General features: G+C 40.3%; 5 protein-coding genes across 5 annotated transcripts; 4 read left to right on the top strand and 1 right to left on the bottom strand.

Moving 5' to 3' along the window:
- Window positions 1-11,900: 11,900 nt before the first annotated feature.
- Window positions 11,901-21,960, top strand: LOC311209186 (albumin; the record flags this gene model as incomplete). The annotated part of the gene is made up of 14 exons (XM_084286388.1): window positions 11,901-11,985; window positions 12,966-13,026; window positions 13,749-13,881; window positions 14,792-15,006; window positions 15,547-15,679; window positions 16,427-16,524; window positions 17,287-17,416; window positions 18,403-18,617; window positions 19,143-19,275; window positions 19,660-19,757; window positions 19,914-20,052; window positions 20,580-20,803; window positions 21,313-21,445; window positions 21,910-21,960. The coding sequence occupies 14 exons, from the start codon at window positions 11,901-11,903 to the stop codon at window positions 21,958-21,960; spliced, it is 1,848 nt and encodes a 615-aa protein (XP_084142514.1).
- A 14,973-nt stretch (window positions 21,961-36,933) lies between these two features.
- Window positions 36,934-50,046, top strand: LOC311209381 (alpha-fetoprotein-like; the record flags this gene model as incomplete). Its single annotated transcript, XM_084286678.1, has 14 exons — window positions 36,934-37,018; window positions 38,515-38,575; window positions 38,822-38,957; window positions 39,929-40,131; window positions 40,677-40,824; window positions 41,730-41,827; window positions 42,511-42,640; window positions 43,267-43,481; window positions 44,290-44,422; window positions 45,369-45,466; window positions 46,685-46,823; window positions 47,616-47,839; window positions 48,484-48,616; window positions 50,002-50,046. The coding sequence occupies 14 exons, from the start codon at window positions 36,934-36,936 to the stop codon at window positions 50,044-50,046; spliced, it is 1,848 nt and encodes a 615-aa protein (XP_084142804.1).
- Window positions 50,047-54,798: 4,752 nt separating this feature from the next.
- On the bottom strand, window positions 54,799-79,490 carry RASSF6 (Ras association domain family member 6; the record flags this gene model as incomplete). Its single annotated transcript, XM_084286602.1, has 11 exons — window positions 79,432-79,490; window positions 68,468-68,557; window positions 62,543-62,621; window positions 61,167-61,318; window positions 59,094-59,185; window positions 58,488-58,672; window positions 58,026-58,127; window positions 57,109-57,160; window positions 55,933-56,051; window positions 55,748-55,845; window positions 54,799-54,874 (listed from the first exon to the last, which is right to left on the bottom strand). The coding sequence occupies exons 2-11, from the start codon at window positions 68,536-68,538 to the stop codon at window positions 54,799-54,801; spliced, it is 1,026 nt and encodes a 341-aa protein (XP_084142728.1). The 5' UTR covers window positions 68,539-68,557; window positions 79,432-79,490.
- Window positions 79,491-102,079: 22,589 nt separating this feature from the next.
- LOC311208798 (interleukin-8-like) lies at window positions 102,080-103,606 on the top strand (the record flags this gene model as incomplete). Its single annotated transcript, XM_084285755.1, has 3 exons — window positions 102,080-102,143; window positions 102,583-102,718; window positions 103,519-103,606. 3 exons carry the CDS (start codon window positions 102,080-102,082, stop codon window positions 103,604-103,606), a joined length of 288 nt encoding a protein of 95 aa, XP_084141881.1.
- A 14,766-nt stretch (window positions 103,607-118,372) lies between these two features.
- On the top strand, window positions 118,373-121,447 carry LOC311209457 (interleukin-8). The gene is made up of 4 exons (XM_084286803.1): window positions 118,373-118,497; window positions 119,265-119,400; window positions 119,998-120,081; window positions 120,660-121,447. The coding sequence occupies exons 1-4, from the start codon at window positions 118,437-118,439 to the stop codon at window positions 120,688-120,690; spliced, it is 312 nt and encodes a 103-aa protein (XP_084142929.1). The 5' UTR covers window positions 118,373-118,436; the 3' UTR covers window positions 120,691-121,447.
- Window positions 121,448-144,179: the final 22,732 nt, after the last annotated feature.

Here is a 144,179-nt window from a genome sequence, read left to right as displayed (position 1 = left end):
TTGATTAGCAAAACTGAGACACTGTTGGTATTAGAATAAAAGCCATCTGAACAGAAAGCAAATGTCAAGGACTCGGGCTGGAGGGCAGTGTAGAGGAATGGCCTAGCGAGTATAGCCACTGTCTAATTGATCCAAAAGACAACACTAAAAGCTTCATGTGCAAAGAGTTTGCTAGTATTTCTTTTCATGACTTGAGATGAATTCTCTGGTTAGCACTGAAATTTGGGAAAATATATATATATGTTTTTCAGGCTTTGCAAAGCCACAGCTGTATCTGCTGCCTCTTTCTAATTCCTTCATATCACTGAGTATCTGGACCAATCCTTTTGTTACTTATTTAGAGAACCACATGAACCGTATAGAGCTTTGGTAGGCTTGATCACATTTTTTGGTCCCAGATGAAATTCTTTGACTCTTGGAAAGTACTGAGGAACTTTTCTTTTAAAATCAGGCATTCCTGAATGCTCTCAAATTTGGTACCCCAAATCACTTGTCCAATTTGAAAATTGTAGCTAGAGTTTGAAAGCAGTACTCTAAAGAAAACAAGCAATCGAAAAAAGCAACCTTTCCTCAGATTTATATTATTTTTGAGTCAATTCCTTGGCATTAGCAATCCCAGGTTCCAGTGTTATGTACTACATCATAACAAATACAGGTAAAGGAGAACATACGAAGGAAAATGGCAATCAGCAGAAATAAGAGTTTTTATTGCTGCTGCATATCAAATTCTCTTCTAAGAGATCATGACATGCTGGTAATATCATTGGGGTTTGATTCACGTTTAAGGGAGTAGTGGACCTGGAACTGCAAGTCAGAGATCACCTAATAAATGTGGTCTGTTTGAATGCTGCTTGAAAAGCTTTTAGCTGTTAAAAACAATTGATTTTTTCAGACACAAAAGTACACATGCTCAGGTTTGACTAACTGAACTTTGCTTCTGAGGCTTAGACAAAAATGTTGAAATATTTCACTGTGTTTTTAGATTAACATGCAGGGACTTAAAACTTCATGTTGGGCTCATGACAGTGGAGCCTCAGAATTCATTACAATATAGTAATATGCAGGAATTGATTCTCTTTATGTCAGTGAGTAGATGAAAGTGTCAGCTTTCAAAATCTCTTAACCACACTGCTTCAAAAAAATAGAACAGCCTCAGTCCTAGCTGTAGCAGGCCTGCTTGGTAGGCTGCAGAGCTGTGGACCTTGTGTCTTCTGGTTCATCCTTACCCTCCTGCTCTCAGAGCTTTGGTGTTCCCTGCTGGGGTATCAGGGGGTGAGTCCTACCTCTATGCTGATATCGGCTTTGAGGAAATTGAAAACTTGGATTCTGATAGGAGTGCTGGAAGCAATATTTTCAACTATGACTATGAAAGGGCTTTGTTCAGTACATGGGATGGAAAGGATTACACCTTCCCTGCACATTTGTCTATCTCCCTTGGGCAATAACCAGCAAAGCTTCAGGAAAGAGGACCTACAAATAGTTCTATAAACTTACATTCCCTTGTTAAAGTACCAGCTCAGGCTGGTACTCAGCTGAAGAAATCACAAAGGCCAAAGGGGGCATTTGAGGAGGAAAATGCCACTCCTACTCCAAGGCTTTTGTTAAAAGAAATATCTTTCCAGTTTCCAGTGTTGTGAAGGCTTTACATTTAGGAATTGATTACTGAGAAATGGAGGGCAGAATGAGAACATTTACAAGTTGTCTCAAATAGATAAAATAATAACTTTGTGAGAATCAAACCAATGCTAAAATTCCAGAGATCCTAACAGGAAAAAAAAAAAAAAAAAAAAAAAAAAGCACAAGTTCAGAGAACAATTATAGCAGCAACACAAAATCTGTTTCTATGGAGATAGACATGAAAGAGAAAATATTTGTCAACTCCACAGTTTTTAGGCCAAGATAGGAAAATTGTGAGTTTACAATGAAATTAAATAAAAAGGAAGACAAAGTAAGAGTGTACTGCTGAGGGACAAAGGCTGTCAGTGGTGCTGTAGCATTTGGGTGTGTCAGCTGCAAATTTGGGGAGTCCATGTAAAATCACAGAAATTTTGTAGAAGTCCCACAGTCCCACTAGACATGAGGTAATTTCTTCAAGTCTTCAAGAGTTTGAAGTTGGGAGCAAAAACAGTGGTTTCCTAGTTCTAATCACTAGTTAATTTTCAGCATGCTTTTCTTCAGATTTTACCACACACGTGCTTAAACTTAGAAAAAAGTTTGTAGTCATGGCTTTTATAAGTTGGAGTTCACAGATATGCATCTTAAATGAATTCAGAATAAAAACAGCCCAAACACTTCCTGCCATTTGTCAGAAGTTTTCAGTATCACTTTCATTGCTAAACCTGAACCACATCAAACTTAGAGAAGAAATATTAACAATCTCTTACCAAACAAAAGCTTTCAGCTTTGGCTCTCTGCACTGAATGGTACTATACTGCCAAAGACAATTGAGCTACAGTTGACTGCAGTTGGACTTTTCCAGGCACAGTGCCATCAACAACTCCTTGAGGTTGAATGGCTTTTATTAGCTATTGACAATAAAGTAGCCACAACAGAGATGGATTGGTGAAAAGAATGAACCACAGAAACTCTTGAGTGAAAGTTTTCAGAGAACTTGGAGCAAATCTGTTAAGGTCATTAGAAATATATGAAGTGACTCACAGCTAAACCTATGCATAAGTAGAATAGATCCAAAAAGAGTCTATCAAAGAAGAAAACACACGAAAAGTATATTAAAATTGAAATGAAGCACAGAAATAGAGTTGCAACAAAATCATTGCTGTGTGTACTACTGAAAAAAACATACTGATCTAATATATACAGTTCCATGTGTATCAGTTATGCCAACCACTTTTTAATGATATTGTAAAGAAGAATGTAAGCAGACACTGAGAATATGAGATTCTGCAGATTTATAACATCGGCGGGATATAAAAGAGCAAAAATAGGTAGATCATAAAACTCAGAATGACAGAGGCTGAAAAGCTCAGGCAGCAGCATGGAAATTGGAAACTGAGTGCCAAATAGTTTTGAGGGCACAAGTGAATGTGCTGGATTCCAAAGGCCTCCTGAGAATTATGTAAGAGGAAGAAAAAAAGATCACCACAGACAGTTATATCACGGAACAAACAACGATCACACCACTGCAACAATTCAAATTACAAATAGTGAATCAAAGAAAAGTCGAAAAAATATTGAAGAAAAAAGCTCTTTTAACTGAAGGCATCATGAATCCAGTAACACTGTACCTAGGATAATTCATTTTTTGTATCTACTTTGTAGACAGATATGCACTATACTCATACAAAAACATCGCTATGATATTTTGGAGGGACCCTGTAGCTAGAAATTGATAAAATGATCACGTCAGTATTTCATCTAGTCTGCAGATTACCTACTTATATAGACAAAAAAAAAAAAAATAAAGAGTCAGGAAAACAGGGAAAAAAAGACCTAACAGATAAAATTCACGTAACTTTCCAGCTGATAGACCTCACAAAACATTGAAGGCTACACATTTAGAAATCAGATTACTTCCATTGGAAGAGCCCTACAAAGGTCCAGTCCAGCTGCCTGACCACTTCAGGGCTAACCAAAATTTAAAGCATATTATTGAGGGCATTATCCAAACACCTGAACACTGACAGGCATGGAGCATAAACCACCTCCCTAGGAAACCTGTTCCAGTGTTTAATGACCCTCATGGTAAAGAGTTTTTTCCTAACGTCCAGTCAGAGCCTCCTCTGATGCAGCTTTGTGCCATTCTCATGTATCCTATCATCAGTTACCAGGAAGAAGAGGTCAGCACCTCCCTCCCCACTTGCTCTCCTCAGGAAGTTGTAGAGTGCAATGAGATCACCTCTTGGCCATCTCTCCTCCAGACCAGACAAACCAATTTTCCTCAGCCTCATCTCACAAGGCATGCTCTCCAACCCTTTTGTCAGCTTTGCTGCCATCCTCTAGATGCATTCAGGTATCATAACATCCTTTTTATATTATGGAAGCCAGACTTGCAGACAATATTTGAGATGAAGCTGCACTGACATAAAATATACTGGGAGAATCACCTCATCTGACCGGCTGGCTATGCTGTGTTTAATGCACCCCAAAATGCAGTTTGCCTTCGTGGCACAGTGCTGACTCATTTGGGTAGGCTGAAGCAATTTAATGCATTACAAAGGAGTCTATATGAAACGCCTACAAACACCTTACATCATTTTGTCTTACATCATATTGTCTTACATTGTAAGACAAAGCAAAACCATTCTCATGCTTTTAATGCCAAAGGCTGGTACTGGCATCTGTTGCTTGATAAGGAAAATGGCTACATCACTGTGCTCTGGATTTCATGAGACAAATTGATAGGGATGGTAGAATGCCCTAGGGATCGAACATCCAGTGGCTTAAAAACAGGACAGGCAACAGGACTCACTAACAGGATTCAAATACCTTAGAGATTAATGTCAAAACAGAATACATCAGATGAAAAAGGGGCATAGCAATAAATCCTGTGATGTCTGAAGACAATCTTTTCTGATCAGTGGAAATAAGCAAGACTGAAGAAAAAGGAGATTGCTGGCTGACTGCTATGCCATATGCGATACACTTACTAATTTACCTGCAGTTTCCTCTCACTGGGCAAAAACAATAAAGAAGATATCCATTCCAAAAGGCATTACTAAATCATCATAAAGTCTGTGTTAAAAAATATTTCACATTGTTCTTTTATGTCAGCCTACTGTGTATAAGCCCTCTGGGTGAGTCAAAGATGGGAGTGCAGAAAAGACACAGGTCATCCGAAAGATGAAGCAAAGAGTAGGAACTAACTTCCCCATTCTGAAATTACATGGTAAGTGGAATGTGAATGAATAAAAGCACATTGTTGCAGAGATAGGGACTAGGACAATGTTTCTAGATACATGGCAACCAGGAGCTTTCATATTAATCTTACTAACACCCACAGAGCAATAAATGCACAACTGAAGCATCTTTCACTCTCATATATGTGCAATAATGAGCTCCACTAGAACAGTCCAGAAGGAAACTCCAGAAACTACTATAGATGATCAGAAGGTATTTTTATGAAGCATCTCACACACAGAGAGAATACTGTTGCATGATGTTCTTGGAACAGCAGGGCTAAACCTGAGATACTATGAGATACAGAGAAGATTTCTTCTGCAGCAGTCCTAGATCATAAAGAGAAAACTATGAAAAATGCATTTTTCCTTCTAAAGGAAAGCACCATTTAAAGCAACTATACACCAGATTGAAGGCAGGAACTTGAAAGAACAAGAATCAGCTCTGATGACAGGCTAATAATTACTACTAACATCATATATAAAAGCAATACATGTATACTATTAAACATATTTTTGGGAAGAGATATTTTTGAAAACATATGCTGGGGCCATTAGAGCCCACTGAGACCTGATCAACAAGACCAAAACCAGATTTGCACTGGCTTCTCCTACATCTGCTTGCAAGGCCTTCTCAAGGCCTTTAGGGCTAGTATGGCATGAAAGAGCCTTCTTCCAACTCCTGCCATGGTAAATGCCATGTTAACAGGTGATTAGGGACCTACCTAAGCAAAAAGAAAGGAGTAACTTAAAAAGAAGGGGCATGAATGTGTGTGTGCCTGTCTTGAGATGGACTTTGGAAGGTATAATGTTACATTATGCAATCAGGTTGTTCAATTCATGCTTAGCTTTGCAGTCCGGAAAACATACATCCACCATCTGTAACAATATATATAGAAAATATTTCAAAACACATCTAAAACAATTTGTTTAAAGTATGTTTTTCAGCATATTTAAGAAATCTCTGCTTTCTAGGTGGGCTTGATGTTAGAGAGAGACCATAGAGAGGACAGCAAGCTCTGCATGTTATTCAGTCTGAAGTCTTTCTCCCTCTCTTTAAAGTAAGCACTAAATACTGCATATTCTGGACACAGTCTGTGTCCTGGATTTTGGCGTGAAGTTCAGGTTTGCAAAACTGTTTTGGTGGTGAGGATGCAGATCTGTGCTCTTGAATCTGTTCCAGCAGAGGAGTACAAAATTAAGCCACTAAATTGCAATTTGAGCTTATTTGAATTAGGTATTTGAATTATTAAGGTGCAGTGAAACTATGGATTTACTTGATTAAACTCTACTTGATTTAAACGCTCATATTTTGATGGGAAAAAAAAAAAAAAAAAAAAAAAAAAAACCTCTGGAAAACTGAAGATGAGTGGCCAGTCTCTCAGGATGACTGGCCTAACATGGGAACTAAGGATGTTCCCAAAAGGCATGCCCTGTCGTGGAATACTGTTAGCAGGTCTCTGCCTATTCTGCTACAGTAATCAAATCCTTCCAATGTTTATGTTTGCTCATTGGATGGGCATTCTTGCTCACTTTATATCTCTGAGTCCATCTCTGTTCAAATAAAAGCCATATATCTGTTTCAGTTGTTTGACTTGTTTTACATTGGAGCCAAACATCAGCGATAAGAATAGCAAACATAATGCACCGCAGCAGGAAAAGACTGGTACCTGAGCGTGTGTCTCAGATTACAGACACTTATTGAGAAATGTACTGCTAATTAAAGTTATTTTAAAAATGAACTACTGCCCAATGGCAAAGAAATACTGGTAAAGCACATGTCCATAGGCCCAGCACTGGAAATAGGAGATGACAACACCTTTTTAAGCATTATGTCACCTCGGCCTGCTGGTAGATTGGAAGGGAAGTAGCATTCTTTTTGTACGTTCCATCCACTTTAGGAAAAAGCTATTCTTCATTTTGAGGAAGAACAAAATTGCTGGTTGGCTGCCCACCTTTGTGTTTTCATTAGATAGGTAAAAAGCCAAAGAAAAACAAAGAACAAAACCACCTCCAAAACAGAACTGTGGTTACTGGTAGTAGATGCGGTCCTGGCACACGAACATCTTAAGATCTGATGTGTATCTCAAAGTTCATTAACACAAAGAAGCCTTTTGGTCTTTAACACAAATAAGAAATAGCATTAAATAAGTTGAGGGCCACAGAATTAGGAGGTCTGGGAGATCACTGTGACAAGGACTTACTTTCCAGAAGTGCTCTGGCAGTTTTCTTATGATGATATATCAAATTTGTTACTCAAACAGCTTCAGTAATTTTAGTACATTTTGGTCTGCATATATGTAATTTTTAGTAGGAATACTAATCCCTGTGAAATATGAATACCTTTCCCTTCCATTTCTGAATGCTTTCCACTCTCTTGCAGTCTCCTATAAGTGCAAACCATGTTGACACAAAGATGAATAGGTGTTTCTTTTTGGTAAATGAAGAGTTATTGTAAAATTCATGGTTCAGAAAGTCCAAATGAACTGTTGCTCTACCATGGCATCTCTTCATTCTTTGTGATTATGTTGTATCATAAGAGAGCTGACAGCACAAAATGAAGCCTGTCCATAGGCAGACTGGAAGGAGATTGTTAAGTAGGTATCCTTGAACATATTTCTCCACTAGGAGTCTGAGAATAAAGTTACCTACCCTGTATCTAGTCTTTCACTTTACACAGCATGGTGTGATGGAAATATTTTTAAATGATGCTTCCTTTTTTTGCAGAATTACTGCAGAATTACTGCCCTTGGTTCCCCACAGCTGAGATTGTAATACCAGTTACTGTTTGCAACTTTACTGTTGAATGTGTTTGTAAACGGATTCATCTTAATGTATGTGCAAGTGCTTCCATCTTAAAATGCAATTGCTATGTTCCTTTCTTAATACTAGGACAGCTTTGCTGAAAGTTTACTCAAAGCAGTATGGAAGAATTGAGCAACAGGAAGCTCAGTATAATACTTAATATTGTTAAACAAACAGCAGCATTGGAGTTCAAATCTCTTTTTCAGCAGTAATATGAAATGTTGGCATGAAGTACAGGACAGACAACAGAAGATATCTAGAAATAAACATGGACCCTGTATTACAAACTTACATATTAACTCCAGGGGACCAGTAATGTTCTTGCTAACACTGCACAATGCTGCAGGGGAAAATTCCAGATAGCTTTCAAGATGCAACAGTAAATATTGAGACCTTTTCTTGTGCTAAATTTCAACAAAACAGAAAAGACTTTCATCTCCCAGTCCTTACTGCCTTTTCTTCAGACTGCTTTGATATACACTTAGAACATTCCCAGAGCTGGTCTAAGGCATGATTTATCACTATCACATTTTTTCAGCACTGTGACTTGGGCAATGTTCCCAGTCTGGTTGCATTGCCCATTCACTTTATGGTTGTCAACAATACACCTAATTACATGTTTATATCTCACTGAGTGCCATTAATTGCTAAACTGGGCCTTGATCCTTTACATCGCTAACAAAAAAAAAGCTATTTTTCATGTGCAAACACATCAGGAGCAGATTTGGGAAAGTGAAAAGTTTCTTCTTGTTGTTGCTGTTGTTTTTCAGAAGCAGCAGCTTGTATAAATTCCATTGTATCAAGCTATAATGTAAAGTCATCTAGCTTTTAAGCAGTTTTTCATGGAGCACAGAATGGTCTTTTTGAGAGACAGGATGCATTGATGCATTGTGTTAACATGTTTCTTATTAAAATTACCTGGAAATATCTTTGTCTTAGATATGTCATTAGATTTATTTTGGATACATTTAAAAACTCAAGTTCAGAAACAAGTTTTTTGTTGTTTTGTTTTGGTTTTGATTTTGTAAAACTTCCAGAAATCTCAAAATTGAATTATTCATATAACTCCCAGCAGGAATACTATAGCATTGCAGTAGAATGGCTCGCATCAGGAGAAAAAAAAAAAAAAAAAAAAAAAAAGGAGAGAGAGAGAGTAGAAGACTAAGGAAGTATTAGAAGACCTTGCTCTGAGCTATACCAGTTTACTTGCTACCAGAAGCAGTGAGTTGCGAGGCAGAGCACGACCTCCAGCAATGCACTGAGAATAGGTAGGGGGACTGAAATCCAGCCACTGGAGGGAGACACTCCTTAAAAGCAGCAGCCCCCTCTCAGAGGGAGCTTGTACTGGTGCTTTGCAACCCAGAGCAGAGGGGCAGCAGCAGGAGAGCTCCCTGGGACAGCCCAGGGAAGTGGTTGAGTTACCATCCCTGGAAGTCTTCAAAAATGTGTAGATATTGAATTTAGTAAGGTGGTTTGGTGGTGGACTCATCAGTTCTAGGTTAAGGGTTGGATGGGATGATCTTAGAATGGAAAAGACCTCTAAGATAAATTCTATTCTATGGTTCTGTGATAGATTCTATTCTATGGTTCTATGATCTGGAAATCCATTCACTTTTTAGCCTCTTGGAGAGAATATGTTAGTTACTACAGTTCTACAATTTTTTTTTTTTTTTTTCCCACTAGACCTTCCATTTTAAGAATCTTGAACATTAAGCCTTAAAATTACTAGAGCCTCTCCTAATTTGTTTTTGTTTGTTTGTTTTCCCTTTTCTAATAGTCTTGGTGGAATAAGATTTTAAGGCTTTGTCGTCTCTTCTCCATCTCAGCTCCGCCTAACCAAGTGTTGTCTGCACTGGGTGTATATATTCATATTCATGTATATTTTGTAATAACAGAAGAAGAGCATTTTACTGAACTAACACAAGCAGCACTGAGGTCATGGGACAGGAGTAGAATGATCAGAAGAAATGAGAGGACATGATGGGGGGACTGGAAGAAGATTTGGAAAGGGGGAAGGCCAACAGGTACTGGTTGCCAGAAACTTGAAAGCTAATTAATTTCAACTCTGTATTTGACTTGAAATTACTAACTGTTTACATTTCAAGTTAAGAGAAGGGTCTACCTAACCAGAGCATTTTAAGTATATTGATAGATAGGCAGGGCAATTACTGTCAGAGATCATATCTGTGCTGCATCTGATAGTGGCCAAAATAAGGTACTTTGGGAAAAGTACAATGGCATGACATAATCTAGTCTCAGTGAAATTTATATGTAAATATGGCTAAATTGAATGAAACTCACTGGCAACAACAACAGGGTTTTGAACTCAGGAGAGAATTAGAACACAGGTTACACCACTATGAAGATATCTCACTTCTAGGAGGAGGAGATAACGAATCAACCAGACAGGCAAGCCTTTTGTGATGTTAGTGGGAATTAGGTAGTGACAACCTGGGATCAGGAAAGATGAGGAAAGCATCCTGGGTAGTGAAAGCAGAAGGATGGAAAGTTGCAGAAGAGGTCTGGAAGGGTGTGCTTTTCATGCTCTAAGATGTTGGTCAGTCTTTGCCTGTCCCTCAAGATATCATTATCAGCAGATCATAAGCCAGAAATTTAAAGTTCTTCCTGGGTGGCTATATAATAATTTTAACAACTTCTTTCAAGCTGAGGAGTGTCTCCTCCAGAGGAAATTTATCCAGCTTTTGGTAATGAAAACTTAAATAATTATCTGCAATAGATAAGAATATTTCCTTATATTCTGTATTAAAGAGACTGAGGGACAGACTAAAATGTCAACGGTGTAACCATTTATTTCTGGCTGCTGAAACTATTCAGAGTGAATGATATAGAGGAGTTCAGCTCTCTTGTGTACTCTTCCCCAGCTCCCAATGCTAAAAAAAAAGTTGAAATCAGCTGGTGTACATTATACAATTTCCTGCTGTGGAACTGCATCACTTTGCACTCAGTAGGGATCAAGCCTTATGCTTGATATTTTTTGAAGCTTCTTACTGAATATTCTGGAAAAATAGTTTAAGCTTTATACCATGCCCAGGCACTCCATGCAAATGTCACAATTCTTCCTGTACCCGATCTCCTTAATTACTGACTAATTAACAGAAACCTTTCAAAGAGGAGAGCAGTGCATAGTGAAGAGAATAGTCTTTGAAGGATGTCAGGGTAAATGAAAATTCATTGGAAAAATTATCAAGTGACAGCTCTTACAAATGTTTACAGATGTGTTTGGCAATTTTGTGGATCCTAATGAGTAGCAGTACCCCAGAAAACCAGAATGGGATCTACCAAATCAGGTGCTCAAACAGCCCTTTTGCTGTTTTAGCAGCCCTCCTTTTGTTACCTTAAGCCTATGTCCAGAAATCTGGGGTGAGGTGAAGTCTTACACAGAGTAAAATTGTCATTTCCAACTTACTAACAGATTTATTGTCCACATGAAATTGTTCCACCCTGGAGCTACATATATTGTAAGATTCAGATTCCTTGGTTTCAAACTTTTACTCTCTGTTTCTTCAAGAATTCAGAAGCCAATTAAAATTGGAGATGCTGTTTACTGGTACCTTTGCACTAATCGTTATATTTTACCAATATGGAAATTTTATTCCAAATGAAAGGCTAGATTCACCTGTGTGCCTTGTGCCATTCCTAGGTGAGAGAAACCAATATTTCCTTCTTAAACATTCAATTTGTTTCTGTCCCTGGAGGACTGAAAGCATGTAGCCTGTCCTAAGGAGACTGCCATCTCATCTTTGTAAGGGGATTTAAAATTAAAACTCTGTAATTTAAAATGAGTATGTGAACTCAGTCCTATCTAGGTGAATTATTACTGTACAGTACCAACTTGCTGCACTTTTGAGCAAATAGTAGCAAAGAAGAAGCACGGCTATAGGATTAGACGATGACATTTTGATCTGATGCCTTGAACTCCTTGTTTGTAATTTGATAAGGAAATTTACGCAAAACTTTATCTGTTTGGATGCTGGAAGGTTCAACCTTTTCAGGACAAAAAGGTCCAGTGTAAAACATAACGAACAAATAATATCAAATTCATTTTTGGCAAGGACATTGCAAGTTTTGTAATCTTCAGACCAAATGGAAATCTCCAAATGCCAGCTCTATGGTTAATATTTTACAGAAACAGGTAGTAAAGAGGTATATAAGAAAATGCTTTCCCTTCAATCTTCCTAGCATTTCTGAATAATTTAGCCCACATCATAATCTGCAACCATGAAGTGGGTAACATTAATTTCATTTATTTTCCTCTTTAGTTCAGCAACATCCAGGAATCTGCAAAGAGTTGCTCGAGATGCAGGTAAGAAGGGATTAATTAATTGCCCTTATCGTCTTTGCTATATTGACTTAATGACTGCAATGCAATTTCGTGAACAAATCTCGTAAGCCTGATCCAAAGAGGGGGGAAAAAAAAAAAAAAAGCGATTGACTTGAAAAGAAACTGAATTAAGAAATCTTGAGGAGATGGGTAGAATACTCCAGACAATCACTTAACTGAGCAAGTAGGTTTGGTGACGTGTCACTTTGTACCATGAATGAATTACATGAACAGATGTTGATCGTTACTGTGGCCACCTGCCTCAGTATCTGTTTGGAAAATCTTGTGGGAGTCTTCTTACCACAAACAAGCTATAACCACAATCTAGGTTTATTACTATCAGGACCAAGTGAAGGGTCTCATCTGTTTTCCTGCTCGTGATGAGCTCAGATGGTATGCATTCAGTGAAAAAATCATACATGTCTGCCCAGTTCATAATTTTGTCTTTGAAGAAAGAAAAATCTACGAATGCTTAGTCTAATCAAACTGCAGCTGCATTTCTTTATTTGTAGATTAGATATGATCATGTTGGTTATGTAAAGTGCATGTGCTAACCACTAATAGGAAGTCACAGCAGTCATTTTGAATATAATTACAAAGGTGAATATTATATTAAAATAAAAAAAAAATACACACTTGAGTGCCTTCAGAAAGATAGGCATGCATAAGAATTAAGTATTTGCAGACAAATGGTCATCTAAGACAACAAAGAATTCTAGATGGCCTGAAGAAACCTTTAGAATGACATACCTGGAATAGCTGTGCAGATTACACAGGATGGTGTACCCAAAGATGGGAAGCGCTCAGCATTAGCTTGGTCTGTTCCAAAATAATGATATGTGCAAGAGCTGGTTTAATGATGCACACTTCTGAAATCTGGCCTGAGGTGCCCAGAATGTATTCTTCAAGGGGGTCTAGCACAGCAAATGAACATCACTGTTCTTTTATTTTTTTTCCCATAGATCACAAGAGTGAGATTGCCCACCGCTACAATGATTTGAAGGAGGAGACATTTAAAGCAGTGTAAGTAAATGTTCTGCTTACATGTTCTGATTGTTTTCCATCTCTATTGATATTGAATTAAAAAGGGAAACTTAAACACTGTATGAGCTCATGAAGGGTGCATGGGTCTCATCAAACCATTGCATTGAATTAGCCTTCTTACTGTTAGTATGCAAAGCTTACAGGTGCTATAAGAGCTGCAAAAGTCATGATGACTTTCTTGCTCTCTGAGAGCACAACTCCTTGCATTATGAGGAAACCTGTGTTCCTCATGTGAAAAGAAAATACATGTAAATAATACAGTTTTGATAACCTTTGGGTGGAGAGAAGTTATTCTGGACTAAGACATTACCAAAAAAAACCACAACCTTCTAGCAAGTTTTCTGAGACAATTCAATGATTTCCTTTTGAAATGGGTTTTGGGAATGGCAGAAGGCCCTTATAAGAACATAATTATTTCTGGAAGAAGACACTGTGAAGACCATCATCTGTAACAATGGCAAAAGCAGCTTAGTTTATGGTAGTTAGGAATGTACTGGTTAAAGTGGCAGAAAATTCAAATCAATCTTTTCCATGTTAATTCTAGTCTATCATTTAAGGAGGTGAGAAGAGCAAGAATATGGGATCCAGTATTAATGATCTTTGTAGTACTCTATTTAAGTATTTGTGCATATTGTTTGAACAAGTAATTTTGAATCTTGTGTTCCTTATCTCCATATAGCAAAATTTGCTTTCTGTTTCAGTGCCATGATCACATTTGCCCAGTATCTCCAGAGGTGTTCTTATGATGGACTGTCTAAGCTTGTGAAGGATGTTGTAGATCTGGCACAAAAGTGTGTGGCCAATGAAGATGCTCCCGAGTGCTCAAAATCACTGGTAGGTAGCAAATCCTTTGGTATTATGTTTCTTCTCATTCTATGCAGCTACCAGAATCATCCTCATTGAGGATTTATACTTGTCATCAGTCAAGGTTCAGATTTTTATGTTGAAACAGAGAACTTGTTTTTGTCAGGTTCTGAAACTCTGCCTTTCAGAAGTGCCACAATGATGGGTGGAGTTATATATTGGAGCCCCAAAAGCAGACTTCAGTACATTAAGTATAGTGTTGTCCATAAATAAATGTTACCATTAGTACAAGTACCCTGTCTGCAAAATACAGGTCTAACTGTAGGAATTTAAGCAGCCGTAGTGTGTGGGTTTTCATACAGGGGTGACTTGAAAAAGATACCTGTCATAATTCAAGGTAAAAAGTTAAAAAACAAACAAACAACAACAACTTGCTCAGATCAGGTATCCTAAGATGTTTACAGGTACATAAGATCCATGGATGCCTAGCAGGTTCAGCCAGGCCCCTGAGAAATTTAGGTGCTTGTGTTCTTGCCAGTTCTCACATTCAAACCAAATTACATGACTGTATTAGTTCTCCCTAAAGGCTTCCCAAGCTGATCATCAAATAGAACACCAAATCCTGCTTCAATTCATCTGAGAATTCACTTTAGTCAGATTACAAGTAAAAGGAGACCACTGACTGGCATGGAGTATTTTAACTTACAATTTTTTTTTTAGTAGGGCATTGTAATTTTTGACATAGGACGACATAAAATAAAACTATGAAATTGTGTTGAAAGCAATGGATTATTCTGATTTATGGTCTAAATCTTCCCTGGTAAAATTTTACTTACTTTTGAGTTTGGGCTTTCTCTTACAGATAGATAGAAAGTACATTACACTACCTATACAACAGTATCTTTCTAACAATAATTTTAACTCATCGTGTCCCTTATAGCCCTCCATTTTCCTGGATGAAATCTGCCAAGTAGAAAAACTCCGTGACTCATACGGTGCAATGGCTGACTGCTGTGCTAAATCTGATCCTGAAAGAAATGAGTGTTTCCTGTCATTTAAAATTCCCCAACCAGACTTCGTTCAGCCGTACCAAAGACCAGCTTCTGATGTTATATGCAAGGAATACGAGGACAACAGACTGTCATTTCTGGGACAGTAAGAAAAATGGCAATTTTGTACTGTTTAAATATTTAGTTGAGCGAACCCCAAGGCATAGTGAGTGTGTAAGGACATTTGAAGAGGCTGTAAGCATGCAATCAATTATCTGCATGTATAAAACAGTTGCTTAATGATTAAATATCCAAAGCTCTCATCAAATTCTTTTCATTCCATGCTGGAGCAGGCTTTTCCATTCAAAATGGGCCTTAAATGATCACATTTTGTAAATCTTTGGGGACATTTTGCAAAAAAAAATTTATTAGAAAAAACACAGTTTTTCCAACATTAATGTAGTAATTTACTTACTCCAGCTCTCCACTAACCCCATTCTAACCAGAAAGGATATGAAGAAAGGTAACAATAAAGAGAATAAAAATTGTCAATAAAATCCTGGGAAAATGGCCACAGATTAGTTTTTCACACTCAGAATTTTCAAATATTTCACAATGCAAAATCACAATGCAAAGCCTTAAGGCATTTCAGGCCATTTGCTGTTGTCATTGAAATATGTAACTTATGTTTTCCTTTTTCTTATAGTTTCATCTATTCTGTTGCAAGAAGAAACCCCTTCTTGTATGCCCCTACAATCCTTGGTGTGGCTGCTGATTATGAACACGCACTTAAGAGCTGTTGTAAAGAGAGTGATGTCGGTGCTTGCTTGGATGGCAAGGTAAAGCAAATCTTTCACTTTGCCTGAAAACGCTGTAGCTGGTCTGCAACATAAAGGTGAACCATAGCCAGAAGATATGCTACCAAAGAGGCTCTAGGGGAAGACAGATCTTTTTTGGCACCCTAACATTCAATTTCCACACCCAACAGATAGGTGCATGAGAGGTCTCTCCTATTTCTCCCCAGTTCCTTGCATGAGCAAAGGGAGGAGAAAGAGTGAGAAGTGGGTGGAATGCTCCTGGCTATGTAATTCTTTGTATGAAGAACTTGTAAAGAAGGGTCAAGATTAATCATGTGCTAGGACTTTGATCACTATCAGATGACTTCCACATAGAACCGTGGATTTTAAGTTAACTTTCAAGATTATTTGGCATGAGCCAAGTTCTCTCTCTGTCTCCAAACTCAGTTCCAATGACTTCCATGTGATCATTGTGGTGCTTTAGAAGAGAACTTACGCTCTTTTGGGGCCACAGAGTTTAAATGAAATTGAATATTTGGTTATAAGAGCAGCTTATCATTAGGTGAATTGCACTATGCCATAAGGCATAGTGTGTAGGCTAGAAGTTAGATGCTGGACTGGGAACTGATTTAGGGCTGCCTAAGGAATTCTCAGTTTGCTTGGCTTTACATCAGTGCTAACTGGACAAGAACCTGTACTGTTTCTGAAGTGGGATTTTCAGATTTGCCTTCTGCTCAGTCCGTTAAATGTAATTAGCTTAATGTGACAATGTGCATCCTATTACTACAGGAAACTGCCATAAGAGAAAAAGTCAAGAAAATAAGTGTGAAGCAGAAGTATTCTTGTGGAATCCTCAAGAAGTTTGGAGATAGAATTTTCCAAGCAGAGTAAGTTCCAATCAGTGTTTTATAAAAAGTAGGCTTGTTGGCTTAAACCTGCAACTACTCATGAGGAAAATATCAACACACATAATTCACTTCTATATGCTGAGTTTGATAACTGTACTCACAGTACTTCCCAGTGTAACTTTGGCTGAGGAACACTGTCCAACACAATAGAGATTAGTAGGTCAGTCTTTCTGGACTACACCTGCAGTGATCTCTCAGCCTATTTTTTCAAGTGTAGAATTTAGTTCTGGTCAGGTTTCAGCATAAAGACTGGATGCAGAGGGGAACCTGTGTATTCCAAGTGGATAGTGAGTAGTAGTAAAAAGATCATCCATGTGAGTCACAAAGAAATGAAGCCATCCCTTGAACCAATACACAAGATATAGAGACCTGAGAGAGATCACTAGAACCAGATTCCAATGTGTTTAATCTATGTGTTTTCCAAAGTTGTGCCCTGTTCTGATTCCTGTACTGTGTCTGTGCTAATACAGAGATGCTTTACAGTCATTTGAGAGAGGGAATTCTAGGGTGTGATTCTTATATATACACCTCAGATCAGAAAATCCAAACTTCTTTCTTATCGTTCATTTTAAAGGAGAATTGGATTGCAGGTACAGGTGTCAATGCCTTTTTTTTTAGCCTTAAGTTAGGTGAGAAGAATGAATGTCATCAGTGATGTATAGCATAAGTGTTAGTGATTTGCAAGTTTTCTGTTCCATATGGAGCTTTGAATCAAGTGTATTTTTCTTATTCTCTGTCCAGTAAACTTGCTTTCCTGAGTCAAAAATATCCCAAGGCTTCATTTGCAGAAATCTCAAAACTTATCCATGATGTTAAGGATGTCTACAAAGAGTGCTGTGAAGGGGACATGGTGGAGTGCATGGATGACAGGGTAAGCTAAATATTCTTTAAAAATGTTTACATACATGAAAAACAGTAGGAAATTAAAAATTTCAGTAGCATGAATACCTGCTGAAGTTCACAGTCCTAGAACTTCTATTCAACACTGCTGGAAGGTTTCTCAGCCACTCAAAACTTACAGTCAGCTCAGCTGACTGTTACCGGAACTAGGTTTTGGACCATGATCATGATGGCAAGGAGTTTTTATTGATATATACACACACACACACACACATATATATACACATACATATATATATACATATGTATATACACACACATATAGTGTGTGTATGCGGTCAAAATCAAAATGTTCATCTGGGAGGGGGATTGTTTGATGGCATTTGATCAATTTAAGTCATTTGTAAACAAAGAAAAAGAAAGTGGAGGCAGAAAGAAATTCTTTGAAATCCTGCTGTGTGATTTTAATCACTATTAATCCAGTTTTTCTGTAGTCCCAATTAATTCTAAAGGACAGCTTGCATGGGAGGATTTGCAAAACTGCAATAATAACCGTATTTAAATATTGCCTGCCCAGCTGGAACTTAGACATACTTCTTATACTTATAAGCAGCTGGTGTGCTGGTTTGGCTTCATAAAACTACGGTTTTTAATGTTTTGTTTTCTATCAGAGCTGGACATGTGACAGGACTGAAAAGATTAATCAGGCATCCTTGTGACAGTCTCAGTGGTTTTAACTGCCTTTCCAGAGTTTGTCTCCTCAAAGATTCCAAGATCAGGGAGGGAAGCTGATTCTCCCCCATGCCTGTGAACATCTTGCTTAACACGTGCAGGAAATGCCAGTACCTCTGATTATTTCCTTTTGTATGGAGACAGCATTTCTTTAGGAAATCGCTAAGTAAATAAGTAATCTGAATAAAAAAAAAAAAAAAGTCTGAAACAGAGAAAAGAGTTGAATTGATCTATCTTTAAATTATTATTTCATAGCTTATCTGAAGCTTTATTTTAATTTTACAGGCAGAGCTTGTGAACTACATGTGCTCTAAACATGAGTCTTTCTCAAGTAAAATCAAAGACTGCTGTGAGAAGCCCATTGTGGAACGAAGCCAGTGCATTATGGAAGCAGAATTTGATGAAAAACCTGCAGATCTTCCTTCACTAGTTGAAAAATACATCCAAGATAAGGAAGTCTGTAAAAGCTTTGAGGCAGGCCATGATGCATTCATGTCAGAGTAAGTAGTACAAACAGTACGTGTGCTTGTCCTGTAAATGATCTGCTTTTGTTTCTGGGCTATGGCCTTTTGTATCACTGGAAAAAAAAAATAATAAATCCTCTTGGATATTTCAAGTGTGTATGGAGGAAAGAGAGGACCACATAGAAGTCCAATGTGGCAGATGTAACTTCAGGCCTAGTTTCTCATTCACACTTTGTGGCTGTTATCAAAGCTGAATTTATCGTTGCCTTTATTTATTTATTTATTTATTTATTTTGGTGCTGGTCCACATACATTGTCTGCTTGAGAAGCATTCTGTCCTGGGGAAACTATTTTGTTCCTCTTAAATTTGCCCTGTTGGCAGTCAGAAGAATGGCCAAAACCCAAAACATTTTACTAAAAAAAGCAGGGAACATTTCAAACTTACTGTCCACCTTACTTGATCTCATCTGAGGGACTGTCACTGTCAATTACTGTGTGGTGCATGAGGAAAGCAGCGTGTTATTCAGGAGCTCTAATGCTGTCAGCTTGTGTGTCTTTCAGGTTTGTTTATGAATACTCACGAAGACACCCTGAGTTCTCCACTCAGCTGATTCTGAGAATTGCTAAAGGATATGAAACACTCCTGGAAAAGTGCTGCAAAACTGACAACCCTGCTGAGTGCTATGCAAATGCTGTAGGTGCAATGCTTTGTTTACTTGTGACTAGAATGCTTGGTTGGTACCAATCATGAAGCAATTCAGTTGAGGAGCAGACAAAAAGCATTTTGAGAGACTAATCCCAGAAGAAGTTAATATTCTGATGGGACATGAAGCAGTGCAAAGCCCATGATAAAGATATGAAATCATCTCAGCTTTTTTTTTACTGAATTTCTGTTAGAACTGAATGCTCATTTATGAATCAAGTCCCCTTTACTCCAGCTAGGCTAGAAGCAAACAGTTGGCCTTTCAAAATGGATATCTTAGAGCTAGTAAGATTTAGAAGAGACCATAAGGTATATTTGCATGATCATGACCAGAATGTCCTGCTCTGTTACTGATAAATTTTAACTTGTTTGCAGCAAGATCAACTGAATGAACATATCAAAGAAACTCAGGATGTTGTAAAGACAAACTGTGATCTTCTCACTACCCATGGCGAGGCAGACTTCCTCAAGGCGTAAGTACTTTCTGATAAGTATTCTCCAGCGTAAATGATGATTCTGGCAGCTTTGGGAATATGCATTTGAACCTGACTTCTATTTTCAGTTCACTAGTGTAGTTAAGCAGAGAATTCTTCAAAAGTGAGCAGTCATTTTTAATGCAATTTTTTCAGATTGCTGATCCGCTACACTAAGAAAATGCCTCAGGTATCAACTGAGACCTTGCTTGAAATCGGAAAGAAAATGACAGGCGTTGGTACCAAGTGCTGCAAGCTTCCTGAAGACAGACGCCTACCTTGTTCTGAGGGTTATGTGAGTACATTTGTTTATTCTTTTTATTCCTCTGAGAGATTTCTTCTGTTCTCAAAAACATGGAAATCTGGTGGGATAGTAAACTAACACTGATTTTTCACAGCCCTCAAGCTAATTAGCAACGTAACAGACTTGGAAGTCCATTCATTTTTAATGAACATGAGGACCTAAATAGCTCTCTCAGATGGCAGCTTGTGAAAATTGTAACTCAGCTTTGCTCTCCTTCAGAAAGCAAAAGTCAGATGATTGAGTCTTTAGGAGCTTGTGTTTAGAAAAAGAGCCTCTTAAAAGAAAACCGTTCTTATTGATTATAGTCTAATGGTCATACCATCAGCAGATTAAAAAACATCTGACTCCAGGAACACACATTCATTTTAAATTCTAAAACTGCCATTTCTGAGCAGCTGATTAGGTTGGATAGCTTCCACTTTCAGCTATGCTATAGTGACACAAACATCACACATTTCTTCTGTTATTGTAGAAGGTTTAACTCATGTTTGTACTTATTTCCATCTATCTCTCACCAGCTGAGCATGGTGATTCAGGATATGTGCAGGAGACAGGAGACCTCACCTATAAATGACAATGTTTCACACTGCTGCAGTGACTCCTACGCTTACAGGAGACCATGTTTCAGTGCCATGGGAGTAGATACCAAATATGTTCCTCCACCGTTTGATCCTGAGGTGTTCAACTTCGATGAAAAATTGTGCAGTGCTCCTGCTGAAGAACGGGCAACAGGCCAGATGAAGTAAGCTAAATGAAATTCCTTGGAGAATAAACTCAAAAACGTAACACTTGAGCAGGGACAGAAGTAAGCTAACAAAAACCCTGATCTGTTGTCTGACTGGGACTTCACTGCTGACAGAGAAAACCAGATGGAACTATGTATTTGTACTGAGCTTGTCAGCATGTTACATCACATAGTTAGGAAGAGGCACAATAAGTTACTTTCTTCAAATGAAATTAATGTCTTAACTAAACGTGACCAGTTTCATATACTGCCTCAGACAGTGCAAGTCTTAGGATTTACTCAGTTAACGCAGCATACAGATCATTTCACTAAGTTCTTTCACACCAATAATCAGGATAACAAAAACCCAGCAAGTGATGGTGGTAGACAGGGAGTTTGGCAAAGACCTCTAACGCATGACAAAAAGCCTCTTAAATGAACTGTATCTGCATAGAATGACATATTATGCATTGGCAAAACAAATGACAACAGGTAGCGTTAACTATGGCTTGGTGCTTTGTTTTCAGATTGCTCGTCAACCTCATTAAACGCAAGCCCCAGATGACAGAAGAACAAATAAAGACAATTGCTGATGGGTTCACTGCCATGGTAGACAAGTGCTGCAAGCAGTCAGATATCGAGACATGCTTTGGCGAAGAGGTATTTCCTAGCTCCTTTAAAAATAAAAATAAGCATACAGGAAACAGGGAACTCACTAGGAAACCAGCCACTAGGAAAGGTGTAGAAATGTCAGTTTCCAAAGAGCAATCTCTTTATCATGTGAAGCATTAATGGATCTGCATTATTGAGTGAATCCTTTTTTTTTTTAAAAAATTATTTATTATTTATAACCAAAGTATCACATAGGTACATATATTAGGAAGACCTTAGAAGGAATTATTCTGTCTGTAATTCACTCTAAATATTTATTTTCTACCTTTGCAAAATTGAAAGATACCCAGCACACAAGAACACACAGCTCCTAAACTTAGAAAGTACCATTAGAATTATCCTTTGAGCCATAACACAGACACAAGTTGAAGTTCAAAGAAGTTCTTGCACAAGCACTGCGTACTGTGTTCCCTTTGTTTCTCTTTCACAACTGTTTGAATTCCTTTTTCTAGGGTGCCAATCTCATAGTCCAGAGCAGAGCCACATTAGGAATTGGTGCTTAAGACACGGTAAGTAAAAGAAATAACATTTATATAAAAACAGGTAATCCCATCCCTGTCTCCCCATCTTTCTACCCATTTAACTTCAACTCAAAAAGAGCATCTAGCTGCCCTTTAGCCACCATATGTTGGCTTTCTCAATGGGTAGTCAACCAACTACAATCATACAGCATATGGAAGGTTGAAGTGCTACTAGAATGCTACTGCTTTGCAAAATAATATTATTATTTTTTTTAATCCCATCTAGGCTGCCCAAGGAGAAAATATGAAGATAAAATGCTTCTGTGTAACTTCTCCTGCCCATTACCTTTTTTCCTTGGTATTGAATGACAGTTTCGTAAATCTTCATTTTTTTTGTCAAACCACATGCTTTTCCAGAAACTTTTCAATTCTATTACTTTGCAAAAAATGAATAGTAAATAAAATCGTTGTAAATCTGCATCTGCCCTGGTCTGCTGGTGACTGCTCTAAGGCAAAGATCTTACAGGCACTCGTTACACAAGATGGTTGTTACAGCAGTATTTATGGATAGGCACCCCATTGTTTTCTCTATTTCTTGCTCTTTTAAAATATTTATGTCCCACCAATCGGATAATATGAAAGGTGGTATGATTTTTAGCTAGACTTTAATAGGAACATTTGACTCTTCACGATTATAATTACACAGTAAGAGAATGTTCCAAACATTCTAAAGAAGTAAAGTCTATAGAAGATTGCTAGTAATGTTCTCTTAAAAATGAAAATAAGATTTTTATTTTTATTATTTTTATAGACACAGATCAAGCATCTCTTCTCTTGCAAAGAACTGCACAGTGAGCTGTTTTTAAACATGTCTATTTATGCCTTTAGTTCTTTATAAAAAGAACTTCTGACTTTAGAGATGCCTTTTAAGAAACCAACAATCAAAATCATGCCCTTCATTGCAGTGCATTCCTAACAGAGACATTGTTAGGTTCCACACCACTAAAACACCATGATTTTCTATTACATACTTAGTTTCGATCCACAAACAACAACAAAAAAGCACAAATCTTGTACAGTTGAATGTGGGATGGCATGGTTTTTTGTTTGTTTGTTTTCCAGCTTAGAGCCCTTGCATAATAAAGCATTTTATGGGGGCAGTTTTCTTGGCCTTGAAACCCTTTGTGACTCTAGTTCATGAACCAAGAATCTTCTACAGAACCACATAAATACACTCAGAATGAAACAGAGACACGAGGTTGAAAATGTAAAGGGAAGAATTTGTGAATCTTGATACAATTGGAAGGTTTGAAATTTCAGTCAGTTAGACATAGTTACGCATTGTTTTAGAAGAATGTATGTGGCCTCAAGGTGTTCACAATCGTCTCATTACAGATGCAGAGCTTAGTGAATTTGAGCAAGAAACGTTCAGCAGCTGCAGTTAAACACCTTCCCTTCATTGCTCCATGTTCACGGCAAGGAGCACAAAAGTCATTATAAAGGCCATTCCCATTATCTAATTCACAGTCATTCACTGCAGCTGAGACTAACCTACTCTAGGACACTGTAGTTTAGTTGTAGTTAATTAGAACACATTAAGCTTGTCCAAGGAAAATGTTTAGGTAGGATTCTGAAGCAGAAAAATCAGGTCTAGCCCACAAGACTATAAAGAAGTGGGGAATTCTCAGTAGTTTTCCAGTCTTTCATGAGCTGATTAGCTCACTGTAATGTCTGGTAGATCTTTTAAACAGCTACAATACCTACATATACAAAGTTAACAATTCCATTAAGATTTAGAAATCCAGAATGTGTTTTTAATTACTGCTTGTGTAATTTTGCTGACTCCAAAGGGATACAAAATTCATATGTATAATTTCCAGGCTGCATGTATAATTGCTGAAAAAAGTGATGTGTCAAGAGAACAGAGTAAAGTTGAATATCAATATACCAAAAAATCTGAAAGAAATGAACTGACACCCCTACCCAGTTTCTACAAGTCATAGAAATCCATCCATTTCACTCTTGTACATGAAAGCATCTTTCAGTTACAGAAAGAGCACCCTAGACAAGCTACAGCACTTAAAGGAGTATCTAAAGCCGCGGTAATGCTGTGGTTTCTAAAATTACATCTTAACAGCTTTTACTCCCATGCTGAGCAATTTTCCATGTATTCTTAAGGTCTCTTTTGGGCTGCGTTTTTCCAAAACTGATGCTTTTTGTCAATCCAGGTTCCTTTATAATGAGGTAAATTTTCTTTTTTCCTTGTAGTGTCTGAGTTGTGTCTGAGTTCAAAAGGCAGAGGAATAAGCAGAGTTGCAGCTCTAGCTAAGACGACAGTGCAGAAATATTCTGTAACCACATAAGTGTCTCCTAAAGAGGTAGGGAAAACTCTCCTGGAACTTGGAACATATTTAAGCTTCTGCTACGAAACCTGAACCATGACTTCAAGTTTCAGAAAGGCCAACTGTTAAGATAACTCTTGGCATGACACCTATGACTTGTTTTCATACAGCAACATTTGTTAGGGTATTTCAACAGACTTTTTGCTTTGATACTTCTGTTTTAACTTCTAGTCCCTAGAACTCACTGAAAAATTACACAAGTATTCCTAAGTAGTCAAGTGGCAAATCAAAACACAAATCAGCACACACATTTGTACGCTGTGACGGGTTTTTGGAAGGCCTGTCTCATTGCCTGTGGACAACCGAGTTTGCAATAATATGCCAAACCAGCCAGAGCACAGAAGCACAGAATTTCTAGGTTGGAAGAGACCTCAAGATCATCGAGTCCAACCTCGATGAACTTGACCAAACCAGCACTGTTGTAAGCATCCATTTCTTGCAGTGTGACAATTCACTTGGCAGTTTTGCTAGTACATGGTGTGCCCTGGAGAGGCTAATGTTTGTTGTGTCTGTCTAGATAAAAAATAGCAATGCCTTCCCAGGGAGATGGTGTCTCAGGAAAGACTTAAGTCTTTTGACTTCAGTGCTGGGGAAGCTCATGGAGCAGATTATCTTGAGTGTCATCGCACAGCACTTGCAGGGCAACCAGGCGATCAGGCCCAGTCAGTATGGGTTTATGAAAGGCAGGTCCTGCTTGATGAACCTGATCACCTTCTATGACAAAGTGACACGTTTGGTGGATGAGGGAAAGGTTGTGGATGTGGTCTACTTTGACTTCACCAAGACTTTTGACACCGTTTCCCACAGCATTCTCCTTAAGAAACTGTCTGCCCATGGCTTGGACTGGCATACACTTTGTTGGGTTAAAAACTGGCTGGATAGCTGGGCCCAAAGAGTTGTGGTGAATAGAGACAGATCCAGTTGGAGGCTGGTCACTAGTGGAGTCCCCAAGGGCTCAGTACTGGGGCCAGTTCTCTTTAGTATCTTTATCGGTGATCTGGATGAGGGGATCGAGTGCACCCTTAGTTTACACACGACACCAAGTTAGGTGCATGTGTCGATCTGCTCGAGGGTAGGAAGGCTCTGCAGGAAGATCTGGATAGGCTGCACCGGTGGGCTGAGGCCAACTGTATGAAGTTCAACAAGGCCAAGTGCCGGGTCCTGCACCTGGGGCGCAATAACCCCAAGCAGAGCTACAGGCTGGGAGAGGAGTGGTTAGCTGAGAAGGACCTGGGAGTATTGGTTGATAGTCAGCTGAATATGAGCCAGCAGTGTGCTCAGGTGGCCAAGAAGGCCAACAACATCCCAGCTTGCATAAGAAACAGTGTGGGCAGCAGGTTTAGGGAAGTGATAGTCCCCCAGTACTTGGCTTTGGTGAGGCCGCACCTCGAGTACTGCGTTCAGTTTTGGGCCCCTTGCTACAAGAGGGACATTGAGGTGCTCAAGTGAGTCCAGAAAAGAGCAACAAAGCTGGTGAGGGGTCTGGAGAACAAGTCTTACGAGGAGCAGCTGAGGGAGCTGGGCTTGTTCAGCCTGGAGAAGAGGAGGCTCAGGGGTGACCTAATCGCTCTCTACAGGTACCTTAAAGGAGGCTGTAGCGAAGTGGGAGTAGGTCTGTTCTCCCACATGCCTGGTGACAGGACGAGGGGGAATGGGCTAAAGTTGTGTCAGGGGCAGTTTAGGTTGGATGTTAGAAGAAACTTCTTTACCGAAAGGGTTGTTAGGCATTGAAATGGACTGCCCAGGGAAGCGGTTGAGTCACTATCCCTGGAGGTCTTTAAAAGATGTTTAGATGTAGAGCTTAGTGATATGGTTTAGTGGAGGACTTGTTAGTGTAGGTCAGAGATTGGACTAGGTGATCTTGGAGGTCTCTTCCAACCTAGATGATTCTGTGAACATGGTACTGCTGTAATACACAAGGATCTAAAAGAGTGAGATCTTGCAGTGCTGAGTATTCCAGAGAATTACAAAGCCTTGCACTCTGTTCCTGTTTGTATGCCCTATTTGCCTATTCCTCCTCCTACAACAGCACAGTATAGCAAACCAATATTTAGCTGTAGTTTGTGATGTACTGTAGCTGCTCAGTAATATGCAAGCTAATTTTTACTTTCTCTATTATCACTTTTTTAATAGCTCATATCTCTTTTTCGTATACCCTCTCTGAAGGTTAATAAAACCATGACCAGTGAACTTCAAATATTCACAAAGACTACATCTGCAAATCAAGTTTTTCAGTCTTTGGAAAAAGCCTGATGTCAGCTACAAACCCATTCTTTACATGAAACACAGTTTTGACAGTATCATCCATTAACACTAGTTGATGGAAAACTCCTCTAAATTAACCAATTTGTTATATTTAGATTTCATATGCTAAACCAACAAAACAAACAAAGTCAAAATCCTTAATTCTTGCGCAAAACCTACCATTGCTGTGTGAAGAAGATGTCTGTGCAGATTCCAGAGCTTCCAGAATAACAGCATGATCCAGAAGTTAGAAATGCTGCTTTTCCCTTAGGTGATTAGAAAGCAAGATCTTTATCTGACTTCTCCAGGAGTAGAAGGGTAGGAAACCATATCCATTTCCTTCTGCCCTCTCCTTCAGTCTTTAATGCCTTCAGCTGACCACTCATCATCTGCATCCATCATACTCTTCTCCCACCTACCCAAAGCTTATTTTCTTCATCCCTGAATTAATCAGCTACCTCCTCCTGTCCATACCTGTACTATACTCTGAATTATGAAGTAACAGTTGTCTTGTGTGTAAGCACAGTTTCCATTGTCTTTTAAAACACCAGGTATTGCTACTGGTATTTGTAAGAACATCCCCACAAGGTATTGTCATCTCCTGGCCATGGCATTTCCCTGTTACTGCTTGATTTCTCACAGTCCCTCTGAGGTTGATGAAATGCCACGCCCTCTTGGCCCCATTTGCTTTGCATTCAGTCTCAATATTTGGGAGCTCATGATTTTCGAGAGTCTGTTGTAAAGCCACCTGCTGCAGCTTTTATAAATGGGAATTCCTTTAATGCAGGCTTCAGCTTTCATTTGAACATTTGATAACATCCTGATCTTTGTATATCTTTGTATAATACTTATATACAGGTCATGAGAAAGAAAACAGCAAACTGATCAGTTAGCAAGAACGTTTTTCTAGCTCTCCATACCAGCGTATGATGCTAATCATGAAGAGCTCAGTTTTTTTTTTTTTTAAAAAGTAAAGTATCTCCAGAGCTTGGCAGTGGGTAGTGGCTCTGGACCAAGGCATGCTTCTAAGTTTACAGAAAATTCCTCTTGGTCAAACAGCAGCTTTTCTGTTCTCAGATACATGTCAGAAGATCTTTATGACTGTATGATATCAAAAATGTGCAAATTTTGGGTGCATCTTAAGATATACAAGAAAGTCTCCTACCATCATCATGTATCCCTTAGCACCATCAGGTATATTTCTTCATAATATAAATCTTTATGATCTTTTTGCCCAGGGGTTGTTCTCTGTTACCTCTTACTAAGGGTAGCACATGACTTACTGCTCAGCAGTGGGTGTGCTTTTTAAGTTAATTAAAATAAGTATAGCTTAGTAATCAGTGCTAAGTGACTTTATTTTCTTTCATGTTTTCTGATTCATGCTGTGTTAGTGTCTGGATCCAAAGACCTGGAAGTGACTTTTCTGCAACCAGGACTAGTAAGTTGAGTTTCAACCACGATAAAACTAGGACTAAACTTGTCACTAGGACTAATATTGAAACATTTCATTTGGCCTTGGTTGCTGAATCTCTCATATCTTAACTGCATATAGGTGTCGTACAAGACCTGTGAGAGCATGCTGTACCCTCTGCTCTTCTCTGGTGAAGAAAAAAAATGAAACTTTGTTTACTTCTTTTATTGGAAGCATATAAAACATGGAGAAGATGGGGGAAACTGTCCCTCAAGTTACGCAAAGTAATTGATACTCTGAATTAACTTCCTAATGATATGTAGTCCTAAGTGAAAAATAAAGGCAAATCTCCCCTCTACCTGAGCCATTATTTGCCAATACCAATACAGACCAATTTTCAAGAAATATTGACAAAAGAAGTGGCTGCAGAGTTCGAGGATTACACCAAGTTATAATTTGCAGGAAAACTTGTTTCCCAATCTTTATTTACACTATTTCTTAAGTAGCTGGGCAAAGTAAAAATCTGAGTTTACAAGATACTTTCAAAATAGTCTAGCCAAAATCACAAACTTTATTAAATAATTTTGTCACACTTCTTTTCAGCAAGGTTGATTGTAGTTGGGAAGCCTCACTAAACTCTAATGGAAATTGACATTTGTGTAGTTAATTGTTTACAAGCATTCATTGATAATAGCATGTAAGTAATTTCATTGCTTCCAGTCTTCTTTGTTTTGAAGTTCCCCTGCATAGTCACATATAATCCACAATAACGAAGTGACTACCGGTTTGTTCTTTGATTTTTTCTTTTCCAATTTGCTATATGCAAAAGAAAAGACTTGATCAACATATAGGTAGGAAAATCCTAGTAAAATTGTTTTCCTTAAGATGACCTTACATCTTTGCAACTGTGTCGGTAACTTTTTGGTAGTTTTTTTGCATAATTTCATGAAGAACATAAAGAGAAAAAGCTCATCTTCAGAATACATACAGAGACTGGTAACATCTGGACATGTCTATTAGGATGTGTGTTCTCCCAGTGCCTGGGAATCTTTTACATGGTCCAAGCAACATGTCCTTTGTAGTACTTGTGCAGGAAAAAGCAGTTGTTGGATTGCTCATCTTGGGAGTCATACTCTGTCTGAAAGAACATGGATTTTATAACTTATTTTTTTTTATATCTTTTTTTAATTGGGTAATGAAGAAACTCTTGGGAAACCTATGTTATTCCAGTTGTTGGCTAATTCTGTAAAGTGAAAGCAAATTACACATGCACTGCAGAAGTGGCTTAATGCAAGAGTACACATGGTAGAAATGAAAGCCATTGCTTCCTCACTCTTTGATATCCCTTCCTTAAAAAACCCTTACATACTTCAGTGTTGAACTGCAGCAAGAGTGACCTGTTCCATTGACTCATTTCTAGCAGGAGTCCAGAATGGTTGTCTTTCTATCTCTTCTAGCACGGATTTCTGCCAGGTAGACATAATTCAATGGGGAGAGCAATTTTACATACCTTTTCCTCAAAAGAAAGAGGGGCAAGTCACGAGAAGTCTCTAGAATTCTAAGGCATTCTATACAACCGGCCTGCTTGTCTCATTCTTCAGACATGCAGAAGCTACAGAGAGTTGACTAAATTTAGTTGACTACAAGGTGGCATCTGACACCACTTGAGATACCCTAGGTACCCCCTCCTGGTCTTGATTAGTACTACTCCAGAAACTAACAGGGGTTTTCTGGGCAAAGTGCTATGCTAACCAACTGCCATGCCATATTTTAGCTATCCAGCAGCACACACAGGAGATACTATTCAGTGGACAACAGTCAAGTGTGATTGAAAAAGTAGATTTACAAATGTTTAAGTAAAAACAAGCTTTATATATGAAATTAGCACTTAAGAGGGCTTCATGTCTACCTTTCAAAGTTGTTCATTCAACTGTAACACTTTTGCTGCATGAACAACCTAAAAATTGTCAGGAAAAGAATAAGATAATATAGGAGCCACTGGCCTTGAGAAATAAAAGGTCATAAGGCAGTATACCACGGAGAAACAGGATCCTTTGCTAGAAGAACCATCGCAAATAGATTCCTGGTGGAACAGAAGTCAACAAACTTTCCACCTGCAAGTCAAAAATAACTGCTCTATGCACTTGTACCAAGGCAAGTCCTCATCCTTTTCAGGAAGTGATCTGTAAAAGCTGGCAGGATGGTTTTAAAAGGGTGTTTAGTCTTGACAGCTGTCACCACTCTGTGGGCCTGCTAGAACAGTCAGCCCTGAGGGTCAGGCTGTAAACCGAGTGGTGTTAGGAGTACAGGGGAGCAGAGAGGGCAGCAGTGGGAAGATGACTTGACCAGAAGAGAACCCCAGATAAGGCAATGCCATACACTGAGGAGTTAAAAGACAATTTGTACTCCAAAAGCTAAAACTCTTGTAGGTCCACAGTGAGCTGTACAACAGTCATTATCTTGAGAGCAGTCTTTTGCAGAGTAACCATAAGAAACCGTTCGGGGCCTTCTAAAGTGCATGCATTTTGTTTTGGTACCTGCAAGCAGGCATAGTAAGTTCCCCACCTTATCAAAAACGCTGTGTAAGCAGGTCACTGCAACCAAAGTTTGTGTTGTATTAAGATAACAGTGATTCTGTGCTATTAGATAGCTTGTTTTGACATTCAGCAATGGTGTTTCACTTGGCTAGACCATCACGCCTACAGGTGCCAGATAAAGACAAGGACGAGTTGTAAATGTCACCCTTTGTACTTTGTTGTGTCCCATTCAGCTGTAAACAACCCCCTGTGGGATTTGGAACATACATAGATGTAGGAGCTTAGGAAATTAGGGAGAGAGGGAAGAAAAAAAAGGAAGGAAAAGGATATTAACTTGAACGATAGCTTACTTCTTCCTTTCCAGATTTTGTGGGTTTGTCTTATGCTCTCACACTTAACTGGTATATGATTTCCTGCCCTACAAAAAGCATTTGTATTGTAACAAATGCAGCAACCTTAGCAGAAATAGCACTCATTTAAAGCTTGCATGCTAAATACCAGGCCGCAGATCCCACTTCTGATACCCACAATCCACCCATTATCAATGATTGCTTTTTCTATCCTTAGGGTGTGATAACCAATTCAGCCCAGAACCTCCAGAGGGACATTTTGTTGCAATGAGTAAGGAAAGTAGAAGAGCCTCTCATCAATGTGATCCTCAGGCAATGCAAAACAAGGTAAGATACAATAAGATCATCTCAATATGGCATGAAAGAAAAAGAAAGCATCCTGCAGAGCTAAAGCAGGCACTCAGTTCTCTTGGTGAATCCTTATTGGCACCAACACCACCCCCTTGAATGAAACCAGAACTTGCACTCCTGAATAGAGATGTCAGTCCTCCAAGTACAACATACATATCCATTTTCTGTCCTCTTTCTACAATCTAAAATGATGTCTGTTACAGAGATCCCCTCTGAGGTGAGTTGTAATCACTTTATTTACTCAATTATATCTTCTGTACTCTATAGGAAATGTGTATTTCGTTGTTGACATGGCCCTGGAATGAAAGAGAAGGTGAGGAATAAAGCAAGATAGAAGTCCGAGTAGTAAGATTTGCAGGGTACTACTCAGTCCTTATGACATGGAAGTGACCAAATGTCCTTTTGGACAGAAACTTTACATCCTGTACCTGGAAAGACTCAAGTGGAAGGTTGTCTGTCTGCTAAAAAAAAAAATAAAAAAAAAATAGGAACAGTGCCATGGAGCTCCAGCAGGCAGCAACAATGGGATGGTTGCTTTTTCCTTTTGTGCTCTTGTTGCAGCACGCCTGGGAGAAAGGCACAGCTTCATAGAACTGTAGCTGGGAGAATAGCTCTTCATATGGAGAAAACCCAAATTTCTTCTCAGAAGCTCAAGAATAATTTCCTCAAGAACAGGCTAATGAGGAATCCTTGATCACATATAAATAACAAACCATCTGTTAGGACAATGACGTGGCTGTATCAGCCACTGACTAAACCTCTTCAGTTTCCTCTTTAGGAATACTAAATGGCTGTGCCACCCTGGTAGCTACATGGTACTAGATGGCCTACAGAGTTATCCTGGACAGATCAGTCTGCCTTCAGCATCCCAGCAGTGTCACAGACAAAATGAATGGGAAGAGAAGTCCCAATGGAAGAATGGCTGTGAAATGTACGTGAATTTATGCTGCAAGGAGGGCTACAGAGTCTGAAGCTAATATATCCGATTTATGAAGGTGTTAATTTGTCTACTTGCTAACAGGCTTTGTTTCTTCTTGTTTCACTTGAAAGTACACCAGAAAATTTTACCAGAATTAAAAGAAACTGAAGACAGGGTAAGCTCCTTTCTGCATAGACATGCTAAGACTGCTACAGTACTAACACCCACACAAAGAAGTGCTCCTGGGACATGTCAATTTATGCCAAACACTGGGACCAAACAAAGCACCCAGTGCACTTTCCACCAACACGCCACTCTGACATAACACACTGCAAATGTGTCCAAACGAGCCCAGAGACAAAGGGCATAGAGCACTGCCAGTAAAGTGGCGAGGAAGGTTGTTTCATTCCCAGCCAAGTGACTCAGAGGAACCAAAGGACAGAGGACATCTTTGCCAGCTTACGGCAGCAGGTAGGCGTGCGTGGCCTGGGCATGCTTCCACCTGTACTGCCAGAGGTTACCCAGTCTCCTGTGCAGACATGCTTACAACACCCACAGGGTGAACACTCCTTATGACAGGCACTCAAGGGAAAATTGTCAGATCATATCAAATCAAGGGGCCACACAAAGCACCCAAGTGTGACTGAAAAATGGGGAGAAGCCAGATATTACACACAAATCTTTTCATTCTCTAAAATTAATGGAATTTGAACGGAATCCTCTTAATGAGAAAAATGGTATGCATTACACCATCATGCATCTTTTTCAGCTTATATCATCAATGAAGATACTTAAATGTGTAGTATAGAATACTTGAAAATACTTGAATTCCACATCAAACATTTCATGTTACTTATGAAACAAGTCATATTTCTCCACATGGTGAATAGACCATGAATTTAGACAGCTTTTTTTAAAAAGGAATTACAACTGAACTATGTATGCAGTAAAAAAACAGTTGAGACATGCAGTTTTGGCAAAATATACCAATCCAGGAAGTTATCCAGGTCAAACAGAAGTTCACAAATGATAATCAGTCACTTTCACGACTGAAGAGTAAGTCTTTACCATCAGACTTCCTAGCATTGCCAAATAACCTGTTAAATCATTTGAAGAAATGAAGTTAACAACATGGGTTTCTTCCCTGTATTGCCTCCAGGTTTGCTACATACACTGGAAAAGATTTGCTCTTTAAAGAGCAAACCTTTACCTTTAAAAGGTAAATCTTTACTTTTAAAAGGTAAGAAAGTTCTTTATAATACATCCCATAAAGGCCTTATTGTTTGAGGCGTATATTCAGCAGTGAGTGTTAGCTGTCATATTGTCACAGGTGATCTTAAAGGAAAGTCTTCCACTCCCTTCAATCAGCTTCAAAGCAGATCCTAAGAAACAGACAGAAAAATAACTTAGTTCTCCTTCGGCAGCCCTCAAGCTCTAACATGCTTTCTCATTTGAATTAGTCTGGCTTTGGCCAATACTTCCATGGTATGCACAATAAGTTCAGTATGTTTTAGCAAGCAAGGCTGAGAACAATACTAGTTCAGAGCACTTGGAATGCTATTCACACATGTGTATCACAGCAGTAAGAGAACAGAGAACTGCTCACAGTTTTTTAGCTAAATATTTGCAGGAAAAACTCAAACACTTTCCAGGAAAACAAGCTTTCCTAAGGAACCTACAGATAATTAGCTGAACAACATGCATCCAAGAGAAAAATAGTTTTTGTTTTCAATTGAAAATTCTATATGTTCAACCACAAAACAATTGTTGGAAGATGGGAAGAGAGAAGGGTTAGGATTTTCAATGACAAGGGGGTGTAAAAACAAAACAAGAACCCGCAAAAGCAAGCCAGGTTTTCTGTTTCAGTTTTTAACATATAAACCCATACTTCTATCCTTTCCTTCCTAGAGCTAACTATTACAAGTACTTGCCCTTCAGAGCAGAGAATTATTGCTTATTTCCAAGAGGGCAGGAAGTACCACTGGTAGGGGCAGAACAGGTGCTGCTAACCATCGTACTGTGGGCATTATTTGAATTTAGAACATATTACAAGTTATTTGAATAATGAGGGTTCAATAACCTGTAGGTTAACAAGATACATGCTGCACAGCCATCTAAGGAGACTGATCACAGAAGTTACAGAAATGTAACCAGCCTGCAGAGATCAGACATGTAGGACTGCTGATACCCCATTTACTGGCTCACCCAGAGCTAGCCCTGCACCAAGCCATGCAGAGGTTAGCTACCTGCAGTTTGCACCCTGGGATGAGAAACTTCTTTTATTACCTAAGAAGCTGATAAGGCCTGTGGAGATTTAGGCATGCAACAGAGACAAGCACTCAAAAGAGATAGCATGGGAGAAATCAAAACTTCATGGTTCATAACAGTTGCCGTAAAAAGTCTTCTGCAGGCAAAATACCCCAGTACCAGAACAAGACAGATTCCAAAACACCTAACCAGATTAAGCCTAGCTATCTTCCTTTTTTTTTTTTTTTTTTAAATCAGAGTCTAAAAATGTGAATATGAATGACGTTTTCTTTACAAAAAGAGTTAAGAAAGTTCCAATGCGAGTTTTAGACAGCACATCAGACTAGTGGAAGTTATTTACATGGAAAATAACTCCAAATATCACATCAAAGCACCTTAGGATTTTGTAAAAAACAAGTATCTCACTATTCAGGAAGAAGTTTAATTAATCCATGTAGATTAACTTCCTACAAACATCACTCATTTTAGAATGAATGATCAAGATTTAGTAAGAATACTACTCTCCAAGTGCAATAAAGCAAGGGTATAATGGAATGATTTACATGTATTACTTACATTACCTGAAAGTACCAACATTGACTTTAAAGAAATGCAATGGATATATTGATACCAACATAAAAAAAAATTAAGGAAAAAAAATAAACTCACAAATTCTGCTCTCATTAATAAGAAGAGAGACTAAATACTTCAGCTTTGGGGAGACATTCTTGCTCTTTGGGAGCCTACTTTGAGAATGCTAATCAATGACCAAAGTGCAGCATGAACAGAGAGCAGCACAAAACACAGGAACCTTCCCCTAAAACTAACAAACAACAAAGGAAAACAACCTACACAAACCAACTCACCTCTTTGCTTACAATAATACACAAAACAAAAACTTTGCAGCATAAGAGCTACCTGGGAATTTCAAGAATCTGCTGAGGACATTTCTCCCCCTTGCATGCAGCCATCCCCAGCTGATGGGAATTTATAGCTCCAAAAACCCTGACTGCAATCAGCTTGTTCTAGCTCTGCCTTGGCCTTTGCCAGATAGTTTTAAGAAGGCCTGGAGACAACTCTGGTCTCTATAGGTGTAAAACAGATTTTGTTGGCATGGTTTCTGTAGTTTGAAAAGCAAGAATTCTTGATTATTTTGGCTGTTTGACACACTCTTTCCTTCTGGTTAAATATTGTACACACATTTTCCTCCTGCAAATGAGAGAGTGTTCATTGTAGATAGATACATTGCTACCCTAATAGTGATTAAATATATAAAAATATTTAACCATCCTAAACATCGTGAACGTCAATAGAGAAATTGAGTTTAACGGTTTTAAATGCAGCAGCCAAGTACAGCTTCCTGAAATACTTAGGCCAACATGTTACAAATAAAAAAACTCTCAAACACACTCCTGCCATAAAAAACTTGCTATAAAAAAGTTTCTAACATCAGTGTCTCAGCTGTTTCCGCAGTTTTTCTTCAAGCAAATACTCATCCCCCCACTTTCCTTAGTTTTAGAGCTTAGAGTAGCAAGGTTGTATTAGGATACCATTCTGAAAATAAGAGGATCAATCTGCATCACTCCCTGCTGATTCTAGGGGAAGTGATGTGGGATTGCAGTAGGTAGTCCCCAGATTGCCCCCATGCTCCCACCTTCATTCAGAATCTTTTTCCTTTTGATACTGTCTCATGTGATAACAAACAACCCTCATCATCTTTCTTCAGCATGGAACAAAGAATATTGCCAGTTTCTCACTAAAAAAAAATAAGAGGTTCTATCTTTGTTGCCTCCTTCAGACTGAATATACATATCCTTGCCCACCTGTCTCTTAGTTACAAATACCCATGGCTCTCTGAAGCCATTCTATCTCCAAAAATATGATGTTTTCATCATGATGATGATTACAGAATACTTTTTAAGAAGGCACTAAGTAACTTTATTATTTTTTCCATTCATTATAGTTTTGATTTTGTCTCAAGATTTCTGACATACTTTGATGCTAATTGTTAATGCTGCAAATACATTGCATGGGCATCTTAATTCACCTTTTTCACCATGCCAAGTGTGGGAGCCACCAAGTGCGGGAACAAGAGATAGCTTGCTCAGCAAGGAGGGATGCAAAAATCTCAGGGTAACTGATGAACTTGTGTTCTTTCAGTCAACAAAGGCATCTTCTGCACAGCAATCACCTTTGAACAAATCTGTAAGTAGAAGAGATCTACATTCATGATAAAAAGCACAAAGAATGTTTAAACTTCTTGTTTGAAGTGTGATAAGTTTAAAATGTCTATTTGTCTAAATTTCAGGGGAAAAAAAGAATCTACAAGGTCCCTTCTTTGCAACAAGCTGGTCGGTTCATCATACTAAGCAAATAATGTCATGTTTAATTATTGTGGGAATATTCTAAAAGGGTTAATGTTATATATGGCACTAAAAGGGTTTTGATTAACCAGAAATCATTTGGTAGAGTATATAAGATCATTCCTCTTAAATCTTTCTGCCTTTCAGAGATAAACCAAACCCATCTCAGGCTTCTGCCAAAGGCTGACATTATGAATTGGAGAACAGTAATTTATATAATTTTATTAGTAAGCTTTACTGTAGTCAAAGCCCTGCCTAGAAGTTATTGGGACATAGGTAAGCATATATCTCGTATTTTTATTCTATTCTTTCACTTAATGCTGATAAATACAACTTGGCATGCGTGGTTATTTGGTATCTCACTTTATCACTGCCAATTTTAGATAGTATTTTCTTAGCAGTGAAAGATATACGACAACACTGTAGCTGTATAACTTGTTTCTTGAGATCAACCATAGACATGATGCTTCTTAATGTCTTGAGAGTCCATGTAGTGGGACAGCCTGAACTTACTGAGAGGATGTGTACTGAAGGGTAATTTAATCTCTGGGGGAGTTATTCCACTGAATTTCAGGTACTCCAAGAACTGCTGAAGTAAAGACTGCAGTTGTTTTAGCTTCCCTCTATAGTCCATGGGACAGTGACACAGTGAAGGCACAAGAGGGATGCTACCTCCAGATGCTATTCAGTAGCTAAGTTATGCAATTGCTCTTTATTATGCTTTGGAGGAATCTAAGTTGCTCTTCACTGACTCCTGGAGAGGCTTATGATGGCCCTGCCTTGCACTAAGGTCAAGTGTCAAAAATGAGGCAAATGAAAACCTCCTGTAGTGTGCAGTTCAGATGAGTCTTTCACTTTACATATTTCTATCAGTAGTCATTTTCTCATCTTCAGAACATCCAAATGCAGTAAATAGCCCAAGACCATAAAACAACTGCTATTTTTGTTATCTCTTCTTATCATTCCAATTCACACTTCCTAGTTACTTGGAGAAGCTGGCTTATTTCTTCACTTTGATCTTTTTATACTGCTCTCAGCCCTACTGACATGGATGTGAGCCAGTATCATCCTGATTTGGGAATATACCCACTATGTTGAAATTAATCTCTGAAAATATTCTCTAATGAATGAGGAACTCAAGAAATGATTAGGTTTAGGTTTTGCCATTAATAAATAATCCACTGACAAAAGAAAAATATTTGCACATAATCTTCAGGTAGATTGAGCACATTTGTTTTCCACTGGGCCAATGCAGAGCTTGTACAGAAGGATGTGGCTCTGTGAATTTTTGTGGAGCTTTGACTACCAATGTAGCCCTCAAATTATTCCATGCTTTCTACATAGAGAAGCCTTTATCTGCAACGAAACAGTAGTTAAGTACTCCCTTAAATAGCTAAAATAAGGTTAAAAGATATTTTCTAATGAGTTTAATCACGTGACTTGCATCATCTAAGTAGCTGAACACCTTCTAGGTTTCAGCAAATTCCTCCCACAACACTTGAATGAGGCAGGGGAACTATATTGGCCCTGTAGTTCAAAAACAAATTCACATCCTCATACTTAAGTCAGATAGGTAATATGAGCTTATGCCTTCCAAACCTAGTGCCACTACCTCAGGCACTGAATTATGTTTTTCTGAAACTCGTGTATATATATATATATATATACATATATATATATATACATGTCTATATATATATATATAAAGCATTTGAAGAATTCACTTAACATTTTTTTATTATTGTTCAAAGACTAATTATCTTGTTTTTCAGAGGAAAAAAACAGCATTGGCCAGCGTTTTTCTCAGCTGCAGGAGAATAATTTTAAAGCCATGTAAGTTGTCCAGACAAGAAGTCTACTTGCAAATTTGCTGCCAATGAACATCCCTGTGGTATTTTGTGTCATTTGGAAATGAACGCATACAGTGAGTCAAACACTCACCTCTTCCACCAGCCCATGCAAACTCAGTCTGTGATGACAGAAATCACAGAATATGATCATCTTACTGTTTCACACTAAAAGTAATGTGACGAGTTTTTAGGCAGGCAGCAACATCTTTATCACTCTGTGTTCTTGTAGTGCCATGATCATGTTTGCTCAGTACGTGCAAGGAAGCACATTCACCAAAGCGGTTAAAATGGCTGAAGCTGTAACAGATCTTGCCAAAAGGTGCGCTGCTGCAGATGGAGACAACCCAGATTGTCTGAAGCCTTTGGTAAGCTTGTCCATACTTCTAACATGGCACAGACTTTTAAAAGTGACTTATAATTTCAGAGTACTAATACATATTTCTTCTGAAAAGGAACACATTATTAGGAGATGTGATTTATTTGTGTATAGATTTGCTTTTATTGACATTTTTCCCTTGCCATGCTCTCACCTATAAGGCATCTCAAGATGAGTGGAGGAAAAAAAAGTTCTGCCCCCACCATATATCACAGCAACTTTTGAATTACTTCATCTATATCTTTGTAAAAGATGGTTAGAAAGTTGTGCTTCTATGGCTAGTGTAAAAAAAATAAACCAGTAGAGCCTAATTAGATGTTTCTAGCAAATATGATGCTTATAGATGTTTGTTCTACTCCATTAACTCACACTGCTAGTTTCTGATGGTGTCTGCTCCAACACACTTTTGAGCTGGCAGATTCAATCACAAAACATGACTATCCGTCTGTGTTATGACACATTTCTATTTGTTAAACTTGGATCTGAAGCAAATCCTGAATAAAAACAGTTCCCAGCTGACACATGACTGACAGCTGAACCTGAACATTGCTATTTTATGAACAAGAAACAAGGACTCATCAGCTGACTTTAATTAGAAAAGAATAGATCCTGCTATGTTAGAAACAACACTATGCAAATCTTCCCTATCATCTCAAATGTAATCAAGAAACAAGGGTCTGAATGTTGGTTTAAGTTCAGTGAAACTTGGACAGTGTGTTCCAAAACCACTTCACTTCAAAGTCTATCTTGGCATAATAGTAGCTATCAGAGAGTGACATATCATTTATGTTTTAGAGGTCAGTCTGATATTCATTGCAGTCAAAGCAGGAGGAAAGAAAAAGAGAGAATCTATACATTTATGCAAGCGAGGGCTTGTTGGGTTAAGAAGTCTCCCCAGAAAGCTCACAAGAGTAAAATGGAATGCTCACACGCATCAACTTTTTTTCTAATTTTTCACAGGACAAGATTTTCCTCGATACAATATGCCAGGAGGAAAATCTTCCAAGGTTTACTGACTGCTGTGCTAAAAAGGACCCTGAAAGAAACGATTGCTTCCTCTCCCTTAAAAATTCATCAAGAGCATTCATTTCTCCTTTTGAAAGGCCAAATGCTGAAGCTGCCTGCAAAAATTATTCACAGAATCAACATTCGTTAACAGGATAGTAAGTAAATAAATCATAGATTTGTTGCCTGGATATGATAATAACAAGCCTAGAGACCATAAATGCAGTACCAACCAAAAGTTCAATACAAGACTCTCTGTAATGCTATCCTCTTTTTTCTTCTTAATGAGAAACATTTGTATAATCCAGCCAGCTCTGATTATCCTTATGTGAACCTTGTTCGGCCACCTCCTGCTTTGAATATATGTCCAAATGATAAACAATCTGAACTATTTCATTGTAGTTTATCCAGAGGGCTCATCTGGAAACCAAGGACCTCCTTTCAGTCCTAAAAAGGCAAGCAGATGTTTTGTGACCTCTAGGCCAGGACCATCAGGATTTGAGCCCCTAACTTATAGGAAAATGCTAGCCCCATCAGACTTTTTCCAGGATAAACACTGCACTATACAGCTGATAGTTTTGACAGGAAAACAGTCACTTTTAGTAGCTATTATTTTAATGTACTGGCAGATGCTACAATAACACTGCAGTCCCCTGTATATGGGGGATTATTCTGAAAGTAAAGACATTGCTCTCTGTTTTAGTTTCATCTATGAGATTTCCAGAAGGCATCCTTTCCTCTATGCCCCAACAATCCTTTCTGTTGCTATCCATTATGATGAGATGATGAAGGACTGCTGTAGAAGTGCCGAAAACCCCACTCATAACCTGGAGGAATGCTTTCGGAGACAGGTATTACATTGCAGGGGTTTAGTTTAACAACATGTGAGCAGTGGCTTTCCCATAGCTAAACAAATGCCGAAGCAGGGCTATTGTCTGTTTCTTTTTCAGCATCTGCATCTGATGTTAGAATTCACCTTGTTAAGGATGGGCTGAAATTAGACTTAAATGCTCTCTGAAATTATAGTTTAAATTTTTAAATGAAAATACCTGAATTGGGATGTTGGGTAGATGTATATGGAGCCACGGGCAGTCCCCACACCTGCCATGGTATCAGTTCTGCCTTTGCTATGTGCACAATGTTTGTTGTAAGGATGCCTGGAGAGGAAGTGGTAGTATGCAGAGTGCAGAAATCCGTGGTGTGGTGTTTTTGTTTGTTTGTTTTTCCCTGTTTATAGCCCCGTAATGATAGCGCATCACCTGCTTGGCCAAGTGTTTGCACTGTAGAGGTATGCCCCACATGTAACTAGAGTCAGAAATTCACAGCAACTTACCTTAACAGTGGAAAATAAGCATGGGGAACCTGCCCTTACTGAATATGCCTTTCTTACGCTCTGGCTGGGTTGCCTGAGATGGCAGCTAATACCACTAACAAATGACAACTAACATTAGCTAATAGTAACACAAAGGCAGTCCTGTAGCTTCCAGGTGAAGATTTCTTCCCCACCCTAAAAATAGTAAACTACTCTCTAGAAGGGTTCTAGTTTCCTTTTGCAGAATACTTATTTAATACATGCTGATGAGTAAATAGCAGGCACAACACTTAGTTCAGATTGCAGCTTGGACAGTAAAAGTCTTTCTATCACTATTTAAAAATCCCTCCTTAAAAAAAAAAAAAAAAAAAGTCAGTAGTTTTACCCTAAAACATTGTCTTGTCTTCTGTTCTGTTTTCATGGCCTTTAACATCTTTCTACCAGGCACCAAAGGTAGTGAAGCCAGTCAGAGAAGATGGCCTGAGGCAGGAACACACATGTGGAATTCTGAAGAAGTTTGGAGAAAGGACCATAAAGGCTCTGTAAGTCTTCCCCCTGCTTGCCAAACAAGGCTTGGGTTTGTTTGCTTTGGCTACAGAACAGCCAAATTCATCACCAAGATGTAATGCTTTGCTACAGACACTCATTGCAATCCTTCCTGACTCCTTCTGTAAGCTCCAGTTGGCACACACATGTTAAAATAAAGCATGGATGTCACACACTAGCTTAGAAGTGGATCCGCACCTGCACACAGTATGATGACCCTGAATACTGGCCATGTCATTTTTGTTTTCAGCTCACTAGCAAACATCTAACAAGGTGTACAGATTAAGAATACGAATTTATGCATCACAGCAGTCACTGTTTCCCTAAAAGCCGCCATTAGCTTTCAAAAATTGAAAAACAAAGTTTGAAATGAACCAAGCTCTTTGTGATGAAAGAATGATCGTGAGCACAGTACAACCCAGCTCTAAAAACATAAGGTTATTCGTGTAATTTTATGTTCACCTACCACGTCTTTGTTATCTCACACTATATTTCACTCAGCATCCTCAGATAACTTTAAGTATCTCAGTTACCGGCTTCAAGGGACAATTTTTATCACCTTCAGTGAGAGCAGAAGCCGACCGTTTCCGACCAGTTTGCATAACGCCCTCTACAGGAAAGTGGTGTGAACTGTCAGTCTCACGTTAATATAAGCGATGTGTATTGTTTTTCATTCCAGGAAACTTGCTCAGATAAGCCAGAAATTTCCTAAAGCTGATTTTGTTACTGTTAGCAAACTTGTGATGGATGTTGCTAAAATGCACAAGGACTGCTGTCGTGGAGATATGCTGGAGTGCATGCACGATAGGGTAAAATTCATTTAACTTTTATATGGTTGGAAAAATTAAATGCCTTTTTTTTTTTTTTAATTATTATTTTATTTTTCTTTTTTAAATTTTATTATTATTTTTTTTCTCTCATGTGAGGTTCTGGTTGCTTGACAATCCTGGAGTTTGTTTCTTCAGTCTAAAAATCTGCTTGACTCTCTCATTTGATATTTCCAGCATCAAATCATCCAAAAGGGCAGAAAGAACCACTTTGTGCCTAAAATGACCTAACACTGCTTCAGTGCCATATATTTTCCATGCAACCTTCAGCAAAACATAATGTCTGCCTATCCTCTGTTCCTTTTCTTCTAACAAACCAATTCCGTTTATCTCACTACTTGTCTGTGCTGTCTAGCTAGAGAGTTAACTTCTCTGTTTAGGTGGTTACCTAGCACCTATCAAAGGGCAAGCAAGAGGCTTCAACAAATACAGCAAGAGGACTTCAGTCTTCCTTGTTCTGCTAGGTGACTGTTGCATAGCATTGGCCAGCCACCTCCTTTCTTTGGGTGTCGCTCTCTCTGTATGTAAAACTGGGATAAGAATACTGATCAAAAAAATAGAGACCAAAACGTGGTAACATTTCTTTCCTTTCTTTGTTTACATTTCAGGAAGAGATTCTGCACTACGTCTGCACCAACCAAGACATCATATCAAGTAAAATTAAAAAGTGCTGTGAAAAGCCACTGTTACAAAGAAGTGAATGCATAATTAATGCAGAAAATGATGACAAACCTGCAAACTTGTCCCCCCACGTCAGGGAGTTTATAGAAGACAAAGGAATATGTGAACGCTTTGCTCAGGAAAAAGATACGCACTTAGCCAGGTAACACATCTTCCTCTACCCTTCAATTTTGCTGTTTTGCTACTTTGGTCAAAAGGAGCCAGTTTGAAAGTTTAAGTTCAGCTTATTAGTCTTAGATGCCTGCTCTGTGAGCACGTGGGCGTGTGATACTGTACAAGTTTACCTGAGAGAAATACCACTCAAACCTGGAGAATATGGAATAGCAACAAATGCTGAACAGGGCACAATGGTTATTTCAGAGAAAACTGAAGAAATGCATGTGAAAATTAGGCACTATCAGTTCTGATCTCAGGGTCAAAATATAGCTTTGATCCACTCTTAAATGAGAATTAAAAAACACTTATCTAAGTCAGGCTCATGTCTTGATCCAAACAGGTTTGATCTATTTCTGTTCTAGCCATGTTCCTTTGTGTGATGATGCCCCGACCCTATTAGTATTAAACTTGGGCAAAAAAAAAAAAAAAGGCTGCAACAGAAACAGTATCAAGTCCCCAAGAAATAGATTGAGCACAACTACTCCAGGTGAGGTGACTGGTTTTAGTAGAGTTTTTTTTTTTTTTTTTTCCCTGTCTATTGATAAATGGCTTTGCTACTAGTAATTATTTCATCATCATTTAGGTAGGATTTAAAGAACAAAAATCCAAACCATACAAAATCAGTCAGTTTTGTTTTGGTTGAATCCCAGGCTGTGATTCTGTGAAATTCTCCCCGTTACATGCAAGGTCAGATGAGACCATCCCAAAAGCACCCCGCTGTCCTTACCATCCCTGATCTCTTATGGGCAGTTTTATCTCTAATATCCACTACATACCTACTCCACATATTGCAGGTTTCTCTATGAATATTCCAGAAGACACCCTGAATTTTCTGCTCAAATGCTTTTAAGAATTGGTAAAGGATATGAGGACCTACTGGATGAGTGCTGCAAAACTGATTCTCCACAAGACTGCTGCAGCAGAGGGGTGGGTGCCATCATGCTTCACACAATACGTTGATGGTTACAGACACATGACCATAGGACTGGTTCTGGCTAAATAGTGACTATCCCTACTCCAGGTCTAGAGCAAGTATCCACAGTTCCTGTAGCAAACGTTGTGAGGCCCAAATGATTCCTGTACAGAAAAGCATCAGCAGAGCCGTCACAGCCTTCAGTGACTGGAGGCAGATAAGGGTTGCTGGGGAAATGAACATGGCATTGCAGAGAGTGGGAGCAGGATGCACCCCTGCAGCAGCACCTGGAGGGACTGGGTTCCTCAGGCAGCTCTCTGCTTTCCTCCCTTGGTATTAACCTCACCCTGGGGAGAAGGCTGGTAGATCAAGAGAGCTGGTAGGTGGGAAAGACTTCAGGCCCTCTGGGTCAAGACGACTTTTTTTTCCTGGGGACAGGACAAGAACCAACTCCTCTCTTGTTGCAAACATCAGCTAAGAGGTACCCAACCTCCTCTCCCTGAAGATGTTTTGTAAGAGACTGCATTGGTGCTCCAGTGGTACACCAGTAATTTATCAGAAATAGACATGCTGGGGAGATGGGTGGAGCTGGCATTTCTGTGAGCCACTACCTACTCTTTTTTAGGCTCCCTTGCAGTACCAGTTGTCCTCTTGCAAATGTTTATTGTCTCTGATACAGACATTTAGCATCATACTTGTCTGCAGTTTGGAGCCACCCTGAGTTTCAGACCTAGCCTTCCGTCCATTATACAGAATTTAATGAAGTTGTTTCAATTGGACAATAGTCACATTCAGGCAGTTTAGAGGTTGTAGACAGATAAAGACTTCTCATGAAATTAAAAATTGGTGGTATGTATCAGGCGAGAGGCAGCCTTAGATATCAAGGCCTCACCATCAGGCAGTAGGGCATTCTGCATTCCCCCTGAAAAGTGACTCCTTAAACTAATTTCTTTTCCTCAGGAAGAAGAACTGAAGAAACACATTTATGAAACGGAAAGTGTGATGAAAACAAGCTGTGACATTTACAAGGAGAAAGGAGACTACTATTTCCAAAACGAGTATTCCTTGATTTTATTTTATGCGTATATTATTGCTGTACCAGCTGGCACAACTCAGGCTGGAGTAAATCCATGTATGGCAAAAAAGCTAGGCTAAATGACACCACTAGAATGTGTGGTCCAATACGTTAATTACTTTTAAGATTACGTTAATTACTTTTAAGACTTTTTTTTCTTTTCCAAAACAATGTTCTTGCTTCTTATGGGTTCTGTCCTTATCCAAACTCCTGAGGCAGTGAAATGACAACTTGTTCTATCTCTCACCTATGTTTCCTATGACTTTTTTTGCTTTATAGTTGCATTTTGAGCTATGAGTTCTAACTTAAGAGTTGTAATTTTGGCCAAAAGGCAGTTGCTGCATCTTTTGCAAAAGACTTTGCTCTCAATCTCCTGCAGCAGATGTAAATGTTAGCAACTGTAACAAGATTTAACTACAGGAGACAGAATGAAACCTGAGTAGCTTAAATGTATGCTGCGCTTAAATGCAACATGCAGGCACAAGCCTCTTGGAGGAACTCTGGCCCTGATTTGCAAGGTTAATGAGCACATGCCTAACGAAGTATGTAAGCAATCTCAATGAAATCTGTAAACTGCTTGCATACTTAAAGTTAGGCTTCTGCTGTCTTACTGTGGGGAGATAGAGTAGGCTATTTGTACTCCTGGGCATGTTTGATCTTTAATAGACCTTAGGAGTTCCAGGGTTCCAATAAATCTGGTATGCTACTTCTGCCTATTTAACAGTTGCTATGCTTCTCCTGGCCATGATGGCTAATAAACATATTTTTAAAGAAAAAAAAAAAAAAAAAAAAAGTGAACTTTTTTTGAGCTAATGTTCTGCCCTGATTTAGTCTGTCAGTAAGTCACTTGAGTTCAATTTGGCTTTTAAACAAGATCCCTACATTCAAAGGAAGTGAATAACACAGGAAAAGTATACGTACTGTTTTGTAAGAGGGCTCACCAACATATAAATGACCTTCTTACCATTAATTTTATTTAACCTGGTAAGAGATTGGTCAGAAGAAGGAGAGATCTCCAACTAACGGAGCATGCTTATACTTGCCTACAGGAGTTATAAACACCAGGCTCCGCCCTGCCCTTGTATGAATGAATGTTCTTCTGTGGGGTTTGGCTGGAGCTTTATTTATGTGAAGGCAGTGGCTTGCTCACTGCTGCCTGGTGGAATCAAAAGCACCAATATCAAATCAATTATCATTTCAGGCTTCTCATGAGCTTCACCAAGAAAATGCCTCAGCTAACATCTGCAGAGCTAATAAAATTCACCAAACAAATGACTACAATCGGCTCCAAATGCTGCCAATTAAGCCAGGACAAGCTATTGCCTTGTGCTGAAGAAAACGTGAGTAATTTTTTTCCCCCTCATCTTTGTCCTACTTTTTCTGTGACAATTCCTGCTACTAGCAGGGTCCAAGAACTTACAGTACCAGTAAATGAGCAAAATGTTGACTCAGGTACTGAGCTGCACTGAAGGTGTACTATCAGGTACACAGCTGAAGTAAGCATAATGCAGTGTCACTGAAGTTAATGCTTGAATGATGCTCTGTGAGGATCAGGAAATTGTCATGCCAGCGTTAAGCACTTAACAGTTTTGCAGTACAGGCAGACTGACCCTGTTCTCTCTGGAGCTAATGATCTCATCTGAGAGATGGTTATTTCTAGAGGAATCATCCTTTCCAGATGCCTGAAGCCATACTGTTCTATGAAAGCGATACATTTTGTGCAGCTCTTCCATAGAGTTCTCCAAGCCCATAAGTCAAAACACATAAGCTTCAGCCTGTACCCAGCCATCATTTGTGAAACCTTATGTTTACGGGAACAGTAGAACATACCCACAAAACCTGCCGATCAATACACATCAAAAGGAAGCACCATTTTATGAAGAAATCACAAAATATCTATGCACAAAGAACAGTCTCTAAAACTGCATATATATATTCTGATAAATCTGAACCAGTTTTGCACTAACAAAAGGCAGCATTCAGTAGAAACATAAACTTATATCTCATAGACAAAGCTTAATTTAAATTCTTGTTTATTATTTACAACTTTACTAAGAGTGGTTTCTTTCAGAGAAGAATAGAAAATAAAGCAATGACATGAGATTGTTTTTTTTTCACCTCTTTTGGTAAAGCTGGATCTTGTGCTTGGAGAAATATGTAGAAGACACCTAACCGACCCAATAAACCCCGGTGTTTGCCACTGCTGTAGTAGCTCCTATGCTCTTAGGAGGCCGTGCATGGGGAAACTAGAAATTGATGAGAATTATGTGCCCTTATCATTGACTCCTGGTCTGTTCACTTTCCACGAAGACTTGTGTACGACAGAAGAGGAAAAGTTACAGCACAAGAAGCAGGAGTAAGACATGCCTGTTTTACTGTTCCCCGTTTCTTATTCTCATCCTGGCAATGCACACCAACACGTTTTTCAAACTGTTTTGCTTTCCTCTCATGTTTATCGTGGTTTCTTTTCCTCTCTAGTTCAACCTATATTTACCTGCCTTTGATTAAAGAAAGTCATTTTCAGAGGTGTGAATCTGCACTGGTGTATACACCACCAGAATGGAAGCACCAGGTGCCTAAAGTTAATCCCTTGCACCGTCCTTTACAGGAGCTGCACGAGACACAGTGTAAAAACATAAAAAAAGAAAAAAAAAACTCTTTGAGCTCAACTTGTGCTATGGCAATCCCATACTGCCTCAGACCCTCTGGAGTGGTACACAACACAAACCAGCTGTATGTATTTATAGACATTCACAGTGGAACAACTCCAAAAATGAGCATTGCCACTTTTTTTTTTTTCCACAGAAGAATGAGGCACATATTGACTCCCCACTGCAAATACCTACCTGAGTGGTGGGGAAAAAAAAAAAAAAAAAAAAAAGCTATAGAAAGCAAGTGGGCAATAAGAAAGACAAGATTTTGCAGTAGTGTTTGAGAAGTCGTCCTAATCCGTGTGCCTACCCTTCCAGGTTCACAGTGCTTGCTTTGCTTTTCTTGCAGAATGCTCATCAACCTCATTAAATACAAGCCTCAGATCACACAGGAACAGCTGACCTCTGTCACTGCGGCTTTTACTGCCATGAGGGAACAGTGCTGCAAAGAAGAAAACCGTGAAGCATGTTTTGTGAAAGAGGTATCGTTTCTGTTTTCACCTTTATATTCTCAATCAAAGTGAAAATATACACAAAAGTGTAAATTTCTCCATTAAGCAACAAAAGCAAAGCCTGACTAGCCAGAATTCCTTTGGTTCTATTTCTAAAGACCAACTTTATTGCCTGCACAGGTAGATAGGCATGTCAGTTTAGCTGTGCATGACTGCTAGAGAACATAGTTAGTTATCCTTGTGTTTCTGTGTAGCAATTTATAGACACAGAACTCAGCTACATCTGTTGCTACTGGGGAATCACTGGGACTTGGCACTTGTCTTTCCTATGTTATTTTAGCTTATTGACCTTCATAACTCAGAGCTACCATGGTTTCTCTCTGCCTTTCAGTAAACCTGCTTTTCCTTACTTCTCATCTCTGATATATTCCTTAAGATAAACTGAAATTTAACATGTTTCCCACAACCCTTGAGGCTTACTCCCTCTTTTTCTAAGTCTTTGCATTACTTTGCTTCAAATGATCAAGTACAGAAAAACCTTACTTATGTAAAAAGTTTTCCACCTCTACGTCCACCCAGCCCATCATCCAGAAAGAATCATACTTCTACTTAATAAAGCTGTATTTCAGTATTTTTCTAACAAATGCCAAACCATCTAAGGCAACCTGAGCTGAGCAGTAAAAGCAAAATGTATATTAAACAGTGTCATATGTATATACACACTGTATATACATGAACACCGAGTACTGTGTTCAGTTTCGAGTACTGTGTTCAGTTTTGGGCCCCTCGCTACAAGAAGGACATGGAGGTGCTTGAGCGCGTGCAGAGAAGGGCGACGAAGCTGGTGAGGGGCCTGGAGAACAAGTCCTACGAGGAGCGGCTGAGGGAGCTGGGCTTGTTCAGCCTGGAGAAGAGGAGGCTCAGGGGTGACCTTATCGCTCTCTATAGGTACCTCAAGGGAGGCTGTAGCGAGGTGGGGGTTGGCCTGTTCTCCCACGTGCCTGGTGACAGGACGAGGGGGAATGGGCTTAAGTTGTGCCAGGGGAGTTTTAGGTTAGATGTTAGGAAGAACTTCTTCACTGAAAGGGTTGTGAGGCATTGGAATGGGCTGCCCAGGGAAGTGGTGGAGTCACCATCCCTGGAAGTCTTCAAAAGACGTTTAGATGTAGAGCTTAGGGATATGGTTTAGTGGGGACTGCTAGCGTTAGGTCAGAGGTTGGACTCAATGATCTTGAGGTCTCTTCCAACCTAGAAATTCTGTGATTCTGTGATTCTGTGATATACAGTGCTTGTACACAACTTGCAGAGATTATAAAACATTAATGAATTGACTTATTGCTCTTGTACACATGTAACTTGTTCACAAGTACGTTACCTTCCCAATTTCATTGATAATATTCACTTTTTTTTTTCAGGGTCCAGAACTTATAAAAAGAAGTGAAAAAATGTTGTCAGCATAAAGAGCTCACATAGCATATTGGAAGGTATTTGCTGAAGGTTACGGAGTCGCACAAATTTAACCGTGAGCATATCTTTTCTACATATTCGTGAGGTATAAACAGGAACATAGGAGTTGTTATAGTGGAGAATACTGCGTTGTGGCTCTTTACTCACAAACCTAACAAAGTCACTATAACTTAGACCTGCTACAGTTCTGCCACTGTTTGATTTTCCACTGTGAACAAGATAAAAAGGGTGCCTCAAGTAAAATATCAAATTTCAGAAAGAATATGATGAGATATAAAATTGTAAATCTCACCTGCCTGCAGAGCTCAGCTTAACTGAAAATTAAGTATATCAATTTCATTCAGATGGGGGAGAAATTCCTGTTCAAACTTCATATCTGGCTCATAACACTTTGATTCGAAATAATTGAGGTTATGTAAAACCAAAATAAGTAAATTAAAACTAAATTAAGTCTAAAAAGAAGCATCATGTTAAAGAAATTTACTAAAAGTTAACTGGATGGAAATTGTGGTTTTAAATTTCTCCATCATCCTATGCTAAAAGATACTATTTTTCTTGTATGGAATAGTAACAGGAAAAAAAAAAAAAAAAGAGTTTCAAATCTTACACAGCATAAAGACAAAAGTTTGAGAAAATCTGTCTGTAACCATTTTTCAACTGTCTGTGAAACACAACAAAATAATTGTTTTGGCATTTTAAAAGCAACATCTTTGAAATACAACACATTCATTCATTAACTCTGCTGTATGGGAATTGTAAAATTGCTTTTAAGCACAGAAATATGTTATCTTGGGCATCTCAAACAGAAAGAAAGAGGACAGATGAGCAAAAAGTCATGGAAAAAGAACATGAAATGCTGAAACTTAGTTAGCAGACAAGTACTTAGAGAAAGCACTGGAAAAATGAAAAACTTACATTTGAGGTGATTTTACATTCAAACAGCATTTGAGTTTTTACCTTCCTTTTGCTTAAAAAGAAATAAGAGGGCATGTTAAAAATCCAAAGTTAAAACAGTATTAAAGGAAATAAATTTTTCTGGAAACCTTGGTCTTGAAGCAAGAGATTACTGTATAGGAGATCCTTTTCATGAACAAAAGAATTAGAAGTAGTTATCAAATGAGCATCTGAAAAGGTTAGTAAAATAAAGAAACATTAACCAAACAAATATTTTTTAAAATGCAAACCTAAAATACAGAGATTGACCAAATGATGTCCCATCAGAATCCATCCTATATAAACTCCAGACAATATTTTCCTTAATGACACAATAAAAGGGAAACTAATCATTTAATTTGTGTCTGACAACAGGGTGTACAGAGATGGTTGCAAATCCCTTTGCAATGATTTTCATGTCAAAGTCATCTTGGCAAATTACAGCAATAGCCTAGAAAAATAACAGCTATGTTCTACGAGGACAAATTTATCATGACAAAAGTATGATTAAGCAACCACACTAGCACAGAACAGGTAAAATACACATTAGGGATTTGCATAGATAACAATGCAGTTAACAACATATCACAAGCTGACCAAGAGACACTGATATCTTGTGGCTAACTGAAGTCTAATGTTGTGCTTGCATAGTAGGAGCATAAACAGTAACAACAGAAAAAACAGACAAATAAGATACATAACATACACATCATATTTTTGTTTTCCTCACGCTTGGTAAGGACTTTGCTGGAGTACATGTATTAGAACAAGTCTTGGGTCTCTCACTTGTAGAGTGACATATAATGGTTAAACAATGGAAAATAATGGAAAATAATGGTTAGCAGTCAAAGATCCGGAAAGAATGTAAAAGAAAAGACAGAATAGATTGGAGTTTTGTAGTTTAATAAGAAAGGCTGCAAGAACTTGAAAAATACATCAAAAAACTCAGGTCCCAGGACAAAGAAAAGCCAGTCATCAGCACCCAGTACAGAGAACAAATATAATTGACATTCTGAGAAAAGTGGGATGCTCCGAAGGAAAGTGACATACTTACCATACACAATTCAAGTGCCAATGATGTCTTCAGTCAAAAAAAAAAAAAAAAAAGAAACAAAACACAACAAAACAATAGACAATAGACAACCATCTTAAGTTTCTTGTAGTGTAGTTTTCTCGGGGAGTTAACGTTCCGATAAAGATCAGTCTTCTGGAAATTTGGGGGGTGGCTTAGGGTGGTTGCTTTTGTATTCCTCCTCAAGGACTGGACTCATTCACTGACTTAGGTCCAATGATGACTTAAGATTTTTCTCACTGGCTAGCTTAGTAGTACTAAAATCACATCATTTTTTTAAATTGTTGTCCTTTTTGATGATGTCTTATACCCCGAATTAAACATAAAAACCACACGCATATTTCCTCCATCATGTTTCTTATTGCTGTTACCTTGAATATCCAGTACTGCTTTGGAATAAATTCTTCTGCTGTTCTTGTCTGTGTTTGTCAGAAACAATTCATTAAAATGGACACAGTATTCACAAAACTCACACCACTGCAATGTAGCTTTATTTTACTAGTGCTTAAAATCCAACAATTTACAGGTAATCTGTGCTAGGTTTCATTGTTATTTTTTCAGTATCTTTTAGTCCCAATTCAGCAAGACAAGTGACCTCAATGGGATGCTAGTATCTAACACCAGATGACTACAGAAATGGTTCCACTTAGGAAATGTGTACATACAGACAGGATTGGAGAATCTGTTCGCAAACACTTTTCCACGTGGTCAGTGCACTGATCCTATTTTTACACATCTCAGACCAAGTAGTTACATTCATAAAACCACAAGCATTTACCAAGTGAAACACCTAACAGAAATAGCCTATTTACATAAAAACCTTAAATACTTTTTTTTCTGGTTAAAATGATGAGCAGGTACAGCAGTGCAGGCAGAGGGGTCACTCACAGTTCCATGAGAGCAGGTTAGACTTTCCCTGCCCATTAATTTGAGCTACCTGAATATTGCTCTGTATGTGATTTCTGACTTGTTCCTTAGAGTAAGTTAGGTAGAACAAAGCCTGAAATCCAGACCAAGAGGTCTGCTCCTGTGCTGATTTTGGCGCCATTGCTAGTGTCTCAGTATGGCCAGCTGGTGCCAAAATGCACCAAAACCACCTCAGTGCATGACTCGGCTCAGACTACCAACACCTGCTTGGTTTTGGATGAGAACAATACTTGACTGTGGACTAGTTTAGATGTCATCGAAATTTGAGCTTACCTTGCAAGTCCAACCTGTGATGTTTTATGGTCAGCTTCCTATCCCCCATAATTTGGCTAATCAATATTTGAATGGTTTGCTTGGGTAATTTCAGTGACATTTGTGTATATACGTCTGTTGCTGAAAGGAACTGACATTTGCACAACTAGGGCAACTCTTTATACCATGCATCTTGACTACAGAGTTATTTTTATTTCTCCTCTCAGTCATTTTTCTGGGCAGGATTATAATAGATTGTTTATTAAAGTATGTATCTGCCCCAAGCACAAAAGCTTAATTAGCAACTTGATGTCTCATTTTTGACGTATCATTGAAGTAACATCACCTCAAGTGGAGTACAGCTTTTCATTCTTGATTCATTCCACATGATTTCTAGACAACACATTCTGCACACCAGTTCTCTCAAAGTGTTTATGCTGTTACCTGCATAAGTCCAGCACAGCTGATGTAAAATACAGGCACCACATAAAAAAGAAGCTACTACAGGAAGGCACTTAATTGTGCACAAATTGGATTTTATTTACACCTCTACAATTTGAACTTTACCATTCAGCGTGACTCGAACAGACAGGACCCAACAGGTGACTGCTGTATGCTTGAGCAACAACCAGACAGCCCACAAATTGCATCTGCAGAAAGATGCCAACCCCATCCTATCATGGCTGTGACATTCAGCATCTCTCACTTAACTCTTTTTCTTTCTATCTTTGAATCAAAACAGCAAATAACATGGAATAATTTGTCTCATCAAAAAAAAACAAAAAAACAAAAAAAACCACTGGGGTACATTCTAGCACCCAGTCAAGCACATACCACAGCACTTAGTGAGAGTTCTTACTCTGCAGCTTAAGATGGACACCAGAGATACATTCACTCATACATTTAAGAGCTGAGTACCAAGAAATAGGGAGAGCTTCTCTTTGTATTTTTAAAACTTGTGCTCAAAGTTTATATGAGTTAGGTATCTACCAGTCTGAAGCCAGGGGACTATCAGGTCTCTCTTGTATAGGTGTTTTTGTAAGCTAAGTGAAATGCCTAGCTGCAATCTTAGATACATAAATACCTTTTTCCATTTAACTCTACTGAACAGCTTCCTTCTAATAAAGTTTAACATTTCTGTAATAGAAGGAAAGCCGCTTTAATTTTTCACTATTTTCATTTTTTTCATTTTTTGTTATGATTAGCAGATTAGTTACTGCAACACTTTGCATGTATACTAGCCTCTCAGCAATGGTTTTGAAATTACTAGGTGGTAAATAAAGCCTTGTGCTTTCCAGGATGGGATTTTTTCCCTATCTGAAGTTTCAAGTTAGATTCAGCATTTGCCTTTTGGACAATGTAGTGCATCTTCTTAGGTGGTTCCCAACTTGTATTCCAGAGCCATACTGGAGCATATGCAGTTTCAGTTGCATGATTGTCAAAAGAAACACTTTGCACATCCGTGTGCTCTATGTCTTCTTCAGTCACGGCACATTCAAGAAAGCACACAGACTTTCCTTTGCCAACAGCAGTGGGTGGTATTCGCAATACGCCACGTGCATCAAACAGTAGTCTCTGTTTTTTTAACAGTTCGATTTTGAAGGTGCTGTCTTATCAATTGCTTCTCTTTAAGGTATCTGGGGGAGAGAGGGAGAGAGAATGCATTTACTGACAGAATGCTTCAAAAATTAAACCCCAATTTTAACATGCCAGTTGAAAAGGTGAAAAAGTTGGAATGAAAGCATTTCTGATAGAAAATGGCAATTGCTATCTATTTTTTTCTTTTCATTCCCTGGCGATTTTGATTCAAAATGATTTGATGGTCATTTGGTAACAGATCCACAGCTGGTAGACTCGCATTGCTTTTGACCTCTGGTCTCATATGTTTAGGAATACTGGTATATTTCCAACCCATGCCCATTGTGAATTTTGAGCTACCTTCAGAAGAACTCATACAATTTTTTGGAAATTCGATTCTAGACAGACATTAAGAGTTTCACACCTATCTGAAGTGAATGCTGTACCCCTTAAAGAGTACCACATTATTTGCTGCATTGATACATTCTAGAGAACTACACAGCAGCAAGCAGAAACTGAAGAAGTAGTCTAAGGCTCAGAAGACAGAATCACAGAATCATCTAGGTTGGAAGTGACCTCCAAGATCACTTAGCCCAACCTCTGACCTAACACTAACAAGTCCTCCACCAAACCACGTCACTAAGACATTTCACAAAATACAACAAAGCTACCCTGGGGCTCCTAATTTTCCGGAAAGCTCCCACCTTCTACATATAGTCTGGTATACGCTCTAGAAATGTCAACAGCAACAGCTCATTTAGGGATGCAGGATACAGAAACGATTACAATTCTCACAAAGTTTTGTGTAAGCAGTCAGAGCACAGCGTTCTGACTGCACGCTGCTACATAAATACATTTGTCTATTGAGCCAACCCATGATTGTAAATATTCTCCTGGACTTAAAGTGACCCTCTAATTTTACTTCTGTTTACTTTGCAATAGTTTGTTGAATCTCTTGTTGTTCTTCTTCATTTATTCTGCGCAGGATTGATTCCAAAAATGGAAGATGAAATTGAATATACTGAGCAACCTATAAAGAAGATGACAAGAAATGCACATTAGTGAGTACACTACTGGAGAAAAACATTGTGAACTGTTGGAATGGTGATATACGTACATCGCCGCTGACCTCTTCCACACGCCTGTCCATGAGAAAAAACTTGGCAATCTTCTCTGAGGGCCCCTGCAGAAGTCTGTGCACTAAGGGAATGTCTCCACTCCTCAACTGCTTCTTCTCTGGGATTTAAAAGTAATGCGATGATGTACAGAACATACAACAGTGCTTCTAAAACCTCATGCAATCAGACGTCTTCTTTCTTGGCAAAGATCCTATCCTTGTCTGATGTGCAATTGCTACAGATAGAGCGAGTCTCCAACATATTTTCAAGAGGATGTGGTAACTAAATTTGAGCTATGCATTTTGAAAGATGTTGGCACATACAACACTAAGGAGTTGCAACTTACGTAGCCAAGTACACATTTAAGAGACTGGCTCCAGGCCAGAGAGCTTGTCAATGACTAACAAATAAAATCTACTTCATAATTTTCAAATATCCTTTCAAATTTCTATTTTGACATTTAAGGCACATGCTCCTCAGTTGTCTCTCCCATTCTTTTAGGTATTGCTTTTAAGAAAAAAAAAAAAAAAAAAAAAAAAACATGTTTTTCATTAAGTAATAGAGTTGGACTACATTGTATAAGCGTATATTTTCCAATAAATTTTGCATACTTTCAGTTAGGCATTTGGGGGAACCAAGACTATGTTTAAAACTGTGAAGTCCAAATGAATTATGTTTAGCCATGCTGATTTTCATCAGATTAACATTTCAAAGACAGTCTGGGTATCTCCTAGCACTCTCTAAAAGCCTTGTACCACTTTTTCAATTAAAATATCCCCTAACACTGCCAGCTGGAGCCTGGCATCCCAAGACTGCCATGCAGCCATACAGAACAGAAGTTACAGCAGAAGAGCATTCTAAACAGTCTTTAATTACAGGATAGTAATAGTAATATTACATTAAATTAAATAGTAATTACATTACTGTTTAGCTGAAGGAGTTGTACTTGCAGTACTCTGAAAGCACTCAGGACACAATTATTCAGGTTTTCCTCTCCATCAGAGAAGCGCACATATCTAAGGGGTCCCAAGAAAAGCCAAAATGCCACACTGCCTAGACACTCTGAGCAAGGGCAGTTGCCTGTGATGGATCTTGTTGCTCCAAGATCAGCAGCCCCCACACATACGCAGAGGATAATTACAGATGAAATGATCACACAATGATGCCTGGCTTACCTCCGGATGCATGGATAATATAAAGTGCAAATTCATGCGGGCTGTTTTCTATCTGTAAACACAAAACCAAAGGCTATTCAGACTGACCAATGTATCCCCTGAGCACTGCATCATCAGCAGATATAGCCTGCTTCTCAACTCAAATGTTTAAATCAAAGCCTGTAATTAGGATACTGTCTATGGATGAGTTAAAAGATACTGGATTTGGGTAAGATCTAAAGCTAGGCTGCATTTTCTTTGTCCCTGTACCCCCGCTACCTTATCCTTACTAACACTACCACATTGCCCAAGGCAGCAACATAGCATCTTCGAAAACAAAAGATCTTTCCAGAGCATCTGTAACATTTTAGTTTTTACAAATCACAAGGAAAATAATAAATAAATAAATAGGACAAACTGGCCTTGAGTACTATTTTAACTGTGGCATTTTGGAGCTTTGTATGTGCCTGGGTCCAAGATAATGTGTATTCCAGGCACTCGGGTTAGATGAAAGCTCTCTTTTCTTCTAAGAAAAATCTAATTACTAGAGCCTGTCACTAGAGGGAAGCACAGCTACGTCCATTAAACGTCCTTTGTGCTGGGTAATGCTGAAGGTGCTGCAGCATTTTCCCCTTCTTTCCAAGAAGGTATAAAGAAGCCATTCCCCGGTTCTTTCTTCACTGCAAGCTGTACACCTGATATGCCTTTTCTAGACGAAGAGCCATGAAGCATTTGGAAAGTAACAGCAACTTTCTCCTTAAAAACTGTCTTTTGTTGTGCTTTGTGTTGCAAAATGTGCTTTTTCTAAGCTGTTTCGTACTCTGTACTTCCAGTTATTTCCTGCCTGTCACACAGTGCTGGTGGGACACCACTCAAGTGAGTTAAGTTAATATTTCTAGAACACAGCTGTAGTGGCTTCTACAAGCACGCAGAGTTACCTTGAACTTTCGAAGCAATTGTTCTATTACTTCTCTTGTTCTCATATAGCTGTTAATTCGTATTTTGGTTTCTGATCCAAAAGCTGGAGTAAAAACTGATGTCTAGGAAACAAAACCAACAGCAAAGGGCATGAATTTGAGGACTCCTGTACTTAGTGGCTGGGATTCCAGAAGATCTAACACAGCACAGCTCTGGGATAAAGCAAGCTGGCAGGTATGTTGCCATAGTTAGTGTACAGCAAAGGGCACACGGTATCCCCAGGAGAAGGGAAGGCCTCCCCATGGGAAGGAAGGGCCACTGTGACCCTCCAAAGCCCAAGGCCTGGCCACACACAGGGGACTAAGGGGGGAGCACCTCTCTTGTCTGAGGGAGTGCAGGAGAGGTCCAGAAGCTCACTGGAGGCTTTATTCTGCTCCAGTGCCCAACTTCAGGGGAAGAAGGACCAGCATCTATATCTGTACCTCATAGTTGTAGAAGTGGCCGTTAATAGAAAACCTGTGCGTTTCCACTTCTGTTCTTGCTATCATGGGGAACTTGGTCCTCTTCCTTACAGCTGCACCATCGCTGACCGCCCTGGGCAGGGTAGCACAGTCATGTTCCTGCTCGCTCTTGGACTTCAGAGTGCTGCTTTCATAACATGAATAACCTGGACAAAATGAAACAAATGAAACCGCATCAGCATATTGTACAGCTGCACCACCCTCCTTGCCAACACCAACACAGGAAGAAGGTTAGTGGTGGAGGAATTTATTTTATTTTATATTTTTGTGGAGGAGTTGGGCATGGGCACATGACAAAAAGCCAGCGGACACAGGCAAGAGTTTGCTATTTTGCTTACTTCTTGAGATTTTTTTCTTTTGTAAAAGACAACCTGTAAGCACCAGTCATTTAAAAATTTATCTGTACAACCACGCTTTCACTAGGCAATCATGTCACTATTTCACTAGCACGTAGTAGATGGAGATAACAGAGACGGAGAAGCATTTCCCTTTGCTAAGAGGGGAGACCTAGGATATCAAATTATTATTGCAAAATTTCTTAGTGAACATCAGAGCACAGACACTAACTTTTCTCAGGGTTCAGCTTTTCTTCATTAGATTTCAATGTCTCCCCGCTAATATGATGTAGATCATCAAATTCTCCCCAGCGTGTCATTCCGCTGAAACATAAAACATATATTTACAGTTAATTATTCCTCATTAACTCAGTGAATTCAATTTATCTAGTAGCCTGGCTTCATGTAATACATTCCTATCCCCGTTCAAAACCTAACAGAACACAACTGCAGTCTTCAATGTGGAATACAGAGCAAGTAATTTTAGTTCACGTCCTAATAAATTACTGCTTGTAAAATGTAGCATGACAAGGGATCCCAAACGTAACAAAACCCCATTTAGAGCCTGTTGAATGTTGAGCATGATGTCCTTTAAATCAGGTGAAGAATTACTGCAAATAAAGCACAGCAATGCCATGGATTGATCACAGGTAGGAAAACACACGGGCATACAGAAAAACGCTGTCATTCAGTCACAGGCCATGTAATTTCTGTTACACAGACAGGGACAGGAAAGATTATAGTAGCATACACCGCCCTCTTGAGATTTCCAAACCATTTGTGTAGGAGGAGCAGGGAATTCAACCCAGCTCCTGAGATGAATACCTATTTTAAAGTCAACTTTATGCATAACATTAATTGCATAATTCATTGAATAAAGTCTCTAGCCAGTTACTGCTCTGACCAAGAATAAACCAATTTGTAGGAAAACAGTAAAAAAAAAAAAAAAAAAAAAAAAGACAGAAATGATTTCGTATATACAGTCACAACAATATTCATCTAACTCCAATGAGCATGCCAAACAACTATTTCAGCTTTGTTCCATGTGTTTAGAAAGTTCATTTAAGATCAAACAGTCAAGCTGTTCTGCATACCTTAAAGCATGTCAGGGCAGTTTCACATCTGTGTGATCATGAATTAATATTTACCTTCAGATTCACATCTGCTACCAGTCGTATATTTTTGAAGGAATAAAAGGCAAAGAGAAATTGAACTGCCAGACTGGACCATATCATACAGGCCACATGCACTGACCATCAGCAGACCTACTGAAGGTCAGCCAAGAGAACCAGATCTGCCTCAGACTCAAGTTCTTTGCTGGTTACTCCTTGTGGGGTTACCCATTAATTTCAACAGCAAGAAGTAGGGAAAAGACTGCCCCTGGTTTTATCAGGGCTACACAGCTGCAACAATGGGAGAATTAAATCCACAATTCAAACATGTATCACATGCAAACTACGATGACAAATAACTAAGAAAAGGAGCTCTTAAATACAGAATTTATCAGGGATTCAATCATGGTAAACATTGGCTCAGCCTCCATATTGCAAATTGCTCAACTTCAGTTTGTCAGATGTAATTCCAAATTCACCAACCAAAGCTCTGGAAATCATCTTAAAAACAGAAAAAAAAATATTCTAAGCACCTAAACCAATTATAAAGATCTGGGCAATCTAGCAGGGCTCAGATCAACACAGAATACTGATATAAAAATCTGATAGGCAGCTGCCTGAAGGCACAACTCGTCTGTGTATATTTCTGATGTGTTTTAACATCAGATTTTACACAGAGTAAGTATTTTGTTTCCTGAATTTAACTTAGCCATGAGAAGCAATGATGACAGACTTGAAGTATCTGGTAAGATACCCTGGGACAGATGACCACTTGGCACTAACCTACCAGCTTTTTGCTTCATGCTGTAGAATGTGTACCAAAAGGAGATCTTTCAGGGGCTGCATATGTTATTGGGTGTATATATGTATATATGCATACTTTTTTTTTTTTTTTTTTTAATAATTTCCGATGTACATAATTTTCCCAGTATTTGCATGGGAATTATCAGTATAGACAAGAGCAGCCTCCTCCTTGACTGTTCTTAAGCTAGAAGCCAGATGAATCTTTCTGCCCAACAGGAGCTGGTGAAAGGCCTGATCAGTTACACCTGACACTGATTATTGCTGTGCTATCAACCACCACAGCCTTTAAGGAATTTGGGATATGAAATCAGCTACAGCCATTGAAGCTACCTAAACGAGGTGTCTTGAAATGTCAGCCTGCCTCCTTCTTATGGAATTTAATACATTACCTCCTACCGGGGAGCAAACCCACATTCTCTGTTGACTTCAAGGTTACAAAAGAAGGTAGCTGCTTCTCATCATGAATTTTTAATCGGATAGGATGTCGGAGTCCCCAAAATATTGACAAGATTCCTTCAATAAATGGTACACTTCCTTCTCGCTGGGGAAAAAAAAAAAAAAAAAAAAAAAAAGGAAGAAAAATTAATGTTGCTCAGTAATCAATGTGGAGAAGCAAGTTCCCCTCAAAGAAACAGGAATATACTGAAATCACTGAGGCTAGCACCTGGAACAGGTGGTGGAATCGCTCTCCTTAGCGATTTCCAAAACTCAGCTAAAGCCACAGCTGACCTGGTCTTGTGTCAGCATTATTCCAAATTTGAACAGGAGGCTGGACTACACGACCCCTCCAGAGGCGCTTCCCTACCAATGTTTCCATAATTTCATGCAATTAGAAACCAAATCCTATTCGTTCTGCTTTGGATGACTAGCTGTTCTGGAACCAGGGTGATAAGAAGTCGGTAAAGGGGAAGAACAAGCAGTGGCAAGGAAGGAAGGCAAAGTTAATGAAGTCATCCTCACCAACACATGGCACTGCATCAGTCCAAAGCGTTACCAGAGCCCATTCTTGGTGACATCAAATTTGGTCACTAAGCCTTTGTCCCAGCAGAAAGAGCTGGGAAAGACAGCTGGAAACTGCCCATTTTCAGACCATTTCTGCCCAGAATTACTCTATGTCCTTTCAGTCCTGATATAGGTAAAACAACAGAGACACAGCTTGTGAAGCTAAAGAACATTCAGACTGCTAAACCAGGGACTCTGGTATCAGAGACATGACTCAGGCCCCCATCAGTCCTTCAGCCATGTGGGCTCTTCTGGTCTCCACAGAAGGGGAACGCCTGGTCTGTGGTTACAAGCACGTTCTCTGTACTAAATGTTCACATTTGAGGAGAGACTGGTAGTCTGTAAAATGACCCGAGTGACGGCAGTGCTGCCATTACAGGCAGATGGTTCAGGCTGAAGGGGCAGGGGAGGAACTGCACGTTGCAGAAAGCTTCGCAGTTCTGCTCCCTCCCTACTAATGATGTAAGACTTGAGAGGTCGACCCAAAGAATAATTTCCTGTGAATGGGACAGCAAGCAGATCGCAATTCATAATCTTAAATTCCCACTTGTCTTAACATACCTGTTTCTGCTCTCTTCTCCTCATACATTTGGCTCTATCATGGCTGCGGTGTTTTGATTCCAGTGACGTATTTCAGCTAACATATTAACATGCAACGTGTATCCCATATAGCTCAGTCCAACTGCATTAAGCATCAGCAGCCATTAGTGCTTTTCCTGCTATTACTTTATGCTCTTTGTATTATATTTGCACAAATTCTTACCTGATTAAGTGACAGTTGCAGATTTTGTTGATCAGAATAGTAAGAGTTATAGGTCTTCAGGAGAGAACTGAGCTGCTCTCTAGAATAAAAGATCCCAATTAAAAAAAATAATAATTTTAAAACATGTATATTGCTGTAAAATCCAGGGCTTAGGTATGAGAATAACACCCTGTATCTGTGTTACCCAGTGAATCTGTAAAGGTCTGTTAATAATGCACCATTTTCCACAAGTAAAATTCCATCAGAAGACTGGGTTGCCTATAAGTTACTTCTTTAGAGACCTAATACACAGAGGAAATAAGTTAGACTTAGGTGACATTAACAACACTGCTGTAGAATAACTTGTACTTTGGACTTCTGTTAGAGCTGTGAGGGGAAAGCAAACAGGAACAGCACTCCCATACACAAGAGTTGCAGATTTCATTTAGGTTACAATTTGTTTCCTCCATGACATAGTTTTCAATGTTCTTTTGTTTCTACACTTCTTCTGACTTCAAAATGCCTACAGTGTGCCTAGACAAAACACTTCAGTTTCCTTCCGCGTGCAACATTACAGTTTTGTGCTAAATCTTTGCTCAGAAGAGAAAGGATGGATATGAAGAGAACATCTGCCAACAAGCAAGAATTAATAACAAGCCCATCATCTCAGATTTCAAACAGAAATCCACACTGCAATTAAAAAAAAAAAAAAGGCAGCACAACCTTCTGCTGTGAAAAAAAATGCACAGAAGGCAGTGTGAGGCCCACAGGTGCTAATGAGACTTGAAGTTTAATATTAAGAGAAACCTTAGCAGAAAATGCCCATCTCCATCCTTGATAATTTCACAACGCTGCAGAAGAGGGATTCAGAAAACTTCTCAAATTTGATAGCTTTTCAAAACAATGAAATTAGAACTGCTGAACATCAATATTTCTAGGCCTAAGCCACTGCCTGCTCCCTTTTGGGACTTGGTCTGGGAAGAAATAACTCCAGCTACTGGATTTTAAGTACGTGCTTTCTAAAGCACAGGGCAGGGGCGATGCCAGCTCTGCACTGACATCTGGTGCAAAAGCTGCTCCCACCTGTGCTAACAGCAGCCACGCAGCAGCCAACCCACATCACTCACACTGCTGCCACAGGGCCTTGAAGCAGGGAAGAAGCCATAAAAGCTACATTGCACAAACACAGCACGGGGTGCGATTGCTTGGATTACTCTGGAAAAGCACCTGCTGGTCACTGGTAAGCACCAGTGGGTCTCGAGGGCACAATGCCATGCTGCTGGGTAAAAAGTAACCACCGCAGGTCCTCATGGCAACACCCTCATCAGAGCAAATCTGCTTGAATTACAGCTCAAGGTTGAGTTTGGTTAAGGTACTCTGCTTTTTAGCACAGCTTTTGAAGGAGGATACACACCACGCTGACAGGAGTCCAAAGGAGAACAGGTGGAGTGGTAAGCGGTATGAGCCAATATCACCAAGAAATAAGCACCCTTCCCCACACCAATTCCAATTAAAGATTATTTAGACTATAATTTAAGGAGGTAATTTCCACCAGCATGGGTAATTAAGCATAGGAAACAATTGCATGGAAAGGTACAAATTCTGCCTCACTGACAATCTTTAAGAACTAAATGAGATCACTAATAATCAAGATAGTTTAAAGCACCGTCTTTCAGTCACAAGTGAAGACACCAAGTTTATTTCCTACTAGAGTCTGGTATTTCCATGTTCCGTCTAGCGTGAAATATTACAACAGCCCAACCATCAGCAAAACAAACGGCATCTGAAAGCTCCTCTCACTGTAAAGTCCCACAGAGACTTAGAGAAATTATTCAAGACCCACCTACTGACAGAAGTGCTGTTACAACTCCTACAACAGTTTTGAGAGTAAGTAGAAAAACTGCAGAACTGACTGACAGCAGTGTCACTGAAACACATCACACACTGGAACGATGCATAAGAGAAATTGCATTTTGAGTATTGCAACAGTCAGAGTTCACCAAGAAAATCAAATAAAGGAACCTTGCAGGTGCAGGACTACACTGACAGAAACCTTATGCAAAGCATTAAACACCTGCTTTTGAGAGAAATACATTTAATGAGGGAGTTAATGATACAACCTTGGGGAATAGGAAACACTGGCACAAAGAGTTTCAGGAGAATTTTTAATGTTTGTTTTCCTGTATCGGTCACAGCACAGCCACGTCCCAGAACACACAGGGACGTTATCAATGGTGACAGCAGCACCCTTATCAGAGATGACAAGCCTAAGAGTGATCTCTGCTAGGAGTGTGCCCAGGCTCTCAGTCATCGCAGGGCAGTTAGGAAGGCCATTTTCAGGGATCAAATGAGTATTAGTTCATAGCATCTCTATGATCAGGTTGTGCCATCAGTAAGTGCAATAAAAGACAGCATTGCTCAGGGTATTGCACCTAAGAATGTAAGAAATCCAAGAAATTAGTACAAGAAACTAGAAGAATTATGGTTTATACAAAGAAATACATGCAGGTAGAAACTGGTGCATGTGATTTGAAGTGACAACAGCTAGACAACAAAAGCATCTTCTCCTGAGATTCCATCATACAGTCTGACTCCAAGGGCATACATCACCCTCTCCTGTGGCTTGTGACACCTGCCCTCTTCTTCCATCCTCAGCCTCTGCTGTCCACGGTCTCCGTGAGAGCTCAAAGCAGCTGCCTCGCGTCTCAGTCACCTCTCACCATTTGTGTATCCAAGGCATCCAGACTAGAGTGTCTCTGAACAGCACGACGTGGAGCTCTGTCCCGGCGCATCTCCACCAGGGACACAGAGCTGTAGCACCCGCCTCTTCCTTCAGTGGATGGGGCAGTGCTCACACAGGTAAACTCCCGAAACTTACTGAAACAGAGCGCTGGTGGTGGGACCAGTGCATGCCACTGTCTGCAAGCCCAGTGAAGCATGGCCTTCCCCAGCCAGACTGCCAAATCACAGCATGGTTTGGGCTGGAAGGGACCTTAGATCATCCATTTCCACCCCCCTGCCATGAGCAGGGACACCTCTCATTAGGCCAGACTGCTGACACACCGCAGAGCAAGCTGGGGGGAGCAGGGGAAATGGTTAACGTGTGTGTGTTTGGAATGGGGCAGCAAGCATGAGAATATCTTTCCTGTTACAGCTTATCTCCTGCTCGCTCCACTTAATAAGTTGAACTTGGCTGTGCCCTGCTGCTTGGTGATCCTTTTCCATCCCTGTGGGAGGGAGGGAAAAGAAAAGAGAAACATGGCTTTTGTTCAGCAGGTCATATGAGGGCAAGGTCTGCACCACCGAACTCAGCAAGGTTAACTGCATTCCCTTCTGAGACTGGATGTAAATTATTTACTTCATTAACTTACTACAACTTCCAAAATATATTTGGAAGTGGCTTTATCAATCCTGTTGGCCCCTAAAGCAGCATTTTCAACATCTTCAAGTCACTTCAATTTTAAATCCTATAAATACGGGTGGTGGAGGACCTTCTTTCCATTGTGTTGGAACAACTCATTCCTCATTCTGTGAGCCGTGGGGGATTATATTCAGGCCATCCCTCCGAAATGGAAAGTTGCCACACACTTCGATATGAATCAGGTACAAGCAAAATTCTCCTCACACTGGCTAGAGGTAAGCAAGATTAAGCACATCTTGGCCTCATACACAGGCAGAATCCAGATGCAACGCAAGATGAAGGTCCAAGTATGAGATCCATATTTTTGATTGACAGATGTTGTGATAGATCTGCTGATCCTGCTTTCAAGATGCTGAAAACTTAAATCTTTTTATACTTCACAGCCTAACATCTTGGGCAATCATTTTTCTGACAGCTGTTATTTAGCAAGCTTTTTCCAAGTGGAAAGTTGTAGAAGTCAGTTCCCCAAGGACAGATGAGGGAATAGCTAAGGGCTTGAGTCTGCCTCTGAGGCCCATCTCTTAGGCCATGTCAGCTGCAAAGGCAATTAAAGTCCCAGGCGAAAAGCAGAGCGACGTGGTAAGGGTAATCTGCGGGACAGGCTCTGTTCAACCTTTAGCAGAGTGAGCTCTGAGATTTTTTCTTTCTTGCCTTCCTATTAACTTCCACAGAAGTTTGCATAAACAAATCTTCTGGGTTTCATTCTTGCATTAGTGCAACAGACGGTGACAAACCAGGCAAGCCATTAGAAAAGCCCCGAGGGAGAGATTTGACAGTAACCCACACAGACCTCTTTGTCCTTGTGTAACGGAGAGACAAGGCTATTTTCTTCTTTTAGCCCCAGAAAGAATTACCACACCTACCAGTCTGCTGGTTCCACAGTGAGTCTCAGCACAGCCCATCTTCACTAAGGACTGCCCTAACGGAGGCAGATGGCCATCTCCTCCGAGTTACACTGCCAGAAGAATCAGTGGCTCCCTTGTGTTGCAATACAGTTCCTCAGAGCATGCCTTCACGACAATAGCCAAACACAGCGATTAATGAAGCCAAAGCTAAGTAACTGGAAAAACTTCTTACTGCCAAACCCCCAAAAGGTAGCATTTACTGCAGCCTCACCAGTTTCTTCAGTAATGAAGGCAGGACACAAGGGAGCAGTAAGGTCAAGTGCCCTTGTGGTGAACCACAAGAGAAAGCATCATATGTTCACTCCAAACACTAATCCCAGACAATTCACTTGTGTCCTCCTCTCACCTGAGACCTATGCATTTACCCCTGGATATTTATAGCGGTTGTGCTCAGACACATGATGTTTTAGTCAGCCAAGCCTTGGTCTCCCTTTTGATCCGGCCATTCTGCAATCCTCAAACAGCAGGCTGGCCACATCAGCACGATTTGCATGGTACAGCTGGAAGAGGAGCTGCATGACAGCCAGTTCAAGGTGGAGAAGGACAAGAGTCTGCAAATTGCAATGGGAGGGAGTTTAAAGTTTGAGTGCACACGGAATACCTAGAAGTATGAAGACTGCTTCATCTGGAACATGTCCAAATGCTTTCGTATACCAAGCATATGAATATTAACACAGACTAATTACCTGAAACCATGGTATGACATGAAACCAGCATGTGCCAAAGCAGTAGCAGCATAAAGGGACCAAGCATTTAGGAGAAATAGGCTGCACTTACTGCCTGGCAGAGCTCTGATGACCTTCTTTAAAAAGGGAGAAATCAACAGCACTTCACATAACCCGTATAAGAGTATCAAAGTTCAGATGAAAATATTTAGTGCAGTTAGAGAAATTCTACCACAGGCCCCATCCCTGGGTGCATTTAATTAGCTGCTCCCATGCTCCCACAGTAATGTCAAGAGGGATAGAAATGATGTGAGAAAACTGCCATTTATTCCAGCTCCTGTGCTCTGGACAACAGGGGAAAAAGCCATTCCCTAACAAGGTGATGGAACCATACACCAGGAGGCTCAGGGTATATAGCAACATTAGGAAACATTCCTAACAGACAGATTTAACTGTGGAAAAGTATCCCATGAAATACAGTTCGTGTACAGTTCCAAGCCTCTTCTAAACAGTTTCAAGAACTTCTGCTCACCACAGAACAGAACTGGCAGCCTGATACATCTTTCTCCGCAAAGAAACCTTGCCATCAGGTGCTTGAAACCAAGCCCCATGCTTCAAACTAGCAGAACTCATGCTCAACACTGGAATCCACATTCCATTTCAATAAATTTCCAAGACATGAAGGTCGTCTTCCGTAATTTGAAATTTTATTTCAGTACCTTTGAAAGTGCTGTTCTACCTAATAAACAAAATCCACAGACCAAAGGGTTTAGTGCTCTGGTTTTTGAAATCAATATAAAAGGCCACTTTGTTCTATAGACACTTCCCAGGAACCAAGCTGCAGGCATTGCTGCTGGAGCTGCTCTTCTGGATGGGCAATTAATGAATTAATGTAGAGTAACTTGAGTAGAGCAAAGTCACTACTTTATTATTATTATTTTTTATAATAATTTACCTGGTTATAAACTTCTTCTCATTGATGGCAACAGAAGGTAGATGCTGTGCTTTCATAGTCACTTTCTTCATTTATTCAGAGGAGATGAAACTAAACAAAAGGAAAAAAAAAATACAGCCACTAATGTCACTAAGAAAGACTGAATGGTAAAAACAAAAATGACGCCTTAGCTTGCAAAGCAAAACAGACCCAGACTCTCAAGCAATGGGCTTAAATACACATATTTCAGCTGTTTTCTATTTATCCTCAGTATCCAAATATTTCCCACTCCTAGTAAAAAAGCTATAAGCCATTCCCACCAAGCATATCGCAGTGGTTTAAATCCCAAGTCCTACATACGCCCTGACTTCTTCCAGGAGTTATAGGATTACCCTTAAACTCCATCACAATGATTCAGTACTTAGTAGACTGAAACCCATTTACTGCTTAGGATTCATTTGTTAATTATGGATAGAGCATTGCCCAGGGTCACCAAAAAAAAAAGTGACTCAGCAAACCACCCTTAACCAGGTTAGTAGGACTAGGCAAGAGAAGAAGCGTTGCTCACTGGCAGCGTCCTGCAGCACACAAAGAAGCCAGCTGCAATATTAAAGCAAGAACAAGGCTATAATTAAAGTGATGTAGCAATACAATTTACAGATCTCCACGCAGAGATTTCAGCATATTGTGTAGGCAAAAAGCCAGGCTCATGAGACTCCAACAGTACATTCTTGAATACGCTTAATTATGGAGTCTTGGCTGCTTTCATCCACCCTCAGGTATTAGAAGAAAAGGCAGACAGAGCAAAAGAACCAAAGAGACTCAGAGACTCAAGACTGACAACTGATACTGCACTGAAAAAAAAAAAAAACAGCCCTAGAAGTGGCAAACAGGGAAAGGTGAATCGCATCACAAGCAGTAGAATCCCCAAGGACTGTACTGCAAGTCAATGACTCCACTTTTATTTCTGTCTTACTCGGGTGCTGCGACAGAGGAATTTGCCCAGCAGCACTTGATGTCCATTCGCGCTTATTCCAGGAGACTGGCTTAAGTCTGGTGTCAGCCTGCATGGGGCAGCCCACTAAAAGCCATCTGAAAATCCGTTCATTGTCAACAGTACCAATGGCAAGTAGCATCCAGGAAATCCATTTAGAAAGGAAATTAAAGCTTAAGAAGATCACAGCTAGCTGAAAAAGGGAATAGTTTATGTAAAAATGACTCTACACCAGTGTGCTGCTTTTTTAAAGTTACATATCAAAGTTCAAAGATGCATGACTTATGAAAAAAATGTGGACAAATTAGATGATCTGCATAAAAATACATTGTCTTGCACCTACAAAACATGTAGAAGATTTCCGTCAGAAGCCATTTCACAACCCCTAAAATCCAAGTGCACTACCGAAACGAACCTTACATGAGCAGATGGGGGTTCAAAAAATGCTTGAGCAAAGGCTCATTGAAAACAGTGTGACGGACCCCATAAACCCACTGTGCTTTGGGTGATTTCACATAAAGGTGAAATCCATCTGAGTGGGCCCAAGGACTTCTGTCCAGAGATGAGTTTGTATATACAGAAAAGACTGCTGCACCCCAGACTAATAATGTTGTTTCTTGGCCTCTCAACTGAGCGCAGTAACCACTGGCCACACCTTGAAATCTGCTTTTACACGATTTACTAATACCTCTAGCTGAATCAACTGCCCATGCCAACCTCATTTCAAAATGGTTTTAAAAGATGCAGAGGAGTTTGTGTACATTGGCACCTGAATAACTGGATACAGGCTCGAGTGTCCTGCCATCGGTCAGGAAACCACTCGTGAAGAAGAGCAGGTAGCCGGGCGGCTAGTGGCCAGAGCAGTGACTCCAGCCCCACTGCTCAGAGCTGCATACTTCTCTGTAGAAATTTGACCATAAAATGATTCATAAGAAGGAAAAAGCTTATCGCTATGGACTAAGAGGAGTGATCTTTACACAAAAATTACTGCTAAGGATTACTGCTAAACTGCCTATTCTGCTTGGTAGTGCCAGGTTCTTAACTAAATTTGCCTTAGGAATCCTTGATCATAACTTAAGTCTGCTGGTTGCCACTGAAGCACTGACACTGAAACCAAAGTGGATTTGGTGATGGCAATGGTTGATCACCAACACCTCCCCCTTTTCCTTCCCTCACTGGCTGATAGCCCTGGACAAAAGCAGGCCTCTTCCCAATAGCTGGTGCAGAAGCCCAGCAAACACTCGTTCCACCTTCCTCACTCTTCTGAGCACTGCTGCTCATCAGGATGGCCCAGCACATTTCTACCCGCACACCCTAGAGCTAACAAGCTTCCCCTCCACATGCCCTTCCCACCAGCGCGTTTCGGCTGGTGCTCAGAAGTTGAATGACACGGGACCTCCAAACCAGGAGCTCACCCCTGGAGCTGGCTCCTTGGCAGCAGCAGGATTGAAGGGACAGCCCTGCCCAAAAAGCCAGGGGGCTTCCCTGGCAGCTGACTGAATTCATGCATTGCCTTCTGAGTTACACATGACACGCTCCCATCACAGAGAAGGAGTTCCCCAAGGGATCAGCATGAGTCTGCGAGCTATGTTTATTCACTTGGTGCTTTATGCAAGGTATTAGCATCATTTAAGCAAATAAATGTCATTAAAACATCGTACAGCCCTGATTTGTAACTATCCCGGAAACCTGTGGCTTGAGAGCGTGCAGTGACTTCCCCAGCACAGTTATATGGCACCGCAGCTGACAGCATATTTACACTTGCACTCCCTAAATCCACAGGGCTGTCACATTTTCTGTCACTGCCTGGTGTTTCTTTTTGTTGTTGTTGTTGTTGTTTTTCTTACATGTCACTTCCCTGCAGCTATTTGAGGAAGCAAACTGAAGAGATGAGGGGGATTTTTTTTTCCATTGTTCCCTTCAATATGAAATAATCAAAAAGTGCTGACTTTCCAGCTCTTCCAACAGTGTGAGACCATGGCCATCTATCCAACTGTATCTCCTGACTTGCTTCATATCAAACAGGTCTCCACGTTACGTTGAATTGGACTGGAACCACAAGATCCCTTCAGATAGGCAACGCCTTGGTGTCAGACCCCAGCTGGGCCAACCTCATGGCCTAAGACTTAACTAAGGGGAAATTTCACACATGGAGGAAGCCTGAAACCTAAAATACAACTGGAAGGAAATGAAAGAAACAGAGGGAAAACAGGAGTGAGAGGTGAGGCAGATGCAAATTCAGACATCAAAGATTGCCACTATCAGAGAAATCTAGGTAAATAAGGAAAAGCAGACTACTACACAATCCCAAAGCTGTGACAGGATCAACAGCCACATTAGGTACACGACAAATCTAACAACTACACTAAAGGAAAATCCCATACAAGATTTGTCTCACTGGAAATGTTTCTTCACAAGAAAAAGTCCAACTGTTAGTGGAAGGGAAGATGACAAGTCTTGTTTTGTGTTATTAAATGCAGTGATTCTAAAGTCTTTTGCTTCAGGGGACAGCACAGGGACAGGACAGTGGCTCAGTGACAAAGCAAAGGTAGGAGCAAGCATCCATGCAGGTTTTTACACAAGGATAAAAGGAGGTGGCTGCAGCAGGAGAGCTGGTAGGAGAGGGCCACCCAACCCCCAGAGTTAAGCCAAGGAGGAGCAGCAAAGCAGCATTTGTATGTAGGATTTGTATGTAACAGCCTAGGGAAGAGGCTGGATGCTCCTGCCTGGATGTGCTTTTTGGCACATCTATATGTTAAGATGGGGACTGCAGAGCCATCAGTGTGCTATACAGTGCTCCTACCAGTGTTAAGAAAAAGTAAACCCACAAAAACATCTGCAGATTTCTATGTCTTTTGACCCTGTGCTTCCCAAAGGCATTCCAAGAATACAGGATGTCAGGATGGTGTGAGCACTCTCACTTTCTCATATAGAAACCAAAAGGCTCAGCTATCTATTTACTTAGCTATCAGCCAAACATACAAACAGCATTTTGTATGGCACAAGCTTTGCTCTGCAGGCATGACAGCACATACAAATACCTAAGTCATCTTCTACACTCTGTGGTGCCTGTTACTTAGCATATTTTTGAACCATTATATCTTAAAAAATATATATATATGAGCTTAGGGTTTATTCATGTGCATAAGACATTCAGTATCAGCAGAATAAGGTCTTTACCTAGCCACAGCTCTAACTCTACAAGCCTTTATGCTTTTGAGTTTTTTTCCTTTATTTTTTTCTTCTGAAATTACATGGCTTTACCCCAAAGCAAAGGTCTAACCAAAAGAAACTTATTCCCAACACTTGCATTTTTCCCAACTGAAGACAAGTTTTTTAATCTTCCAGACTTTTTTACACTTCAATTAAAAAACGTACTGTTACAGCACAGAACCCTGCACTACCCCAACACACAAAACAGTGCAACCCCTCTGCTCAGGCACGCTCAGAACTGGCTTGGATTACAGAAACCCAGAGTCAGTTGTTGTTTATCAGGGAACGCAGCCCCTCAGCATTCAGGGGGAGAGATCCACAGGCTCCCTCCCTTTGCACCAGCAAGGATTACACAGCAGGGCTTGCACCAAACGGATTTCAAACCCGAAGCACCCGTTACTACGAAGTTACTTGCTATTTCAGGTCCCTTAGGAAAGGTAGCTTCTACTCACTCTAAAGAGCAGACAAGGTGACTGCCGTAACCTTTACAGTCCCTCTGGCGACTGAACGACGGGCGGCGAAGGCTCGTGCCCACGTACGCAGCGAGCAGCAGCACTGCCTATTATCCACCTATTTTATCACAAGTGACTCATGCCTTGAGATTTCGGAACTTTTTATGAGAATTTCTGAGTGACTGCACATTTCTCCTTCCCTCCGGCACCCTAATTACCTGAAAGGAATTTGACTCGAGTTCTGGATGACTGCGAAGGACCTTGCTTTCTACTGACGCTGCAGGTTACACAGCGAGCAGAACAGCTCCAGCTTCGCGTTTCGCTTACCTGCACGCGTGAGCAGAGGAGGAGCAGAGGGGTTTCACGTACCTTGCGCTGAGCCCTGGGAGAGGCATGACAGCATGGCACCAGCTGACAGCCGCCTCTGCTACCTTGTGGAGCCCACAGAGCTGGTAATTACTATTTTGCTCAACAAACTGAGAGTGCTGGCAACCCAGGACACTCCCCACACCTCGGTGCATGTCGGGAGCATTTACCTACCCGCTTTCCTTCCTCCCAGCTGCTGACAGGAGTGCTCCCTGAGTCACGGTTACACCTACGGGGAGGCTCCGGTTAACGCTTTAATCACTAACTTTATAATGAGAGGCAACCTGCTGACTCTTAGTAATTATTTGCTGACAGAGTTCACCCTGAAACATCCTGTGCTGAAAGCACTATCATGCTTTAAACTCTTGTCATGTCAGTTTTCTAATCCATTGGATAAAGTGGTCGTTCCTTCTCTGGCTATACTTAAGTCTCTAGTGTTTAGTGGAGTGACAAAAGCATACAATTAGGTGATGTACATGGGTTTATAACATTATGACAAAAATTGTGTCAACATAGCTTGATCACTTAATCACACTCAGCTATAAACTCAATTTCTTGCTTAAGATACCTTACGTTATTCACTGGGCAAGAGTTGAGTCTGTAGGAGAGAAAGCACCACTACTCAGCTTAATTGCTAAGCAACTAATCATATAAACAGATGTTTGAGCTGTAAAATTAAAAAAAAATAAAAAAATAAAAAAAGAACACAGACCTTTGAAATTCCCACTGTTTGCCCATCCATTTTTAGTAAGCAATTTATTCAAAGGATCAAGCCTAAAACTGAGTATCACTGGGCCGCAGAGAGAAGAGCATGACAAATACTGAACCTGAATTTGCCTTCATATCAGTCCTACTATACCATGAGTAACATTGAGTTACTTCTGGCTCGTATCATCTCATGATCTCATGTTAGAGACAGATAGAACAGACCCATTAATATTTGATCTCTACTCATATCCTTATCCTCTGGTGTACTCCTCTCAAGGGCTAGACTCACAGCTGTATATGCAACAAAACGGACTTGGTATTTGGGATCATAGTCTATGCTGTAGAGCTTCTAGCCCTACACCTGGAAAAAAATGTTTAAATAAGGATTTTATTGGTTTGTATAATAAAGAAGTTTCTCAAAACACAAAAAGGGGTGAACATAAAGGGATTTTTGCTCAATTCACAAGAGCAAAGCAGCTCCATGTTGCAGTGAGCTTGGCACTTCACATCAAGCTCCACTTCTGGAGCTGCTCCAGCTTTTCCTCAATGATTGAGCACAAACCTCTACAACTTCAACTTGTTTAAATCCAGAAGTGTGATTTTTCTTTCCTGTCAACAGCTTCAGACCCCTGAGCACTCTCCCTGACAGTCCCAGATTAGAGCAGAAAGACAGCGCAGCCTTCTTTCAAATTCCTAAAACCAGATGAAGTCAAATCAATCTGTAGCTGACAATTAGGCCACCCTGCTGACATCATGAAGCTGGCCAGTGCCAAGAGGTAACCACGTATTTTGAGAACTGAGGGGCAGGTCAGCAGCTTATAACTGAGCAATGTGAGGTTACCCCATTGGTGTTCATCCTGATAACCAATATTTAAAGTGGTGGTGGTGGTTTTTTTTTGTTTGATTGTTTTTTGTTGTTGTTGTTTTTTTGTTTGTTTTAAATAAAAAAGATTCAAATAAATGAGCAGGGGGGTCGAAACCAGATGATCTTTAAGGTCCTTTTCAACCCCAACCATTCTATGAAATTGTTATAGATATATTAACATTTACAAGTAAGTTTTGAAATCCCTATGTAGTAATTACTTCAGTTCATGCAAAAAAAGTCTGTAATATACTAGAGCCATAAGAGAAAATATTGTAATAAAGGGCTATAGTCCTCACTTCCACTTAAAGCAGATGGCTTGATTTTCATATTGGCTTGGTGAACGTGTCTCAGGCTTGTGTCTAGTTTTTATTCTCACACTTAGTTTCTTGTACCCATGTCCCACTTCTGATCTCTTTACATGCAATTAAGTACTAGCTACTTCATGGAGAATCATCAGTGCAGACTGGGAATAAGCGTTACATAGGAAAAAGATATCTTTAGGACTACAAAGCAATGGTTAGTTTACAGTCAGTTACAAGAAGGAGGAGAGAATGTTCCTATTCCTCTCAGGAGAAATAAGTCATCACACGCAGAGCAAGCATTGTTGCTCATCCTTCTTAGTAACTGCAGTTCACGTGCCTTGGATAACTAACAATGTCATAACTTGGTAATATTATTTCAGCTCTTAAATCAAAGGGTAATCATGATTTTTCTTCTGAACGGGCAGGTAATATAGCGATCCTTGAGTCCTTAGTGCTGTGTTACTTTTCTGGTTCCTTGCATGATTAATGCAAATAATTTTCAGTTAGTAAATAATTGGAGGTTGGAGTTCCAGCTGTCTTATAACCTGGACTCAGATCATTAACTGTCCAATTGCTCAAACTAGAAGAGCATCTCCAACAGTGGGGAAAAATAAAAATTAAAAAAGAAAGTTTATTCTCCTGCTTTTACAGGATGCAATCAGAGTAAACAAGCTGGCCACGACAAGATCACGCAGGTATGCTGGACTTCAGTGGCAGTGTTCTGAAAATGCAATAGGATATGCATGAGATCACAAGAGATCTCTCTGCTTCACAATGAAAAAGAAAGTCACGTGTATCATTTGCTAACAGCTGTTCCTGGACAGCTTCAGACCAGCATTGATCCCAGTTGGGGAAAATACTCCTTGGACTTCTTGAGCAAGACACTACAATGCAAAGACGTAGCTTCCAACGACAAGATCAGAGTTTCACATGAATCAACAGGTATCAGTTCAAAAAAATGCTTTGCTTCACATTACAGAAATTACCATGAGGATTGCACTGATAATAGCAATAAACCAAGGAATTCAGAACAAGTGGGTTTGCCCTGCAAAGGGCCTCCTGTTCTTTAACAATATTATCTTCTGTCATCACACCCTACTGCCAACAGCAATATTCCTGTGCCAGGACATGTCTCACTGGCACAGCTGATAAGCATGGCCCAGAGCAGAAACTAGGAAACAGATGATTAGCTCAAATCACTAAATACGCAACACACACATCCACTAGAAGGCTATCTCCTGTGAGCCATAATCCCTCCTGCATACCATTAGATGACTTTTGAGGGCCAGAAGTTCTTGATCTCAAAAATAGCACAGAGAAGGAAGAGCAGACCTGCTGTTTGTGGTAGTACATGTACCAACAGCGACAGCTTTCTACCCAGATAAGAAAGCAGGAATGTTTGGGGCACTAACCCTTGGGTGAGTAAAAAGCTACCTGCCTTTGCCCTCATGAACCAGGGCAGGTCCAACTTCAGAGACTAAACCGTCTTTAGTCATGCATCATAACTTGATCCTACATCCTATGAAGTCATCCATTCGATAACACAGTCTCATAAAGCCATACACATGTTCTCATTGCTTGGAGCTAAACAATATTGTTAAGGGCTGCCACACAAAAGAGCAGCAGTCATATAGCTTCTCACTACATTACAGCCCACTGGGAGAAAAAAACCCAGCCCACTCTCACAGTGCTTCTAAACCCAATTCTTTACTCTCAAGATTTCCTGTTCTAAGCCAAAATAAACTACAGAGTTTTCTATAAAACACTACTTTCTCTGATTTATTCTTAACTATCTTTTTATTTATGAAGGTCTTCTGCCTTCAAATTAAGGCCCTCACTGTCTGCCCTCCACCCCCTTAGTTCTGTAATCAAGACCTTACATACTCCCCAGCCCTTAAAACAATACCAACCCTTCCTCATGTGCCCCTTATAGGATGCTTTTATGCTCTGGTCACTCCTCCGTAACGATCATTTGAGGGTCATCTGACTATAGCACCTGACTCCCATTTCCAATATGCTAATAAGTTTTCTTTAGTTACTTCTTTGTTAAAGAAGCTGAGTCATAATGTGGACTGTCCTCTCTTTTCTGCTCGTTTTAAAAATACCCTGAGCACACACAGGTCTCTGGCAAATTTCACAGAAGAGCTCAGCAGCAATTTTTTTTTCTCTGTAAAATGCAAGATATATTTGAAAGTAAACTGCATTTCACAAGTGTCACTATTATATGCTGTACTACAGAGATATACTGCAGCATACTACTAAAATAAGATAAATATTGCTACTTCATAGTGATTGAAGCTGAACTATACTTATGAATCAAAAAACCTCCAAATGTTTAATTAGTTTAATGCTAGGCTGGATATGGGTGAGAGAGCATTCATGTAAACACCTTGTCATCATTTATGTAAACATTTTAGTGGTTAAAAAAAGGCGTCCAGATTTCTAGACATACTTGTCAACAGAAAATATATTTTCTGCAGGCATTCTGCATAGGGACACCAAGTGGAAGCAACATGAATGAAGACTGACATCCTTGCTACCCAGCATTGTAAGAACATACAAACTTCAAGAAAATCACAGAATCATAGAAACGGGGTTGGAAAGGACCTACAAGATCATCTAGTCCAACCGTCCTAGTATCACCAATACTACCCACTAAGCTACTAAATCATATTTTGTATCACCTTGTCCAGGCACTTGTTGAACACCATGAGGGACGGTGACTCTGCCACCTCCCTGGGCAGGCCATTCCTGTGCCTGACCACTCTTTGAGAGAAAAATTTTTTCCTGATATCTAATCTAAATCTCCCCAGGTGCAACTTGAGGCCATTCCTCTTGTCCTATTACTAGGTATCTGGTGAGGACAAAACAAGATGGGGAAACTGACATTATAAATTAATTTTATTAAAAATGTGATATAAAGGTATTTTTTATCTCCTCCATTTACATGACAGTAATTTACTCAACCAAATTTCCTGATGGCATAAAATGATGAAACTTCATCAATACTGAAGGAAAATAACCTCCTAGTAGACACAATGTCATTAGGAGATCTAGGAGATTGAACCACAAGTCACCTAGAAAGAGATCAGCTACCCCACTGTCTTCTCAGGTCAGGTACCCTGATAAAAAGTATGAAGAACATGCTGACACTTCTTATAAGTCATTTGTTCAAGCACCTGTCCTAGAAGCAAGTCAGATTTTCTTAAAGAGCCATTACACACTACACCTTCTGTACAGATGAGGACAGAGTTTGCTGTTGCAGCAAAGCGCACTGAAGCGAGTTTCAGATAGCCTAATATACATGTACATAATAACACCTTGTGCAATGGAAGAGTCCAGGCTGAAAAGGAAGAGCATGGCAAGTAGCTCTCTCACATGGAGGGAATGCGCAGCAATCACAGCCCGCCTCTGAGTCTGAGCAGCCCACGCTCCTTTGCTCAGTGCTGCTGTGCAGCGCAGGCATTCTTCACATTGCGTCCTGGGGTCTCTGCACAGTTCTTCATTGTGTGCCGCTAAGCACAAGCAACTTGAATGATACACCAGGCTGCTGGGAAGCTACCATGTGAAATGTGAGACTTAAAGGCTTTCATTTTCATACTGACCATTGATTTCATTATCCCTGAAGTACACCATAAAAACTGTTTGGAGAAAGAACCAACTTTTTACCTTTTGTACCACATTAGATATCTAAACAGACAGTAAAACAGATGAACTATAAGCATCTGTCACCTTTATTTATTATTTTACTCTTTAAAATCTTGCATGAGCACAGAGAACACTGTGAAGGGCAGAGTGCAAAGCAAAACAGATGAGGCTGACTCTGTGAAGTTCTGCCTCATGTCTGGTGGCCTGAAGAGACCTCTGTGACTCCTCAGTTCCCTTTAAGAAAATCTTCCCTCTGACACTAAGACATTCCTCACCTTTACTCACTCTTCTTGCAGAAAATCACATCGTAGACACCATAACTGCTTGTTGGAAATCCCTTCTGTTCTTCTGTCTTTGCACAATTCTGCTTTTTGATTACAATGCCAAATAACCATTCTAGCGTCCTTTGCAAAGCATAAATACATTTACATACTTACTGTGTCATTTCATATTCTTCCAAGTGTTTGACCTTATGGATCATGTTTTTCTTCTCGTTCAGCTATCCAGGACTCAAACTCTTCTAAGTAGGGTCCTGGAGCACAGTGAGCGCTGTGTGCTACGGCAGGCAGTTACGTGCCAGCTCTACAGCAGAGGCGGTGGCATTTCGGTGGTGTTGGATGACACAATAGTGTTTCTAACTCTGAAGTGCTAGATCTCAGTGCACGGCTAACGTGTTTACAACCCATGCTAGGGTTTCACAGGAATTAACAAGGCTAAAATTTGATCTCATTGTTGAGGACGTGTGAAATATCTTTCTGGTTGATAGGTGCTTTGGAACAATAAAGCCAGGTGACAATGGAGGCAGATGGAACACAGCAGCATGTAAAATTACTGTCCGATTTGGACTATGAACTATGCTCCTGTGTAAAGCAACATAAACAAATCAATAGCCATTCAGGAAACGCTGAAATTCTGGAAAGATTCTTCCCTACACAGTTGTTCAGAGGGTGTGTCTTCCAGTCTGGAATTTGATCCATCTGGAACTGTCACTCAGCCCTGAGGGCAATCCCTTGCTTCCAGCTCGTACACATGTCCCTGCAAGTGAAAAATCTGAACAAGCTGCCCACTGGAAATGCAAATTCAGACTCTGGGACCGTGCTGTCCCAGCTTTCGCTGTGCACTCCACACCAGGAAAATGTACCACGCTTGCAGGAGGCAGTTCTCACCTCAGGAAACCATGGGCTGCTGGGGGACAGAGGCAGCGCCCTACTAGATAAAGCTTGATCAACTAGAGAGAAAAATCAAAAAGCTATAGAGAAACGTGAGTGTCTTTAGGACTGTAAGTTGCATGGTATGCTCCCCCTGCTTTGTGCAGAAAGCACAGGTTCAAACAGGTGCAGGAATGGAAGCAATTTCAGGCGTGAAATTTTATGCAAAAGATATTGAAGAAACGGAAACCGCATCTGAGCGGCAAGTGTCCAGCATTACTGGAGGCATGTAAGTGGGAAGCAGAATGCTTACAGAGCACCCCGTAGCTGCACAGGTCCTCTTGGGTCCCTGTGTGCTTCTCTTGCAATCAGCCTGGCAGTGCTGTAGGAGCTGGCACTAAGTTTTTACGCCTTTGCTTTACAGCAATAAATGTCAGAATTTCAGAGACCTTTGTGAGAAATGAAGGAATATCTACTAAAATACCCTGAAATTGAGGACTCCCAGACCACTGGTCCTTTCTACAATAGTCACCCAAACGTTCAGCCTGGTATCACTGTCTTGGCATAGGACATCATCAATTCGCACTTAAATAACAACAGTATCTTTGAAAAGGGAGAGTGCTGTGCTGTTCACAGACAGCTGCCTTTGTTACCTGAAATGTCATTAGTGGTGATATTCTTCTGGGGCTGGATCCTTCTGCTTTGTCCACTCCACAGCAATGGGCAAGGCCCTGCCTGGTTCAGAATATACCTTTTGCCAACATGATGGACTCTGCACAGCAAACACATGCATAACTCCACACTGCAAAATGAAAAGTATGATCTCGTTCAGTATTAGGGGTCCAACAGCAACAATTGGCCTTAATGACCCTGATCTGCCTCACCTGGGATCTCCCCACCCCTGATCCCTAACCATTGATCCAAGACTCTATTTAAGATCAAATTGAGGAGCCTTTGTTCTTTTTTTTGCTGAGCTATGTTATAGGAGGGTTTGTCTCTGTCTTGGTCATAGTAATGTTTGTATTTAGCTGTGGATTCTATTGACTGTGATATGCAAACTAAACTCCTTTGATGCTGTTATAGACTTAAGTGAGCAATTGCTACATGACCTGATTTTGACCTGTGTGGATTTTTCAGACTTGCATCATCACTGTAATCTTGTCTGGTAACTGGATGCATGGTTCAACATGGCTACAATCTGTGGTTCTGCCTGGCTTGTTATGCTAAGGTACAAGGGGACTTGCTTTGCAGCTGAGGTGACCAAGAGGTGTAGTGAGCCCAAATCAGTGTCAGGGAAGTAGTGGGGCAGGGTGTCTGATACCGTTAGCTGGGCTTGTGCTGCAGGCAACCTGCAGCCCCATAGGGTGAGCTTGCACTGGCCTCTTGTGGTTTCTACAGCAAAATGTGCACCTGGGATTTGCAGGAGTCATTGCTCTTGCTCTGCTCCATCTTCCAGGGTGACTGGGACATAACATCTGTGGTGTATTCATGTAAAGGACTTTACTCTGCCTGTGCTTTTTGCCTTCTTATCACAAAATACAAGCATAGCATCAAATGTAGTTAAAAGTGGCTGAGCTAAGACACTCAAATCAAGGAATTACAATTTCTTTGTACCCTGGAGCTTAAATCTGTGGTCATTGTGCACATATCTGCAATACTTATATAAGCTGATGGGGCTCTGCATTACTGTATAATAGTAATTTTGATCATTTGCTGTAAAAGCATGTTCAGAAGGGATATATTTTCTTGGTCTGAATACAGTATCCATGCAAACATATATTTGGATTTAAAATGTTTGAACTTGAAGTTTCTCTTGTAAAATGAATACAAGTGTAATGTAGCAGCCAGATAGGGGAAAAAAAAAAGACACTTTTGTCAGAGGTTCTTGTGAAATTCAAAGTTCCTGTCAGTTCTTACTTAGGTTGTTTACCATTCTGCTTTCTGATTTTTTTCTGCTTTCATTCAAGTTCTTTTTGAGAAAGATATTTTATTGCAAGTCTTCTTTAGATATATTAACTCAGAAAATGGTATTGAATTCAAAAGATTAATCTAAGTGCTATATATTAACAAAAATAATGTGATATGCTAACTACTTTCCTACATTGGGCTTGTTTCTTATTTCTTCATTTTATTCACTCTTCAGATGATGAAAGCTCCTGATATATATTTGAGCCTTCGTGCTGGTCTCTAAAGAAACAGAAATGCCATTCCAATGTAAGTACTAATACTAACCATCTTATCTAATTTCTGTCAACAAAATAACACAGGGAAACACCTATGAGCTTTTGAGTAACACCTGTCCTGTAACCATTGGTTAATAAAGATGCAGTGGAGTGAAAACACCACCAGGTGGTGCGGCCCCGAGGATGCTACTTGGCTGATTGAGTTATTCTTGACAGAAGCTTGTATTTCACTTGGCAAAGCTGCAATAAAATTGCTCTCTTGCTGGTTGAGGGGTTGTCAGGCCTGTCAGCATCTGTGTATCAGAGTAAAAGGCACTGCTGAGAATGCTCTAGTGGCTCTTTGTAGTTCAGGGGAAAATAAGTTGTTTGTGTTGGGAAGATCTTTTAAAAGCCTGTGTAATTAAACTGTTAATGAGGCTATTAGACCTTTCCAAAAGTAGCTTTCAAAATTTAAAGAAACATCAAATACAGAAAAGATGAAAGGAATAGGAAGTTTGGTATATGAAATGTGTAGATACAACCCCAGATGCCAGACCCCTCACTTAAACCTGTCTTGGTTTAACCAGATTTGAAAATGGTAGCTAGAAGCCCATTTTGAAAGCTAAGTCTTCTGTGAGTATGGGAAATTACAGATGTTTAAGTCATTTACCTGGATGAGGCAAATAATTAAAAATAAATAAAGGAATGAAGATGAGTCAGTGAATTGGGGGCTAAACCTAGAACATGGACAAAGGGTTAACAAAGCTTTTGTCTGGGAAAGCTGTGGACTGGGACTTCCTCGGGTGTCAGCATAAATTAGTGGGTGGGCAGGCAGAGGACCAGGTGATATGGGTACTTTTTCTGATATTTTCCCAGAGGAAAGCAGTGTCCACCACATATTCCTCAGTAAAGGAGAAGAGAAAGGGCTGATACAGAAGAATAAAATATTAGAAACAGAAGGCAGGATGCAGAAGTCTCTTTTCTTATCGAAGAGCTGGTCTGAGTTCCACAGCTCTACTTGGGGGCATGTGCTCATTGACCTGAAGTCCATAAGGAAAACGAAAACTTCCATTTCAAGAAGCTAAGTTGCATGCTGTAAGTACTTTACAGCATGTATCAATTAAGTCTTGCATTAGTGGCCTTTTGAGGATATAGGATCAGATCTAATAACAGTAATGTGATGACAGCTGGGGATAATGGTGGGGAACAACTACAGTCACAACAGCCACAGCTTTCAGGGCAAGAGCAAAATCTTGCACACAAATAATAGCTAGGTGGAATGAACTCAACGTGCTAGAAAAGTGCATGGTTGGACTAAGATTTTGGGCTTGGTGTTGGTCTGCTCCTTACCGGTAAGGGCAAGCTCTGAACGTCGGTGACAAAAGGCTGCTGTGTCCGACTTGGCCTCAAGGTGGAACTGTGCGCCTGCCTGTCCCACAGGGAGGGTAAAGGAAGGACGGAAAGGGCTACCCGCGTTTCTCCTGCTGTGTAAGGGGCTGCACTCACTACGACAGGGCTAGGAATTGCTTACCTTGTATTTATTCGATCAAAGAAACGGTGGGAGGCAAAACTTCTAGAGTGGGTTGCTGGGAGCAGGGTGTTTTGTGCTCCTGGCTAAAATATCTGTGGGGGATAAAATTGATTTCCTAATGAGGTTGCTTCAAGGAGTGCTATAATTACTCTTTGTGCTGCATTTTACTGTGCTGACTGGGACAGAGAAAAGGGCAGGAGGGGACAGACTTGGATGGTCATAAGCTCTCCCCAGCATGCCAGTAACCAGCTGGCTGCACTTGAGGACCCATACTTAGCACTTTCCTACCAAAGGGGTACCTGTGTTGAGTTTGAGGCTGGGGGAGCTGATGTGGATAGGAGGTCATAGTCAAGGACATCAGGAGATCTTCATGGGCAAGAAATCATAGCAGAGGAAGGCCATGAGATGTTCACCTTCATTTACAAGCTCCACCGTGGTTCAGTGGCAAAAATAAATAAACAAATGGTCATGTACAAAACTAAATGATACTACAGTCTATGAAGCACTTGCAAAGAGAAATCCAAATATTCCTAGCAAGGCCAAGTACTACTAAAGCAAATAATCTGGAGTAAAAATGTTGAAGCCTGAAGAAATGTTCATTGTAGGCTTTTCTGTCAGAAATGCACGAAGCTGCTTCTGTCATTGTTGTGAATAGGTAAATATCCTTTCTTTGAGCTTTCAGATGAATGAGTGGCTAGACTGCTAAGAGGCTAAACATCTTCCCATCAGATGCTGCAGTTGTATAGAAGCACGAGGTTGGAGAGGACCTGCAGGATCATCTAGTCCAACTGTTCTATCACCAATACTACCCACTAAGCTACTAAATCATATCTTGTAGCATCTTGTCCTGGTGCTTTTTGAACACAGCGAGGGATGGTGACTCCACCACCTCCCTGGGCAGGCTATTCCAGTGCCTGACCACTCTTTGAGAGAAAGAGTTTTTCCTGATATCTAAACCTCCCTTGGCACAACTTGTGGCCATTTCCTTGAGTCCTATCATTAGTTATCTGAGAAGAGGCCAACCCCTTTCTCATCACAACCTCCCTTCAGGAAGTTGTAGAGTGCAATAAGGTCTCCCCTGAGCCTCCCCTTCTCCAGACTAAATAATCCCAGCTCCTTCAGATGCTCCACATAACACTTGTGCTCCAGACCCCTCACCAGTTTTGTTGCCCAACTCTGGGCACACTCCAGGGTCTCGATGTCCTTCTTGTAGTGAGGGGCCCAAAACTGAACACAGTACTCGAGGTGTGGCCTCACCAGAGCCAAGTAAATGGGGACGATCACCTCCCTGCTCCTGCTGGCTACACTACTCCTGATACAAGCCAGGATGCAATTGGCCTTTTTGGCCACCTGAGCACACTGCCGGATCATGTTCAGCCAAACATTGATCAACATTCCCAGGTTCCTTTCCTTTTCACAGTCCTCTAGCCAATCTGCCCCAAGCCTATAGCACTGCATAGGCTTATTGTGGCCAAAGTGCAGGACCTGGCACTTGGCCTTGTTAAACTTCAGTCCAGCAGTCCAGCCTATCCAGATCCCTCTGAAGGGCCACCCTACTCTCAGGCATATTGACACTACCTCCCAACTTGGTGTCATCTGCAAACTTACTGAGGATACACTCAATCCCCTCATCTAGGTCATCAATAAAGATATTGAACAAGATAGGTCCCAGTACTGTATATAGCACTGAGCTCTTGCCTGCTGGCTCTATGAGCACGAAATGATTGAGCTAGTGGTGTGCTGCAGTCCTTGGGAGGTTTGCCAGCATGGAATCACCTGCTAGAGGCTTAGATGTGGTGACATCCTCCCAATCATACACTTGTCACTGAGGCTGATGTGTGACATGTCCCTCTAGTAAACGTAAGCTTCTTAGGGGTTATGACCCATAAGGATAATCCGAACTTCCAGGACCAGGTGGATGTGCCTGAAACTGACACAGCAAAACCACAGCAAGCACAAACTCCAGAACAGGCTTTACAATACAATGGAGCACCTGTGTGAAAAAGGAACTCTCAACAGCTTGCTATTTCCTGGGTGGTTTGTCTATGCGTGCAGTAACTTGTCACTGCTTATTGCTTTCAATATTGTATCATAAATGATATTCCTCATAAAATAGAACGTGAGCACCTCTTTGTCACGTTGTGAAAATCACATGAATATCAGATCATTCTCTACGTTGGTTCAAAGCTATCCTAAAGAAACCAATTTAGTCCTTGTACTGGGGCAGACCCTTAAAATAGGTCACAAAGCTTTTAAACATATGGTTGAAAATCTTCAGGGGAAGTGGGATCATATTTCAGGCATTTTACCTTTTTCACATTTATTTAATTGATGACACTTTTGGTGTTATCAAAATATCCTGCTAGTGTACTGCTGTGTCTTGCTCAAAAATAAATACCTTACCAAATGTGGGGGAAAATTCTTCATCTCTTTCTGCATCATGTCTTGGGGCACGTGCTTCAGCATTTTTTCTTTCCTGCTGCAACAGTAAAAGCCACTGACCTAGAAAAAAAAGAAGTGAGCAATGGTTACTAGTGCTAACAAGCTGCCTCTAGGTAACACCTCTCATTGGGCAATGTGAATAAATTCAGTCTAACATCTCATGACTAGTGGCACTTCTGAGTTTTCAGCAAAACCAAAGGAAACCGCAGCCAACAACTGGACCATGAAACAACGCTAGGAAGTTTTGCCACTGGTGACAAAGGACACAAGATCAAGCCCATAGAAAGCACTTGTGATTAAAAATCCCTTCAATATCTGGCACTGGGCAGGTGTTCTCACAGAGTAAAGGACTGTTTACACTGGGAGGTGTGTACTGGATACAATTCAAATAAAGCAATGTATCCACAGCTTGGCTGCTGTTTGAAGATGGGAGGCAAAGAGATTCTGAGAAGTCTTTACCGGTGTGCCAGTACTGGAAGAAAAGCCTCTGTATTTTTCCCTTGCTTTTCAGAAATGATTTAGTTTGAATTTTATTTCTGTTTATTAGATAGGGGAAGAAAGCAAGCCTTCAGGAAAAGCACAGAGGTCCCTTCTAAAGCTGAAACTTGAAATTTCCTACTCTACAGCTGAAGGAAGAAATGCTGTGGATTATTACAGCTTTTTGTTCCTGCAGAAGATTTGTCCCTTCAGTATTTCCAGCTGAGTCCTTCAAGAACCTCATTAAAGCCCTCTAACAATGACTAGCAGGCCAAAACAGCTTTTCTAGCATTAGTGATCTCATTGCACCATGGATTGCCTGCTCTTGGGGGCTCTGAGAGTGCCAGTGATCTTAGAGGTCTATTCCAACCTTAATGATTCTGTGATTTTAATTGGCCCTAATAGCCTTGACTGGCCTCATCTGCAGCCTCCTCCATACACACCCCCATGCCCAGGGGCCCTGAAGCTCATTTAAGCTCGGGTTTTGGTGCTTTAGCTTTTTTCTGAGCTGTGTTGGAAGTAGGTGTCTTGTTCAGCGTCATCTGTGGACCTGTATGGTCAAGGACTGTGTTGTTCTGCTCCCCTGTACTGTGAACTGGCTTTCCCCTTTGACCTTGGACTTGCTGTACTGCCATGATCTTGACTCTGGGTTGAGCCTGGCTGTGATCTCTGGGCCTGCCTGGCTCACCTCGTTCAGTTGTGGTGGGATGGGCTCTGGGCAGTGAGGCTCCTGCCCTGCCTGCTGGGTTCTTGTACTTGGCTCCCTGTTCCCTGGGGAGCAGCTGGCCCTTGGGGCCTCATATCAATGTGTTGTTGACTTGCTTTACTACATTTGAGCCCTAATTCCTGATGCTAGCGTCTGGTTGCTGTTTCACACTAGAGATTAACTGGAAAAGGAAGATATTTATATAATGGTTTTCAAATAATAACCGGGAAGACTCTTTACTTTGTAATCTATGTTTATATAAAGAAGCACTCAAGTGGATTCTGTTTATCTCCAGTGTTACTAATAATTTCCTTCAGTCAATACCATCCTAAAACATCTCTTTAACGAGGTTTACTTCTGTAAAGCATGATCTCAGGCTTTTTGAAGTAAAAGATTACAGTGGAATATAATGCTCCTTTCACAGCTGTACCCCTGTTATGTTTGCTTATCTTACACGCTCTCAGAGAGAACAATAAAAAGTTCAAAAGGACCGCCGGGTTGCGTGTATTTAAAAGGAATTTGATGCTGCAGAAATGGCAGTGGTGGTAGGACTTATGCACGACTACAGGGTAGTCATAAATACCTTTAATGTTTATACGTTTGAAATGTGCACCAAGTCACATACTGGCCCAAAATCCTTCTTGTATTTTTAACTTAAATGATATTGTTAAGGCATGTGAGACAAAGGGAAAAAATCTTAGATTTCACAAGTGAATACTGCAGAAGGAAAACCATCCCAGTGACTTCAGTGGGATGAATAAGACCCTTGTAATCTCCAATTAAGTATCAGGTCAACTAATGCAAAAGAGAAGTAAGTCATCAAAATCCTACATTTGACCTGATTCAGTTTTTAGAAGGAAATTCAACTTCCAACTAGTGTTTATCACTGCCATTACTGTGAAAACAAAACAGCTTGCATTGAAAAACAGGGTGTCAGCTGTAGCTAAATTTCCTTGCTCTAAGGTGTGGAGCAAAACCATAATCCAACATAAATACTATTTTTTGTGTTAGTTTATGAAATGCAGTGAGGGTGAAAGGTATTGCTGGAATCCTTCCTAGAGGGTTGTAAGGTAGATAGATTGTAGAAAGCAAGAAAGCAAGCTTTTGCATTACTAAATTCCATATTCAGCTTCAATCTGAAAATGTTCAAGTGCCTGAAGTGTTAAAGTTATGCTCATACTGTTAAGCTGCCTATTTTCAAGCACAACAGATAGAATGAGGGTGTTTTTTTCCAAAGGTCTTCCAGATCCATGTCTTAAATCCTACTTGATAACTCACAAATCCTATGCCTGCAAAAAGAAAACCTAGATTTACTTGCCTTGTCTGAAGTCTGTACCTGTTATGTCTAAGAATTTTGTTAATCATTCGTTTAATCACGTAACCTACAGCAATCCCCTCTTCCCATTTTGTAAAGGTGCACACGTTTCCCTAAAATAAATACATTAATTGTTGAATTCTTATGGCCTTTAAACTAACATTTCTTCAGGATGTAAGCCTTAGAGTGTTTCTTTTTCTGAACCTCTGGAAAAGAACTGTGGTAACTCATGTGGTAATTCATGTCCTGGGAGACAGGCAGCTTCTAGCTATGCAGCTAGGTAATCTTACAGTGGGGAAGTCAGGCACAAAGAAATAAAGCCTAAATCTTCAAATGTAATTAATTTGCTCTGGAATCACCTTAGAGGATGACAGTTGCATCTTTGCAGATCCTACCCTGACTGATAATTCCAGAGTCTCAAAACTCTCCAGTGAAGCCAAGAGGTGGACTGAAATCTCCCGAGTTCCAGGTTAGCGCTTCAAGCACATGATTGTCTTTCTTCTGACTTGATCAATGTTTCACATCATGTAAATGCAATAAATGTAATTGAAGTGCTCTTCTTGTCCTGGGCGGCTCTTAACATTTTTATTTCATGAGGGACTTGCCTTAACCTGATAATTTTTAATAGGCCCATGTTCTTACATGGGCACTCCTTAAGCAAGGTACTTAAATTGTCTTGATTACTACTGTTACAGATATCCAGCAACCTCAGCAGCAATTATAAACACAGAGCAGATGTTGTAATTAGGTCATTTATCTAAGTATCCACAAGCAGATTCAAGTGTATGACTTCAAATATCAAATATACCTTGCCTGTAGAATGCTAACCCATACTAGATATGGACTAGACAGAAAATACACATTCTCTTTTCACAAAGCCCTTTTGGGTTTTTGGAGGGAATTTCAGACAATTTCTCCAGTCAAACACTGATGCTGGAACGGGAGCTTCAGGTTCTGGTCTGGGAGTTGTGGTTCTGGCTTCTTGGTTGATGCTTAGGACCATAGCCTTTAGCAGCTGATTGTGCAAGAGTGCTGAAGGGTGTGGAAAGCTCCGTGGACTTGGAAGAACTGTGGCGCTGCAAGCGGGCAGCATGCAGAGCATGCTGAGTCACTGCCAGCACTATTCAGCCTTGCTGTGGTGGTGTGCAAAAGCCCTGCTGTGGGTAAGGGGATGCTGTTCTTGATACTCCTCAAGAGCTAGGAAAATGGGATGCTTGTGGTCAGGTGCTGGAGTTTTGCAACCTGCGGTAAGCCCTGCACTAAACGCTCTCAGATGGCATCTGGTAAGAGCACAAGTGCTGTCAGAAACCATGCACATGTCCCCTCTCTGCTGTTCCTGACCTGTGGGTTTATGCTGAAAGAGAGGATCTAATGCAACCTCTTACAGGGACAGAAAATTATTCTGAACTTGCTTAGGAAACACACCGGGACCTTAGGTAGAAAGGTGGCAAAATGCTGTGTTCTCAGAAGAAAAGCACTCTCAACGATCAGAAATGTTAAAATACTGATTACAGCTCCTAGGCAGGAAGCTGCCCTGCTGTCCTAGAGGAGGGACCACCACTGCTGTTTCAAAATGATGGCGTCCTTGTTTGCGTGCCATTAGTGCAGAAGTGACTTCCTACACAGGATGGCCAGGATGACACCATGTAACACAAAGATTGCAACAGGATGTGGTATAGCTTTATTGTCTTGCTGGAAGGCATTACAAAGTTCCTCTCTCGAAGTAAAATGACATGACAATGGCCGGTGGATGTCCCCACAAGGAATGATTCACTTTGAAACAAGCCATGGCTGGCACGTCTGCTTGAGGACAGGACCCAGCAAAACTGCCAAAATGCAATTTTGCTGCTCTGCCTTTTGCAGATAAACATCACTGGGAGACATATTCACGATCTGAAGGATGTGAGGCACCTGTTGCTTGCCTTAAGCAACTGGTCTTCTGCCTCCAGCCTGCTTGTTTTCTTTTTCTCCTACAGCAGCCACATGCGGCCCAGTGCTCCGGCTGTAATGCGATAGTTGTGATAGTCTTTGTAAAGAAGAAGTAATAACAGTGTGATCTGACTGCTTCCTGAGCAGTGCTGTGTGCCTGATGTCCTCGTTGGTTTCTGTCAGGGTGAAGGGATCAAGCATAGTTGTAGAGATGCCCAACACTTGCTTAATTCATGCCCATGGCTGCTAGCAGGAAAAGTTAACGTGACTGAACTTGCCAAGAAATGAGGTGATCTACATGTTAATGTATACGGCTCAATAAATGTAGCTTTCCTGCTGCAATAAAAATGTCATGATGTCTTATAATTCTGCTGTCTTACCACTTACTTGATGGCACCTCAGTTCTTTGAGGCTTTAGAGCAATTGTTGCTAATCCTTCAGATGTTATCTGCCTGCCTGTGCAGCATGCGTGATGTCTCATACCATGGATTACAGTAAGTAATTTTCTAGACCATGTTACTGCCACTTAAGATGTAGTTTGAGGCATACAACTTTGGGGATGCCAAAAGATGATATTCCTATGCCTTCCTCAGCCCTGATCTCTTGTTCACGCTGCTGCAGCACAGTTCTTGGACTGCCTTCTTGGTTATTCCACTGCCACTGTCATCGAGCCACAAGATAAAATGGTACTCCATCAAAAAATAGGAATCACCCTAAAGATAAAATGACCAGCACTGCACTACAGCAGGGAGAGAAAAAAAAAAAAAGCAAAACAAAACACAAACCTCTCTATAATAATGAGCACCTCGGAAATCTCAACCCTTTTTATTTCCAGATCTCAAAATAAGTTACAGAAGTCCTTCATGGAAACCCTAATTTGACTGAATGTTAATGAGAAATACTGTTCCTTTCTGGATTATTCTGTCCAAAACATAATAAAACAGTAGTGTAGGTGTGGATTATTGGGAAATATCTTTGATTCAGAGAAGAAATAAGGAGAGGATAATAAAGGAGTGGGAGGAACTCATCATTGTATGATATGACTTGCCTTAATGTTCTGCTTGAACGATAAAGTATAATTTTGATTGTTTTCAGAAGGCAAGCAATGCATTAGTTGTCTTAACTTGTGCCACCCTGCTCACACTTTGTACTGGCATCAAATCACATTCTCAGACACATACTCAAAAATCAATATGAAAACCTTACTTGCTCTTATTCTTTCTGCAACAGATAAATGCTTTTCATCTGGAATTTCTTTTGGTGAATGACTGCAATAATGTTTGGCATTTCCTTTCAGAGTGGATTGTGAAAAGAGTAGGACACGTACTGGCTGATATGGGACAACAAGCATTCCTTTCAGAATGCACTATGTTGATTTTAAGGGATGACACAATTTTTATTTTGGAAGTTCTTTAGGAAGAAAAACACTGAGCAGTGTCCCAAAGCACTGATTCGAAAAACAAGAACTACCATGGCACAAAGCTTTGGACTTCTTCTTATCTATCATGGCTGAAGTATTTATGCCAGGGCAACAAAATATATCAGCTTTTCCATTTTGAGTGGACCTTTCAGTACAGTGTGCTTCAACGCTCGATGATAAATTGAGCCCTATATTAAACTGGGCATAAAAACCTAAAAATTTGGATGAGGCAGCACAAATGTACTCCTGAAGTCATTTTTTTCCTTCCTTTCCAATTCTATACCTTGAAGTTTAAGCCTTATTAATTAATTTAATAACGAGGGCTGCGAGTGGAAGTGTAATCTGTTGCTATCCCCTTTCACACACTTCTATAGTGTTCTTCAAAAATTTCCATGAAAAGTGACGTTCAAGTCAACAAATGCACATCCTGCTCATTTTGCAACAGTAGCTGGAAGGAAACTGTAGTTCAGTAACCTTTCCTGGTCAAAAATACAACTAAGTTGTTACATCTCCCTTACTAAAGAGCAGAAGAAATGCTTGCAAACCATTAATTACAGAGAATTTTTTGTAAGAACTAACTGTAGAAAATGAGACAAAGCATTTGAGCCCCCCTTGCTGCTCCTGATACATTGAACTGGACAGTTTTATCATCTGTGATAGTTGCCAAAGTGCCTCTCGTTTCACGGAGAAAAGTGTTTGAAATTGCAGCAGTAGAGCTGAGAGGTGCAGTGTGGTTATGGGATGTTTGCAGCTCCAGAAGTGTAAATTAAAGCTTTCTCCAAAGCTGGCTCCAAATTAACACCATGGTAGTAAGTATGAGCTTATTTCAGCTGGACAGCCAAAGGGTGTTGAATACAGTGTGAGGTTATCATTCTTTGAGATGCTACAACCTGATTTATTTATTTATTTATTTATTTTATGTCATCTGTATTAATTTGCTAGGCCTTCAGTGCTCATGAAGGGTGCTGCCACTTTTCAAACACTCACCACCTGAGGTCAATACCAAACTTGTGGTCAACCCACAAGTACCAATAACACCTGCGTGCAGTAAGTAGCAGGAGTGTTAGAGCAGCCATGCTGATGTGCTGTAACATCCCAATCTTGTAACATAAGATTTCACACATAAGGTTCCAGCTTCCAATGTCATACGTTGCAGAAGTAACTGTTGTCACTTAACTGCTTTGCCAGCAGCAATGAATCACCCCTCGTTACAGGTGAAACTGAGTCATGGAGTCAGGTTCTGGCAAAACTTGACTGGATCGTTTGTAATGGTGTTCCTTGCAGGACCGGGAAATGACACTATCCCTCTGTTACCACATCAAAATAATCAGGTTGTTTTTATTCCTTTCAATTTCTATACCTTGAAGTCCAGAAGGTTAGCTCTGCCAGACCTCCTGGGTAATGGCAAAGTCAGAGCTACTTTTGGATCATCAGAAAGATTTTATGAAAGGATGCACTAAGCCGAAGCGTGAAGGAGAAAAATTTGTCTCAAAGTGCCTGAAGTCCTTAAAAACTGGCAAATTTATAGTGGTTTCAGTGTAACAGATTTCAGCCAAATGCCTTGACCAGAACAGTAAAACCAGAATACATGAGATTGTTCTCGTGTATCTGAGAGAGAACCTTTAAAACCTCACCAAAGCCAAAAAGTAGATGCAAATGTGAAGGCTAGCCAGGAAGACGGGGCCCTAAGATCTCCCGCATTTGTCATTTACCCTCTGACAGTCTGTGAGAAACTGCCTGAGATCATCATTTTATCCAAGGAGGTTTTGTCTGCCAAAATTGCAGAAATCATGGAGATTTTCAGAATCCAGGGAAATGTTTTCTGAAGAATACATGTGATTAGCAGGATGAACCTTATAAAGACTGTCAGCCAGCGTGCAGTCATGCATACTGCTTGGGAAATGAAATGATAAATGAGATGCTGGAATCAAACTTACAATGACTCTTAACAGGATCCAGACTCTCCAGCGATTATTGCACTTCAGAAGAATGGGGAAGGCGTAGGGTTTTGTGTGGGTGGTAAAACCTTCCGCAGTGACTACTTCTAGTGCATGCCTTGCACTCATAATTGTCTCCTGGTTAACTGTACTGGGACTGGATATCTCAACAGGTAGGACTTAATGAACAGGTATTAGCAGACCTCAAGGAAAGTGCTGACCAAATCATAGCCCTGGCTGCATATTTACGTCCTTGATCCACATTTAAGATTCAGACATTTTTCCTGGTTCAGGTCTGGCACACAGACTGTGTGTCAACACACAGTTTAAGCTAAATTGCAAGTGGGTAGATTCTTGTGTTCTTGTTACATTAATTTATATGACACTAAATTAGGTCTGGGATGGAAGTAAGAGAAATGATGGTACACAAGAGAAAATTTTACATCTTGCATTGAATTCCAGTGACAAATATTTTCCCTAAAACAAATAGGCAAAGAAGACTTATTCAAAGAACTTGTTCATTAACAGCCATGGTTGGAAGCTGGATTCTGTCAGCAAGAACAGCTGTAGCCATCCTTTGGGAAGGGCTGTTTGCTTATACTGTTGCAGCTAAAGGTTGGGCTTGACATTGTTGTAGGTCTTTTCCTACCCAGAGGATGCCCTGATTTCTGCATATCACAAGGAAGTTCTTGGCACTTGGCTGCTACTTCAGCGGTGAAGCACTATTGCTCTGTGGATTCCTGTGCACAGCTGCACATCCAAGCCCAGAAGAACAAACACTGAAGAACAGTATGAAAGAGAGGGCAGAGGGAGACTGGCAGTGGGAGAGGTGGGCTTTCAGAAGCTCAAGATGCAATTTAGTAAATGAAAAAGGCATAAAACCACTGGCAATTGTAACCATGACCATACAGGCTAAGTCAGATCTTGGTTGGTGGTGGTCTGGAAAACACCAGATCCACAGTCATACTTTACCAGTCATACAGAGGTAGGATCTGCCTTGGGTTAAAAGTGATCTGCGTTGGAGGTGTTTTGATCAGATTACAAAATGACTACTTTCAATTGTCATTTTATTTTGAAGAGTTAAAGAATAGCTTCATCACTTTCCCCAGAGCACCAGGGTGAATTGCAAACGAACAAGAATCATAGGATGTGAGGAGACATGATTCAGAGCATAACTAATCCAGGGTGGTTAGACATATATTTATACTGCTGAACAATGGTCTTTTTAATGTCAGCTCCACAAAATCTGAGGTGTTTTACATGCAAACAGTTACTTTTCCAAAAGCAGGCAAACTACAGGGCTTAAAACCCACAAATTCTGTCTTCGTATCACTGGGCTTTTAAAAAACTAAGGAGCTACTTGTGCAAAAATCAAGGTGCAAATTCACAAACTCCTGCCTTCACAGGAGTTCTGGTGTGCTATTACATGTCTGTGAGCAGTGGGAGAAGGTAAAACAGGTCCTAACTAAAGCATTCGTTCAACCTGCTGCTGAATGTATTGTTTCTATCTTGTTTCACATCTTTGGTCTGCCATTAGGAATACTCTACTGTTACTCACCCATTGTTGATATTGAGGCAATAGGCAGTAAAAGTGTTGACTTTTGATCAGTGTTACAGGATCCGTGGGAGTTAGAAGAATCTCTCTACAGCAGGAGTTGCCAAGAAGTCAGAATAATCAATTTGATATAGGAATAAAATTATGACATACAATGAAGAAAAGAAGAAGCAAAGCCAGTGGCAAGAAAAATGAGTTTGGTTCCCCTGAAAAACATAACCTTCCAACACTGTCTTAGTAATCTAAAAAAGCAAATGCCTTTGCTCTTTTTTCTGGAAGAGCAGGGCTAGGGGGGAAGAGACAGCAGTCAGGGTCTGTTCCCATCTCTGCTGACTTTCCTGACTCCTGCCCAGTATCTGTAACAACTGCAGAAGCCATTGGAATACCCAAGTGCAACTGAAGTGCAAATCCTTATTTTTAAATATTAATAGGGGGAACCAGCCTCTTCCACAGCAAATATTGAAAATCAACATACCGTAGAGCAGAACAAATACAAATTGTTAATCTGCCTAAACGGATGCCACGCACCCAGTAAGGCAAATATTTAAGCAGAACCTGTAAATAAACCAGCAGAATCTATTCCTCAGAAGTTACCTGCCTGGAGTCAGCTAAGGTTTCTGCAGTGTCCTACCAGCAGGGCTGCACCAGGAGCATTTTTCTTAGGATGCCTTTTGTTCCAATTTAGCCTCCAGTTTGGCTCCTGGTCAGGAGCATTTTCCCTCAGCTCCAGTGCTAAAGGTGAATAGTTTAAGGAGCTAAAAACTCTGTCTTGGTTTCACATGATGTATACATACAGTCTGCTTAATGAAGATCAGTCCCACGAGGAGCCGGCTAGCTTCCCATGCAGTGGTGATGGGCCCTCATGGATAAAATGCAGACTGCAGTTCCCTTCCTCTCCACATTCCTCTGTCTTCACCCCTCACTCTGGTGCAGGCAGGAAGAATATACGTAAGCTCTGTCTCTCTTGTTCAAACTGATTTTTCCTCCATGCAGCTGAAACTTTGGAAAGAAAAAATGCCATGGTGATTCACACAGGAATGTGAGGCCAACGCACCCTCTTCTGTCTCCTGGTAGCTGTCACGCTTCACATCATCCCACTGCATCTGAGCTCAGGACCTTGTTCTTTTTGTAGTCTGATCTGATGCAGAAGCGTGACTCCGTTGATTTTCACTTATTCCTGATTTACACCAGTAGGCAGATGGTTAGAATTGCAATACCCAGTTAGGACGAGGTTGTTGATTCTGCTTTGCTTTGCAATTTTAACTGGCAGTAGGCTTGAAAATAACTTCAGGAAAACTACCATCATTTCATTCTCCTCCCTCAGGTAGATCTGGGCTGCCTAGAAAGCAGATACCTAGTTTTGCCAATAGCACAGGTGATAGAAACTTTCAAAGGGGAGGCCAGGAAGTGAGTGAATTTGTGTGAGAACAAGAGCAAGTGGTACACATATTTTGTGATCTCTTTCTTTACTCTTAACTACTGCTTCTGCTTAGCCTGGAAGTTTTGGCTTTGACACACTCATTAAAATATTTGTTTGAAAAACACTTTGGTTCATGTATTGTGATTGGTTTTCAGTTAAGACGTTTAATGAAAAAGGTATTTATTTAATAGGAAAGACAACATATGATGATACTGACTGAAATTCTGGAAAGCCCCTGAGTAATGCTACAGAAATGTTTATTTTTTAGTAATGTAACTAAAGCACGGCGATCACTTTTGTTTTGAAAAAATAGTTGTGAGTAGCATGAATACCTTGATCACTCTTCAGGCAGCATCCTATCCATTTTTTTATTTTTTACTTTTTTTTTTTTATTTTCAATACTACTTCCCTTTCTGGAGATGACTTCATTTCCTATGCAGTTACTACATACACGGGGAAGCCCCAGGAATATACAAAGACAAATATTTTCCATCAAAACTGACACTTTAATGGCTTTTGATTGTATTGTGAATAGGTCATAGGGCACAGAAAGGAAGGACTGCAATTTTGGATTCCTTTGGACTACTGAAAACTGTGAATAAAGTTCTGAGTCAACAATAAAAGCTCTGACTGAGGCTCAGGGACTTTGCTGAAGTAATGCTCGACATTGTCACCAATGAATTTTTGAAGCCAAGCTGCAAGGGTGGAGTAAAAAATGCATTGGACTAGGATCCAGAAGAGCTAGTAAGATGAGCAAAAAGGGGAACTAAGCCAGCTAGCAGAAACTTCAGGAGAGGAAGAGACAGAGCGAAGAAGATGATTTTTATTTGCAGAGCAAGAAGTGACAGTGATGGGTTTAGATGCGTTAGATAGGTATCTATTGCTAGAGCACTTGCTTGTACTGCAAGGAGATCCACGTGCCAGGTTCTCTTGCGACAAAACTCGAAAGCTCTTCTCGTGCCATCAAAGTAAAGCTTTCATCATCAGCATATGTGGAAAAAACCATTCACCAACATAGGTGTTGCAACTGTACTTCTCTGCAGCAAGAATCACCAGACTGTGCGGAAAATCCAGGAACAGGGATGGTCGCCTCCTGGGTGGTGAGGAAGTGGTGCTGTGGGACAGCAGAGCTTGGGCTCTCATACCTGTTCTCAATGCTTAGTGCAACTTCATGCATTGATGCTCATTTGTTAAATCACTCGCACAGTGACCTTTGTGACACATGCCCAGATGAAGACTGATTTAGGAAATGCACTTCACTCCATGCCCAGTGCTTCTAGAAACAAATGAATGTGATTTCTCTTTGTGTTAATGGTCTTAAATATCAAGCATAAGCAGCTTCAGGAAGAGGGGCACAGACAGCCACACAAATTTCAGTAAGCCTTTTCTGAGGAGGACTCATCCAAATGTGTTAATCTTTCAGAATCGCATATTACCTAAACAAAAGAGAAAGAATATTTTGGCAGAGGGCTGATCCAGACACTGCTGAAGCTTATCGGGAAGATAGGTACTAAACATGTATCTCTTGATTGCCTTTAGTTCACATTTTTCATATGAAAATCATTCAGTGGGACAGCTGGAAAACTTAAGATCTTCTTCATGTTGTTTGTTTATTTTTGTCACTACCAAATTAAGACATGGGTAAGGGGAAAATACATCCCTATGGTATAGGTAACTATAAGTAAATTCTCCGTTTTGCCCCTCTCAAGTCAGTCAAGTTGCCCCAGGTAAAGTTCACAGCAGAGACTGTCTTACAGCCCAAAGAAACTACAGGTGACACAAAAGATGCGGACTGCCAGACAAAGATGCAAAGAAGAAGAGACATTTTCCCTTTGCGGATCAAAAGTATGCATTGGTTTTGCATACAGGGTCACAGAAATACACGAAAACACAGGGAAGAATTTCCCTGAAGGAAATCTACAGCCCAAGCAGGGCTACGTTTTCTTGCTGAACCTAATATTCTTTTAAGGAAGAACAGAAGTTATCACATTCACTGACTCCACTATTCAGCTGTTTCTAAATGATCTTTTAAATGTTTGGATCTAAAATTTCAGACCTAGAGGCAGGATTTGTAAAGACACTGGTGAGGAATCACTGGGGGAGATGAAGTCAAAGCAGTGCTGCAGGAACCCCAGGGGGAAAAAAATCCCCCGTTGCTCACAGGAGCATAAGGAAATGTAAAGTTCCAGGTCACTCACCAGTCGGGGTAAGCTGGGGAGAAGCACACAGAAAAAAATCTGAGAAACTCCATTTTTTTCACTCAAGTGCTTTCCTGCCTTTTGCTGTGTCATAGCAAAACTGATGAGAAAGCCTCCACTAGCAGAATTAGCTAATTCTAGGCCTGCAGTAGCACCTACAAATTGATTAAAAATACTCTAACATGTGCCAGTTTGCTATGTGACTTGAGCAGGGACTTCTGTACCACACATCAATGTCAAAAGTCAGATGCAGGATGTTAGATTAGTCTCTAACCAGCATTCAGGGGTGTCATATTGCTGACAAGTCCATCATTTCTCAGAAACCTTATCACCAATAAATAATAAAACTTATGATAACGAAAACGGTTCTGCAGCTGGAGGCTGCCATATGTTGTTTATGATAGTCATATTTAAGGCTTGAGAAGTTTTATTTTTAGTCAGAGACCGTATGCTTTGAAAATTCAGTAGCTTTTAGTTCATGTCATTACCTGCCTCCCATCTCACAGAATAGAAGGTTGTAAAGCAATTGAAACAGCAACTCCTCTCTTTCACCCAAATCATGGAAGTTTACGATAAAACATGTGATGTTTTCATTTATGGTTCATCTTTTCTGACTTCTCTCTGTAACCACAAAAGAAATTTTACATTTGTTGGTTGTGGGTTTTTGAAGGGTGAGTCTCTACTCACTACTTCTTGCTTTTCTGTCTCTGATTTTTAAACTGCAAATCAAAACACAGGCTCCAGAACTCTCTGCTCAGTTGCTCTCATTGCTTCATATCAAACTTGTTGCCCTGTAGTCATTGCATCAGATGTAAGGCATCTAAGCCCTTTCCTTGTGTTTGACTAGTAATGAGGTACAATAGCCACAAATTGTCTATCTAAATCAAGAAAGCAGAAATGCTGTTTCCTTAAAACATAACAGGCAGTCAGCTTTACACAAAGAGCACAAAGGATATCACTCTCATTCCATATGCAGTACAGAAGCAATAAATTTATCTCTGAGTTAATGAAAAACTTTAATGAAATTAAGACAAAGAATAGTTTCTTGGGTTTCTTTGGACAAGGTCTGCACGCCACAGGCAATGTCATTCTTACTTCCATGTTCTCCCTGTGTATAGGCCAGAAGAATTTCCATTGATACCTGAGTTTACATTTCTGTAGACTGTTTGCTGCTCATGGAAATAGTGTGTTGGGGGGTGAAAAAGTCCAGATATGGGAATAAGCAACCCAACAGGACAATTTGTATCGAAATCATCTGGAGGAGATGTGATAGAGGTCTATAGAATTAAGAACAAGATGGAAACGAGCAATAAGGATCAATTCCAAACACCTGTTTTTCCATAAAAGTAGCAGGAGGCATCAAATGAAACCAGAAACAACATGGGACAGTAAAAGGGATAAGTCTCAAACACACCTGACCTTTTCTTATGTGTTCCCAGACATCTGCTGATAGCCACAGTTGAAGAGAGGATACTCATCAGGCAGACTTCTGGTTTCACAAAGAAAGGCTGTTATTAAGTGCTTAGATGCTCACATTACCTGGTCCAGCTACGTTCACTGCAAGATAAAAGCTTACGGGAAAAACAGGTGCTTAATTCCATGTCTACACATCTTATTTAGCTATTAATCAGAATCCATCCTCTATTTATATAGCTTTCTACAACTACAGACACTGATACTTATGGTAATATTAAGTGGAATTAAACCTGGCATACTTAAATCTGTGTCCTTCATGATGAGTCAGAGAACAAGAAGCATATTCATTCATATTTGGTCCTATGTTTTGTTCTTTGGATTGTCTCTATTAACTGACAGAAAAACAATAAAAAGATTTCTTAATCCTTTAAACAACAAAAATCTCATGCTTGTATTTAAGTGTCATTTTCTATTGTTAATAAAAATGGTTGTACATATCTGACTTTATCTGAATAATCCTCTTATCATTACCAGTTGATATGAGATCCTCGATCTCATTACCAGTTTTTCTTTAGTTTTATCATAATAGGAGAACTCTTTTCTTTGCAGAACCAAATTAGAATTTACAAAAATACCTCAATTAATGCCAGAACCAGAATCCCACAGCAGCTTTTGGAATTTTCCTCTGCCTAAATTCAAAATTCAACATTCTCAGTAGCACTCCAAAGTCATTCTGTATTTTGTTGCTTATTTCAGTGATGCTAGGTATTAAGGTATTCAAAAGTACCATAAGTAATCTCAGAAAATATTTTTTTTAAATGCAATTGCGTATCAGTAGGAGTTAAAATCCAGTTCTAGTACCCAGCATTTCTAAAAAACAGTAGTTTCTGGTTCCATCATTTCTTCAAATAATGACAGTATTTAAAACATAATACACAAAGCCTATAGAAACATAGGTGCAAAGTCAGAGATCAAATGTCCTCCTCTAGAAGGGAAAGTCACAACAAGTAACACAATAGTAACAGCAAAAGTATGCAGGTACAGAAGAAAACAATCACAAGAAAATGAGTATTACACAAAATATACTGATTACAGAAAGCTAAGTAAAGGGCTATTTTGTACATATTCTATGTTTTATCTTGTTTTAATTAGCAAAGAATTTTCTGTTGATGAAACGCAATTTGTGGTCATTGAGGGAAGGGGGTTTACCCGTGCCACCGTGACTCATTCTACAACAGAATCTTACAGGTTCAGGAGTTTCCATGGGTATGACCCATGCATGACACTGGAGGATGCGGGGGGGCCAGGGCAGTATATAACCAGGGCAGGTACCAGAGTACAGACATTGGCCACCCTCAGGGCTATAGGAGCTCTCCTCACCTCACTGCACGACCAGACGCCGGTGACACCAGGAAGAAACTCTCTCATCATGACGGGCAAGGTTGTGGCTGCTGGCATGGCTCTTCTCCTGATCTCAGTGATCGGAACCGAAGGTAAAGAAATCCTTCCCAACATTCTCATAAGTAATTGCTAGTGTGAATGCTGGTAAGGGAGGTATTTTGCGTCTTAAAAATGCAGCGAATAACTCTGTAGAGCTAGATCATGTTCTCAGATACAAGGTGTAATTCCACGTATAATCTGATGTGGCCAGGTGCAGAGATAAGCCAAATAAAAGCCCAGTGTTAGAACTGCCGGGGCTCAGTCATTATTATTTTCCATTTCCTTATACCACTGGTTGCTGTAACAGCAGTTTTTGGATAGCTAAAGGCTTAAGCAGCTTAAAAGAACAGGTGAAAGCAAATTTTTCAAGTCCTCAGGCTCCTAAAGAGAAGAATTATTTCTAATACTCTAAGCAAAAAGAATATGTTGCGTTTCCTGCATAAATAGTGAAACAGTCCATACAATACCTCTTTTTTTCTTCTTGTCTTACAGGTATGGCCCTGGCCCGTTCAGGGATTGAACTCCGGTGCCAGTGCATAGAGACCCACTCCAAATTCATCCACCCCAAATTTATCCAGAACGTGAACCTCACCCCCAGCGGGCCTCACTGCAAGAATGTCGAAGTCATGTAAGTGTTTATGCAAAATCCTCCCTGTTACTTAACAAGAAGGAAACAGATTTTACATTAAGGGTGATGTAAGGGTTATCTGAAAGATGTAACAAGCCAGCAGGCGTGGCTACTCAGAATCCAAGAGAGCAATGCGTGATGCTCCTACGAATGTTCTACTGTGTGTCATCTGTTGCATCTTAGTTCTGCAAATCTCTGCTTCATAAACACTCCTTGCAGTATTTTAACTTAAACCTGCAGCCATCAAACAAACAAATACATTTCTAAACCTCAGAATTTCACCAGCATAAGAAAAGAGAATTAAAGCCATTGAGCTGTATTGAGCAAATTATCAAAATATAAATTTTAATGGCTAGGGCAAAAATATGATCGTACCTCTACTGAAGTCAATGAAAAAAACACCATTAGCACAGAAGTCATGTAATTTAGTCACAATTCCAGAAATTTCTGTGACAAAATTCCTATGGACTATCCAGTTCAGTTTCTAAACCAAGATGGAAAGATTCAGGTCCTCAGTTAAACAACATCATAAATACAAATGGGGCAATGTGAAAAAAGAAGCAATTTTGAAAACAGTGCGTCCATGAAATAATTTGATGCATTCAAATAAGGAGATGTGAGATGATAAGAACCAGTTAGGTTAGATTAATCTATAGATTAGATTACAGCCTCAAATGATATGGTTTAAAGAAGATCATGTCAGTGTATATCTAGAAAACTCTGATGTTACAAGAGGAAAGAGAAATTGCCTTGGAATTCACTAAATAGACCTTTCCCCTTCCTTTTTTCTCTGTTTGCAGAGCTACTCTGAAAGACGGCAGAGAAGTGTGCCTGGACCCCACTGCTCCCTGGGTGAAGCTGATTATCAAGGCAATTTTGGACAAGTGAGTCATTTGTTCTCAATGAGCACAGTTAATTGAAAAGCAGTATTTTAAATAAGCCAGCAAACATTCACTGCATAAATAGTTCAAAAACTCTATCTCCTCAGCCAGTTGCTACTATTTCAGTTCACTAACTGGGACAAATATTGTGATGGCTTTGTGGTTTAAGTATGGTGTTAGGTTCAGTTCCTTGCGGTGACATGCCACCCACGCAGATATTAGCTACGTCTCTCGTAAGGCACAAGTATATTGAAAAACCAAGCTCAAGAGCTCAGTCCTCTAGAAATTCATGCATTAACTGACTGGTTTTCTATGAAAAATTAGATATTTAGATAAGTGGGCGAAAATCATTCCCAAAAGGTGAAGCATCAAAATATGGGAGCCCATGGAGTTACTGAATACTTGTGAAAAGGTGACTACAGACCAGTGTCCCTTTGCATCCTATTTAACAGCTTTTAAGGGACACAGAAGCACAAACCCTTAGTGGCTGACTTCATGTGATTCCAGCAAGGGGTACCTGGTCTGGTGGGAGGTGTCCCTGCCCATGGCAGGGGGGTTGGAATTAGATGGTCCTTAAGGTCCCTTCCAACCCAAACCATTCTATCATTGTGTGATTCTATGATACTCGTTCCATGGACTACGTTTAATTTTCTCCTTTTCCATTTTATTTCTTTCTAGGGCAAACACCAGGCCTGACAACTTGTCCTAAAGCAAAGAACAAAACTGTCTTACCTCCTCCAGGAAGGCAAAAACGGGAGATGTCACCACCCAGCTTCTGGCAGCTCATTTCCTCCTGCCTCCTACGTTCACATTTTTATCAGCATCTAGAGAGTAGGGATTCCCTGATTGCGTAGTTAGTTGACAATAGTACTCTAAGTACTCTAAGTCTTTTAAAGAGGTCTCAGACAGGAGAGGAACCACTGAAACCAGAAAAAGCAGACAGAAAAAAACGGCTTGTGAAAAGTGATGGAGGTGATTCTGGAGTCATTTTTGCTAGCCACAGCTGGATCAGTGCAGTTGACTCTCATCAGAGCCTTCTCTAAAGGACATTTTCCCTTTTTGCTAATCCTTTAGGAGCTGACCAACAGCTCCTTTTCTCCAGGAATGCACTGACAGGGAGCAGCAACTGTGCCTAGGTCACTGCCACTCGCAGTGGGCTACTGACCAGAAAGGGGGGGGGGGGGGGGGAGGGCTTCAAAATTAAAAAGCTATAATTCTGAGGCACCATTTTTTGTGCCATCATTTTCAAGGTATTATTTATTGTGAATTAGTGCTGTGAAGCTATAAGCATCTATTTTAAAGACACCTTTCAGTTAGAAAAAAAGCACTTTATTTATTTATTTGAATTATGTTAGACTTTTAATATTGTTTCTATAAGTGATTACTTAATTTATATTTTGGCATGAGAATGTAGTTGGTCTTCATGCTTTCATTATTTATTTTTTTATGGAAATACGGAAATTTATGTACCTAATAAATGCTTGTTGAAATGTTTTTATTTCAGTATGGTGTATTATTAATTTCCTTATTTAAATACAGAACTGAAAAAGAGGATGCGTCTACTTTCACTGTGTATCACTTAAAGGGGTCTTACAAGAGTGAGTGGGAGTTGAGTTGTGGCGACAGCTGATTAAAACAGCAAATGCTTGCTTCCAGTGAGCGCAGATGATTTCCAGTAGGAAGAAATATTAAAGCCATCGACTTTCTTCCTCTTTGTGTTTTCAGAGGTCTGGGTGCTAAAAACCACAGACAGAAACTAAAGAACAAACAGTGATGAGTCAAAGAAATTCCAGGGTCACAGCAGTGGTGGTGCTCAGACAGCATGTCAGCTGCAGATCTGGCACAAAACAAGGTTTCTCATTAACCTACAGTTATCAGGGATACCTGATAAACTTTAAGGAAGTCTGTGTGCACCCTCCCAAATTCCAGTGAGGAGGGAGGACTATATCAGGAGCAAGCCTGAGGAACGTGCTCCAGTTGGGCAGCCACGTCTTTCTGTGACACAGTGATTTAGACAGAAATGGCTGGAATACCAGCAGTGAGCACTTGAGAAAGTGGGAAAGTTGAGCAAATGTTTTGATTTTGATTTTTCTCGGGTCATTTCCAACAAGGAGCCACTCCATGTTCTGCACAAACAGTGTATGTTTGCTCATGGTGCAAGGAGATAAAAAGGGAATTTCTGTTGCTGCTTGAGCAAGCTCTTGTGCAACAATCCCAACCACGCTTTGTCTCCATCCCTATCTCTGCTCCTGTCCCCATGAACTACAAAGACTGCTAGACTCCATTCTCAGGATGTAAAGAGGAGAAAATTTCTCATGGGACCAGGTTTTGTTCAGACTCATCTTACAACAGTAAGACTCCTGGTTTCTGAAGGATCTTTACAAGCTGGTTTCCTTCAGATCTCCAATTTGGAGGCAAGAATGTCTGAAATACTAGCCAAAAAGTGGCAGCAGTGCAGAAGAAAGACTTTATATGCACACCCATAATAGCATGCATGTATCCTAAAGGTTTGGCACCCATTTTACTGTTCCACAAATATTTACAGTAAGCGCACAAGCTCTATCATCAGTCAAATTCCAGTCAAGTTACCAGCAACTGAGCTGAGTCATGGCCAAGGAACGTCTCTTCTCATCAGTGCTGTCCAAAATGTCAGCAATGGCTTACACCTGGGAGCCCGGGCAGGCTATCTACATAGAAGCTTAACCATATCTCTCCTTTATCCATAGTTGAAAACTGAGTCAGAGGCTGACTAGAAACGATAAAATATTGCATTTCTGTTCAGCGAGTGATCACAAGATACCTTTCTTAGGAACATAATATGCAGCGTTAATTTCAAGCCAGTAAGCGGTTAGGACACAGAACTGTATTGTTAACAAAATCTAGTGTGTGCATAATGCTCAGCCACCTTCCATCCTACTAAATTTCACTTATGTTTTTCCTCTGGTTAGTACAGCCTAAGTCCACCTAAAACATATGCTGGGCTTTTGCTAAACATCTGAATGTTCAGGTCTTCTTCAGATACAGATGGCACATAGACATCTTGTTAGCATGTTATCAGGGTAAACTGGTTATCAGGACTGTGAATTAAAATGACTTTACAGTACAAGGCTATCTCAGTGTCTGTAATCAGCTACCATCAGATCAAGTGAGATACCTTTGAACTGGGAATTGTAAGAGCCCAGCTGGCACTGTTAAACCCTAGTGGCCTCAATCAGCCTCACATGGGGCCTCTAACCATTCACCTGCCCATAGCCCCAGGAGCCTCATTTAAGCTTAGCATGGGTTATTTGCCTTTTTTCCTAGTTGTATTGCACAAGCGTTGCTCTTCAGCTGAGTTATTGTTGTGTTTGGTCCTAACCATGGACCCTACTGATCCAGATGATGACTTGAGGCCTCTTGACTTGGTCTTGTGTCTGCATTGCCACCATGGACCTCTATGGCAGCCTCTCGAGCACATCCTGTTCCTGACCTGTGGATTGACTTGTGGACCTGATCTTGGACCTGTCTCATAACCAGGAACATGGCTGGTGAGCTTAATTCCTCACTGAGTTTGGATGTCATCTTTGGGTGGATTCTGCTCGTCTTGCTCAAGTGGCGTGAGATAAGCCCTGGCTGTTGTGTATTCTACCTTGGTGTCCCTTTTTTTTCCTGAACTCTAAGGAGCAGGTGTCCACTGCTGTTCCCTGTCTTAAGTCATCGTTCTAGTCTAGGAGTTTAGAGAATAATTCTATCAAGAATGCCTTTTCTCTGGCTGATCACAATTTCTATAACTGACCACTACATAAAGGGAGAAGAAATAATAACCACAGGAGGTAAGTAAAAGGTTATGTTGTCAAGATACAATATATTTTTAAAGTTATTTTAAACTGATCACATTGACCTTGGTAAGAAGTTGAGTGATATAGCAAGTGACTGATGCTCCCTCCAGATGGCCATGCCAATCGTCAGACCTGGTCTGGGAACAACCCTTTTTCCAGCCCATTCTTTACTCCCATGGAGTCATCAAAACCAGAGTTAGTTAACTGGTCTACATTTTGCTGTTGTGATGTGGGACTCCAGAAATCAAACAGCTTTACATACCAACTCCAGAATGCAGAGTATGCTTTGCCAGCCTGCTATTCGTTTGACCATCAGGTCTAGCTGAACTGATTCTCTCCTCATCACTACGTTATAAATAGCTGGGGATATTTACAAGCACACTTCATAAATAGAGCAGGCTAAGCGATGTGATACATCCCACTACAATCAGAGCAGCACATGTCGACATACCTGAGCTAGGTTCATGTGAACTAGTTAACAGTCTGAGCTAATATATCCCAAGTGTTGTTCTGCTCCTCAGTGAGCAAAAGCTAGGCATCATGTATGTCCAGGATAAACTGTAACCTGCTCTCCACACAGTATTAGGTCTTTCATGTAGTCCGTGCCTTCTTTTCCAAAACCCAAGTTGTTTATTAATTTAAAAAAAATAATGAAAAATTTACTTCAGATAGATGATATATTTTATCAGATCAGTTTTTATCTGGTTATTTTCCTCTAGACCGCCATTTCCTCCTTGCTCTTCCCACCCCCCCGCCCCCCCCAAAAAAAGCATATCAATATCCCAGTAAGCAAACAATACGCAGTCAATACACAAGAGATTTCACTTCTGATGTGTTTTTCCTCCTTTAAACACATTATTATACTAGCTATGTGGTGTTAGAAAAACAGGTGATTTGCTAAGTGCTTATTTGAATCAGATATTATTACAACTCTTAGTGTCAGATAAATCTTTCTTTCGTACTCAGAACAAATGACATTTTCATAAGAGCTTAAGTGCCTTAGGTGATAATTCTTCAGTCATTTTAAGCTGCTCATCTTTTCCTGCTCAATGCACGGAGAAGCTTTTCAGTCCAGAACAAAGTGTCTAAATCTCTTTAGCCCAGCTGAAAGCCTTTCACATAACAACAGGAGCTAGTTATGTCTTGCCTTTGTAATACACTGGCTAAATAACTATATTAGAGCTGTATCAAGAGATAATTCACAACATTTGGGATGAAATCTCAACTATGTTGGGTGCAAGCTCTTGTGCAAGGCATTTAAACTCAATGCAGAGAGCTCTACAGAAATCCTAGGTGCAGAGAGGGTCAGAAGCCACCTTATTTTGAGTTGGGGAGGGGAGGCAGGGATATCCAAATGCAAGCACAATCTTGCTAATTAAAACTCATATTTCACAAAGTGCAAACAGAATGACGTAGATAATAATCAAAATGTAACAAAAATAATTAATGCACAGCAGCAGAAGTAAGTTATCAAATTCTGAAGTGCTACTGGCACAGAAATCTGGATTTATTTCACGATGCTTTTGGGTATTAGGAAATATGCATGTACAGAACCCACAGCATGTGTTAACCACTTAGGCTGGTGGGAGCATACCTTTCCAAAAAGCCTGACTGAGATGGGGAAGATGCTAAAACTTATCCGAATTAGTATTTAGCTACATATATGGTAAAATACCCTAATTATCAGGGATGTGGATGAGAACCTAAAAATATCGTAATTGTAGGGATGTAGATGAGAACCTTATGAGAAGCAGATGTAAAAAAGAAGATATCGCTCAAGGCCAACGGATGAGGGAAGGAAGAATAACTCATTAGGGAAGGATGAACAACTTGTTGGCAGGAAACAAGGCAAAGATAAACAAAAAAAACTTCTAAATACTGTCCAACAGCAGGTCAAAGTCCAGAAAGGTAAAAAGTTTAACCTCCTCTTCCTCATTGCCTTCATCCTGAAAGACCCCTGCCCACGACCACCAGGCTACACTGCGCAGGCGCAACTGGGAGAAGCTAAGGGCAGGGAGTATGGAAATGAGTACTTGGAAGAGGTCTGCCTTTTCGAGAAAATATTGAATATGTATTAGAGCTCACGTAATATGTAACAGTATTCATGTATAAAGTTGTGAGAGATGACCGGGCAGGCACACACTTTTTGAGGGAAGCTATTCCCAGTGTGCCTGGTACACCGCAATAAAGTATACCTGCTTTACAACCCTATGATTGTGGGGTCTTTTCTGCGTGTCAGACAGGAAATAGAAGAGCAGCAAGAAAAGAAGAAAACTTTTTGAGAAGAAAACTTGTGAGTAGTAATGGATAATAAATAATAAATATTCTTTCAGCAGCAAAAACTATCATTTGTATCTGCATAGGTGCTGGGGTAGAATGTGCCTCTGCCAGGAAACTAGCTATTTGTATGTCATGTTTTCAGTATGTCAAACCCTAGATTTTAAGCCATGTGTGATTAAGACAGGATCTTTTTTCTAAACATGCCCATGCATGTCTTTTCTGCACAACTTTCTCCTATATGTGTTTTTATTCTTTGTTGGCAAGGTGTTTCCTTGACCTAAGATTCATGCATTCTGGAGCAGAGAACAAACAATGGGTAGATGATCATGACAGAAAGTAGTAAAGAATATGTGGGCATACTTAATGATGTTCATCTAGTTTGTTCAAGTGCTGTAACTTAGTGCATTTGCGCCTGGCCAGATTCTGCACCTATGAAAACATAAGTTTTAGAGAGGTGCATGATCAGCGTTAAATTAATCTGCCTCCCAACAGCTCTGAAGTGGCACTGCTGCTGTTGTGTAGACACAGGTAAATTGTTATCTGAAAGTCCTTAGCAAATCAGCATGCCAATATATAACATGAACAGGGCTGATGGGGAAACAGTACTGTTTACTTCATAAGATCAATGAATGAGATGGTTCATTTAAGTAGATATAGTTTTTATTTACTTACATATTTACAGGTAAGGCCCTGGTAAAAACAGAGGAAAATGGCTTCCAGTGCTCGTGCATGAGCACTCATTCCAATTTCATCCCTCCCAAGGCAATTCAGCATGTGAAACTAAGCTGAAGAGGACCTCACTGCAAAAAGGTGGAAATCATATAAGTAGCTTTGCAGCACAGCACCCTGCTTTCTACAGGAGGAAGTGACTTAGTGTTTCGTACCCTACTTACTTACTTGGAGTGGAATTTTACATCCCCTGCAAAGCCTCCTAGATGGTAAATGCAACGTAAAAGGTTTTCTATGGAAAGTAATGAACTAATTTCCAAACAGTGGTATAAGCCACATCAGAAAACATTGTAAGAGTTTCTTTATGCTAATATTCTAATAAAGACCAATATCAGAGGAGAAAATTAGATCACCATAACACATTCATGGCATGATTAACAGTTCTGATGATGAAGAATAAAAGACAAAGTCTTGATCCTGTTGACGGGAATTTGATGCACTTCCACTAATCTGGTCTGCACGTGGCAAAAGTTGGAAATGGCCCATCTTGTTCATTATGCTGAAAATTGCTTACTGAGCACTTTGTTTTGCGTGGAATTTAAATTGAAAAATCCACACGAGTGCCAAGTCAAAGACATGATGAGCTTCCTATAAATTGACATCAAAAACTATTTGCATTAATTGAATCAATGCATACACATGAGCAGAAGGGGACTTTCAGGTTATATGGTTTTCATTACAATTTCAACAGAAAATAGTCTATGAGTGATTGTACCCTCTCTGCAGTATTGTGTGTCCTCCTCACCAGTAATTGATAACTGAAGCGAAATTTCATTTCATTAAAATAGATAGATGAACACTTTGCCAAGGTGAAGAAGTTCCTGAAAGATGTTAAAGTATGACCAGACAGAGATGAGAAACCCAATTAAAAAAAAAAATCTTGCTAATGCTTAAAAAAAAAAAAAAGAAACCTGCATCATAAGCTTCTATACAGACATAATTCATTATTTAAAAAAAAAAAAAAAAAAGACTTTAGTATAGAAAAAGTATAGGAAAACTATTTTTCCGTTGTTCTCCGACTACTAGTTGGAAAATATCCAAGAACTTTAACAAACAGAAGTTTGTACCAAGTCCTCCAGACAGTTCATTGCCAAATAGCCAAGATAAATTTAATCATTTTGGGAGAGCCAGGGAGATCCCCGTTGCCTGAACTGCATTGTTCCTTTCTTGGCAGAGCAATGCTGAAAGGTGATGGTGAGCATGTCTGGAAGCCACTGCTCCCTGGGTCTGGCTTACCACAAAGGTGATTTGAGCCAACTAAGTTGTTTTCTTTACTAGAACAGCTTCGGTTAAAAGCTACTTTAAAAAAGCAGACTTAAATCTCTTGGAATGAAACATACTCGTCCTCTTCAGGCACTGTTAATTCTTTCCAACAATTGTCTCAAAATCAACATTTTTAAATGACTGAGGATCAGTGATGGGATTAAAATAGCTTCCTGTAGCTCTGATATAGTCCCTGTGCATGAAGCCAGCCAAAAGACTGTCTTTATGATGCACCTAAATATCTGTTAAAAGATGCCTCAATTCTAGTGTTTTGACACTTATAAAAATCAAAGATTAATTTCCTCTTTTGGGAATATAGATCTACAGGTGGCATTTTTAAGTTAACTACCTCTTCCGGGTATAATTGGGGACAGGCAGGTCGCTATTTCACTCAGTTTGGACACACACATGGGAGTAGATTCTATTGGAGCAGTACTTGTGTAAACACAATTTGCACATATTTCAATTGGTTTTTGCAGTAAAAATTGCTCATTATTTACTTGTAAAAATGAGCATGAATTCTTACCAGTTGCTTTCTTTGTAGCTGGTGATTTATTTTTTTTTTAAAGGAATCATTCAGTTCACTTCATACTTCCTCTAATTACAGGGACAATATAGACTCATCAGTATAAAAGAAGTCAAAAAAAGATGTCATGAAATTTTTTAAGGATGCAAAATGAAATGAATGAGTTTTTCAAAAGAATCACAGAATGTCACAACAGAATTCCTTTTATGTTACTATGTTTTTTCTGAGACTGTTGCTAATTCCACTTATTTCATTTGCTGTGTTTCTAAAACTTTATCTGCAATAGATAGAGCAATTCAAGCTTAACAAGTTTTTCAGTGTTGTAGGGACAAGAATGATCAAGAGGAAATGAGTTAGCTTTACATGGCCCTACTGAAAGTAGAAGTATAAAGGATAAAATGGGTAAACATATAAATAAAACATGAATAAACATACTAAGGACAAGTCTACAAGGTTTTGTTGAAGGAAATTGTCTTTCATGCATTTCTTCAAGTTCTTGGAAGATGACAAGTAGCTTACAGATATGGAAGTTCCCCTAGGTCTAGCCCAACTGTCTTCCTAAAAGGGTTTCACAGCCCTCAACAAGCATTAGAGATAAGACATCAGGGCTAAGAAGTCTTGGATGGGGTAGTTAACAGATGGTTACACAGAAATGAAGGACAAAATTTGGAAGGTCATTTTTTTGTGATGAAGGGACATGGCTTGGAGACTCCTACACCAGCTTGTATGGGGTTCTGTTTGGGTTTGCATAGCCACAAGTGGTCTGGGAAGTGAGCTGTGGTATTCTCATGCCACTAATTGAAGGATAGGAAAGACCAAGATCAACTATGAAGAACTACTGAAAGACATAAGGAGACTCATAGAGTAGACAATAAACTACCAGATGAAGTTAACTGCAGGATGTAGCAAAAATGGTTCACACCAAAAGGGAAAATTCCCAAGCTCCTATAAAAATGAGGTGTTCTTGGCTGGATATTAGCATATGGGGGAGATCACGGGATTATATGAAGCTGCGTGATAGGAATGGCAGGTCAGGGCTTAGCAGTGAATAGAACCTAAGAACCAAAGTAAATAATAATAATATATTTTTTTTTTTTTAAAAAAGCATCAACCAACACAAATATAATGCTAGGAGCTACTACAGTATGAATAAAGGAGTAACTACTGAAATGTGTGTTGCCACTGTGTAAATTTATCCTCATGCTGCACCTCTGGTCTCCCATCTTCAAGAAGATGGGAAAGGTTTAAAGCAGTGCAACCAAGATGACTGAATGCCTGCTACTGAGGAAGCAAGCAAGGTGATTTTATTTTTTTTTTCCTTTCAAAAGTGAGCTACCCCTGGGTGAATGTGACAGAAGTGAATCCATACCTATTTCTCCATCAAAAAACCATCCTTGAGAAAGAGGCAGAGAGCCTTAAAACAGCTTTGTAATGTGTAGTACATGGGCCAAAGCTGATTTCACTTTCTGTGTGTACAGAAAACAGTTTCTTGGCAGTGTATCTTTAAAATGATTTTTTTAAGAGGAGATTTGGGTGTCTGAGAGATGCCATTCACTGAAAGGAGGAAGACTGATTAAAATGTGACTGACTAATGAAATGAAGTGTCTTTAGAAGTGACTTATCTGAAAGATATCTGACTGGGTGTTGCAGCACTCCTGGCAAGGAATGGATAGGCATGGATTCGCTGCTGCTGCCAGAAAACTAGCAACCAAACTATGTTCTATGAGATGCTTTGTGATGTCTCACGAGCACTTCTAAGCTGCTGTCAGCCTCAGGGTAGCCTAATGACTATGAACTAATGGCTTTTGGAAGGAAGAAGCTAAAATTAGTGATACTAAATTACCTGTTATTTCTGAAGTGATATTTATTGTGCTCTAGTTTCCACTTATAGATCGGAAGATGCTGACAGATGCAGCGAGATGGAGGACAAAGGGCTGTGTGGCTAGAGCGTGACGAAGCCCAGCACTCTGACCTGTCTGCAAGCTGTTTGGTGAGGCTCAGGCTAAAGTGGGCTGCTCCGACCACACTGCCAGGAAACATTCATGCTGACATCTGCAAAGCTACACTGGCTGTAGCTTAAGCAGCCAGTAAATTAACAGCAAGTGACCTTTGAAGAACCAGAGGTGAATGCACGATGTAAATGGTCTACTAACCACTTCTAATTTAATCAGAAATTCCCAGGACGACTTCCTCAAACATCTCATATGTTTCTTCCCATTGCTTCCATATCTTACTTCCACAGTCTGCTGGACAGGAAGAAAATGCTTCCTGCCACAGTCACAAAAGGGAAATGCAACTAAAGGAATAAATGTAGCCTTCATCTAGCAGTTAAAACTTTAGCTGCTCGTCCCTATGAATTCTCTAGTAGGACTTATAATCTCTTCTGTTAATATCAAGTAGATCAAATATATATTTTAATATGAAGATTGGTTAATATTGTGTGTTAATATTATGACACTAATATATCATTTACTAGTATTACTAGATATTTAGTAGTCAGTGACTTCATATTGAATTGGATCAAATGAAATATTGCATTTAGCCCACAACAGTCTTTTAAATGACAACTACAATAAAGAATTGACTGTTTGCAAGCAGAGCTGTAACAGACACTTAAATATATACTTGTACTACTGTATTTCTAAATGTACAAACTAAAAGGCAAATCAATTAAAAAGCTGTCCTGCTATTTTATGATTTCAGAGGGATTTAGGAAAGTCCAATGCTTGTGGTGATCTGGGTACATAATCATCTATACTTAGACACCTAAGTGGAAAAAAAGCTAACAACAAAAAAAAAAAAAAAAAAACACAGTTGACCTAAACTCTTATTCTTTCCTTGCCATCACTTCCTCACACAACAAGTCAAAAAACAGATGCTCAGCAGACAGTCAGCTCTCTACATATCTGTTCCTGACATGTTGCCTCACTGTTAACTTCCACAAGAGTTTGCACAACGTGCCCAGTTTTTCAGCAGCAGAAATGATTATTACCCAACCCCCAGTATTAGTCCCTTCTGCGCTCCACAGCTGAAGTGGAATGACAAGCAAATGCTAAGCCATTGGCAGGAAAAAGGAGGTGACTTCAGAAGAGTCTGGGATTTTTTCTCTTGTGAGGAAAAAGGGAGTAGGCTGGTAGAGAGGGCACACAGGAAACAGTAGTTGGTAGAGCTCACCTTGCGTTGGCTGAGCTCAATTCCAGGGAAACCTTTGGGTCCTGTGCGTTTGCGGTCTGGCATTTACAACTTTTCAAGTGAGAGTTTTGAATTTGTCTAGAAAAGACAGATTCCTAGTTTTATTGGAGACAGTAACTTCATGAATGCAGAGGTTAAAGCATTCACCTGGGACTTGGCAACTCAAATCAGCAACAGTACTGGAGCCTACCTCTCTCCCACCCCTCATGATGGTCTTGGTCACCAGAATATGCCTGAATCCCCTCCACCATGTCCCTTGTGTTTGGGTGTCTCTTGCTACATACAAAGACTCTAAATGATGCCAGCCAAGATCCCAAAAAAATCCCTTTTGAATTGTGTTTTCATTACACAATGCAATGAGTCATGAAAAAGAAGAAATAGTGTCTTCCATCCTGTAGCACGGAGAACACATCCTATACCCTGCCTTAAAGCACAAGCAAGGGAAGTATTTGCTTCCCTTTTCAGCAGTCTTTCAGCAACTGGATTATTGCATAACTTTTGCTTTCTTTGTTACAGCAGCATGCTTTTAACATGGTTAAGCATGGAAGGTCTCTGCTCGGGGCAGTATCAGCTCCATTAATGACGTTACCCTTCAAAAGGGAAGGCAATTCCATTTGCACAAGTCATCTGGATCGTAGCGGGAAAACACATGCTGCCAAAATCAGATAATGGGCTTGGAGTTCCCACAGGCAGGGGCTGGGATCAGATACTGGGCAAAGTGTTGAAGGGATCTAGGGAGAACTTGAGTGAAGCGTGGCACTCCCAGGAGCACAGGTTAGGAGTGCCTAGCCTTTGGGCTTGATTTCATGTCTCAACTTTTTTATGCCGTTCCTTACATGGTCCTGGTGAAACTGTGTCATATCGGAGAAAAAGTGTAGGTAGAGGCGATGCTTTAGCTCTCAGAAAACATAGTGGACTTGTATTTCATTACAAATATCCTGCTCTTTTAAACTGATACTTACTCTTAGCTCAGGGGCAGGGTTAATCATATAGGTGGAGCAGGCTCTTGGCTTCACTTTTGTCCTGGGGATTTTTTGCGGTTCTGTTACTGCCACACTCAGGAAATAGCTTAGTCTAGTGCTAAGGAGGGCAAGAAGTCAGTGATAATACTAGGGGACTCAAAGGGGATTTTTCTTTTTTTTCTTTTTTGCCTCAAATATTAATGACACTTCAGCACATGCCACAATTAGATAATAAAGCTGTAAACAGTTACAAAGAAAAGTGGGATCCTTAATCAGATTTTAATTACCCTCTGTGTGTATGCATGTACATGTAGAGAGACAGAAATACAGAAAGAGATTCCAAAAGAAAAGAATCAGCCAAACCTTGTTCAAAGTAAGCTGGCTAGAAGTTTGACATCTACAACGTGATCCCAGTTAAACCACACTGTTAATTTAAATGAAACATAAACGAAAAACAAGCTTCAATATCTGTTAAAATCTCCTCCTTTTCCATGCCGTAAGAGAACTACAGGTATTTTTCAGGAAAGCTCTGTAAGCCAGATACGGTCAAGGAGAAACACCATTTGGAAACACCATTTGGAGCCAGAAGTGGTATCTTTTGTTGACTCAGTACTCAGAAAGTCGTAGGAGAGTCAAACTTTGCTTTATCTTTTCTTGGACCAGCTGATATAGTGATAGGAAACAGATGAATTTTTATCACAGTGTTTCTTTATCAAGGGAGTTAATGACTAATGGTAAGTAGTAAAATATAAGAATTATAAACAAACTGTTCGATTGTTCTTATAAATAAATTACAACACTTTACATGCTAAAGATAAGTTGAGTTTTTACAAACTCCTCAAAGCTAGGGAGAAATATCTCTATAAATCCTCAGATTACAGAAACATGAAGCTTTGAGGTTGGAGATGACAAGCAGCAAATGTCTTTGTAGTCAAAAGAAAAACTTTTCTACAGCATCAGAACAGAATGTCTTCACCTAATCGCATGCACGCCAGGTGGGTTAAAAAACGTATCTTAGTTTATGTGATAGATCACCATTTGAGCCCAAGTTTTCCATTGAAATGGCTATTATTTCTACCAGCCACAGTAAGTAAATACTCAGCATTCATGCAACAAGGTTCTTTAACTAGCTTGTCTACAGCAGTACCGTAATATTTATTGTTATTTCCCTGTGTTAAGACCTGGGATTACCGTAACTGAAACAGAAACGAGTTATTAACAATGCCAACATTTATAAAGCAAACAAAAGTAATTGTGTTCGGCAAGTCATGTCACTGTGTTTGCATACAAAGCTTCCTCATTCATTAACATGTGTTACAAGAAAATTGCGGAATGATTTTCAAGGTTGCATAGAATCAAATATCTACATCCCCTGGGAAGCTTTGAATACTACACCCTCAATTCCTTTACTAAGCAGAAAGTATTGGAGATGAATTTATTTTGTAAGATACCACTTCAACAGAAAAAAGCAAACAAACAAAAAATAAAATTCATTAAAAAGCAAAATAGTGCAGAGGTAAAATGTTGACTGCAGTGGAAAAGCTTTTCACTGATTTCAGCACTATCTGATTTCCATACCAATTGTGTAAAATCAGATAAGTAGAAGTTATCACCACCAAGAGAGAGAAGAAATTAAATATCTCAAACATCTCCACAGAAACAGTTATTACCATGAAGAAAAAAATACAGTTATAACATAAAAGTAATTGAAAGCATCAGAAAGTTATATTATGAAACAATAAATAAATTTAAAAAAAAGGAAACTGACTGCAGGGATATTATTTACATATTTTAATAAACGAATGCATTATACTATTTGCAGCAGAATAATTCATCGTCATCTAGGAAGGAGTTTCACAACTCCACTCGTCATGTGACTCATTTTTACTGCATCTGGGAAATTCCTCTAACGCAATCTACAAGCTAGCAGAGCACACAAGTTGGGCAGAAAACTGTATAAAAGCACGATGGATCGCCCAGATCAGACATCAGCAATCCTCTGACAGGAGAGGTCACAGCTCCACAGAACCTGAGCTCAACAGCCAAGCTAAAAACTCCTCTCTAATCATGAACGGCAAACTTGGGGTTGTCCTGGCTATTCTCCTGATTTCCGTGGCTCTGTCCCAAGGTAAGCGAATCCCTGCCGAGACCCACCTGCCTGCAGCACTGCCTTGGCATCTGCCGAGACGCGTGTCCTTGCAGAAAGGTAGCTTTATGCTTGTTTCAGCAAGTTGGTTTCTTCTGAAATATTTTCAGCCGCTTCTCCTCAGTCAGAAATGTACTGTGTAGCTCTTGTACTGAAGAGTTACTGACATCTTGTGGGAAAAAATTTAAGGATTACTGAAATTTGCTATGCTTCTGTATTTCGAGTGCATTTGGCTAGAGATGGGATCTTCTTAAAAGTATTTGAATGTTCCTCTGCCTTCCCATATGAAGGACAGTATCTTCCGGCTTATCAGCTCATGTTTGTTACTTCTTGCCCTTGCTGCCTCAGGCAAGCAGTATACAGCTGGCAATGGAGAACAAACAATAAAACATGCAGCAAAGATGAGCCTCAAGCTAGGGAAAAAATGCAGGGCTCTATCTTCTAGACAGTTGCCAGTCTGTCAATCCAGATAGTGAAATGATGGAATCAACAGTGTTGTCAGTGCAAGTAACAACAAAATGTGTGGTTTTATTTTGAAGCGCCACGCTAACTTAATTTTAAATGTGCTCAGGTATCGGATCCTCTGAAAAAAATAAGCAACCGATTTTTACATTGTGAGGATTTAGTCAGCTTGGCCAAATGCAGGGCTCTAATCTAGAATGTTGTTAAGATGGAGCAGCCATGCTTTATGTCAATACAGCGATGATAAGACTGCCTCTCAAAGTGCAATCTTCCTTTTCTGCTTATAGGCAGGAGCCTGGTAAGGATGGGAAACGAGCTCCGGTGCCAGTGCATAAGCACTCACTCGAAGTTCATCCACCCTAAATCTATTCAAGATGTGAAGCTGACGCAGAGCGGCCCCCACTGCAAGAACGTTGAAATCATGTAAGTGCCTCTGCAAGAGCCTCTCTTCCGTACCTGCACTCTGCACTGTGCTGTGGCTGCAGACTTTCTGTGTAGTCTCCCTGGCCCTGTATGCTCCTGAGCTGACGGGTATTTATCTGTCACGGGACACACCGAGTATTTGTTCTACGGAGGTAGAACATGAATTGCAAGGACTGGTCAGTGCTTAATGCACAAGGGACTAATTTAGTTTGAATCCTGCGTTTACTTGGCAGGCAAAACTCCCAGTAAAACAGTCCTGTGACCATCTCAGAGAGACAAAATGCGTTCCTGTAAGCAGATTTAGGGACCCCCTGAAACAAACCGGGTTTGGGACAGCATGGAGGAGGGAATAAGATGTTGCAATCTGTATACTGCTGAAACTCCTCTTTTCACTGGAGGTTTCAGCACTTGTTTGAGAATCTTTACTAATGCAAACAAACTCCGAACAAGTACCTATAAATATTGAGGAAGATTAATGGGAATGTGTGAGCCAACTGAGTGCAGGCACACAGACTCTGAAAATGCAGTATTACACTCTGTGCATAAAACAAACCCACGTACTAGTTTCCTGACTTTATTTTTCTTCCCTTTTTGCAGAGCTACTCTGAAGGACAACAGAGAGGTGTGCTTGGACCCCACTGCTCCCTGGGTGCAGCTGATCGTAAAGGCAATTCTGGCCAAGTAAGTCCCGTTCACTCTCAGTTTGGGCAGTTAAGTTGTAAGCCTCCCCAAAAAGCTAACTTGTAGGGTTTCATAGGAATAGTTTCCATTTGCTCTTACTCAGATTTAAAGAACAAGGATACTTGTTGCTTAGTTATAGAAACGAGCTCTTTTGTGGGCTCTGCTGCAGGGTCCTTGCTCAAGCTGCTATGCCACTACTAAACCATTACGTACTGGCAACTCCGTCTGCAGGGAAATGAACATCCCCTGAAAAATGGGGCTTTAATACAATCCATCTGCCCCTTACTTGCAGTATCCTATGTCAATAATCCACAGTTGGAAGTTAATGAATTCTTTGATATAAGTGAATGCAGAAACTCCTGGTGCAGAAGTTTCCTAGCTGGGCACCAGCTATGCAAACACTGGCACTCTGGTGATTGCTTTTGAAACATCGCCTTTATTGCCTCTGTGCCTTGTGACAGCAGACAGAGTTGGAAGCAAAGCACTCACTCCTTCTTAACTGTTCATGCAATGCTAAGTAATGATAATCATTCTCTGGACCACCTTTTAAACCACCCTTTTCCCTCATCTCTTAACAGGGCTCAGCTCAATTCTGATTCACCTCTGTAAGAAAAATACAGACAGAGAAAATCTCAGAACCGCTCCCGCTCCTCCGCTGAGAGAACCACCCGAGGAGAGCACCATCCCATCCCGCCCTCAGGAGGCGTGCCACCTTCCTCCTCCCGCATCGGTGTTCTTATCTTCGCCGTAGATCACCGTGTCTATTTATTTATTTATTTATTTAACTGCATCTATTTAAGAAAGCCTTTCAAAATGGTCAGCGCTGTCCATGGGACACGCTGCCCATTGAAACCGAAGGCACTGGACAGGAGAAGTGGCTTGCTCAAGGAAATGAAGATCCCTTGGAAGTCACTTCAGTCAAACACGGCCAGTTAAGTGCAATGCACTTACAGCACAGCTTGCTTGTACGAAGCCCTACTATTTTGCTATTACAGCAGCAAACCAGTAAATCCTCCTGCTCCCCTGGAGTGCTCTAGTATGTTGTGTCAACAGCAGTTTCCTTAGTCACAGTCAGCCCATGGCTTCACTGTGAGCTCTGACTTCATGACTTCAAAAAATCTAGCCTGCAGAATCTGTAAGAAAATGGCTTTGGTGTTTGTTTATTGTGATTTCTGTGGTATTTATAAATATATTTATTTAGTAGTTTCTACACAAGATAGAAAACGATGATAATTTATTTAATTTCTACTGTATTTTCCATTCCTAATAATAATTTTTAAAGAAATGTTCACAGACCTGTTACACTGTGTAAGGACTTGCTTCTACGTCTAATTATTAAGTTATTCATCAAATGGAAAAAATTGTGGCTTATATAGACAAAATTTGCTTGTGAGAATGTCATTATTCCTGACAATATTTTAATAAATGCTTTTTACAAAAAATATATATCTATTTGTTATCTCTTTGTTATTTTACATTTTCATTCACTTTATTTGGAAACAATTTGCTCCAGTTTTGCCATCCTGGTCGGATTTCTGGAGCTGAAATGCCAATTTGGAGCCCATGGTACTTTAAGTCACTCTGTTTCAGTAATGTGACATTACTGAATGCAATAGGGAACTCCTAGCTCTGGGAAGAGGGTAGGGTAAAATGCTCACCCATCTCTCTTCTGGCTTTGGGGACTGCTGGGCTGTGGGGCAAGGCTCCTAATTTAGGTTCCTTGCTATAAGAGAGCTTTACACTCAGATGCCTGAACGCTGCCTGTGCCTGGATCAGCCCCAGAGCTGTAAATCCTGACTGCATCAAAAGGCCTCTATTTGTCTGTCAAAACTTTGGGGTCTGTACTTTGGGCACCCAGATATCAAGCATTTGCCCTGGTGTAACAACAGCTTGCTACTCCAACTGCTGGAACGGAGAGCACTGAGTGTGCTACGTCTGCCTCTTTGAAAAGAGGGAAAGACTGAAAATGTCTTGCACTTAGGAAAGGAGAACATTGAGGAGAATTTGAGCAAGATTTAAGAAATGACATAGACAACTGATGACATGAACACAGGACTCTTCGATGTTGCTTGATGAAACTTGCAGGTCAGTGTAAAATAGGTGAGAAGAGTATTTCTTTACACAGTATATAATTATATTGTATAGACCTTCTGGGAGGAGGCAGACAGATTCAGACACTAAAGGGAATATGCAGAGACACACTTCTCACTTCCCTAGAACCTGGCATGGTACAGTGGGGATGGCAACTCCCTGTTGCTGCTGATGGACACGGGCTGCTGGGCTGGATGGACAGCAGCACTGACCCAAAGGGCATTTTGTATGTGCTCTTCTGGAGTAACCAGATCAGCTTAGCTGATCTGAAAACATAACATGGCTTATTTTTTATTTTTCTTCTTTAATTTTATTTGTTTGTTTGTTTGTTTGTTGTTTTGTTTTGTTTTGTTTTCTTCAGGATCACTTCCCAGAGTGAAAGGCACTTTGTGCAGAAGAACCAGCAGTCCTTGTGTCACAGCAACATGGGGTTGCCATCCCAATTTATGCCTGTGCAAAGCAAATTCTTGACCAATTTGCCCACCTGTTTGCCCATTTCATAAGCAAAGGCTGAACGAAAGGCTGAAAGGGCCTGCTTCTTCTCTCAAGAGAGGAAAAGGGTTAGGATTTGAAGGGCTTTATACCACAGAATCAGTATCACAGAATTGTCTAGGTTGGAAGAGGAAAATGAGATACCAGACAGGAGGAAAAGAAGATTGCAAGAGAGCTATTGAATGTTTTGGAAACTCTAAATCTATCAGATTTAAGACTTTGTCCTGCTGGATTTGGAACAGGGACTTAAGCCCATGTAGGAAGGATAGACCTAATATGCCAGTCTGCATGTACTTCTTCCTGTTGCAAATACAAGCATTGCTATAAAAAAATGAAACCTTCATAAGATAAAACAGAATATCAAGAGACTGACTACACAGTAGCCCCAAGTAAACAACATTTCCAGAGGATATCGCAAAAATAGGTTGGATTCCTGCTTTATCACTGGCACAAAACCAGTTGAAACTCAGGTGAATCCGTATCCATCAGACCCAGCATACATTCTTTCCGAAGGTACTTCACCTTTACCTGTGATCTGCATATTTTTAAAACCTCAAAAGAATTTTGGCCAGGTAACTTTGTGATTAGAAAGCCAGAGAACAGTCTTTGGCTTGCTTCTTCTTGAAAACGCTGCTCAGTGAGATCAATTTCTGTTCTCTACACAACCCACATGAGTTTGGCATCAGGTTGAGGTGTTCAGCCACTTGACCTCTGAACAGTGCGCTCTCCAGTTATCATGTCATGCAGAAACAGGAGAAAACAGCATCCTTTGAACACATGTAGACTATTTAATGTGTGTATGCACGTGTGTGTGTGTTTGCAGATGGATCTGTGTAATACACCAGTGAGCTGAGGAAGACTCAGGACATTTGTGCCACCTCTGAAAGGACCCTGAGATTTCATTGTAGTTAACTCTACATTGTTGTCCGTCTTCACCTTTCTGCAATCCTGTAGAAGCTTCTGCTCCCCTTGGCCACTCATTTTGCATCTCAATTGTATTCTGCAGCCCTGCCAGAAGGCCGTTCCCATTATAACAACCATCTGCATTCATCACCCTCCTTTTGTTTCTCTCCTGCCGTCCTCACAATTAAATGCAACAGAGGTACTTATGTATATTTTCTGCCCTCAGCTGTTTTCATGGTCCCTTCACCATTCCTCAAAACCACTTTCTCTTCCTTCTTACAGCAACAATTTCAAGTTGGGGGCAATATGACAGTAACAACAACCAAACAACCTAGCAGCAACCTCACATCACTTCCCTTATCTTCAAACTCTCCCTCCCATGGCTGGTTGCTAGAAAAACTCCATTGTGAACTGTAATGTGTTCCCTCAAGCTTCATATGTTTCATATGCTTTGTTTCATACGTGCTTTCTTAAAACACTGAAAGTGTATTTCTCTCTAATATATAAATGTTGCAAACCACAGAGGAAGTCATTGAAAGAAACACTGGAAAGTCCCTGAACAAGCATTCTAAAGTCTTCCTTAAAAGAATAGAAAATACAAACATTGGCTTGCTGGTCTCCCCTTTTCTGTCTGTGCTGTATATTGACTAATACAAACATCCTGGTCATGTATCAGGTGACAGATGCTTTGTCCATGTTTTGCTTTCTTTTGTTTTATGGATTGCTCCCCATTCTGGAAACTATTGCATTTTTAAGTTGTTATCACTTAACATGGGAAAATCCCAGGAAATTTACACATAGTGCCGGCTTGGCACTGCAGACTTGTTCCCAGCTTTGCATTTATTTTTGTTTATATGAGGATAGTAGGACTGACTCCACAGGAAATGGACCCTCTTGGAATCAGACTTCCATGGATGTTTCTGAGTCAGGAAATGGACATTTTATTTCTGTGTGCAAAAGTGAAACAAGAACTTTGCCACCTGTAAAATCAAGCCTGAGATGTTTGTTGTTGAAAACCACAGCGAACATTTGCTTTCAATATTAAATACATTTATTTTTACTAGTAAGTATTAGTGGCAGTCAGTGTACAGATGCCTTCTTTCACCATTTCTATGGATCTCTAGAGAGGAAGACAGTATGAGGGGAAGAATCTAGAATGCAGTCTGAGAATCTAAGTGTAATTTGGGAATTACAATTTTGAATTACAAAAGGAATGAGCTGTTTCCCTTTCATCTGACTGAACGCCTAGCTAAAGTTCAAGTCCAAACACTGTATTATTGCAACTGCATATCTATAGTGCTTATGATATGTTTTCTTCAAACCCATCACTCTTCTTGCCTTCTCACCATCCTGCGACAATGATTTTTTCATGGTTTTATCATGTGTTGTAGAACTACACATACATCTAGTTGCCTTCACAGAATCACAGAATCACAGAATTTTCTAGGTTGGAAGAGACCTCAAGATCATCGAGTCCAACCTCTGACCTAACGCTAGCAGTCCCCACTAAACCATTTCCCTAAGCTCTACATCTAAACGTCTTTTGAAGACTTCCAGGGATGGTGACTCCACCACTTCCCTGGGCAGCCTGTTCCAGTGCCTCACAACCCTTTCAGTGAAGAAGTTCTTCCTAACATCTAACCTAAAACTCCCCTGGCTCAACTTAAGCCCATTCCCCCTTGTTCTGTCACCAGGCACGTGGGAGAACAGGCCAACCCCCACCTCGCTACAGCCTCCCTTGAGGTACCTATAGAGAGCGATAAGGTCGCCCCTGAGCCTCCTCTTCTCCAGGCTGAACAAGCCCAGCTCCCTCAGCCGCTCCTCGTAGGACTTGTTCTCAACACGACACACAGGATGTTCTCATATTTTCTCATTGTTTTTTCTTCATAATCCCTTTCTAAATGCCTCCTAGAACCCTAGACACCCTTCTGACTGCCATACATTGTACACAGTTGTCTAGGAGCACCAAACCTGTGACACCCAGATCCATTTCCTCAGGGGCAATCACAAAATGATAACTCCTTCTGTACATATGCTGTTAGTTATAGCTATAACTAGATGTACTGATACTTACTGATGCTGTTACATCGCCCTTTCATTAACAGGCATCATAGTGACATCTTTCTACAACTTTCTGCAGACAGATTTCACTGTAGATATGGTTTTGTTGCTATTGTTTTGTTGTTTTTTTTTTTTTTTTTTTAACGAATATCATCCATTTTAACCAATTATCAACCTCTAACAGGTCCAACTATCTCATTCATGAGGAACATGATCAATTTTTTTGGAAAGAAAGGTATACCAGGTTGACCAGATCCCACTTGCCTCTATCTCTACTGATTCAGCCAAGACTCAAGGGGATATAAGAAGACTTTCCTCTCCAAATGGCACACTGGCATCTCCAGTATCAGTCTAGCATTTTCACCTATTCTCTATCAGAGGATGGAGAAACTGAAAAATCCAGTGTGTTCTTCCTTTGTAGATCACTGTTTTTCATAGATACAAACCAAAATTTGTGGAAGTAAAATTTCATTAGACAAGTAGCTTGTTTTGAAAGCACATTTGGACCCAGTTAATTGCTCTTCCTCCAACGAGCTTTCAGCTTTTGGAGAAGGCAGTGGAAAAAGGAGAGCAAAGTAACTTTTCAGACTCAGCTAACACAATATGCCAAAATGCCAAAATCAGTTTTTAAGCACTGAAGCAACGCTTGCACTGAGCTGCTGAGACTGATGATTTCCAGCTTTTTCTTACAAGCATTTTCTCAAATAATGAAAACTCCATGGCACATACATGCAACAACTGAATAAGCCCATCTTCTTAGCTTGCTTTTTCAAAATTAAAGATGTGTGTTTCATTCTTCCACAGAAATCACAATAACTTCAAAACCACTGACAAATCTTCTTTCCCTCCTTTTTTATTTTTTGAGGTCACTTTTTTTTTTCAATGTTACAAGCAAACAAGGGAATCAGAATTCAACCACCCATGCTAAAACTGAAATGTCAATATGATTGTAAAAGTCTGACATACTCAACACTTCTATTTACAATTAGGGAGTTCCTCTGGAAATATTTCTATCACCTTTGTTTACCTTCTTATTGCAAAAGTATGTCACCAAGGAGGGAGCCAGGGGCATGAATACAATTTCATCTTTCTTTGCTACATGGTTAGACACCAATATTTAGGAAAATAAGTGTATTTTTGTTTCTTGGATTCATACCTGTTATTTCTTGACAGGTTTTTTTTTGCTATGAAAGTGAGATCAAGACACGGGTGTGAAGATGGTGAGAGGAATTAATCTTAATCCCAGGATTAAGAAAGAAAAATACCACACTTTTGGCACCCCTCTGCCTTCTGAGGTACACTTTTGACTCTTACAGCCCATTCATATTCCTCTGATGGGATGAATAATATTAGAAGGCTGTGTTTGCTCAGCAGGGGATGCAAGTCCAGCGTTTCTGCAATTAATAATACTGTTGTGAGCATTTCTACTGCATTTTGATGCAGCAGGGAAAGCATTTGTGCGCTTACACCTTTTCAGTGGAGGAGAAAGTGGTAATGCTCGGCAGTAGCTAGGATTTCATACTGGGAAAAGCACACGTATGTGGATGCTTGGAGAACTGGGGTTGATTTTGGGATGCTTGCTGTAATAGACCTGAGGGGTGCCTGGCCTTTGGGCTTCTGCTCAAACTTCTGCCCTCTAAGATACTTTTTTATTTGTTTCATCTTACTTCAAGTGGCTTATTATCACAGGACTTTTGGCAACATAAAGGAATCTGGTGATTCCAGGGAGAGTTTCCCTCCAGGAAATACTGAATAAAAAGAGAAAGAAAAACTTAGGCAGATGATAGGAAGTCAAACCTTACTTCTAAGAAATAGGAGTATTTTCTTTTCTTTCTTTTTGCTTTAACTCTTTGCAGTGCATTCTTTCCTTCTTTACTGTTTATGAGCTGTAAGATACATATTTAGGGCGCACATTTGCCTATCTGCTAGACTATCATCACTCTTCAAGTTTGTTAGTGTATACTCAAAGTACAGCAATCTTCAGCAGTGATTACTGTTAACTTTTGATAGGACTTTTTTTGTCTCACTTTGCAGTGACTTTAAAATCCAGGTAAGAAGAAAGACGTGCATTTTCTGAAAATAAACTCTCCTCTTCTATGCTTTTAAAGAAAGCTCTGCTTATGGCTATGAAGTACAAATAACACAGAAGCACTAGCAGAAGATATTCTTGACCCTTATCTAATCATGAATGGCATTGCTGCTGCCCTGACTGTTTCCCTGGTATCACAAGCTGTGTCTGAAAGTGAGCAAATCCTTCAAACCCTTATGACTAAAGCCAGAGTAGCTTTCCAAAATACCCAGTGACCTACCTGTTAAAACCTATCTGTGTGTTCATACACGTAGGCAGTGACAAAAACACTGACAAATGATTTTCAGTTTCAACAGCCTACGCTCAATGAGAAAGCTACCTATCCTCAGTACTTACTCTGAACAAAAACCTAGTGAGCATTTAAAGAAACAGTCTACTCATGGTAGAAAATGATTGCTAGGCAGTATTTTCTATTTGTCTGACCTCACTCTGATGCAGGAAAGGTCTTTCTCTATGTAGCATTCCTTTGTTTTTGTTAACTTTAATGGGAGGCAGTTTGTTTTGTGTTTGTTTTCCCACCATAACAATTATGCCATATAAAAGAGGATTGTACAAATGAAAGAAGCATCTGTAGACATGCTTCAAAGCAATGAAAATGATATTTGCAAAGGCATTAATACAGATTTAATACATTACAACTAACCACAGACTGTGGTTTTATCAGTTTCCAAGTACTTGAAAACAAAGCTTTACATTCTAAATATTTGTCTGTTTAGGACAAGGATCAGAGGTGATTCTTCTATCAGGTTTTGTAAATATGAGAACAATTTTGACAACTACATGCCTTACCAGGTCCAGCTGGAGAGATGCTTTGTGTAGCAGCCTCTATTCCTTTTCTCTTTTCACAGGTCAGACTTGGCACGAGTGGGCTGTGAGCTCTGGTGTCTGTGTACAAACACTTACAAGCCCTTCCCTTGCAGGGACGCTCAGGTAGCAAGATGGATCCGAAGCAGACCTCACTGCCAAGCGAGAAAGCCATATAAGTGCCTTTGAAAAATTCCCTCTACTTGTCATTTAAAATTTTTCTTTACAAAATTAATCTATGTGTTCAAAATGCCCAACCATTGATATTTATTTTTGCTGTATTTTTCTGCTCCTATGCTTCTCCTATTCAGCAGGCAATTACAGAATTATGCTAAAGTACAGGACAGTTAGGAAAGTGTAATTTGTGAATTAATTTATCAGTCTCCTTTTCTTCTTACCTTTCTCTACAGTGTTGAAACAAATATTCAGACGCTACTTGAATACAAGACAGAAGAAAGTCTATTTTACTCCAGGAGGAAGCATTCTGTAAAAAAGTGTTAATTTCCTACTGCTAAAGCATCTCTTCAACAAAATCTTTAAAGGTTTTACAGGCTCTGATATATGTTAGTCAGTAGAAGGATCAGACTAGAAAAAAGGAGCTGTTGAGCCAGATGACAACTGCAAATCATTAAGTTTATCAGTGCCACACAGATGTACTTATATTATAGTTTGTCTGGTTGTTCTTAAATCAGCAAGCTGGGAAAGATTTCTCCTTTCTGAAGCAGCACTTCTTTCTTGAATCAAAAATATCCTGAGTTGCAGTCAGCCTGAGGCCAGAATACTGACTGCACATTAATGGCTTATGGAAAAAACAAAAAACAAAAACAAAACAAAACAAAACAAAACAAAACAAAACAAAAAAAAACACAGAGCCAAATCAAAATCATGAACACCAGTTTTGATGCTATCATTTGGGGGAGCCATTCACAATGCTCTAGGCCAATATATTCAGAGGTTTTATAGGTTTTATAGGTCTTACATACTCAGAGGCTCAAAATTTAGCTAGAATGCTATCTTTTTCCCTCCTGATTTAATACATTTTGATTCTTGTTGCCTCATTTCTATAACTACTCAAAGCTATTTCTTTTCGTGTGAGAATTTGGCTGGCAGGTCCATCTATTTATTTTGTTTTGTTCTAAAATGTATTGTAGGCAATGTTTCTTCAAGTGTTTGATCTAACCTTCTTGCTTCCAACAAATTAGCAAATTTTTGTATAATAAAAGGCTTAACTCGGATTCACAAAATGTCATCAGACCAGAGCTCCATGAGGAGGAACAAATGCTGGATTCCAGAAGAAAACACACTGGTTCTGCAGCACATCCCAAGCCCTTTGGTTCCTCTGGTAAGGTGTGACTGGGTTTGGGCTCTGGGGTCCAAGAGGAGAGTTGATGCTGGACCTTGGGAATGGCTTACTGCATTTATGTCTGAGTCCAGGGTAAATGTGCAGAGCTCCAAGAACTTTGAGTGACCCACAATCCATGGGAGTGCAGGACCTGTGCCCACATAACTATGAAACTATAGACTGTACATATTGCCCAGAAGGTATAAGATGAACTTTGCAGGTGACAGGTTAAAAACAAAGAAAACGAAAGTGTTTCTTCAAACAAGATGTGATTGAGCTAGGGCATAGAGAAAGAGAAGTGTTCAGTCTCTCTTGTAATATAAGAACTAGGGCCATCACATAAAGCTCAATAGGAGGTGGTTCTTCATGCAACAAATACCAGTATCAGATCAGTATCAATTTCAGATCAATATTTTGACCTCACAGATGGGAATCTGAAGCCTAACAGTGTTCTTTGGTGCAAATGCAGTAATTGCTTTTAAGCACATAAGCTTAGGCTCTAAAACAATGTGACTCACAAACTAAATTTATTTCTTTTCACAGTAACAACCATCATATATGGCTGAAGTGTACTTTGAGACCCTGCAGCACACCTTGAGAGCTACAGTGCTGGGAATCCTGCATTTTCTTCATTCAAGAAAAGCTATACATTAAATGGCCACATTCTAAATACATCTCAATGTCAAGTAAGACAACAGCGTGGACAGCACAATTGAAAGAAAATATGGCCTTGGAGGGGGAAAAAAATCAAAGACCTGAAAGCTTTTAGTCTGGTTTAGAGAAATTGGAGCAGGAACTGAGATATATCTTCTTGTATGTATGATGTTTGTAGGATGAAGATAGAGGTCAGTTGTTCAGCAGAACATCACAAGGGTGGTTTGAAAAAATAGCCTACTTTTTAACAAATGAGGTATTACTCAGATGTTAAGAACTTTATACAGCAAAGCTAGGGAAGCTTGGACACTGGAATGGGTTATCCAGGAAGATCATTGAATCCTCATCATTCCCAAAGACACATCAGAGAAAGACTGGGTAGACTCAAATCTCCCAGCTGAGTCTGAACTAGGCCATCCTCTCAGGTCACTCTTAGTGCTACATTTCTGGCTTTGGATTAAAAATAATAATAATCCAAACCTGAAGACTTCCTAGATGCTGCTTTGCAAGTTTCAGCACATTATACACAATAACATGAGAGGATTGGTAAAAAAAAAAAAAAAAAGTAGCAAAACAAACAAGCAAACAAGCAAACAAAAACCCAACATTGTAGTAATAATAAAAAGCCATTCACTGTGGTTCCACACTGCTCATTGCCAGTACACGTAAGGAACAGAGGAACACTTAAGGAAATGCCTCAGATAAATATCCACAAGGAAGTTCTGCCATGAGGATTAATGAAGTCCAATTTACCCTGGAGTTGAATGAAGTTTTGTATTGAGCTATGTTGAGCTCTGAAAGTATTTTTCTTATGTCAAGACACTCATAGTTTGTCTCACACGGGAATATGAGAAACTTTCCTGGTGATACCTGGCTGCCTATTTCCCAGAACTTCCTACAAGCTTTATCTTTCTCATGTTTCTTTTCTGTCAAATTGAAAGGCACGGTTCAAATGCAACTATATATGACTGGGGAGACAGGTATGTGGTGATTGCATGAGGCATATTTCCTTAGGAAAAGAGGTTAAAATAATGTATTAGAAGTGGTATAATAAAGACAATGCTAAGCTGATGTATATGGCAATCTTAATTTGCTGAGACTTACAATTTACAGACACTGTCAGAATCTGAAACGATGTGTTCTCAATCCCCAAACACATTTCTTAATGTATTGAATAATATCTATATATAGGACTGTGGTGGTTTTACCTTGCTAGGCAGCTGAACTCCACCACAACTGCTCTCTCACCCCCCTCAGAGGAGGAGGAGGGAAGAGGAAAAGGAAAGAAACAACTCATGGGTTGAGATAAGGATAATTTAATTAAAGGAAAAATAATTATTAAGGAAAAATTATTATTAATTAAATAATTTAACTAAAGGGAAAAAGGGAAATGGGAAAAGGGAAAAAAACTACAACAACGATAAGCAAAGGCTGTGTGGAAATGCAGAGGAAATAAATTACCCTCTACTTCCCACAAATGAACGATGCTTGACCACATCCTTGAAGCAGGGCCTCAACGCACGTAGCTGCTGTTGGGAGGACAGACATTCTCATGAGAACCCACCCCTCCCTTCTTCTTCCTGTTTCCACCTTTTATTGCTGAGTGTGACACCACAGGGCATGGAATATCCCTTTGGTTGGTTTAGGTCAGCTGCCCTGGTGATGTTCCTTCCTCACCTTTTGCCCACCCCCAGCCTGCTGGCTCTGGGGGCGTTAGAGGGAGTCCTGATGCTGAGCCAGCACTGCTCAGCAGCAGACAAAACCCTGGTGTGATACCAGTGCTGTGCTCTGCACTTGGAGCCATACTAGCTCCAAGTGCAGAGCACAGCACTGTATGGGCTGCTGCAGGGAAAGTCAACTCCATCCCAGCCAGACCCAGTACAAGGAGTGATGGTGATTATGCATGTTACTGCTATGTAACAAGTGTTTAACATGGCCAGTTCTGGAAAATACCATAAAACATGACAGATGCAGAGTGTTTTCAAGTCTACACTGGAAACATTTACTGGCACAGAAACAGAAGTCAGGACTTAGGGGCTGAGGTCACTGTAAGACATCTAAGTACATGATTTTCACCTCTTCTCATTGAACCTGATTTTCAGCCAAAGGAGTAGCTTGTATAAGTATGCCTATGGGTGAAACATCGCAAGGGTTTTCCAGTTGCATGGTTCCTTTCTCCATACTGCAGTACTCTTCAGAATTAGGTCCCAAATCTATCTGCAAACAAGTTTGCTGCTGTGGTTGGCTAATTCAAGCTCATACAAAGACCATTGCTACCAACTGCTAAAGAGCAGCCAAGCATCACAGCTTTCTGTTGTTCATTACATAATGGAAAGACATGAGTTTTTCCACATTCAGAAGCAGAGTGAAGTAGGAACAAGATCTGAGCTACAGTATTTAACTACAGATTTTAATTACTTGCATTTGGGACTTGATGATGCCCTGTGATGATCTGAACTGGTAGTAATCGATGCACAGGCTTTATGCAATCCTTATACCTTTATATTTATGCTTATTTTATTTTTAATCCTGTTAGCTCTATATTAACAGATTGCAGACTCTTTAAAAAACACCCAGTTGTTTCCTCGAGAGCGAAGATTCCAAACCCTACAGTAACTGGCTTTGAAAGAAACAGAAACAGAAATTCTACTACAGTGCAAATATCTTTACTGTGGAACAGCAAATAAAAGGTTTAGCAATATCAGGCACTCAAACCCCATGCCTGTTTCTTCTGAAACCATAGAAACTAAGCCTTTTATTTGCTCAGGGAAACTCCGAAAATTCAGAAAATGGCCTAGCCATAATTAGCAGAGCAATTCAGAACGGTGCCATTGGGCATTTGGTACTTTGCATGAAAACTTTTGGCTGATATTTTCATGCCAAACACTTGTATAAAAGCACCTCTCCTCCCACTTTGAATGCTCAAAGCATTCGGAGACAGTGTGCAAGTTCTTTTCAATCCGTGTGCCACAATTCCTGCCCTGCACAGGCTCCCTGAGCTGAAGAGGCACAAGGCAAAAACTGTCTGCCTCCTTCTTTCAAGGTTGGTACAAAATTAAGATGTAGCTGATCCTAACTAGGCATTTCCCTCCCTGTCCAGCAAGTTTTTTCCAGTGAGAAGGAAAGGCAAAACATCCCAAGAGGAGCATGGAAGGATATGGCATAACCACAACAACACGAGGGCAAATCCACCTATAAAGCAGGTTGACAGAGTGACAGAGCAGCAAATGACAGCCCATCATGTGCCATTACACTTCAGAAGCAAAATGTAATGCATCCTGATTTTTTCCTTCCTTTTTCTTTTTTTTTTTTTTTTTTTTTTTTTTGTCCCTCCTTTATACATCAGCACTATTACTGTGTCTGAAAGTGCTTTTTCAAGCTTTGCTCTGAGTTCACAGATCTCGTAAATGGAGAGTAATGAGAGGTTCCTCGGTGGTCATGAGACTCAGGTTCATCTGAGTCATTTTCCTGTTCCCAGGGGCACTTTCTGTTCTCTGAGCAGTGCTGTTATTGCAATGATTACCAATGCCAAAGGGTGATGCCATCTCCCTCTGCACCATCGCTTCCTTGCGATTCTTATTTTGCACTCTCTCTCATCCTGCTCAGCATCACAGCTGCATTATCTGTCGAGAAGCTCTGTCAGCTACAGCCTCAGTGCCTCTACTCCATTGCCCGTTGGTAGCCTACAGACAAAAGGTTGCATCTAAGGATACCCAAAGATGCTTGCATATTATGTTTGCTGTAATAAAGACATTTCGCTTTTCTGTTACCTGAGCCAAGATGAAACTGAACCAACTGAGAGTACTACAGGTTTGCAAATGATCTGTCCAGAGACTGCTCCACCCCAAAGCATAATGAAAATACCTTCCTGAGCATTTCCCAGGTATGTGCCTATCCCTTTGCTTTGGTGTAGCATTGTATTTCATCCGCCTGTTTCCCTAAAATACGCATTAGTCAAGTTTTCATCACCAACTTAAAAGGATGAGTAATAGTGTGTTTAGTTTCTACAAATGCTTAAACTGGAATTACATCCCTTTATTATCACAAATTCAACTGTGTTCATTCAAAGCATAAATATAATCTCAAAGCATAAACATAATCTTAGTCTAAAATTCTGAAGATATTAAAATAATTTAAACTTAACAAAAGAACGGACCAAGTCAAGGCTATTTCTGAAATGCTTTAAGCTCTATTGTTTTATTTTGCTCCTCAGAAATAATGATTGATTCACTAAGAAATGACTGTGTTGATAAAACGGGATGGAATTTATAGTTACCCTTTCCCCTACAAAAGGCTATCTGTCAGAATCACGGCGTTCCTCAGATTTACAGTCATTTGTTTTTGAATTGTTCTACAGATGGAAGTAATAGGCATATCAAAATTCCCTGTTTCTCACCAGAATTTCTAATTTTCTTTTCAAATCCTCATGTTCATGAATGGTATGTCACCAGTGGGAGCTCAGTGGAGACACAAAGAGCTAGAGCCCCCCCTACTCAGAACAAGGTGGATGTGCATTCTGCATAAGCAAAAATGGTCTTTTGAGGCCCCCTCAGAACCATTCCCAGTTCAGACCAAGGCAGCTGCTCTTCTCAGATCAAGGACAGCTGTAAGACTGAAGATCAGCTGCAATTTTTTTTGATTCTGTGCTGTTTTTCAACCCAATTGCCTACCTTTAGCAAATAACTTAAATTATTGCATATTTAAAACGATGGTTTTTCTTCTCTCGGCCTTCTTATTCAGTTGTTTTTTCACTATAAAAAGCTTTCTATTTTCATCTTAGTTATAAAAATACCAGCAATGTAGGCTCACATTGAAATATAATTCCTCTTCCACAAAGCCATTCACGAAGTAGCTTCACCAGAGGGGTAGTTGTGCAAGAGACTGGGAGATTGGTCTTCAAATCCCACGTGTCACTGCAGAGGAACCACTGAAGCCAAAATTTTAGTGATGTCCTGACAGGAGAAAGACAGCTGGAAAACATCCCACTTCTTTTTTCTCCTTTTTATTTTCAAATAGTTTCTTTAAATCTCCCCTTCACCTCTTGGGTTTCCCGCCTTCTCACAGTAATGTGTTGAGGACAAATATCAAGGGGCAGCTCTGCTTCTTCTGAGCTATCACAGAATCACAGAATCACAGAATCACAGAATTTTCTAGGTTGGAAGAGACCTCAAGATCATCGAGTCCAACCTCTGACCTAACGCTAACAGTCCCCACTAAACCATTTCCCTAAGCTCTACATCTAAACGTCTTTTGAAGACTTCCAGGGATGGTGACTCCACCACTTCCCTGGGCAGCCTGTTCCAATGCCTCACAACCCTTTCAGTGAAGAAGTTCTTCCTAACATCTAACCTAAAACTCCCCTGGCTCAACTTAAGCCCATTCCCCCTCATCCTGTCACCAGGCACGTGGGAGAACAGGCCAACCCCCACCTCGCTACAGCCTCCCTTGAGGTACCTATAGAGAGCGATAAGGTCGCCCCTGAGCCTCCTCTTCTCCAGGCTGAACAAGCCCAGCTCCCTCAGCCGCTCCTCGTAGGACTTGTTCTCCAGGCCCCTCACCAGCTTTGTCGCCCTTCTCTGCACCCGCTCAAGCACCTCGATGTCCTTCTTGTAGCGAGGGGCCCAAAACTGAACACAGTACTTGAGGTGCGGCCTCACCAGAGCTGAGTACAGGGGGACGATCACCTCCCTAGCCCTGCTGGTCACGCTGTTCCTGATACAAGCCAGGATGCCGTTGGCCTTCTTGGCCACCTGAGCACACTGCTGGCTCATATTCAGCTGACTATCCACCATCACTCCCAGGTCCTTCTCTGCCTGGCAGCTCTCCAACCATTCCTCTCCCAGTCTGTAGCTCTGCTTGGGGTTATTGCGCCCCAGGTGCAGGACCCGGCACTTGGCCTTGTTGAACTTCATGCAGTTGACCTCAGCCCATCGGTGCAGCCTATCCAGATCCTCCTGCAGAGCTTTCCTGCTCTCAAGCAGATCGACACACGCACCTAACTTGGTGTCATCTGCGAACTTACTGAGGGTGCACTCGATGCCCTCGTCCAGATCATCGATGAAGATATTAAAGAGGACCGGCCCCAGCACCGAGCCCTGGGGGACGCCACTAGTGACTGGCCTCCAACTGGACTTGGCTCCATTCACCACGACTCTTTGGGCCCGGCTATCCAGCCAGTTTCTAACCCAACGAAGCGTGCGCCAGTCCAAGCCAAGAGCAGCCAGTTTCTTGAGGAGAATGCTGTGGGAGACGGTGTCAAAAGCCTTGCTGAAGTCAAGGTAGACCACATCCACAGCCTTTCCCTCGTCCACCCGGCGCGTCACTTTGTCATAGAAGGAGATCAGGTTCGTCAGGCATGACCTGCCTTTCATAAAGCCATGCTGACTGGGCCTGATCGCCTGCTTCCCCTGCAAGTGCTGCATGATGACTCTCAGGAGGATCTGCTCCATGAGCTTTCCTGGCACTGAGGTCAAACTGACAGGCCTGTAGTTTCCCGGGTCTGCCCTCCGGCCCTTCTTGTAGATGGGCGTCACGTTTGCTAGCCGCCAGTCGATTGGGACCTCCCCCAATAGCCAGGACTGTTGATAAAATCTTGCGTGGTGTCATACACCCTCGGAGGAAATAGGGCAACTACAGTACCTTGTTTGGCAAAATTACCGTGATATGCTAATTTGATAATAGCCATCCACGACTTTTCTGTAGAAGCAGATATTTTCTCTTCTCCTACCTGAGGCTCCTCCCATCTGCAGCTTCTACACAGCTATAGAGATGGCACATTTTCCCACAGAATTAGGAGTCCCTGACCGCCCAGCATATTAATATAAACCAAAAGCAAAGCATCTCAGACTAATATGTCAGGCTGGAAACTGCACGTGCTGCCTCAGGAGCAGCCTGACATGTGGATTGAGTGCACATACTTCAAGGATGGAACCTTTTTCTAGCTTTTCAGTGAGATTGCTGAACAGATGAACTGTGTCTCTGGAATTTTATTTTATTTTTTTCAAACAACTAATCTTGCTTAATGAGAAGACTTGTTTGGATTAGTTAATCCACAGACATCTGGCATCCATGCAAAAATTAGCCTCTAAAAATATACCTACCTTCCTGAAACAAGCGCATTCTGGGTCTGTTCCATCCTTAACACGTCCTGAGACCAGGCCTGGGCTGCTCTTTATACCTGCTGTGCCAACGGCTCTTGTAATCACCATGGTTAGCCCTGCAAATGCCACAGAAGCAATATGTGAGAAATGGCTATCGTAGACTTAAATAATCTGCAGAGAGTTCTAGATGGGTATGAGGATTTCTTCAGCATGTGTCCATAAAGCACTGGTTGCCTCACACTGAACAGACTCGTAATATCCACATTAAAACTGGTATGAATAGAGAATAATGGGGAATGTCCAGGTATGGATCCACTGCGAGGAATGGCAGAAGGATGATAAGAATAGTATATACTCATGCCACCAAAATTCCAAGCACAACTCCCTGGGGCTTCTGAGATACTGGATCAGAAGACAAAGGACTAGAGTGTCATGGGTTAAAGTGAAATCATACTGAAACTAATAGATTCAATTGCTGTCCTTCATTAGTAATAATTTTATGAACAAGTACAATGTTTTCCAGATGAAAAAATTAGCAACAAAAGCACATTGCACCATGCAAAACAATGACATATGAAAAGCATATGTAAGGAAAGGGTCATTGCTGATTGATGAAAGCTAGACTAATAGTCATTTCCAGCAGCTCCATCTAAAATGATAGGTTTGAGATCACTTCCCAGCTCTTGGAGCTGCGCAGATGACCCAGCTGCACTCTGTCTCCCTGTCAGGACAACATCTGGGTTTCTGTCATCCCCTGCCACGTCCTGATCTTCATGGGAAGGAAACCTCAAGCAGAATCAGGCACCAGGCTGGAAAACTTCTCTTTCCCATATACTAGGGAAACAAAGTTGGAGATGGAAATGAAGCAGGGTACAACCAAGGAGGTATATCCTGGCAAGAAGAGCACTATAAATACAGGCTAATTGCTGTCTGGAAAGAATAGTGAAAAAGAAAGCAAAGTTTTGGTATTTCCATTCAGGCAAAAACAGCATTGTACTGTCTTTGCAAGAGAAACAATTTAATCAAAGCAATATCTGACTTCATTTTGACTTTCTCCTGTTTCCCAAATTTACCCCCTGAACCCAGAATTTAGGTCTGCCACTTGGATCAGTGAAAGGTGGTTATTTTCAGCTCCCAGTAGATTATCTGCAGTTCCTACAGTGAACTATGGAGGGAAATTTTGAGAGGGAATCCAAAAACTAACTTATGCACATGGCCTAGGGATCCAGAAACCCAAGCACATGGACACAGGGTCAGTGAAAGAGAATTACTGTGCACCTCCAAACAAGCCCTAGAACCTGGCACATTATGAAAATCCTGCTTGTGGATCTGACCCTCAGAAACCCCTTGGATCTCAACTATCTACTGGATAATGAAAAGTTATAGGAGTTTTATAAGCAACAACATGCATTTAGAATTCCAGAAGAAAGGAATTTTGAAGACATTAAAAAAAAAAAAAAAAAACAAAAAAAAACAAACAAACAAACAAAAAACACAAAACTTTAAAAACTGATCTTTTGTTTTTCTGAGGTCACATGGGGTAAAAAGAAGTTAAATATAGTTTGCAGCATTGTTGGAGATCAAATATTGCACAAGGAAATACAGTCTGTGTACTTATATATAAGCAGAATATTTGAGAACAGAAAAGATCTCATGAGTGCACTCAGCTGTGTTTTGCATCTGGAAACAAGGAGATGAGCCAATTTTTTTCAGTACTTTACAACATGGCAGCCTGTTTTTATCCCATCTAATATAATCTGCATCTAATTTTTATCTGCTGTGATGGGAACATCTAAAACGTGTTCTTCCAGTTAGTTAGAAAATGCCATTAGCTGCAGTTGCCACTCTCATCCTGAAATGCTGTAAAGCACATAAAATTTATTTTAACTTATCCACAAGATACTGTTGCAGTTGTCATGCTGCTGGGGATTTGGCAACTATGTTTGTTTGTGTGCATCTGTGGTTTGTTTAAGTAGCATTCACAGTTTTCCAGACCTCAGCTCTTTGTAAACAAGAGCACAGCTGAATTCTTCCAAGCAAGCTAGACTTCTCAGGAAGCTGACAGCATCTTACAAATGCACATTTGGGGGAATATATCTATTTGCTGCAGGCTTGCCAGGAACCACAGGATCTACCCAGTAGGCTCTCAGAAAAATGGTGGGGATCGTGCAGCTCAGAAGTTGTTAGTGGGCCATTCCTTCTACTAGAAAGAAGTAAGCAGGGAGACAGACCACTTCTTGCTCAGACTTCTGCAGAGGCAGGCAGCTTTTTTATTATGTGTGTGTTCAGTGTAGGTGAATACAGAAAGAGTAACTAAAAACAACACAAGATCCTTCACTAGCATTTACTTTTCACTTGAATTATTACGCAAGACACTGCCTGGAATTAACAGTTTATGCATCCATGCTTGGTGCCTAACAGAAAAGGAACTGTACAACTGGGCAGGAGACAGCCCTGCAGGATACGGGCCTTATGGTGCAATTATGTAGGTAATCGGCTGATTGCAAACTCACACCCCTTGTAACGTGTCCTGTATTTACAGGACACGAGAATATAGAAATGCCCAGAAAATAGGATCACAAAGATTGTTTTGTTAGTTATAATTAATTTATGGGATTACATTAAAAAAAATAAATCTAGTTCTATCAACAAGTCTATCTTTTCTTCAGACCGAAAAGGCTCTTTGAGCCCCAACACTTGATTTAGTACAAATAACAAGAAAGGATGATGCTGCTATGAGAAGCAGATTCGGTTTTCGAAGAAGAAACACTGTCTTCTAGGATCCCTTGTGGAAAAAGATAAGATAAGCAAAGGAGATGGGCAAATGTGTGCATGTGGAGGGTGGCTGGAAAAAAATAGAAAGAATTAAAATTGAAAGAAAGAGAGACTAGGACATGGAGAAGGTTCAAAATAAGCCACGATGTTCCAAAACTGGGGCTGGAAGTCTTCCAAAGAAAACTAGAAGATATCTGTGGTTAGATATGAAAACATTTTTGGAACAGCAAACATTAAAGATCTGCTCTGTGGGAGAAGGCTAGCTGCAGACTTGCCAGTCCAGAATGGTGCAGAAATTAAGGAAGAGCGAGGCAAAGTGATCCTCCCCTCAAAAATGTATGGGACAGTATTTTTATTTGTGTGTTTCAAAATCACCAGATCTAAGGTACTGGTGAGAGACATCACAATGGAAGTCCCTCTGTAGGATGCAGAACTGGCCCATTTGGGTAAGATGAGCCACTTATAATACCTTCTGGTCCTCTTTCTGATCTACAGAGGTCTAAGAATGAGAGGCTGCCTTCACCCAAAACACAACTTTTCTCTCTACAACATGTCCTTTGCTAAGCTTGGTGTCTTTGTCTATGTGAATGCTTGAGAAGAACTGAAGGGAGCTTCTAGAAGCAAAGCTAAGCAGCTCAGCTTGGACATGGCAGCAGACTTTGCTCCCAGAAAGGAGATCATGTTATTCAGTGCTACGAAGAATCCAGTCTGAGCAGCCCAAAGCAATGTCAATCCTAGCAGTACACAAAGAAGCATCCAAACCTGGAGACTGATGTATTTTTTGGGGTAAAGTGATAATGGACAAATTTGGGGTACTCTATTGGATTCTGATAGGGAAAGATGAAAAGCACTGAAAGAAGGTAATGACACTATAAAAAATTGCTAAATTTATGGTAGGACTTGGGTCCCCAGTCTTTGCAGTGAAAGAAACCGCAGCCATCACCACAGAAAAAGAAAGCTAATCGCTGTGCCTTGTAAGTCCAGTTCTATCTCAGCTATTTGAGGAAAAGTAAATCCTCATCAGAGTCAGAACATTACGGAGTCATTAGAAAAATGAAGGATGTTCACAATAATGCAACAGCTGACTTCTGTGTTAAGGCTGGCATTGTGAAAAAGGCCATTACAAGAAGTGTTGTAACGTGTGTGGTTAAGCAACACAAGCCAACGCCAAGAGCAAGAAAGAAAAAATTCCTGGCATCTCAGGATTTAGAGATCCCAAAGCAAGGAGAAAAAGCTGAAAGGATTGAGAATCATTCCCACAATCTAGTTCAGACATCATCTAAAGAACTACAGGAGTTTGTTCACTGATTGTGTATTGAAGACCAAAATCTGTGGAGTTACCCCACCATCAGTACGAGGACGTGAGTGATGAGATCAAGCATGCTACCAGCGTAGGAAACAGGACATCCTGTTGGGAATTGGCACAAAGGGCGTGGACATGAGTCCGTGGAACAATTGTTCGATCTGAGCTTGCTTTAAGCAACCAGGAGTAGGCCTCAGCAAATCCCATGGCCTGTTGTAGCTGAGCAAACTAAGCTACCAGGGTAACTATGAAAAGTTCCCATGACAGTGTTCCCACATCGCCCAATTGAGGAATTCAGAAAAATATTGTCACCAGCAGCTGGCTTCAAGGACAAGGTCTACATGACTGCTAATCGCAAGGGGGTTGTTTTCTTGCAGGTGGGGTTATTTTCTTGTAGTTGTTTTTCTGAGTGCTTTTGACCAATAATCTTGTGTGAAACACTGTCCGCCCCTGTTAAGTTCACTATAAAAGTTAGGCTATCCAGACAATAAAGTTGAACTATGCTTTACCACTCATATTGAGTCGGCTGCATTTGTTCCTTCTGCCGCGTACTAACAACATCCTACCTAGACTGACACTCTGAAAGGTTTCTTACCATCATCTCCAGTGGCAGATGCTGTGACAGCTTCCATCCATCTTCCCACCATGCTCTAAACTGCATACTGACCAATGGGTCTGAAAGCCAAGAAAATACATTTTTCAGCAAGGCGAGGCTAGTGGCAACCCCTTGAGAGCTTTTGGTTTGTGCAAGGTACTTGCCCCATTGGAGGAAGCTCAGTGGAAGAGAAGGAAGCCCCTCTCTGCTGTTTTTTTAGACTCCTCTGATGTGTAAGAGCATGCTGATGCTTTTGAACATGAACTAACACACAGACAAATAGCTTGCAATAAACTTACAGCTCCAAGCCCGAAACTGAACCCAAATAAATAATAATAATAATAATAATAATATATATATATAAAAAAAAGTTAGTTTAACTCAGTGACAAGGGGATTGCCACTACAAGGAGAAATTTGAAGGTCTGTAGAATTGGCCAAGTCCCCAAACAAGTCTGGAGGCGTAGTCTGATAGGTTTCTCTTTATGTTACACAAGATTTATTTTGGGGTTATTTTTATTGCAAAATCATTATAATGGCTGAGAGAAAAAGGGAAGCACTTCAATGGTCAGCACCACGTTTACTCAGCATTTTTGCCAACAAAAGAAGCTCTTGAATTGAATTGCCCAGGCTTCTGAATTTCTTTTGCAACAGATGCAGATGCTAATGCCTACAGTTAGGAATAGTACTGACTGTACAACCCAAAGCCCAAGTCTAAGGTTTCCTCCAAAGTAAAATTTCATCCAGCCTGTAGTTTTTAGTAACATTTTTTGCTACTTTTTGCATAGAAAAAATAAAAATAAAAACTGTGGTGAGGGTAAATCTTACCCCCTATAAAAAAAAAAAAAATCATAAAAATGGGACAACCCCCCAGCAAGTTGAAAACTGCACTTTAATGATCCCAGTATAATTCCTAAATCCAAGTACAACCATGACAGTGGTGGTACCTTGCTCAGCTGGCACTACTGCACTAACTGCTTCACAAAGCAGCCTGGCACTGACTCTCTGAAAGGTTTTGCTGCTGAGACAGTAGCAGGTGCTCAGGGAAAAGAATTACTCATCATACCTGAAGATGTAGGTGGCTAAACAGTTGAATGAAATCTAGGTTCATTTCCCATCCTATGTCTGCATACCTGTGCTTTGATCCACTGCTGGAAAAGCTCAATGGCTCCTGGGGAAAGTGAAGCACCTGCCTCTGCAGGATGAAACGCAGGTGCAGGAGATGGCATATGCCATCACTTTTAAGAGCTTACTGAACATCAGTCAGTAAGGATATAAATCACGCCTCAGGACAGCTTGAGTTCGGGCTTCACCCAGCACCATAACATAATGACAGCAGTGTAAAATGGGTGCTAATGAAGTCTGAACACAACCTGCATACTCTTACTTCCTTATTCCAAATCAGAACAACCATTAAATACATTTGCAAGCAGAACAGCAGAGCAAAGATTTCATTTCTGCCTTGTGCAGTGTTGAATCCAGGAGAAGTATGGAGATGTCATAATACAACTGGAAGTGAAAGGACATGCTTAAAATCGAGCACGATCCTCTGTGTGAATTTTCATTAAAAGGACCTAGTATTGCACCTTCTCCATACAGGTGTGAACCACAGCTTCTGTCTCCCTCATAATTCTGGACCAACATCCTGCTCAGTCTTTCCTTAAGTGCCAAATCCTCTGTAAAGCAGCTCAGTTGCTCTACTGAAAATTAAGAGTTGTCCATGCAGATGTCAGATCTTATTGTGAAAGGCACTTACCCAACACAAATAAAGAAGAGTGAGTGACTTGTCAGGAAGTCTGACACCCCAAAAGCTTTGTGTCTGAATGATCAATAACCGATAAATGCACAGCAATCCGGGCTCGTGCGTGGATGACTAAGTCAGGCACTGAC

Source organism: Netta rufina, assembly GCF_964035555.1.
Source record: "Netta rufina genome assembly, chromosome: 4".
Taxonomy (NCBI): Eukaryota; Metazoa; Chordata; class Aves; order Anseriformes; family Anatidae; genus Netta; species Netta rufina.
The sequence above is the reverse complement of the archived record's forward strand: the minus strand, read 5'-3'. Positions and strand labels throughout refer to the sequence as shown.

Excerpts from the sequence above, each read along its gene's own strand:
- LOC311209457 (XM_084286803.1), top strand. The coding sequence starts at position 118,437 with ATGAACGGCAAACTTGGGGTTGTCCTGGCTATTCTCCTGATTTCCGTG. Across the intron at positions 118,498-119,264 it reads TTCCGTGGCTCTGTCCCAAG|GCAGGAGCCTGGTAAGGATG; the intron begins GTAAGCGAATCC and ends TTCTGCTTATAG. Across the intron at positions 119,401-119,997 it reads TGCAAGAACGTTGAAATCAT|AGCTACTCTGAAGGACAACA; the intron begins GTAAGTGCCTCT and ends CCCTTTTTGCAG.